Source organism: Crocodylus siamensis, chromosome 1 (assembly GCF_052110815.1).
Source record: "Crocodylus siamensis isolate JL-2025a chromosome 1, ASM5211081v1, whole genome shotgun sequence".
NCBI classification, from domain to species: domain Eukaryota; kingdom Metazoa; phylum Chordata; order Crocodylia; family Crocodylidae; genus Crocodylus; species Crocodylus siamensis.
In genome coordinates, this window is record NC_143395.1 from 15,220,980 (window position 1) to 15,365,158 (window position 144,179).

The 144,179-nt window shown below is 43.4% G+C and overlaps 1 protein-coding gene across 11 annotated transcripts; it reads left to right on the forward strand.

Moving 5' to 3' along the window:
• The first annotated feature begins 7,450 nt into the window (after positions 1–7,450).
• PUM2 (pumilio RNA binding family member 2) lies at positions 7,451–120,025 on the forward strand. 11 transcript variants are annotated; one of them, XM_090031653.1, is made up of 24 exons: positions 7,467–7,521; positions 11,177–11,235; positions 12,073–12,164; positions 15,167–15,551; positions 46,012–46,080; positions 58,527–58,632; positions 58,986–59,173; positions 59,859–60,031; positions 64,864–65,134; positions 65,425–65,518; positions 67,659–67,784; positions 70,465–70,604; positions 73,570–73,708; positions 82,164–82,307; positions 82,986–83,267; positions 88,608–88,844; positions 95,737–96,004; positions 97,269–97,398; positions 100,784–100,918; positions 101,191–101,328; positions 103,924–104,049; positions 106,139–106,260; positions 117,227–117,419; positions 118,056–120,025. In XM_090031653.1, exons 4-24 carry the CDS (start codon positions 15,180–15,182, stop codon positions 118,185–118,187), a joined length of 3,585 nt encoding a protein of 1,194 aa, XP_089887779.1. In that variant the 5' UTR covers positions 7,467–7,521; positions 11,177–11,235; positions 12,073–12,164; positions 15,167–15,179; the 3' UTR covers positions 118,188–120,025. The 11 variants fall into 11 exon arrangements, with proteins under 11 accessions (XP_089887827.1, XP_089887779.1, XP_089887822.1 ...); XM_090031658.1 differs by lacking the exon at positions 7,467–7,521 and adding an exon at positions 7,546–7,631 and having other exon boundaries at positions 67,662–67,784; XM_090031648.1 differs by lacking the exon at positions 7,467–7,521 and adding an exon at positions 7,547–7,631.
• The last annotated feature ends 24,154 nt before the right edge of the window (positions 120,026–144,179 follow it).

Consider the following 144,179-nt stretch of genomic DNA (forward strand, 5'->3'; position numbering starts at 1 on the left):
ACTTAGACCACTTATTTGATTGTTACTAAGCATCTAGTGGGAATTGTTTGGAAAATAATATTATTTACAGATTTAGCTATAGTATACCTTGTATCTTGCATGCTTTGTTTGTTTGGGGTTTTTTTTGGTGGGGGCGTTAATTGCATAAACTAGTCTACCTTCTTCATCTTGAGTACTGGAGTTAATAAGTCAGTAAATTAATCAAAGGAAATTATGGCCCTACTGAGATATCTGGGATTTAAAAAAAAATTATACCTATACAGTGGTAAGAATAAGGCAAATGAAGCATGTGAAAGAACAGCAGTTATCTTTTGACTTTGGTCACCCCTGAGCTAACTATATTGAGATGCATAAATGTTGTCATTAGCTACCTGTACTCTTACAATGAGCATCTCACTGACTGCTGTGCCTAGTTGCTAAGGGGAACTAAGTAATTTGGGAACAAAATTTTACTTACTGCTAAAACCACTGTTCAAATGATAGTGCCTTGCTTATATCATAGACCAATTCTGCTCAACACTTACATGTTGCAACATTGCTAGGTTTCCTTCTTCCTAAATGACTGCCCTAACTGCTAGGCTCACAGAGTCCGCCTGGCCCAGTGAATCTTGATCTCTGTTCTACGCAATAGCATAACCTCGATAGGAGACGTAGAAAATGCTATCGCCCCAGATACAGGCAGACAAGGTTCTTTGGGTAGATGTGATATCTTCTATTGAACCAACTAAATAGTTGGAAAAATTGTTCTTTGCAAGCTTGCAGGCACAAACGACACACAAACGCCAACAGACTCTCCCTATGCCTAAAGAAGGTATTTGTGCCTGGAAGCTTGCAAAGAACAATTTTTCCAACTATTTAGTTTGTCTAATAAAATATTTCACATCTACCCAAAGAACCCTATCTGCCTATGTCCTTAGACCAACACGGCTACAACCAACAACTCTAAATCACCCAGAATATAGTATAACCGGGTGGCAAGGGCATTTTCCTGCAAGATGCAGGTTTGAATTCCTTCAAGAACAAGAGAGGTTTTAACTTGGGTCTCCCAAATCCTGATCAAATGGTTTAACCACTATCATACCACATAAAATGTGGTTCATACATCCTTGCTTTCTGTCAGAAAGTACCTTCTCCAAGAGTGGCTGTGAAGCTGCTGGAGGCAAAAAAAATTCCTTTACCATGCTCTTTGGGGCAGTCAGTCCCTCCTCTCCCACCACACCTTGGTGTTAATTGTTATGAAGAATATAGGAGGCTGCCTTGGTCTTACTGTAATTAGCACCAGATTTGTGGTCAAGGCCTTATGGGCCAATTGTGTGGTCCTGTTCCACCCCTACACACCACCACAAGACAGATGTCATCAATCCTTGACAGGCAAGGTTCTTTGGGTAGATGTGATATCACCTCTTTTATTAGACCCACTGAGTAGTTGAAAAAAAGTTCTCAGCAAGCTTTTGGGTGCAATCACCCTTCTTCAGACATAGGGAGTCTCTACTGGTCTGAGACTCCAGGAAACGAGAGAAACTAAAAGTGTGGTAGGATGTCAGTGAAAATGTAAATAGGTAGCAATAAGCAAGGCTAATAGTAAAGTAAGGGAGGGGAAAGAGAGCAGGAAGAAAGAGGGGGAAAAAAGACCACAGGGAGACAACAGTGATAAAATACAAGGTGGAAAAGAGGCTGTCTGAAAAAGATGTCAGACAGGTTGTAATAAGAGAAGATAAAAATGTGACAGGATGTCAGTGAAAATATAAAAGGGTAGAAATTAGAACTTTTTCCCAACTACTCAGTTGGTGTAATAAAAGATATCACATCTAACCAAAGAACCTTGCCTACCTATGTCCTTAGACCAACACAGCTACAACCAAAAACTCATCAATCCTCGATGTACTCACTTCACACTCTCAGACCCCTTAGTCTCCCATACACCCCTTGCTGGGTACCTCAGACCCCTGGGTCTCTCACCCAGCCCCTCCTTGGACTGCCAGACCACTTTTGACTCCTTGGTCCTACTCTGGGCTGCCCGACTCCTTGGTTTCTTCCAGACCCTCCTGGTGCCTCTCTTTCTCTAGACCCTCCCTGGGTCTCTAGACCATCCTGGTCAGTCTCTCCTCTGGGCCCCCTGGACCCAGCTCTCTGTTGCAGACCCCTTTCCCTCAAACCCTTCACCTCAGACGACGCTGCTCTAGCCATTTTCATCCCTTGGCTGTGGACACACATGGACCTTCAGGCTATCCTAGGCCCTGGCCCTGCCTCGGGCCACTTGAGATCTCCAGGCTCCCCTGGCTCTGCAGTGGCTTCTTTCAGCCTTTTGACTCCTCTTGGGCCCTGGCCCCACATGGGCCAGTTGGGATTGCAAGGCTGTCAGCCCTCTCTCCTCTGTGGGTCCACCCTCTCAGTTCCCTCCAGAGATCTCTCATCCTCAGCCTCGCTCTGGGCTCACCCTGACATCTCAATAGGTCCCAAGACACACAGCCCCTCTCTCAGGGCTCTGGACCACACAGTGGGTGCCCAGGAACCTTCTCCACCCTCATAGTTCCTTCCCAAACCTCCAGATAGCTTCAGACATCACTCCTGTGAAGGGACTCCTGGGGTGCAATCATCTTACTCCATAGATGTTCACCCAGCAGCCTCCAAGATGTTACTGCCAGCTCTGCTCTCAGGGTCTGGACTTATATCCTACATAAGCCCAGCATTCCTTACTCAGCCCTAGCACCATCCACTACCAAACCCTCTGGGTCCGCTGACCCACACCTACAGGCTGCTCCGCAGGCTGCTTCAGCTCTTAAAATGGCAGGTGTGTCCTGCCACACTTCCTTCCTCCTTCTCTTATATTTTTAGAAAAGGAGTTGGCTTGTGTGTCAGGTGTGCCCTGAGACTGACTTCTGGATCAAGTCCTTCAAGGGATTTGACTACAGGATCCCACTTCAGGGTAGGTGTGAGCCTGGTGCCAAGCAACACAGCCCTGTCAGAACTGAGTAGCTTCTACACATGTGTAGAAAGACAACTTTCAAATGCCCAGAGAACTTTAAGGTGACAAATGGCAGGGCTTGTGGGGGCTTTAAATTAGGTTGGCAGGGGGATGGAGACCAAAGCCTTGGGGAAGTGGGTGACCTGGAAGAAGCACAAGCAAGAGAGGGCAAGAGAGGAGGCATCCTCATTGTCCCTGAAAAAGTAAAGCAATAACTTGGTTACCTCAGGCACCTGTACATGAATGCACAGAGCCTGGGAAACAAGCAGGAAGAATTGGAAGTCCTTGCGCAATCACAGAACTATGACATGATTGGAATAACAGAGGTGGTGGGAGCTCACATGACTGGAGCACTGTCATGGATAGGTATAAACTGTTCAGGAAGGACAAGCAGGGGAGAAGAGGAGGAGTTGCGCTTTATGTAGAAGAGTTGTATGATTGTTCAGAGTTCCAGTATGAAACTGGAGAGGGGCCTGTTGCAAGTCTCTGGGTTAGGGTCAGAGGGGCAAGCAACAAGGGTGATGTCATCGTGGGGGGTCTGCTATGGACCAGCAGATCAGGAGGCTTTCTTCAAACAGCTAGTGGAAGTTTCCCAATCACAGGCCCTGGTTCTCATGGTGGACTTCAGTCACCCTGAAACCTGCTGTGAGTGCAATACAGCAGTACACAGGCAATCCAGGAAGTTTTTGGAGAGTGTTGGGGACAACATCCTGTGCAGTCAACTAGAGGCCATGCTCTTCTTGACCTGCTGCTCACAAACAGAGAAGAATTGGTGGGGAATGTAGTAGTAGATGGCAACTTGGACAACAGTGACCACAAGATGATTGAGTTCTAGTTTGCACTAGACGACCCCCTGAGGTCCCTTCCAACCCTCATTTTCTATGATTCTATTAATTTACAGGCTTCCCAACTTAGGCAACAAATGAACAAGGATTGTCAGGCTTGCAGCTTTGGATATACAGTACATGCCCAATTCCTGCCTACGTACCTTGCCCAGGGTCACGCAGGAAGTAGAGCTGGAAACTAAATCCAGTTTTCTTGGGTCTTATTCTCGTGTCCTAACCATTGTATCAGCCTTCCTCATTAATGTATCCTATTCATGATACTTGTTTACAGAGGGAAGAATAAATAGATAAAACTACGTTGACTGTTCTTGATAAGAAACCTCTGAAGAATGCCTGGCAGAGTGCTATCAATTATTAATACCGTCTTTAAAAATCCATTTGGGATTAATACTAAATTAAAACTATAAATAAGCACTTTTGAGTTCCCCTTCAGCACAAACCAAGAGCAGCATTTTCTGTAATATGAGCCAAAAGTTTAAATGCTGCTTCTATTTTGTGATCATTATTCCTATTTTATTTTCATCACATAGTATCCACATAATCCTGTTTCCCAATCCAAATTTGCACTTACGTGCTCCTTATATGCTTTTTAAAAGTCTTCTAGCTCTTCCAGTGCCAAGGATCCATCAAGTAAAGGTCACATAATTTTAAAATGCTTATACTGGTTAAAAAATGCTTAATTCTTCCTGGGATACAGCACTTCAGAATATTCTTCAAGTATTAACTAATCCTCACTAACCCTGGCACATTAGAAAAGTAGCATTTTCCCCCGGCATTTTACAATGGAAGAAACTGAATGAGTCATGTTTTTCAAAGGTGCAGTACATCTGTGATAAAATGGATCAGTGCCTCTCAAAACTGGAAAAATACAGTAACTTGTGCCAACCTATGTATAAGTCCACAGCAGGGAATAGCTAGCATGTGTTCTACACACCACTTTTCCCCCACCCATGCCATCCTTAACAGGGCAGTGGTCTAGATTCATCACTTTAATTCTGTCAGCTGGCTATTTCCCCTTAAGAGGGGAACTCTACAAGCAGCTGGCTAAACTGGCTTTACAGCCCTTTGGCACTTGCGGAGACTGTATACAGGTAGTCATGAGACCAGAAATGGGGCGTCATTTTCAACAGTTAGGATCAGATGCATTGGCATGTGATGCCAGTACATTACATCTAAAAATCTTTTTTTTTTTCCAAGAGGTCAGAACTTTTCTATGTTTTACTAGGCTTTATATTGTGAAAATGAGTTGTTTGTTTGTTTTTCTTACTTTTCCCTGCATACTGCATCCATTTCCAAGAACTCTGCTTGTATGCAGGGGCATTTTGTTCCCAGAATTGCTGCAGACAGGTGTATTGTGGAGGCTTTGCTTATTCATTTTTGTTTTATCTTATCTAAAATTTGTCATTTCAGACCGAAAATAAATGATTACTCTTTCTTTATGGAAGGACATAACATTATCGTAAATATCAATGTTTTGAATCTTTTCTAAGGGTTTTGGTTTAAAGGTTTGACTTCATCTATAGAACTAGCTTGTGTGTGTTGTACCTTTTGAGAGAGATCATTTGCTAACAAAACTTCTTAAAGACCTGTTAAAATAATTTGAGTCTTTTAGTTTCTTTTCAAACTATAATTTCAGCATGATCCTAGGAGTACACTGTGACTTCTACATCTCTCAAATACAGTGAATGTTTTCTTTAAAACGTGCATAATATATATTTACACACACACATTATATATAATTTTAAAACCTCAGTCAAAAACTGGCTCAGCCACTATGTCCATTCTACTAGAGAAGAAACTTGACTCCGGTGGTACAGTCTGTTTTTATGTGGGTTTCTTCTAACTTCTCTTGCTTATTATGTTAATGCATTATTTTATACACATTTTAAAAAATGTTTGCTTGTCTCTAATGTGCCCCAGCAGATAGATGTACTTTTGATGTACTTTTTTCTTTGTACACTGAAAATGAAAAAAAAAATCAATACAAAGAAGCTGGGGTGGGGGGAAAAAACCTAAGTTAAGTAAACAAAGAGAACAGAATCACCGTGGTCACGGTTATGAATCTAGCAGAGCTAGAAATTCAAGTTCTGTAGAGACCTCCTTATGATCTCAAGGTCACGGCCCCTATTCAATAAAAAGGTCTCCTTGAGAAGAAGGACACCCTTTCTCTCTCACAGACACCCACCAGATGGCCAGGCCTTCCACTTGTCCATGACGGTCATGGCGATTATTTCCCTGCATTAACATTTACTAGCAATTCTCACAAAACGGTCCCCAAGGTTCCATATTTTTCTCCTTGTGGAGTGGACCCCAACAGCAGTATTTCAGATGATCCCCCTGGAACAAACATGGGTGCATTGATACCAGAAGTCAGGGATTTTCAACCTTTTTAAGGAGTGTACCCCTTCTGGTGGGTACCCCTCCAGCACTGTACCCTCCGGAAGATCAAGGCGGGGGCTCTCCACCAGTGGCTAGTTGATGGGGCAGAAGGATAGTTGGGTGGCAGCAGGCAGTGGCAAGCAGCGATGGCAGGCAACAGCAGAAGCGAGGGTACTTGGGAAGTGGTGTGCTACAGCGCGCTTCCCAAGTACCCCTGCTTCTCCATGCTGCCGCCATGTACCCCCTGGGGCCTTCCCAAGCACCTCCAGGGGTACATGTACCCCCAGTTGACAACCCCTGCCATAAGTGACAACATATTTCCCTGTGTGGGCGCATTGATGCTCCAAGCGATGTCATATTTCCCTGTGTAGCCACTGATGCTATATGTGATGTCATCGTAAGTGAGGTCCTATTCCTCTGAGCTCCCAAAGCCTTTGCAATGCAAGTCATCAGCTTCTCTTCCACCAGGAGGGTTTTTAGAAAAAATCCCAGAAAATTATTTTATTTCTAACTCTCAAGTGCTGTGGGTCTTTGGCCTGTGTTGCCTTCCCCAAACCCTGAGGACCCTTCACTTGAATACGCCTGACCTGTGCCAGGCACTGCGCTGTGAGGAAACTCAGGGGGGATGTGCCTAGGGTGGCCATCATAGTGGGCAGTTCAGTTGTCCTCTGTCCTCTTTTGATATGAAACCTGATGCCTTTATGTCCTCGGTTTTTCTCTTGAAAAGGAAAATAGAAGGTTTTTCTCCTAAAGAGGAAAATCAAGGACATAAAGGCATCAGGTTTCGTATCAACAGAGGACAGAGTAGCAAAAACCCATGATGTCCTCTACGATGGCCACCCTACAGATGTCCCCTTGAAGCAGCTGCCTTGGCGGGGGGCCAAACCAGGCAACTGCCCCACACTTCGGGGTGAGGGAGGGTGAAAAATTTTGCAACAATTTTTTTTTTTTTGAAGTGAAGTGTTTGCCAGGACGTTGCATTGCAACACTCGACTACTGATTCAGTTCCCCAAAAGAATATTAAAAAGATCCAGCCATATAACTTCAAAAATCAAGCCTCCCCGAAACAACTGTACCCCTCCACCAAGCTGAGAGGTCGGCTCCTCCGCCCACACGTGCGATGGCGAAGGACTGGAGGAGCCGGCGCCCCGCCCCCACAGTGACGCACGGCCCGCGTCGCCCCGCCCCTCCGCACGCGGCGGCGGAAGAGCCCCCGGGCCCCTCCCCCTGCCCCGCGCGCCAGAGCCTGCCGCGGCGCCTGCGCAGTCGGGGCGGGGGCGGGGCGAAGGGCCGCCGCGGAGAGGGTGTCTCGCTCCCTCCCGCCATGTTGTTGTGAGTCTCTGGCGGCGGCGCGGGGGGGCGGGGAGGCCGGAGCGGGGGCGGTGGAGGGTTCCTGGGCCCGGTCCGGCTCCATCCCAGCCAGCGGCGCCGCCGGACAGCCCGTGAGTCCGTGGGCGGGGGCGGGTAGGCCGCAGCGCGAGGCCGGGGCGGGGGCGGGAGCGGAGCCCCCTTTGTCTTGGGCCGGGGCCTTTGTGGCCGCGGTGAGGGGAAGGGGTTAAAGGGGCGGGGCCGAGCGCAGCCCTGACAATGGTGGGGTTGCGCCCCCCCCCCCATTTGGGCTGCGCCCCCCCGGGGGTCCCCGCGGAATTGAGCATTTTTCCAGCGGGTTGGCTGGTGTAATCCAACATATGAGGTTTACCCCCAAATCATGTATGTCCTCCACTGTGAGGGGTTGGAGGGGTGGTTTGGATGGTGGGGGGGCCGTGTCCCGAATCGGGCTTCATTAGGCGGTGCTGGGTTCCGGGAAAGAAAGGCGACCGGCCGGGGGCGGCCCCGCGTGGTGTGGTCGTGTTGCGGATGTGCGGCACGTGGCAGGGAGCGGAAAGCAGAGCAGGCAGGGGGAGGGATCAGAGATGGGACTGTGTTTGGAAGGAGCAGGGTCCCCCCCTCCCCAAAAGATAGGCCCCCGCCAGTGTATTGTCAAATCTGTAGTAGTAAAATCCACCTGGGTTTGTTTTCTTTACGTTGCGTGTGAACGAGTGATTCTTCCATGTGGGTTAGTGGTGGCGGCCTCGGCTTACAGCCCACGGGTCAAATGTGGCCCGTGGAGCCATAGTGTGTCCCTGCCATGGGTGGACGTTCAGTGGCATGGGAGCAGTGGGCGATGTTTGTAGATTGTAAACCTCGGAAGATCGGCAGGTCAAGCCCCCTGCACCAAGCAGGAAAGATAACTTGGGGTCAGGTTAATTGCTTCTACAATTTTAAGTCCGCCACCCCTGCCCCGCCGCCAGGTTCTGCGCCCACGGGGAGCCCTGTGGAGCAGGCGGTGTGGCCCCCAGGTTGTGTGTGTGGGTGCTCTGAGCTGTGTTCCACGTGTGTCTTTGAGGCAATGCGTGGGGTCAGGCCGGCACACCGCCTTGGTGTGCGGGGTCAGGGGTTGAGCCCCACTGGTTTAGTGTGTCTCTTTTATTAACCGTCTGTTCTTTCTCAAAACAGCATTCTTTTAGGTACTAGGGGCCAGATTCTGTTCTGTCTGTTAGGCTGTGACATACAGTTCAGTCCCCGAGTGTGATCCTGTTCCACCCTATTTGAGTCCCTTAAGTGCAGTTAAGGAAGCGTTGGATCCTACGTACTCCTTTTGTGACTTAGTCTTAAACCTGAGATAATGGCATGTTATAAAATTAGCCATGTTAGCTACTTTTTCAGGGACTTGAGGAAGGTGGAATTGGATCACACTTAGGCACCTAAAGGTGAAGTAAGATCTGGCTGTACGAGTTGAACTGTATAGGCTTTGGAAGGTGAGGAAAATGAAAACAAGCCCATACATTTATGAAATCACTAAAGAGTACTACCTAAAGTAGTTTTTTCCATATATAATGCTGGTAATTTTAATATTTTGAATGTTTAAAAGTCTACCTGCCTCTGGCATTCAGGGGTTTAGGAGCAAGATTTGTTTGTATTCTTAGAAATGTAGGATTTTCATTATTACCCTGCTATGAAGAGGGGTTGTGTGTTTTTTTTGGTGGCAGTGTGGTTGAAGAAAGGTAATTTAGTTGTATAAGTTTTTATTAACACACACAACCACCACAGCATCTGACAGCTGATTGAAGTTGTAAATGGAGTTAAACTAGCGGGTGTATGCAGGTGAGGAGGTGCTTGATAAGTGCAGATTTATCCCAGACTTATGTAGTCTATTGGAGGGATTGTGTGTGTGTGTGTGTGTACATGCGCACGTGCGCATACATGCCCAAACATGCTATTTTGATCATTGGTAGGATTTTTTGTGCCGCTTCCAAGGGTAGTAGAAGGGTGGCTAGGCCATTGTAACTTTTGGGAATGGGAGATTGTTCTTCAACATGACATTTGCAATAGTGCAGAAATGTGGAGGGGCTTGACCAGAAGTATAACAGGCTTGCCTGAAGTGGTACCTGCAGTAAAGTCTGCTGGAGGTAATAACTATATTGCAGAAAGAAATGGCATTTTATCATGGAAAAATCAATATTTATTGTAGAATTGCAGTACAGATTAATGCACATCTATGTGTGTAAATTTTCTGACCATTACCCAGTAAGTAAACTTTATATGCGTTTATTGGTTGACATTTGGGGGAGCAGTGTTAGGCAGGCAGTTTTTCAGGGTTTGTGGGTAGTGAATGTGTGTACCTAGTTTTCCAAAATCCTTGCTCCTATGAACTCAAGCCCTTTCTTTATCCAGTGGTTTCTAGAGTGTTGAGATCAAGTTTTAGATGTACAAACGAAGTATTTATTGGTCATCTTCAGTTATTTCTGATGACATAGGTTGATGCCTTCCTTCTAGCATACAGGCTTTCGTACATCCTAGTAGGAGTTAAAAGGAAAAGGCCATAATTTTTCTTCTTCAGTGCTACAAATGAGGTTCAAAAGGGAGTGAGGAAATCCTTCAGTATCTGTTTTTGCATGAAACATACTACTTAATGTTTTCTTCAGGAAAGCAAGTATTCATTTTTAAGTTAAATTTTCCAAATGCATGTGATGATGGGTATGTTTTATGTATTGCATTCATGGGCACAAGAGTAGCTCATCTTTCCCCTTGTGTTCTCTTTTTTATTATCATTATTAAATTGAATTGAAAAATGCTTCCTTTTTCAACAAGAAGTTTCTCCACTCATAGTATAATCGTTGTCTTGCTTATTCTACACAATGCAAGTGTTCCAGCATTGTCACTTAGCCAGAAATGGGACAAGAAGTCCTTCATTGAAAGGCTTGTTTTCTCCTGTAACAACAAGTTCCATTTGTCATAGTGTTTTTAATAATAATGTTTCAAGGCACTTCACAATAATATACTAGAAATACTATATAACTAATGCTTTATGTGTACACATAACAATTTCAAATTACTTTAAATATGTTCAGGTTCTGTTTTTCAGGTCTTAAGTTCAAGCCCCTTACCAGAATTTGATCTCTTTGTTTCTTAGATGCTAGATATTCAGCATTCCACTTTGGGAAGTATTGCCAGCAAGTGAATCAAAACTGAGCCTTGTATGTGGCAGTATCTTTAAGGCATCTGCTTGCTTATCTAGTCACTGATTCTGCAGTTCCTTCTGAAGTCTCAGTTCTAGATGTGGCTTTTTGTGAGAAATGGACCTGTGAAAATTACTGTGACCATCATGTGGGCTAGGAAAGAAATAGAAACATTTCTGAAATGTGACAATAGGACAAGTGAATTCTTAATGGTGTAAATGAAACTCCCACATGGGGAGCAAGAATAAGTTCAGAACTAAATTTTGTGACCTAGATGTTGAGCTGTTCATTTTAATATTTTAAAATGTAGCGCACATCTGGGGTTTTTTTGTTTTGCTTTCTTTTTTTAAATAAGTGGTTACGATACTATGTTGTTTCTTTATAAGTTAGACCTGGTAATTATTGTAGTTTTGATAATTTCCTCAAACATTTCCAAGCATGTTTATTATTTGACCAATTCTAATGCAACCAAATTACCTCTCACGTAGCCAATCAACTGAAATATTGGAGAAATGGACAGATACAGATTACAGCACTGATGGGCTTTGTAAGTGTTTCAATTGTGAATCTTTTTTTTGTGTCTAAAGCTACCTTAAATCTTTGAGTTTTCTCTCTTGGGAGGGGCACTGGAGAAAGGTATTTTCTATGCCTATCTTTCTGTTTTGGAAGTATTTTTTTAAAATGCAACTTAAATTTCAGCCAAAAATTTAAAATCAGTATTCCAAAGTACTTATGACTTCTGGGGTTTTTTTGCCTTTGGATTTATAATTGCTCCAAGGATAATGCATACTATGTAAACTGGAGTAAAGCCTGCAAGTATTTTTAAAAGAAAAACTAATTTTGAAGTTCAAGAAAGTATAGCTGCTATGCATATGTACTTAGTTTTGTAGCTCGGTAGCATGCAACTACATGACATTTTGTACAGTTTACATTATAGCAGATGCTAGCGTCCCACTTGAATGAATCTTGGGACTGTTCATTAAAAAATGAAATGCTCTTATAGACGTGGTTTCATTATTTATAGTAACAATGCATTATTATCTTTCATGGCACATTTTATATTGCAAACATCTTAGTTCTCTTAATATTGCCTTTAGGGTTTTGTCAGACTGGGGAGCCTGAACTCTGAAGTTTCAGAATTCATGGCATGTTAATAGCATGCTACCGCAGGGAGGTAAACAGCTTTAGTAATCAAAGCTACATCAAAGTAGTTTTGAGTCTAATGTATTGCATTCAGAACCAAGAATGTTTAAAGTTACAGCAAAGTTCTCATTCCATAACTCTTTTTCTGATTGGAGATAGAGGAGGTATTAACACTGGAAATAAAATATGCATGTTAAGTGGGATAAAAGTAAGTCATAACCTTCTTCTGTCCATTTTTCAGATTTAGAAAATTCATTCTAATTGAAGATCTTTCCACATATGAGTTTTTGCCATTCAGATTTTGATACAGTTTCTTGGTACAGATTACGGAAGGTATGAAAGTTATTCTAAAATGAAAATAGCTGGGCATTTTTCAGGTGCCCTGAATTACAACAATATAAGATATTTTATGTTTATCTTTCTCTTGGTCTCAGTGGATTTTTTGTCACTTCCTGCTTAAGACTGATGAACAGAGATCCTGGTTTTCTATGTTTAAAAATCACAAATTCTCTGATTAAAACCCCCCAAATCCGTGTTTTTCTGTGATTGAAATGAAACACCACTATATACAGACGTATTGATTGAACACAATGTTTTATTGATATTTTTACAATTTTAAAGCAATTTGGAAGCATACCAGTGCAGTGCCTCAATGCCTACAAATTTGGCATTTGATTTTGGGATTTTTATCATAGAAAATCAGAGCTCCCCCTGCCCCTTTGCTCAGAAGGACACAGGTCCAGCAGTGGCTGCCTTCCCCTCCCCCCACAACTGCTTTGTGGTACTGAGCAGCCCTGATATTCTGGTGCCCCGCCTATGCCATTACCGCTCACTCCCCACCCATTGTCCCCTGGTCTTCCTGGTGTTCCTCATTCCCTACCTGCAGCCCCAGCTGCCAGGGTTACAGGGCCAAGGACCTGGGTCCACAGCCCTCCTCCCTCCCCCCAGCACCACCTGAGCTGTGGCTGCCACCTGTGGGAGGTAGCAGCTTCTGCGGCAGAGTGGAATGCAGAGCCTGGCTTTCCCTCCCCAATGGGCAGCACACTTGGAGCAGAGCCTGGGCGGGGGAGCGGGCGGTCTGCCTGCTATGGACTTGAGTGGGGGAGGGGCCAACTCCTCACCACTGTATGCACTGCTATGGACTTGAGTGGGGTTGGACATGGGGGGGCATGTGCCACCCAGATTTATCCACAGGGTGGGTGCCAGTCAGAGAACCTTGACGGCATCACTGCTAGCAGCCCCTCACTGCCATGAAGAGTGTCTGCCCCTTGCCCTCCTGGCAGCAGCAAGGGTGGCAGTGCAGGGCTTGTGGTGCTGGAGCCTGGGCCTGGTCTGCTGTGCTGTGCCAGGTCCCACCTGCTGGGCTGCAGAGGCCCACGCAGGAGGGCAGCAGGGAGGGAAGCCCCAACCCCACAGCTGAGCCACGTCAGCCATCATGGCAGTGAGGAGCTCCCAGCAGTGGTGGCATCAAGGTTCCTCGCCTGGCCCCACTCTGCCCTGCTGTGCCGGGTCTGGCCCACTGGGCTGTGGAGGCCCCCAAGGGAAGCGCAGCAGGGTGGAGAGCTCACAGTAGGCAGCCTGCCCCACTCTATGCACAAATCTGGGGTAGGGGTCCACCAGTAGAGAATTTTGTGGCCAATACAGATGGCCAATTTTTTAATGAGCCATATCAGCTGATACTGATCCAGTTCCAATATGCAGCCGGGCAGCATGGAGAGCAGTGTCTAGCTGGTAGGTCTGTAGTGGGGGAAGGGGGTGAGAGGAAGGGGCCTAGGGAGGGGCAGATAGAGCTGCTCGCGGCTCCGCTCTAGCTGTGCAGCTCCTGACCCAGCCCCACACCCTCCCTCACCTCTGGGGCCTCAATCTGCCCCCCTCACCCCTTCCCCAACAGCAGACTTAACAGCTGGACCTGGCTGCTATCCACCTTGCTGGCCTGTGCTCGTGGCGACCTGTGTGCATGTATGGGGCATTTGTTGGTAGTATTATCAACCACATCAGCCAAAAAAAGCCGATTGCCGATGCAGTCAGTTTTCCTTATATCGGTGCCAATCTGATATGGTACAAATGTATCAGTGCACCTATAATCTGCGGGGCACATGCCCCCCCAGGTTAGTACACAGAGGTGGAGAGCAAGCTGCCCTGTCCCCCCAGATGAGCTGCCCGTGACTCTGTGCCACTCCTCGCCCAGCCCTGTGGCTGTGCGTTCCAGCCCCACGCATGGCTCTGGCTGGTCAGCAGCCCTGCCCAATTCCCTCCTTCCCTCACTGTGGGGGCCTCAATTCCTCCTCTTCCCCCCTGCACCAGACATACCTGAGGGAGATACTTTCTATGCTCCCTCAGGCCATCTGCACTTGTGCAGATGCACATACACATGGTGCCCCCTGCTTGACTGTCCTCTTCCTGCTCCCCCCAGCCCCTTCCGGGCTATAATTCTGCTGTGCCAACCTACAAGGGGAAACGTACTGTTTCCCATGTTTCTCTACTTTAAATCCAGGTTTTTCTGTTAAATCTGTTTTTACTGCATTTTTCTGGGGCAAATAGAAAACCCAGATCCCTGCTGATGAGGAAATGGACAGAGGAGAAATGTAGCAATCAGAAGGTGGTAGAAAAGTTCATTTTTACCACTTAAAAGACCTAGTCAGTAAAATATAAGCAAGTCCATTATTAATCTGGTATGTGGTCATCAGTAATATTTGTTTCTAGCCAAAAGTGAAATATTTAGAGACGGTTGGCACAGTGTTTTAGTCATCATGAAATCTAGTGATCTTTAATAAAAATTTACAGCCACTTTGGTTGTGGAATTTCTTATTACTGAGAAACTGTATTAAAGTTTTACACACAGTTCAGCAAGGCTGTAAGAAGGCCCATGGACTTTTTCATGTATAAGTGACATCAAGATTTAGAAGTTAGCTTGTTAGCTTGCTTTATTACTTCGTGTAAGGACTTGTAGGCTGTGAAAAACGCAATTCATAACCTCTTTATGTAATTTTTAAGGAATTTGTACATTAGCTGATCCTGTAAAAAGTCACTAAATCTAAATTCTAAAATTAAAGTTGATCAAGTTCAGCTACAAATATGGAGCTGATAATTGTATACTGAATTACAGCATGTTAATGTATTGTCTCTTAGAATCTTGTGGTAATTTATACATTTATTTTAATGGCTTAGTTTGGCTTACTATTTTTGCTTAATTAGAAAGAAGCCTATGCCAACATCTTTAACAGAAAGCACTGTTCTTATACAGTTGGACTTTTTTTGAAATCCTAATTATAAGAACTATGTATTTTAAAGACCTATGGAAAGCTTTTTATGTTATCAAGACTTTTTCTTTTTAGGTTCCTGCGTGGAATGAGCATTCCTTGTGTCTTCCTAGGCATGAATGAAGTGGCCTGGCAGGAGACCAGAGGAATGATGCATGCGAACATTGGTCAGGAAGCCAGTGGGGTTGGAGTAGGGGTTGCCCCAGCTGGAACAGTAGTTGAAGCAACAGCAGGGCCAGGTCCTGGAGCATCAGGGCCCAATTCAGGTGGAAACAATCCTCACACCATCCCTGCAGCTGCAGAGTCAGGTGCTTCCAGTGTCCAGGTACCCCTCAGTGGACGGTCTCAGGATGATGCCACAGTTGGATATTTTTTCCAGAGGCAGGCTGGTCAGCAGTTGCGTGGCTATTTCATCAAACACCACTGGCCCACAGGGGATAGCATTCATGTAGATCATTCGGTAGGTAGTTTGTTTTTCATTCAGACACTTCTCATGTTTCCTCTTGAATTCGTATCTTTCAGAAAAATAAGTGAGTTAAGCCAATCTTTCTGTATCAAGGGTAGCTTCATAGAATATGCTATTCCAAAATCTAAACCACTATGTTACTTTTGTTTAAGCATTTGCATTAGACCATATGCCAGTTCGTTATTGCTTTGGTAATTTTAAAACGTTAATAACGAACCGTAAGTTTTTGAACATTATGTATTTCAGTAAGTATTTAGTGTTTCCTAAGAGCACTACAAATAATTAGATTACTAGATCAGAACTTAGTTGATAAATGATTGTTTTAGTTTAATAAAAGACCAAGTTAATGTCTTTAAAATGAGAAGTAAGATGCATCTTGCACACAATCTTACTTGTTACACTTGCAGGTAAAAAAAATACTTGTATTATTGAGGCTAGACAAGTAAATAGTAGAACTTAATAAAGACTGCAGAGGTTTCTCTTATTTAAACTTGACTGTGTACAGTAGGGTTTTAACTATTGCTTGTTGCAGATAGTTTACGATGGTATGTGAGCTTCTAACATGTCAACCTGTGCAGCTTTCTTATTTCTTTGGTTAAAAAAAGATACGTTTGCATTTTAGAGAGCAGAATCTTTTCCTCACTAACTGCATAATATCACTGACTTTGATTAATCAGCAATTTAGCATACTTTCCCAAACCAAATGGTTGTAGAAAATACTCCAAAGCAATGTAGTAAAATACAGGAAGCAAGTGTAAATTCTGTTTCCCACTAACTTGAAAGATCTGTTATCATTATTTTTCCAATCTGCCTTCTGTCATTCTTTGTTAATTACTCTTATTTTTCTGTAATTGTTCCATTTTTTTTATTTTTGCACCTTTTGCCTTCTCTAATATTAAGCTGCAAAGGAAAATTAAAAATCTTTTGCCCTTACCTGCTTTTTTACATTTGTAGATGCAGGGGCATCTTAGAGTTGATATCAAATAATGAACAGCTGGATGTTGTTCTTGGATCGATTTTTGTTACAGTTTTTCAGGGAGGATGTTTTATGTGTAGGTTTAAACTATTCAAAGACAAGTAACTGATAAGTAAAGTTCACATCTTTTCTCCCTGCAGTGGAGATCAGAAAGAGCTGCAAAAGAGATTACATCCCAGTATAGTAGTTACTTTAGGTTTATCAGAATATTCCTGTGTTGAGGAACAGAGGAAGGTAAATGTCAAGTACCTAATGTACTTAAAAACATATTCACAGGGAACAGAAGACATATTCAAACAGTTTTATGCATTATTAAAATCCAGGAAAGGAGAAACTTACTTTATTTTTTCTGTTCATCTTTACATGGAAACTGCATTCTTCAAATCTTAATTATTGTAAGCAATGTCTCCACTATATTCAGTTCTTTTTTTTTTTTAACTGCTTTCTGTTCCCTTTAGGAATTTAGAAACATGAAAAATTGCTTTGAAACTCCAGATCAGTAGATTTCCCTAGTTCTGTTGTGCGTGCTGTAAGAGTTTCAGGATGTTCTGTCAGCCCCAGCGTGCACAGAACAAGCAGTTTAGGGTTCTCTGGAGATAAAATACCTGAGTAATTTCGATCTCTTTGCAAAAAGTCAAGTACTCAAATATACAAGTATTAGATCTGTAGAAAATTTAAAATAAAAAAGATGCTGGAAGGACTTTAGGCTAGATTGCATTTTGTTTGACATGCATAGGGTAGAGAAGAAATAAGAATGTTGGCCCAGCATATGAAAAGTTTTTCATGTGTTTCATATGTTTTGACTTCTTTAGAAAGAGGGGTTGCAAGTGATGCTAGGAAGAATAAATTTTACTACACTCAGTAAACAAATGAGAGTGTACAGTGTAGTCAAAAAGGTTCTGGATTTAAGAACTTGCTGAAGTGGCCCAGAACTTCTGGAGAAAATGAATTGGTCTTGCAGTTATGCTGAGCCTAGATTAGAAATTGAAATCCTTGTATTCAGCATAGATTACTTAAATCAGCTCTCATTGAGTCATAGAATGTGTGTATATTTCAAAATAAAGAAACAAGGGGAAAAAAGGAAGGGAAGAGAATAGCATAGACACAAATGGTAGAATTGAAGTTCCAGCAAGGTTTGAATAAGTTTTATAGTTTCATATTTGTTAGAGTTGGAAGGGACCTCAGTGGATCATAGAGTCTGACCCCCTGCCCTGGTCAGGAAAGAGTGCTGGGGTCATATGACCCCATCCAGGTGTTTGTTCAGTCTCCTCTTAAAGACCCCCAAGGTAGGGGAGAGCACCACCTCCCTTGAAAGCCTGTGCCAGATTCTGGCAACTCTTACCATAAAAAAGTTCTTTCTGATGTCCAGCCTAAATCTGCTCTCTGTCAGTTTGTGGCTGTTGTTCCTGGTTATTCAAAGGGGTGCCCTGGTAAACAGAGCATCTCTTATTTCTTGCGCCCCGCCCCCACCAGTGAATTTGTAAATGGCCACGAGATCCCCTCTCATCCTTCTCTTGTGGAGGCTGAAGAGATCCAGGTCCCTCAGTCTCTCCTTGTAGGGCCTTATCTGCAGGCGCCTAACCATATGAGTGGCCTTCCTCTATATCCTCTCAAGGTTATTCACTTCCCTCTTAAAGTGAGGTGCCCAGAACTGGATGCAATACTTCAACTGCAGCCTGACCAGTGCCTCACAGGGGGGAAGTATTACCTCCCTGGACCTGGTAGTGATGCACCTGCTAATGCATGATAGAGTGTGGTTAGCTTTACTGATTACTTTGTCACGTTGATGGCTTGTATTCATCTTTGGGTAGATGTGATATCTTTTATTAGACCAACTAAATAACTGGAAAAAATTGTTCTTTGAAAGCTTTCAGGCACAAACACCCTTCTTCAGGCATAGGGAGAGTCTGCTGGTGAATTGTGTGTTCTCCTGGGTAGAATAGAAGCCAAAATGCAGGTCTGTGAAAACGCAGATGCGTGGCAGTGAGGATCAGAGTGGAAGACAATAGGTATGAAGTGTATTTGGGTTTGTGTGTCATAGTCAGAGAATTGTTGATGTTCAGTCCTCTGGGAATGATGTTGTGTTTCTTACATAGGCTTAGAAAATATGTCTCGCACAACCTTCACATCTATTGTTTTCCACCCCTCTGATCCTCAGTGCCACACATTTTCATTTGTACAGATCCGTATTTTGGCTCGCTCTCTTTCTGTGTCTGTCTGTCTCTGTCTGTCAATAGGTACATGATGAAATCTTGGATGTTACAAACTACTTAGCTTTTAGCATTGTGAAAGCTAGTTGAAATAATTTAAAAATTGAAATCAGAAACCCACATGTTGGCATGAGATAGTTGGGACAGAAATTCAGTAAAGGATTATTTTTCTCTTCAGTTTATTAGAATTCTTTAACTCATCAAAAAAAAGTTCTTTATGCTGGCTATTTTCCTTTTTCAGCATGAAAATTGCTAAGGAGACTCAGGAGTTATTGAGGGAAGTGGGAGAAGGTGAAGTGTTGGCAGAAGGGAAGCAACCTAAGACAGTTAAAATAAATACAGTGGAACCTGGACACTTTGACTTAGGTTCTTCCAGCAGTTCTCAATCTTTTGCAGCTTAGGTCCCACCAACCATTTTGTCAAAAAACCCTGGTCCCATCATGATAAAAATAAAACCCCACATACCGAACAAATCCTGTCAAAATTGCACTGTTCAAGATACCTGTTAGTTCAAATATTTAAAGTGCAAACAACTTCGATTTTTTTCAATCAGGCAATGAGTTGAAGTCCCACCTACAAGACCTTCGCATCCCATCAGTGGACTGTATCCCACGGAGTGAGAAACTTGCTTTATCCTGTTGCAAAAATCAGGGTTTGTGAAGTATGGGTGGGAGGAGTTATACACAGCTGAAATAAACTGTGGGCTGCTGATGTGCTCCAGCTGTTTGCTGTGGCTTTTATTTCAAAGGGTGGTACTTCTTATGAGCTTATGCAGGACCACTGATGAGCTCAGAGTGGAGAAACAGTACCCTTTGAAGTAAAAGCTGCAACAAAGAGCTGAACAACTCCTCCTTTATTCACCTTGGGCTGACAGATGAAGTAGTGTGTGACCACCCAGATCTGAATGATCTAGGTTGCCCTATAATAAAACTTGAGTAATTTGTGTTATAATCTAATATGATTAAGATTAAATAGGTGTCCTAGAGTTCTATAGTAGAGTTGATTTTAATGTCTTCAAAAGCAGTGTGAACAGCGGAGTGGAAAAGTTTCAAATCAGTTAGCTAAGACTAAAAATGGATGCAAAGGACTTTAGAGAATGGTCAGCATGTGTCAAATAGGAAAACCCTTATTGATAAATGGAAAGTAGTTGATAAATCTGTAAATCTGTGAAATTATTACGACCTGAATCACTTTGGCAACACATTTTGACCTATTTACTCTGTAAGTGCCTCAACATATAAAGAAATATGGGAGTAAAATTACCAAAAAACATGCCATTTATATAAATTGATAGCTTCTCTTATTTATAATTATGTTCAGCTATGGTTGTTTCATATGGTGATATATCTAGCTGCTATAGGATGAAAGCATACATGTCCAATTACTGGATACATGGAAAAGCTCCCATTTGAGGATCAATTGGACTACTTAGTCAAGATAGAAGAAGTTAAAGCTGTACAGAATAACAAATATGAAGCAGAAAGGGGGCAAGAGCACCTATTCATATAATACTAGGGCCAATGGGACTGACTAAATTAGAAAGGCAGTGCATTTAAATGTAAGGAAAAGGCATGTTTAACACACAATTGTTTGTTGCAAGGCATGGCTAGAAACAAGAGTGTAATATAATTCAGCAGAACATCCACCACTGAATACGATCAGAAATAATTTACAATGCAGACCCTCATTCTTCAGAGCATAAGCTTGCCCCTACTTGACAGAATTAGGTAGCAGCTTCCCTTCCTTAAATATACAACTGTCCATCATAGGGTTTTTTGCACGTTAGCTGAAACGTTCACTGTTGACTGTGGGACAAGACTAATGTCTGTTCTAACACTGGAGTAGTGGTCTGGACTGTTCTGTTCTGATAATGTGTGACTTTCAGTCCTGAAGAAGTCTGTAGAATTGCAGATGATGATTCAGTTGTTAGAGGAAGGCATTTGTCCTCTGTGGCATCATCCCTTCCTTAATTCTTTAGGGTAAGTAGGTTATGGCTGTTCATCATTGACTTAAGCTGGTTCTGTCTGTACCTTGTGGAGACTTGTAGGACTTGAGAATTCAGTGCACTGCACTTGGGCAGTAGCAGTGTCCACTGCTGGAAGTAAGGCTACTCTAGAGGCTGAGGTGGGCTTTTTGGGAGGGAACTGCTTCAGTGGAAGTTCAAGACATGTTTTCAGGAGTCTCTAGGTCCAGCAGAAAGCAGTGCTTATAGGTTAGGAATGCCAGGGAAATAGTGCAATTAAAGCAAGACATCAGTAATCTACAATGCTTATGAATAGTGGCGTTTTAAGCAAGGTCTTAACCAGGTTCCAGTTGGAGTATTTTGTCTCATTTTGAGCACTTTGCTTCTGTTGACATTTATAGCCTTTTGGCAAGGTACAGAGAACAGCAGCCAAATACTTAATGAGAAATTGGGGGATTTAGCTAAGTTGTCTGAAAAGCTTATTCCTATGTTGTGGAGAAGAAGCTGCTAGTAGATCTGTTGCACAGCCCCTGTACTTCAAGAGCATGTTACGTAGGGAGCTGTTTTAATCATGCTGTGACAGGAAAATGCCTAGGTATTGTCAGATTTTAAGAAAAAGAAAAGGAGAAAAAAGCAACAATGACTGTTCCTGGATATTGATGGACATGGTCATCAGTGGCAGCCCCAAAACTCCACACTGCCACCCAAATGTAGCTTCTCCACTTTTGCATGCCTCCAGACCCACACAGCTTCCCAGATGCAGCCTTGCGCTGCTATACACTCCCTGCTCTGTGTTGCTACAAGCTTCTCTCTAGCTATGCACTGAAGCCTGGCCAAAGCTCCATGTTGCCACCTGGCCTCAGACCCACACTGCTGCCCAAAAACATCTCTGCTGTTACCTGGCCCTGTACTGCTGTCCAAATCCAGTCCTGCTGCTGGCCCCACAGATCCAGCCTGGGAAGAGTCCTTGCAGTCTGGACTTGGCTCAGGGCCTGGCATGAGTTTTCCCCCCTTGTTATAAACAAACACACACCTTTCTACACCAAATCAAAACAGTTTTCTGGACAATAGTGATAATTTGAATTTTGAAATAATACCTAATGCTTAAAGGTTTTCTTGTTTGACTGTAATAATGTGTCGACACCCACACAGTCAATAGGGTCGCCATCTGGCTGGAGGACCGCACCCAGAGGGTGGTAGTGGATGGGTCATTTTTCACTTGGAGGGATGTGGGCAGTGGGGTTCTGCAGGGCTCGGTCCTCGGGCCCGCACTGTTCAACATCTTCATTAGTGACTTGGACAAGGGGGTAAAAAGCACCCTGGCCAAATTTGCTGATAACACTGAGATGTGGGGGGATGTGGGCATGCTAGAAGGGAGGAATAGGCTGCAATCGGACCTAGACAGGTTACGGGGTGGGGGTGGATGAGAACAGGATGGGATTCAACACTGACAAGTGCAAAGTGATGCACCTGGGGAGGAAGAACCAGCACCATACCTACAGGCTGGGGAACTCCCTTCTCATCAGTACAGGGGCAGAGAAGGATCTTGGAGTCATTGACTCCAAGATGAACCTGGGCCAGCAGTGTGGGGATGCAGTCGGGAAGGCTAACCCGTACCTTGTCATGCATCCATAGATGCATCTCAAGCAGGTCCAAGGAGGTGATCCTCCCCCTCTGTGCAACACTAGTCAGGCTGCAGCTGGAGTACTGTGTCCAGTTCTGGGCACCGCACTTCAAGAGGGATGTGGACAATATGGAGAGGGTCCAGAGGAGGGCCGCTCGCATGATCAGGGGCAGCAGGGCAGGCCTTATGAGCAGAGGCTACGGGACCTCAGCCTGTTCAGCATCCACAAGAGAAGGGTGAGCGGGGATCTAGTGGCCTGTTACAAACTAGTCAGGGGGGATCAGCAGACACCAGGGAAGTCCCTGTTCCCCCAAGCACTGCCAGGAGTGACTAGGAATAACATTCACAAGCTGGCAGAGGATAGATTCAGGCTAGATATCAGGAGGCGCTACTTTACGGTCATGGCAGCTAGGATCTGGAACCACCTTCCAAGAGAAGTTGACCTGGGAGTCTTTAAGAGGAAGTTAGATGTATACCTTGCTGGGGTCGTTTGACCCCAGTAATCTTTCCTGCCATGGCAGGGGGTCAGACTAGATGATCTGCTCAGGTCCCTTCCGACCCTAGAAACTATGAAACTATGAATCTGAGCAGACCGGCCAAATTTTAGGTTGGGGAAAGATGTACAAAATTTCACAGGCATTTAACCTTCTGAAACACTGAATACGATTGGCAGGCAAATCTTATAAGAAGTTCTTGTACTTTGGAGGGAGGACTTGGCCATTGGTTAGTTCCATTGCATATAATTAAATGAATTGAGATTTTTTTTTTTTTACCATGTTAGTGACTGACACCTGTTTTCTATAGTGTGATTGCCATGACTTATGCTATAAAATTCAGAATATTCTTACCTTCCTTCTGATTATAGTTATAAAACTATTTTCCTAAATAGAATGGTAATTCATTCTTTGTTCGTATCCATGAAAAGGCATTAGCATTCAGTTGTCAGGTGGAAATGGGGCGTGTGTGTGATGATACTTTGGCAGAATGCTTGAAGATTGTACCTAGGAATGTCTTGACAATATTTGGGGGAAAGATTTGAAGCTCTTTTTAGTGCTTTAAAACTTAATCCTCTAGAGTGTGCAATACTACCATATTTCCTCACATTCCACATGCACCTTGTTTTTGGAAGGCAGCTGTAGAGAGAGTTTTTTTTCCAGAATTGTGACCAACTGATAGAGTAAGTCCTCCTGGACACGTAGTGTGGCATTCCAGGAGACAGTCTGGTGTGGCAAGGGCATAACAGGCCAGGCCCCAGACTTCTGCAAGGACAGTAGCAAGCTGCTACTTCTTTACTGTGTAAATAGCTTTTATATATGTTCCTGTAAATATGAAGTGTTTACACTCTACAAGCCTCATCGAGATACTACATACTGCACGCAGCAGCTCACTTGCAGTCGGGCAGCTCAAAATGAAAGGACTCTGCTTTCAGGGCCACAGATGTGACAGCCACCTTGGCAGCTGCAAGTCGCTGCCTATTTTGAGGGCGGGCACTTATTTCAGGTGGAGGGCTGCTTAACGATGTTTGAGCTTTCAAGGGCTGCATGAGTTGCGCTGCCCCCTAGTCAGCATCTTAGGAGCAGCATTCCCACCCCATACCACCCTGACCTTTGCCACCAGAAGCCTCTTCCCTTGTCCTCTGGAAATACTCATTTTGCAAGGGGGATTTGCTATCTTAGAACCAGAAAAAAACAAATCATATGCTAAAACCAAACACCTACTATAACATTTTAATTTTATTAAAAAAAATGTTGTTGTTATTTGTTTGCTTACTGTATATGGAGGTAATTGCACAATAACTCAAAAATATATTCTTAGTCTTGTGTATTGTGGGGATCTGTGTGTGGGGGGGTGGCTGTGTGTTGGGCTGTAGGGTATGTTGGGGGGGTTGTGTATTTGTGGGGGCAGAGTTTTGGGGGGTGGCAAGGGTGTGGGGATCCCCCCATGTGCCCCCCCCCATGGTGCAGCAGCAGGCGGCGGGGGCACTCAGGGCTCCTATGCCTGGCTCCAGCCACTGCTACACATTGCGGCGAGGAGCGCAACCCCCACCAGTCTGTTTCTATCTTGGGTGCTCCTCGCTGTTCACCTCCAGCCCTTGCACTCACGTGGCAGGGGAGGGAAGCCCCACATGCTGGAGCCGTCTACCTTCTCTGTCCCAGCCAGCTCTAGTGTGTGGGGCTTCCCTTCTGTGCTGTGTGAGTGAGGGTGCAGTGTGCGCGTGGCTGAGAGTACCCACATCAGAGATGACCTGGTGGGGGCTGCACTCCATGTGATGTGCAGTGCTGACTGGAGCTAGGCACAGGCACCCTGGTCACCCCGCCTGCTGTTGCTGCTGTCACTGCCTACTGGGCTGAGCGCCATGGGGAGAGTGTGGTGACTGGGTTCCCACACTCTTCCCCCGCCCTCCCTCACACCCAGACACTGCCCACCCAAGCTTTGTGCTGGTGCTGCCCCCCTGGGTGCAGGCTGTGCCTGCCACTACCCCACACTCTATGTTCTTGCCCAGCTGCAGCTTTGCCCCACTCCCACCACTTCCCTACCTGCTTCCTGGAGCCAGTGGGACACTGGGAAAGTGAAGCAGGTCCCTGGTAGCAGCAGTAGCAGTCCTACCCAGAAGTTGTGTGCTGGCTGGGCTGTTCTGCCCACAAGGGTGGGAGTGAAGTGCAGTAAGGTGTGTTGGGGGGCTTATACTTGGGCACCTCACTCTCACCCTTGTGCGTGGAATGGCTAGGTGGGGCACAATTCGTTGGTGGGCGCTGTGGGCTGAATGACAGTGCCTAGTGGCCTCGGTTCTGGCCCGCAGGCCATATTTTGCCCTTCCCTGGTCTGTTTGCTTCTGTGCTCCCTTGTTTCTGTTCCAGTGAAGAAAAATACAATTTTTGAGGTCTGGTTTTAGTGTGAAAAAGTCTGTATAGTATGCAAATCTTTTTTTTTTTTTTTGTCTTAACACATGGATTAGGAAACTTTTTTTACTGCAAGTCTTCTAGAGTTTTCCAAGTTTAGGTAAGTTATGAGAACTGGAGGAAAATTTAAGAAAATTTTAAAATATATTTTCCTGTTGGGTATGCTAAAAGATTGAATTTAATATTCTGTCTATTTTTTGGTTCCCTTTCCCAGTGAAGTCTGGGAAGCCATTGCTGTCTCATGCTGAAATCATCTGTCCAACATCCACAGTCAAAAGGAGCTACAATAAACAGCTCAGTCAAGACTGGACTTTTGTTTTAATATATTTTTCATTTAACTTATAACTCTTCTTGAATGGAGAGAGAGGAATTAGGGGGGTAGCAACAGCAGCGTAACTTGCTTTTTAAAATTAGTATAAAAAGGAAATCAAAGTTTGGTCTGGCGTGTAGTGGGGGTAGTAGCATTATTTTTGGTTTGGTTTTTGAGTTTGGAAACTGTACCTGGTATGGCTTGTGATCGCTTGTTTGTTAAATAGAGCGCCTCACCAGAAGAAGCTCATTATGTTGGTGCTTAATTTGCAGTAACTGCCCATTGGTTTCCTAGCAGAGTTAAGGTGGTTAGAGATTGGTGCCTAAAACCTAGGGGCTTTTCTACATCACTTCCATTCTAATCTAAGATTACTGTCATGTAGCATACCCCACTTACTTGCCTCTGGTCTATGTGCCAAATCCCAGAAATGAGGCAATGTAGCCAATTAAGAGAGCCCTTGGGCACATGCCAGTGAGCACATCCAAGATTGTCTTAGTGATTCTGGCCACATACTTGGGTACGCTCCAAGGAAGTCACAAAGCCTCAGTAGGAGCAGAAGTGGTTGGGGGAGGGTTTCTTCATGAGCCATCACAGAGGCAGCATAACTGTGCCCTAAATAACTCTTAGGACCTACTTACGTCATACATTATCTTATTACTTATTTCTACTGCTTCTGCTCCCACAGCCCTGTCAGTTGTGGCACTTAAGTTGGATTTCCTTTCCTTCAAGAGCTAACTCCTGTTTCTCCCTTCTTCCTTGGTTTGAAACAAGATGAAACTGGGCGTAAGGTAAAGTGGGGATGGTCAGCTTGTGTTATATGCATACCACAAGTGGTCCAGTCAGCTGCTGTATGTCACTGGAGCCTCGGGGGGGGGGGGCTTGGGGCTAGGGCTAGGATGCTGCTGCTGAGAGGAGGGGTCAGCTGTCACTACTAAGAGCCAGATTAATGCTTCCCTGCCCTTTCAACTGCAGAATTTAGGCCTTTGGATCTTCACTCGCCTTATAAATCTCCAGTGGTTATAAGTCCAGGCAAGGGTTAGCCTGGCTTTTGGGGGTGACACCTTTCATAGCATCAACCTGCCCCCACTCCATGCAGCTGCAAGGGGGGGAGGCTTAAGCACCCCTACCTCCTTTCTGTCACCCCAGGGCCAAACAATTGTCACAATGGTGTTGTTTTAGAAATTATAATAGTTGGGCTGGGCCAGATGTCCAAGGCTAAGCCTGTTGGTAGTTGGGACTTATTTGATACAAAACAGTCTGCTTTCTTTCATAGTTTTCATAGATTTCATAGACATTAGGGCTGGAAGGGACCTCGGGAGAATCGAGTCCAGCCCCCTGCCCAAAGAGACTGGCCCAGGCTAACATTCTAAGGGATAGCCAGCATGGGTTTGTTGTGGGTAGGTCTTGTTTGACCAATCTCATTTCCTTCTATGACCAGGTGACCTATCACCTGGACAAGGGAGAAGAGGTTGATGTCATATATCTTGACTTCAAAAAAGTTTTTGATCTGGTATCCCATGATCACCTCTTGGCCAAACTGCCCAGTTGTGGCCTTGGCTCCACCACGATCTGCTGGCTGGGAAATTGGCTCCGTGGTCGGACCCAGAGGGTTGTGATTGATGGCAGTCACTCATTGTGGTGCCCTGTGACCAGTGGGGTCCCTCAAGGCTCTGTCCTGGGACCCATACTGTTCAACATCTTCATTAACAGTGTGGACATTGGAGTCAGGAGTGGACTGGCCAAGTTCGCCGATGACACCAAACTTTGGGGCAAAGCATCCATGCCAGAGGACAGGCGGGTGATCCAGGCTGACCTGGACAAGCTCAGCAAATGGGCAGACGAGAACCTCTTTTGCAGCTGTTTTCAGGGCAATGGAGGAACCTTACTAGATTAAACTAATCCACTAATCAGAAGTACTTCTGTTTGACTTGATGGATGAAAGTAGAAAATACACACACCATAACTTTTAAACTAAATTATAACAAGCTGACTAAAGAGCAGTCAGAATACCATGATACCCTAGGTTCGATGAAATCCTTTTAAGGGTGATATGAAGTGACATAATATTAGCACTGTTAGGTGTGCAGACGCCTATACATAAGGTCACCATATTATTGTTAAAGAATCTGGCACATGGTCATATGTATCATGCCACTCTGCCTCCTCTGTGAGGGGAGTGGGGACTGCTTGCAGGGAAATGGGGTGAGTGGGGCCAGGAAAGCAGGAAGCTGGGGCTCTGCTGGAGGAGGAGTAGGGCTCAGCTGGAGGCTGCTGCCGAGCAGAGAGAAAGTTGACCTGGTCTGGGAAAAGTATAAGTGCAGCGTGTGTGTCTGTGTCTGCGTGTGTGTGCAGCGTGTGTGTCTGTCTGCTCCGGACCATCCAGGCTGCTGTATTGGCATGTGCATGCACCGTGCCCTGTGCAGCTGCTTGACCATCATGTCCGCAAGAGGCTGAACCTGGGCAGCCTCCTCTAGCCTCCAACAGACCCCCTTTATAGTCCCCCGCTTCCCAACCAGCTTCCTTCCCCTTTGTTTCCTTCCCTATGCCTCTCGAGCCCCCCACTCACTCCTCCCTCCCTCCCTGCCTCCTTCCATTGCTGCCCCTGCCCCTTCCCTGCTTCCCCAAGCTCACTGCCTCTGTGACCCTCCATTCACTTCTTTTATTTTACCCCTTCCTTCCTTCTCTTCCCCTCTCTAGCTTGTTCTTCCTTCCCCCCTTCCCAACACACTTAGTTATAGTGGGGGCTGCAGTCCCAAACTAGATTCTGGAGCTCCCTCCCCCAACATAGGTCCCCAGCAGCTGGGAGGGGGGCAGGGGTCTGACCCTGCCTTCAGCTGCGGCTCAGGAGGGGGTGGCAGGGTGATGTCAATCCACGATTTTTGTTTGTATTTTCACTAACTGGCCAGGACATACTATGAAATCTGGGACTGTCCTAGCCAAACCAGGATGTATGGTCACCCTACCAATGCATGATTTGCAAACATATCTTAGAAATTTCAGATAGGAATCCATCGTGTCAGACTCTCGTTTGTTGTAGTCTGAGTTACTTTCAACAAGAGAATTGCTGTATTTTTTTTTGTAGTCAGGAAATAAGTGAAACCTTTTCCAAGGATGCCTTGACTCTTAACAAGGGGTTGCTTCATTCTAATGAGGAGTGCCTTCAGTCTTAAAAGACTCTGAAACACTGGCGCAGAATATAAAGTTTCGGAGAACTAAAAGTAATACTTTTATTTGGAAAGGAATTCAGCATATATTTGGATTTTATTTTCTTTTGCCTGCCTCCTGGTGTTTTGCCTACTGTCACAAAAAAGCAAAGCTGAGTATCCATTAATGCCTTTTTTTTAATGTGTTATTTTTACTCATTAGTATTTTATGTTTCCACACTGGAAAGAATTATCTGGAATTGTGATTTCTCACTTAGTGGTGCTGTTTTAAATTGAATTGAATGTGCTGCTTGAGGATGACCATAAGAGGAGCTTCGTTGACTAGCCACTTGTCGCATGCTAGCTATAGTAAAACTGTTGCGAGGATTTGAGAGACCTGGGGTAGAGGGAGGGAAGAGGAAACTATTGTGTAAGAGGTTGCCGAGAGAGGGAAATGATAACCTATGTTTCAATGTTTTGCATCCTCACAATTTTTTGATAGATAGATAGTTATATTCTTTAAGAGCACATACCCATTGGATATGCATGCACCATTCTGTAAATGGTAGTATAATAGAAGAGATAAGAGATATGGAAGAAATATGAGATAGAGAAGAGCTTTTATAACTGTAAGTGGCATGGAATAGTAAGCCCTCTTTACACGAGGTAGAGCAGCGTTGCTCAAACTTTTCCTCAGTATGACCCCATTTATGGCCCCATTTCCTCAGCATGGCTCCTCACTGAGCCCATAGCCCTTCTACCCCCAGGCCTCATCCACTGATGTTGCGACCCCACTTGGGGTTGCAACCCACAGTTTGGGAACTGCTGAGTTAGAGTTTACAAAAGATAAAGACAGTGCTCTTGTTTCCTAAGAATTCTGTTTGATCCTGTTAATCTGTCTAATTCAGCCCTGCTTTTAAAAACTCTGTCTCATAATTTTATCTCCTGGCTCGAGAGTTAGTAAGAGGTCAGTCAGTGCTAACATGGAACCCTGCTATGACTTTGTACAGCTCCTGTAGGAGGAGCTTATGTTTTGGGTACAATATTTGGTGGTATTCAGGTATTTTCACGTCCTTATTTTATATTTAAAGACAATACTTCTTTAAAGCAGCATTTGTTTTAAACCAACAGTTCCCAAAGAAAGTATGGGGTTTCAAGCCTCATGGAAATTCACTTACAGTACTCGGGCTGGTACCGGAACTGGAACTGTCCACACACAAAGCTTACGAAAGTAATGGTTTAAATAGCAACAGAAATTCCACTGCATAATTTTCAACTAATTTTCAGCCTGTTTTCCATCCTTGTATTTTTTACTCAGAGTTCAAGAGTTCCACAGTAAAATATATTGATATTGGCTACATCAGGGGTTCCCAAACTGTGATACACATACCCCCCTGGCGTTATGCAAGACATCTCTGGGAGGTAGGTGGGAGAAATTGTGTAGTAGTGGATTTAATTTTCATAATAATAATAATTGGCATTTAAGGGGTTAAAACAAAAACCATATGCTGGTAGGGGTATGTGGGCAGCTGGTAAATGTGCAAGGTGGTACACAATAAGGAAAAGTTTGGGAACCTGTGGATTACGTGTTGATGTAAAATGAAACAATAAGTAGAGTTCATAAAGGATCAGTTATGGGATAGATTGTCTGTAAGATGCTGTTTGCCCAAGACTTTTTTTACAAGAGCTTAGAATTAGTTTTTATGTTTGATGTAATTGTCGTGCTTAGTTTCTCTCAAAGGCAGGAACTCTTTTTTTTATACATGCATCCGGTGAGACCAGGCCACCAATAGAAGAAGTGAATGAAGGAGACCAGTTAATTACTACTATGGTACTGAATACCCCAGTAATATATGCGAGCATATAGCAGCCTTATTTGACAATCAGAAACTTGACTAAGAGGTGGGGATAGATATGAGCAGTTAATGAAACTGATGATGTCCTGTCAATTTCAAGATTGTCTTTACAGAAGAGACATTGAGTGATAACCTAAGGAGCCTTAATAAAGTGTGAACCACTATGCAGAGGCTGAGCACAGCGCAAGGGGTGTAGGCTATTCACCTATGAACAGCAGGCATGCTTAAGTTGGCATAAGCCACATCTTTCATATTGAAACCGGTGGAATTTGTTGAATGGCTAGTACCGCCTGTACAATTTAAATGCCAGTCTGTGGGTGTTCTAAGTGGCTTAAACTATTGGGAGACTAAGGTGGAATCAACCATACTAGTTATAAATGAATACCTGATAAATGATGACTTAACACTGATGTAAAATGAGAACTGGGCCTTAAAACAACTGTTTGTTATTTTCTCTCGTATTTTACTTAACACAATGAAATTTAGCCATTTGTAGTGAGAAAATGATCCCAAACCTCAATTATAAATTGCAAAGTAATTTAAAGAAACAGTTTTATAACTGTTACTTTTAAATAATTTTTTAAGTACCTTTTGTGTGCATACGTTGTGTGCAAAATTACGTTTAAAAGGTTTGGTAAATAACCGTGTATTAAAAAGATCATGATAAAACTTTGAATTGAGTAGTAAAAAAAATGGCACTTTAATTCTGTGTCAGTTCTAAGCCTGTTGTGTCATAGGGAATAAAGTAAAAGCTGTGTTATCTGGCATCCATGGGGAATGGTGGGGTGTCAGTTAATCAAATATGCTGGTTATCTGAGAGCTTATCTCCTGCAGGTTGGAGGCATCTTTGATTCAGAGTTTTCACTCCTTGACGTTAGTATGCTGGGGGACATAGGGACGCCCCATGCAGGCTGCTTGGCCCAGGCCATGGTCCTCAAGGAAGAAGTGGGACTTGACAAAACTGGAGACCCGTGATCGTAACAACAGATGTTGTCTATGACAGATGCTGGTTAATGGAGCATACTGGATGATACAGTGCTGGATAACACAGCTTTTACTGTATATTTTCTTGTTCTTTTATGGCTTATTTATGGAAAGATGCTAACAAATGAGTAACTTCATGAAAAGAACAGCGTGTAAGGAGCAAAGACTAAAAGCTGGAGAAAATGAGATTTGGATGTGTTCTAAATCAGGGGTAGGCAGTTATTTGGGTCGGTAGTTTACATAGGGAGTTTTGATTAGCTGTTGCGGACAGGGTCGGCAACCCACATCCGCTTGCCTGCCACGCACAGCAACTCAGCAAACTCCCTATATGGGATGGAGCTGTGGGTGAGCAGGTAGTGATTTTTCGGAGCAGAACAGATGGGCCAGGCTGGGATCACAAGACAGTGACACCATCTGCCCGCGTGCCTCTTTGATGGGTGCACGTTCTGCAGGCAGGGGCATTCAGGGATCACGGCTCTGCCCCAGACCCTGGTCCTGCACTGTTGCCAACCCGAGATCCCAGATGCAGCACCCCATCTTCATGGCTGTACAGCCTGCCCACATGGCTCCTGGCTGGTTTCCATGGAAACTCCAGGCTTGCATGGCTGGGGCAGAGCTGCAATCCTTCCCCTGCATACCTCTGCTATGTGATTGGAAAATTAGGAGGCTCAAGAGGGGAAGGAGGGATACTTGTGTGCTAGGTCTTGGGAGCTGGCCAGGGTGGGGGCAGGGCACAGGAAGCGCATGTAGCAGAGTTTGCCCAGGCAGTGCAGTCTGCGGCTGCCCCCTTGGTGCTCCTCTTGGATACAAGCTGTGCCCACTCCCACCTGAGGTAGCCCACATTGTACTCCTGCCTGAGTCCACTAGCTGGGCCTTGGCCAGCGTGCACAGTTTACCGGTGGGGCTTCTCCTGGTGTGACTGCAGCCATTCAGGTGCTGCTCAGCTCCCCTTGCCTCCAGGAGCAACTCCTCTTCCTGCTTCTGAACCTGTTATGTTGCTTTGGGCAGGGAGGAAGCAGATGACTTTTGCTGTCTGGATCCAATTAGTTGGAAGGCCAAATCTGGCCTGTGTGCCATGTTTTGCCCACCCCTGTCCTAAATAGATGCTTTCCATGTTGAGGGGAGGTGGGGAAATGTTTCCATTAGGTACTTGCACAGTATTCAGTAAGGTATGTTTTTTCTTAGTGTGTGGGTAAGGGGCTGAGAATAGAAACTAGTTATAAAATCACAAAAACAAAAATTGGCAGGGAGCATATCTGAAACCATTTCAAATTCACTTCTATCTTTAAACATACAAATCTATTAGACTAGAATTTCCAACTGACTGACTACAAACTGAAGGTAAAAAGTCTTGATTACTGTGGGGAAATTGCATTGGGAATGTTTAATAACTGCTACCCTACTTACTTGGAGTAGGAAGCAGGAGGAATCTTAATCATGATGATGCTGACCAAAAAAAATTACATAGCCTGTTTTAGTATCAAATTACATTTTGACTTTCTGGAATTAATCCTTCCCAGGTCTAGAATAAAAGTATCTGAGACTCACGGTATGTTTTCATGTACTGATCTTCAAAGCACACACTTTTTTCATACTTGTGGCAATGCACCGTGTTTACATATATGTACAAATAAATTTGGATCATTCATAACTGCATTAGGGCACTTCTTTCTAATGCCCATATATATATTTCAGTTTACTATAAGTGGAACAGCTATGAACTCTAAAAGAAAAAGCAGACAATTTATAAGTTTTTGTGTGTAAAATACCTGTCCATTCATCAGTAATGACGTTTTCTGGCCTTGTTTCTGAAACTCCAGTACACAAGATTCTGTAGTGTTATTTTGTCCTTCAAATATTTAGGTATTTGATAAATACTGTGGCCTCAAACTATTGAGCCTCATGTTTGTCACATGGCCTTGCTGTATCTTGTTCTGCACTTTCCTTTGTGGATGTTCTCTAACAAGATAAAGATCTGAAATTGAAAAGCCAGCTAGGTTTATGTCGTGTAGGATATATGCTTGCTTTGTGTACATGTTCCCTGTAATATGCTGACACAACTGATGGCTTTAAATCAAACAAAAATGAATTCTGGTGTTCTTAAAAACATGTTTTACAACAAATTTTTATAACAAATCATAATCTGTTTAGGCAAAGCTAGTAGTTTGCCAGACTTCATTTGTTTTGGCTGAAATTTAACACTGAATTGTTTTGGAAGATGTCTGCCAAAGTGGTTTGGTTATTTCTTTTATTTATTTGGTTTATTGTTTGTTTGCCTCTGCCAGCAGTGCTTCCACTCTCCCCTCTTCCTCCCCCTTCCATGTCTTTTGTATTCAGGTCCCTTACCATTTGGTACACTGCTCTGTGCATGTCCTTTCACAGCACCTGATGAAATGAGCTTGGGTTTGTGAAAGCTTATATTATGCAGCTCTGTTTTAGTTTGTCTGTAAGGTGCAAATCTACTTTGCTTCAGCTATTTCAGCCAGTGTTTTTGTCTATGTTGTAAAGTTCTTATGGCTCTCTTTTTGAAGAGTAGGGCTTTTTAGTTTGGTAGATGCTTTTGGGAAGATGTTTTCTGCCATTGCTGTGAGAAACTGCTCAATACATAGCTGATTGTAAGCTTTTGAAAAAGTAGTTTGGATATGTTTAATAGAAACTTGGAAGACTCTGTCACATAGCACGCTTATGTCTAACCAGACTATATCTGCATTATCCCTATGTGTTTTCCCTGTCCCATAGCTACAGAAGCTGTAAATAAGGGTCTCATTTGTCCCATCTCATTTTGTCCTGGGATCCTAGAGATGCACACGCCCACTATCCTGCTTCAAGTTCCTCTGAAGTATGTGGGATGCAGTGTGCCAGTGCATTTTCCCAGGATATGACTGTGTGTGTCATTTTGGGGGCAAGCCAGCCAAGTTGTGAGCTGTCACTGCCACCTGCTAGCAAAGGAACATCAGTGCAAATCAGAAGGGTGATGTGTAGATGATGCAGGTCAAAACAAGCATAGCATAGTCAAACCTAGGGACAATTGGGGCTCTTCGCTGGTCTCCCAAATGAGACCTCTGTTCACAGCCAGAGATGATATCTAACTGCTCTAAATTGGGGTGTGGCCAAGCATTTGAACTGAGAGCAAGGAGCCAGTTTTCTGTCCCCTCAGTGATCCCTGCCATGCCCAGGCCACAAGTAGGAAGAAACTATCTGATTTGAATGCAGACTGGTTAAAAGACTAATTTGCTTGGGAGGAGGCATAGTTGAAGGGACCAGGAAAAGGGCTTTGTAGTTTGGGGTAGGACATGGCAAGGGATGTGGGAATGGATGGAGTAACGGTGGTACTGGGATTAGGATGAAAAACCTGGAACAGGGACAAGATGGGACAGGAAGGGTCAGGTTTGTATGAGTTTATCTGTTGAAATACATCTCTATGCAGAGTCTCAAATATGAAATGTAGTGTTCTGAGTCTTGCTGTTTTGCTGTGAAACCAGTTGCCTTTCCCCTCTACCACTGGTCCACGCAGGAGTTTACTGTTGCTCTCTGTGAGCTCAAGTGGCAAAAGTCTTTGTGATGCATCTAAAGACTCCAGTCCCACTGATGAGCTCTATCTAGTAGATTTTTTTCATGGTTTTCATTTTAAGAAACCTAGGATCTTGTGTTCGCACACACACAGACCTTATTTATTAAGATTGCAAGGTCAGGCACTCAGTTGTTCAGAATTAGGAAATGCCAAAATTAAAGTTGCCTGTAAATCCTCAAGTTGCCCTCTTGTATGTGTGTACTATGATTCAATGGTAAATTATATAATCGCCTATGTTTTTTTTCCCCCCAATGATTTCTGCCTCATTTGGTACACAGATTGGACAATGCTCACCTAATGAGCAAGCTATCAAGTATTTTATTCTTCCCTTGTTCAGTGGGTGGTCTCATGCTTTGTTTTTTGTGCATTGTTAAAAGAGTTTTCAGAACCAGATGTGATTAATTTCCTTAATTTATTCAGCAGTGCACATTGCTATATTAGAAGTACTTCTCAAACCTTAATTTAAAGCCTCAACAACCCCCGGGAAGTAAGAAGGTAGTAATATAAGGAAATAAGGCACCAAGAGAATAAGGTTCAGCGTTTTCACTAATTTGGGGTGACTGATTTGAGATGCAAGGACCTGATTTTTTTTTCCAGAGTATTTTTCATTATACTGTGCTTAATATATTCAGACAGCTCTCCATTGACTTTAGACCTCAGGGTATCAAGTCTGTTATTCAGTAAATGAGGAATAATCAATTGTGACTATTCGTGAAAAGATGGAGTTTTGAGTTTCCAACTTCAGTTTTTTTCATGTGGTTTTTTATATGCTGAATGTTTACAGAAGCAGTAACGTGTGACAAAGTAGGCCTTTGACACTACAGCCATACACCTTGGTATGTTTGAGTTCATAAATTGATTGTCAATCTCTGCAGGGGATGTAGCTCATCTGCTCTGCCTCTGTTCCAAGCCACTATGTAACCATCCCCTTTGCAAATCTGACTGCGATTGATGTAAAGCCATAAATTATACATACTGCACAGAGAATGTTGCAGTGTTCACTGTCTTCTAGGAAAACCATAATTGTATGTGCCCAGTGTTTCACTAGAAACACATTTTATTAGGCAGTTTGGTAGGAAGCTTTCACTGTCCCATTTTTTGTAATGTGTATAAAAATATGCATCCAGCTAAAGGAAGTGGTAATAATTCCAGTGCCTCGTTTTGTTTAGGTGCTGCACTAAATTTGTATGTGGGTAATTTATACCTTTTGGATTGCTAAATATAATTCAGGTGCTCAAGGTAGTTATGATTTTAAATACTATCATTTTATTACCCTTTCAGCTGGTGAATTGTTCTTTTTGCCAAGAAGTACACCCAGCTGACCTTTACTCAGCAACATAAACTAGGTAAATCTTAAGCTATATTTGCACTCAGGAAGACTGGTAGTGCTATAAGAATAGCAGTGGTGTTTTAATTCCAGCAGAAAGAGTTTTTCCTGTCACCAGAGTTGCATCAAGTTACTGAGCAGCAGAGACTGCTGGCAGAAAGCCCCTTCTAGCAGAGCTGTGCACTCATGGGCAAAGCAGGGAGTTGGTGGTAGGACTGCAGTGGTGCTAGGTTCCACCTTGTCACACACATGACCAATACTGCTCTGTTGGCAAAGGGATTAGAGTACCTCCAGTTTGGAAAAGTACTTTGTGACCCTCATATGGCTCACAGAGCTGGATGAGTTTGATACCTTTGCTCTACTCTGTTAATAATGTAATACACCTACAGTCAGTCCTATCTTTACTAAATACAGAAATCCAACATAACAGCAGTGACTTTTTGGCTGTAGGGTGGATGCTAGGTTTGAGAGAAGGCTATGTCATTCATCTTAATGTATAGTCTGATTTTCCTGACTACAATGCTACTGACTTGTCTCCTGTTAAAATTTCAAATTTTCTGTTCCGTGGAAAAAAGATAAAATTCCTACCCCTCCAAGTGTTAAGGGCTAAAGCACAAGTGCTCCAAAGCATCTACGAAGCACTACAGGGTTGTCATTTGTACTATGTGGCCTGTTAGACACTGTCCTTGCAGTGTTGATCAAAGTCTCTTTTAGATGTTGATCAAAGTCTCTTTTAGATCTAGACCCTTTTAAATTCAGTGTAGTCCTATGGAACTTGTTTTGAATTTGGCAGCACCCCTGTAGTGCTGCCTCTGCTTACCCCAGTGATTCTTAACTGGGACTGCACTGTGTACCTCAGTGCACACCCAGATAAGCTTAAAGCAGGCAGGCATTCTTGCTCTTGCTGCAGCCCTTCCCATTCCAGCTCCCCTCTGTTTCTGGGCAGGAGTGTGGGGTGAGAGTTCTGGACCAGGAATTTTTTGTAGCCTGTCCTACTCCAGACTCCCCCTCACTGTTTCCAGAAGCAGCGGGGAAGCTGTCTTGCATTGATGTGAAAGGGCTGCAAGAAGAGTAGGCATGCCCTCCTGCTTTAGACTTATCTAGCTGTGCACAGGGCAGTTGCATCTGGTTGCCTTGGTACCCCTGAAAGGATCTCAGCTCTGTGGTTAAGAACCATTGATCTAGACCAGTGGTTTTCAACTTTTTTTCATTTGTGGACCCGTAAAAATTTTTGAATGGAGGGGAAAGACCCCTTTGAATGATAAGTGTGGGTATTCACATACCTTTGATTGATCATAGTCATCTTCCATGGACCCATTAGACATAGTCTGCAGACCCCCAGTGATTCACAGACCACAAGTTGAAAACCACTGGTGTAGACTTTGGATAGTAGTAATGTAGTGGAAGTCAGACTTTGAACCTGAGCTTTGCAGAGACGAGAGAGAAATTTGTCTTCATGTTTGTTAGCTTATTGAAAATACTGGTACTTGCTGAGAAATTTGCATGGGTATTTAGAATAATTTATGTCTTTCTCTTGAGATCCTGTGATGTACATTAGAGATGAGGAAGTAATTACAGATAAGTAGGGGTGGAAGGGACCTCCAGAGATCATTTAGTCTACCCCCTGATCAAGTAAGGATCAACCCTGACTAAGCCATCTCAGTCAACCTCTTTGGGTAGCCTGTTTCAACTATTTTAATGTTAAAACACCCTCATAGTGCGGACATTCTTCCTAATATCCAACCAAAACTTCTTTTGCTGCAATTTAAAATAGTTGTTCCTTGGCCACAAGAGACGGTAGTTTATCTCCATCCTCTTTGTAATCATTCTTCAGGTATTTAAAGATTATTTTCAAATCCCCTCTCAGTCATCACCTTCTCCAGACTAAATCTCAGGTCTTTCAACCTTTCCACATAAGTCATATTTTCCAGGCTTCTCATAATTTCTGGTGCTCTCCATTGAACGCTTTCTGATTTATCCATATCTTGAAGTGCTCAAAATTGGACACAGCTGGCATAGAGTGGAAGAATGATTTTCCCTGCTTTGTAAATGATGCTCTTGTTAATGCAGCCCAGTGTACTGTTGGCCTTTTTCAACAACAGCAAGCTGTTGCCTTATATTCAGTTTATAGTCTACTGTAATCTTCAGATCCTTTTCTGCAGTACTGCAGCGTAGTCAATCATTCCCAGTCTATTTGTGAAGGTCACTGTTCCATCCTTAGTGCAGGATGTTTTTCCTTTGTTTAATTTTATTTGATTGCGTTTTGGATTCTAAGTTATCAAGGTCATTCTGAATCTCAGGACTACCCTCTAGAGTGTCTGCAACTCCACCCATCTTGGGGTCACCTGCAAATTTGCTAAGTATGTGCTCAGTCCCATCATCCTGATCATTAATGAAGCTATTAAGCAATATGGATCCCAGGATGGCCCCCTGGAGAGTCCTGTTCAATACCTCATCACAGTGAGACATCAAGCCATGTGAGCTTTTGACAGCTGGAAAATATCAGTATTAAAAACTAGGGCTGGTGCTAGCATCTTTTGGCAAAAGTGTTCAGAGGGCTAAGAAAAGAGAATAGTTGGTGAAGACGTGTTGGGAGAGATGTTTAAAGGCAGATGTGATGGACCAGAGGGCATATTTTTCTAAAGAAAAGCAATACTGACCACTGAAATCTTACGTCATTTGTTAAAGAGGGTTACACAATGGTCCTTACTCTTGGAAAAATATTGGCCACCTTTTTGTGTGTGGGGGAGTTTGTCCCACTTTGACAAGCTTGTAAAGTAAACTCCTTGTTTTTTGTATTTTAAACTGAGCTAGATATTGTTTTTGAATTATTGATCATTAACAAGGTTTTTTTTGTCTTTTTAATGGACTCAGTTCCATATGCTGTTGTAAATGTGAAAAACTAAGTAATAACCACAACGTCCGTGTTAATTTCAAGTTTCAGTGAAAAATTTATGTGAAGAATGTTAGCCCAATGAGACCAAATGCAAAATAAATATGAAGTTTATTTAATTTAATTTGTAAATGATGACAGAAGGTAAGTACTTACTCAGTTAGAATGAAGTTAAATGCTGTCCCCCAGATCAGGAAAAAAAAATATTAAAGTTCAAACCTTGTCTATTTATGTGATTAGAACCAGCATTTTTCCTTTTGATTCTGTGGATTTCCATAAGGTGACTTGTAATACAGTGTTAGAAAAAGGAATATGATAGGCAGAATAGTAGCAAATTAGAAGTAACATTGAGGAAGGTGCATCTGTTATAGGTATCAGTGTTACCTGTAATGCTGCGGCAACTTCTTGTACACTGCTTTTTCTTATGGGAACATAAGTGAAGACTCTCCATTTTGGTAATGGTTCATAATTTTTTAATACCCATCACTGGTCATAAACCTAGTAATGATTTAAATTGCATGCTCATGAGCACAGTGTGGATGAGCAAAATGAACTATAGTATGACACAGAGGTGCACTGCTATGTTAGTCCATATCGAATTGGCACCAATAAAAAGAAAATTGACATTTATTAGCAATCGGCTTTTTTGGGCCAATGAAGCTGATAATGTCAGTGATAAATATCGGTAGTCAGCGATAAATAATATTGACATGTTCAAGTCAGCGGGTCCAGATGTTCTCCACCCCAGGGTGTTGAGGGAGCTAGCTGGGGTTATTGCAGGGCCCTTGGCACGGCTTTATGAGCACTCGTGGTGCTTGGGCCAGGTGCCAGATGACTGGAAGATAGCTAAAGTGGTCCCCATCTTCAAAAAAGGGAAGAGAGAGGACCCGGGCAACTATAGGCCCGTCAGTCTTACCTCAGTCCTAGGGAAACTCTTTGAGAAGATCCTCATGGAGCACATCTGCAATGAGCCGGCTTCAGGGATGATGCTCAAGGGCAACCAGCATGGTTTCATTAGGTGCAGGTCATGTCAGACCAACCTGATTGCCTTTTATGATCAGCTCACAAAGGCAATGGATGCAGGTGTCGCTGTGGACGTAGTCTTTCTAGGCTTCAGCAAGGCCTTTGACACCGTCTCCCACCCCATCCTCATTAAAAAACTAGGCGACTGTGGCATAGATGCCTACACAGTCAGATGGATTGCAGATTGACTCAAGGGTCGTACTCAGAGGGTGGTGGTGGATGGGTCATTCAGCCTGGGGGGAAGTGGGCAGCAGAGTCCGCCAGGGCTCGGTCCTTGGGCCTGCACTGTTCAATTTCTTCATCAGCGATTTGGACAACGGAGTGAAATGCAACCTGTTTAAATTTGCTGATTATACTAAAATTTGGGGTGAGGTGAGCACGCTAGTAGTGAGGGAAAGACTGCAGCAAGATCTGGATAGGTTACAGGGGTGGGCTAACATAAACAGGATGCGTTTCAATACTGACAAGTGCAGGGTGCTGCACTTAGGCAGTAGAAACCAGCAGCACACTTATGGAATGGGAAACTCCCTTCTTGAGAGCACGGAGGCAGAAAGGGATCTTGAAGTCATTACTGACTCCAAGATGAACGTGGGCCGACAATGCGAGGTCACGGTTGGCAGGGCTAACCGCACCTTGTCGTGCATCCACAGGTGCATCTCAGGTAAAGCCAGGGAGGTGATCCTCCCCCTCTGTGTGACGCGGGTCAGGCCACAGCTGGAGTACTGCGTCCAGTTCTGTGCACCCCATTTCAAGAGGCATGTGGACAACATTGAGAGGGTCCAGAGGAGGGCCACCCGCATGATCCGGGGACAACAGGGCAGACCCTACAGTGAAAGACTGCGGGACGTAAACCTGTTCAGGCTTCACGAGAGAAGGCTGAGGGGGGACCTGGTGACTGTCTATAAACTCACTAGGGGGGACCAGAAGAGTTTGGGAGAGACACTGTTTCCCCTAGAGCCCCCTGGCATGACAAGGAACAATGGACACACATTATTGGCGAGTAGATTAGACATCTGCAAGAACTACTTCACATTTCGGGTGGCTAGGAGCTGGAACCAACTTCCAAGGGAAGTGGTGCTGGCTTCTACTGTGGGGATCTTTAAGAAGAGGCTTGATGCCTACCTGGCTGGAGTCATTTGAGCCCAGTTTTTCTCCCGACCAGGTGGGGGGTCGGACTTGAAGATCCTCAAGGTCCCTTCTGACCCTACTTCTATGATTCTATGAAATGCTGCATGAATGTGCACAGCTGCAACATGTACGCAGCCAGGAATGCAGTCCAGCAGCTTGGAGAGCAGCATTCATCTGGTAAGGCTGGGGGGGGGTGCAAATCCAGGGGGTACATGCCCCTTATGCCTGCCCTGGAGGTGCCTACAATGGTGGGAAGCTGCTCCCCCCCAACAGACAAGTCACCCATGGCTCTGGTCTCATGCCCCGCCCCAGCTGGTTAGTGCCTGCCCTGTCCCACTCCCTCCCTCACTGTGAGGGCCTCATGCCCCCCCCCCCCGGCTTACTAAATGAACGCTGCTCTCCAAGCTGCTGGGCTGCATTCCTGGCTGTGTGCATGTTGCAGCTGTGCACATTCATGCAGCATTACATAGAATCATAGAAGTCGGGTCGGAAGGGACCTTGAGGATCTTCAAGTCTGACCCCCTGCCTGGGCAGGAGAAAAAACTGGACTCAAATGACTCCAGCCAGGTAGGCATCAAGCCTCCTCTTAAAGACCCCCAGGGTGGGAGCCAGCACCGCTTCCCTTGGAAGTTGGTTCCAGATCCTAGCCACCCTGACTGTGAAGTAGTGTGATGTCTAGTCTAAACCTACTCAAATTCCCCATAGCCGTCGTCTGTGTAGCTCCCCTTTTCAGCGCTGCTGTGGCTGGTGGCTGATATGGTTGGCTAATAATCAGCCATTAGTATCAGCCAAAAAAATGAATACCAGTGTACCCCTAGTATGACATGCAAGTTATGCTAACAGCTTTTATAGGAAATTAGACAATTGTCCATCAAGAATGAAAGAATGATGGGGGGGGTGGCGAAGGAAGGGTGAGTGGGGATGGAACCCCATGCCTTCCCCCAGTCTGGGGCCATTCCCCCTTCCCTCCTGCTGCTTGGGGTCTGGGCCCACTCCACCCCTTCCTGTGGCAGGAGGAGGGGAGGGGAGGAGTGGGCCGGGGCCCGAGGGTGGGGAGAAGCCAGGGTGCTGTTAGCAGTGGGCCCCGGGCCCACCCGGCAGCAGCAGGGGGATGGGAGGAGCAGGCTCAGGGCTGATGCAGGGGGAGGAGTGGGCCCAGGCCCGAGTGGGGGAGGAGGCTTGTTCCTTCCTTCCCCCTGCTGCTGCCATGTCCCATCACTGTGGCAGTCCAGCTTCTTCCCCCACTTGAGCTCAATCCCCTTAGCCCCTGCCTCTGTGTCGGGCTGGGACCCACTTCTTGCCTCTCCCCAGTGTGCCCACTCCTCCCCCCAACCTGCGTCAGGCTTCTTCCCCCACTGTTGCTGCGTTGACCCTGCAGGCAGCAATGACGGAAGTGGGGAGGGGCAGCCTGTGGCCAGCACCAGTGGGTTCACCCCCCTGTGGCATCCTGACCCCTCTCTCCCCCTGTGCCACTGCTACAGTCACCTCAAGGGAGCAAGTGGCGAAGGGTGAGGCCAACTCTGGTGCCTTTGCCCCTGTCCCCGCTCCATGGTCGCCACCTGCAGGGAGCAGGGCGACGGGGGGCCTTGCCCTCTCCCTCCACTCAGTCTGTCTGCTCCATTTTGCTCCATTTCTGTTGCCTCCACCTCCAGGGAGCAGAACAGAATGCTGTTCCTTCCCCTGTGTCCCCACCATCATAGCGGCGCACGGCAACCTGTCTGAATGCTTCTTTGCACTCTGGTTGGTTGGTTGTCAGTCAGTCAGTCAGAGCGCAAATAAAGTGTTACAGACAGACAGACTTAGGCTTTTATAATACCAGAATTCTAGCTCCTTACTCAGGGTTGAGATTGATTTGTTTAATACCCAGAAGAGTAATTTATGTAATTACTCTCATGTTGGAGACATCTCTTTTGTAGGGATGGAGGACTATGTGAATGTTTTAAGGTGCATTCATCTTTTAGAGTGGCCCATGCTTCTATCCTTGGTGCTAACACTTTAGTGTTTGTAGCACCCCAAACTACAAAAAAAGTTTTATTTTATCACTTACGATTTCCAGATGTAGCTAGTGTTGTAAGACAGTGACTTCTTTCATAATATGTTGTTGAATGTAGATTAACACACATTTCTTAGAAATCTTTTCCAAAAAATACTAATTGAACAAAACCATGGTTTTAAAGATTAAAGAAACTCTTCCTACAAATACCTGTTTGATTTGCTATATTAAATTACAATGTTGTGGATAATTAAATGGTGCTAGAATCCTATATACATCTGTATAAGTTAGCTCAGTCCTGAGATGTGTGTATTACCTGTTACCAGCAAAATTCACTTGTTCTTCAAAAACTTCTTTGCCCCTCCCCACTCTACCCCCACAGCTTCCGTGCAGGCAAAGATTTTGGATCTTTTCCCAGTTTCTTTGTGTAAGTCATGTATAAATATGCTATTTTAAGTTTACAGTGTAGCAGAATAAAGTGGCAATTTTGAAATGGCAAAATGTTCCCATTCTGCTGTTCACAAAATGAGTTAAACGATTAAGTTTCCAGTTCTGAGGAAAGTGGTGTTTTTTTTCCCCCAAAGTTAAACAATTTCTTCTGTAAAATTATACACATTCAGACTGTAAGACTGAATGGCTGATGGCTTATTGTGCATGGTAGTAACATCTTAATAGAGTACTGAAATTTAGTAATGAAAAAAGAATGATTGTCAAGAAATTTACCATGCTTCTTAAAGTCAAAATGCTCAATTCAGTGGTGTTTTCTGCAAAAAAAAAACCGTTATATTTGTGTAGTAATAAAACTGCAGATACGTCAAAAAGTTGGTAATAAGCATATTTGCTAAATGTCTTTAACTTGACTTCTGAACTGTAATTGGGGATCTAACTGGAAGTGCATAGCAACTCCTTTAATCTGGCTCTTTTCACCATTGGCTTCCTTTTCCCCACCCCGTCTTCCCCTGGCCCCCCCCCCCCCCACTGATTGGCTGAGGTATCCTGGCGGCTTCGCTGCTCACTCCTGATTGGTCAGTAGGCAGATAACAGTTTTAAATATGTCCTGTTTTTTGGCTCCTAGCCAATCAGCAGCAAACACTGGGGCCCCTTGGCCAATCAGTGGCAGGAAGCAAAAACAGGCATATTTCAAACTGTTTTTTGTCTTCTGGCCAATCAGGAGCAAGCAGCAGGGCTGCCAGGGCCTCATCACCAATCGGGGTAGTGGGAGAATTTGTGGCAAAAAGAGCACAATTAAAGCGGCCGTTGCACAAGTCACTTGTAGCATGATTTAGGTAGATCCCTAACTATAACATGGAATTTGGGGTATTTTGAGTACATTCTCCTGGGTACATTCTCCTGTTTCATAACTCTGATTATGGACTAACAAATTCTAGATGGATGAAAACTGAATTAATTTTGTTATATAAACATTAGGCTATACAAATTCCACCTGTGTGCAGTAGTACGTCTGACAGCATGTATGTCTACAACTTTCCAAATGAAGCAAAGTCTTCAGCATCCGTCAAAGGAAAGCAGTTTGCGTCTTCAGCTTTCTTTGAAATTTTGGGTACAATAGTATTTCTAAGTGATGTAATTGCTGTCCCTCATTATATTGTAACTTTGAAAACTACCCAACTGTCAGCTCCTAGTGTTGTCATTCTTCTAACATTTTGTAAGTTCCTTTTGAAGGTTATTTTATAAAGTGGGTTGGGGGGACACTCAAATATAGTTGGGGTGTGAGCATGTGTGGTAAAAAAAGGAAGACGGGAATCATAGCCTGTAGATTGGTAGTGTTGAAGTGATGCTGTAGTGATGATGGTCCAGGGAATATGCGAAAGGCAATATTTTTTGTGGGTTATTGGAGCAATTGCATGGTTTAGATGGACTTAAGCTTTGGGGTATCATAGAAGCCCTTTCTTGGGTCTCTGAAAAGGTGGGGGGAAAGGATACTGTGATGCCCTGAGACCTTGGAAATTTGTCATTTGAAGCAACACGTTTAGCATTCATTATAGAAATGTCTTATGTTTGTTTTAATGGCAAAAGGACTCTCCGTATGATTTAGAAAAGAGGAAATCTGAACGCTCATGGCTATTACTTATAGCTCAACAGTAGCACTTTACTGTTAGCTTATACTGACTCTGTCATGAGCTCTTCTTACTTTTGTCTGCTTAGTGTGTTCAGTAACATTGTGTGCAACAAATCATTTCCATTCCAAGTTATATGCATGCACAAAATCAGTTTCACTAGTTTGTATTTATTGCAGATTGTTTGATGTGTATCAAAAATATTAAACTTAGATCTAGATGTATTTGTCCCTAAAATTTCTTTTTGTGTTATTTTGTAAGAATGATTCATTAAAGAACTAATTGTAACTTTTTAAAAACTAGATTTGCTCACCAAATCAATGGTGTGGCATTTGATGTAGATTGAGCAGTAAATTATGTGCATTTCAGAAGTTATTTTGAACAAACAGTACAATTACCTGGGGTATATGTATTTTATTGTAGATGTAGTTTTCTATATAATGCACTGCTAATTTGCATTATTTTCTTTCTTCAGGTTCGATCTGTGGATGAGATGAATCATGAGTTTCAAGCTCTTGCACTAGAATCTCGGGGAATGGGAGAGGTAAATATTTTTAGGTGGCTAAAAAACCTATTGGAGGATTAGGAGTTCTAATAAAATTGAGGAAGATATCTATAACATGACTTATAATTTGTTTAACAAAGAGTTTATTTGATACAGCCCATTTTTTCATCATCTAGAAGTTTCCTTTATGTTATCTATGGTGGAGATAATCAACATCAACAGCAGTGTCTTATAATGGGGGTTCGTGAACAGGGTTACCATGTTGTCATACCTTGGGTTTGTCAATTGATAGACTTAAAAATTGAGCTAATATGCTAGGTTTTTTACTTGAAGTATGTGTGTGAAGAAAATCCCTGCTGCTTTTAACAATTGAAGCCCTTTTCTTAGATGGGTCCCCTGTATTCATGTCAGACTGAGTGGTTATTATACCTGTTACTAGCTGATTGCCCAGCAAGAATGACCGGGGTAGGGGTGGAGCATGGGGACAGAGCCCCGCCTACCACCCCGCATTACTTGCTGGCCTCACACCCCCCCTTCTGTCCACTCTGTTGCTGCTGCCTCCAGGGAGCAGGGGGAGAGGGGGAGGCTAACTGCGCTGGCCTTGCCCCCGACTCCATCCCCTGTGTCCCCACCATCATGACGGCAGGTTGCCTTCTGTCAGTACGGTTCTTTGCACTCTGGCTGTTTGTCCTCCAGTCAGTGTGGAAATAAAGTGTTACAGACCGTCAGACTTAGGGTTTTATAATATTAGAATCCCTGACCCTCTTTTTAAATCTTTTGAGTACTTTTTAACAGCCCTAGCAGCAACAGAAATCTGATAACCTTTGTACCCTTCCTTTACCTGTGACATGTTAAGGTGCTTGTAGTTAGGCTACAGGCTTAATCTTCTCATTTTAGGAATAGGGTAGATAAGGACTTGTATGGGATAGTTTGGATAGGGTTGAATCTGTCTTGAGCAGGGCTTGGACTAGATGATGTCCAGAGGTCCCTTCCAGTCCTACTTCTATATGGTTCTGTACAATAAGCCTATGAAACTAGGAGGCATGAAAGGTTGGGGTTTTTTGTTTGTTTTTGTTTTGGCTTTTTTGAGCTAGAGTATAAGAAAATAAGGATATTTATTATGCCTGTAGAGACACTGCTTCTGGAGGCAGCCATGGTTAAAAGTACTTACGGGTGCAGAGGAACAAATTGTCCTGAAGGAGGTGCACTGTCAGAGAATTTGAAATATCTTTGATCAAACAAAGTACATTAATGTTTGGAATGAAAGACTTTAAATAAGCTGTTACAATTCTTGTTGGGAAGCTCTCTTAGCAATAGGTATAAAAAGTCTGTTTTTCTATTCTGCTAGTCAAGTCACTAGTGGGTCTGCAATCTAGAATGAGTTAATGGTACTTTTATAATTGGGAGGTGCAGTTACAGTCTCTTCACTGATGTTAATGAGGTAGAATCTAAAAAAAAAAAGATGATGGAATAGTGTTAAGAGTTCCAGTACTACAATGTTAAAAGTTCCAGTGATCAGGTATTAAGTGTGGAAACCCAACTCGCTCCAGTTCAAATAATGCAAATAAGACTGGTCAAGTGACAGCTGAGCCAAGTTTAGGTGAGTTTTTGTGTTCTGTCTCAAACAGCCTTTGTCTTGCTATTCTTAATTTCATTAAAGATGTTTCCTATTTTTAAAAGATTAAATGTATTTTTAAATGTTTTCAAATTTCACTGCTTAAGATTTAGAAAGTTACTTCAGGCTCTTATATCTGGCAGTTTAGCTGCTGCGGTTTTGAAACTATCAGCTCTTCGTGTTGGGTCAGTTAAAGTGCCAGATCACTGAAGACAAACAAAACTGTGGCTGGACTATCATCCACTTGGGATGTATTCAACAAGCCAAGTCAAGGCAGGCAGATGCAAATTGTACTAAGATATATTCATGTGAAGACCGACAGATGTGAGGATACATTGTATAGTGAAATCTTGTTAATTAATCACTGGATTAAATTATCACTTTGCTCTTTCTTATTAGTCGAATCCCCACTGGCATCCTGTTGACTTCCACACAAGGTGTTTTGACTAATTCATTATCTCTTATTAAAGTACAACTAGTCACTTCCAAATGCTCTCACACACAAAATCACAATGGAATTTGCTTCTCACAATTAGTCAATTTAAGGTACAGACCTGTGCCCTCCATAGTGCCTGTTAGGGGTACACCAATAGAGATTTTTTTGGGCTGGGCTGTGCTTGGGGCAGGTGGCAGTGACACTGGGAGGGAACCTGGAGGCCTACAGCCACCCCAAAATTCACTGTAGCCCCCTTCCCAGCATGCCACCTCCTGCCCTGAGCACAGCTTAATCCAGCCCCCTGCTGGGATGAGTCCAGTCCACAGGGGCAGTTTGCCCTTGCAAAGACCCTGGAGCGCATGTTTCCCTCCCCCCTCAGTGCCCTCCCAGGGTGCTGTAGCAGCAGGAGCCCCCTCCCTCTGCCTCCTGGACGAGCTCCAATCCTGCACCCCTCCTGCCCTAGCTGTGCAATGCCTGCCCCAGCCCCACTCCCTCACTGCAGAGCCCTTGATCTGTCCCTCCCACGGCCCTTCCTTTCCCCCACAACAGATGCTGCTCTTCAAGCCACCAGGCTGTGCTCCTGGCCCCGTGCATGGATGGAGCAATTATCAACAACATTATCGGCTGCATCAGCCAAAAAAAGCCAATTACCAATACTGTCGATTTTTCCCTGTATCAGTGCCGATCCAATATGGGACTGATATTATCGGTGCACATCTAGTGCTTGTCAAGCAAACTGATGCACACAAAGCACTGCATACATTCATCTTTTCTTGGCTTAGAGTTGGGTGATCAATCATTCCATTTTGCAATAAGGCCATCTAAATCCAAAACAAAAATCTTAAATCAGGAGTGTCAAACTCATCCCTGCCCCAAGTGAAATCCAGGGTGGCAGAGCCAGCAGGGCTGTTGGAAAAGCCGCCGCCTCCTCCCTACCCCCGGCTGCTGCCAACAACCATGGCCCAATGGGCCTGTCAAAGAGCCTAGTAGGCTGAAGGAAGGGTTCTGCTGGCTGCGTTTGACACATCTTAAATTATTTTACGTATAATAATATAATTCCTAATTTGTAGGTAGCAAGCTCTGAATTTTTGTAGAAACAAATTTACATAAGTATCTGTATAATCATACAGTTCTTAGATAGTAAGCCAGAAGGCATAATGTTTGCACTCAGAATTTTTATATATTGCTTCATTATGAATGTTAAATTACTGTCTCTCAGTATCATGCAAAATGCATTTTGCAAACGGATGAAAATGTCTGACTTCTGTTAATAGCTCATGGATAATCAGTCCTCAGTATTAATCCCCTCAGAGTGACAGATTAACCAGATTTTATTTCACAAAAGATTTAATCTTTTAAACCCTGTGCCCAGCGCCAGGAACACTGCTGCCACCACTGGCCCCAGGCAGCAGGAGCAACCTCCTGTTATCCTGTGTGTAGATCTGGGGGCCCGCGCCCCCTGGGCAGCCCACACTTGGTGTCAGTGCTGGGGAGGGCAGGTGGGGGGGGAGCTAAAGCACATTTTGGGGTGGCAGCAGCCCCCCTTGCATTGCTGCGGCCTGTCCTGAGCACTGAGGAGAGCCTGCTGCAGCCCCAGGTTGCAGCGGATGCTGCCTGCCTGCAGCTGCTGGGCTGTGCTGTGCCAGGGGGTTTGGGGCATGATGCAGCCTAGTGGCTGCAGGCAGGTGGCGTCTGCCGCTCCTGGAGCTGCACCAGGGATGGCACCAGGTTCTTCCTGGGACTTGATGGCATACTGGGAGGGCAGGTTGAGCTCTGTGGGGGCAAGTTGTGTGTGTGTGATATAGATAGATATATTAGATGCAGATATATATTAGATATATAAAATGCAAACTGGCCATATTCTAGATTACTTTACTTAAGTGTTGACTGCGAATGTAAAGAAACCAGTGTTAGGGCTTATCTATAAAATCACATCGAAGTATTAAACACAGAGACTGCATGTAGAATTCAGGTTTTAACTGCTAAACAATATGCCTTATAAGATGTTTGGTTACTGGCTTTCACCATTAAAACAGCAGTACTATCTAAGCTTCATTTGCTTGAGTTATTTTTGGGTTGTGGTCTTTCTGTGAAAGCCACAATTTATGGATTTGGAAAAAAAAATTACCAAATTTGATATTCTGGTTAATGAGAATTTTTCTCCAGATTGATACTTACTGATCTAATAAACTGCTGCTAAAATTGTTTTATGTGTTTTCTGATTTTTAATGAAGGGTTCTTATCATTTAGTAGTTGTGCCTCTAATCGCTACAGCCAGTTTTTACTTTGATACAGGGTCCCAGGTATACCAGGACCTGGCATGGCCTCTCATGGCTCCCTCACCACTTAAAGTAGTAATGACAGGAGGAACCTCCTTCCCAAGATACCTGGCTAGCAGCAAGGGAACTGCTACCCTATCTAGGAGTAAAAGCAGGGCTGCTCTTTTTCCCTGAATAAACAAAAGCAGCAGCATTATGCCTACATCAGGGATCAGCAACCTACAGTCCATGGCCCAGTCTGGCCTGTGGAGCCACTGGATTGGACCCACAAAGTGGATGCTTTGGCAGTGGGGGGCTTTGCCCACACTGCTGCTGGACACTTTGGCCATGCTATGTTGTAGCAGTGGCCAGGTGCTGGTGCTGGTCTTTGACGTGAGCTGGGTCATTCTGGTCCGCTACCCAAAAATGCTGTCTACCCCCTTGTTGTGATGCCTGACTGGGAGCATAGGTAGAACCTGCTGCGGTTTATACACTTGCACAGGGCCCTTTGGAGTGGTGGCATGGGAGATAGTCCAGTTGTTGTGTCTTAGTGTTAATGTTCCTTTTTAATATACGGAGTAGGTCATTGCTGAGCTTATTGATTGATTTATGGTAGCCTCAGATTGAGGGAGACATCTTTATTGAGGGTATTTTATTTGTTTCTGTGATTTTCTGCTGAGCTATGAAAGTGAAAACTTTTGGGGGCATTTTGGATGAAAGTAGAGTTTCTAGTGTAATAAGTACTAGAATCATGTTATCTAATTCTCTAATAGGTTCTTAACTCTCCTGTCTTTCATTTGGATTGCATCTTCAGTATATTTTAAAGTATCTTACTCTGCATTTGCTGATTCAGCTCAATGGATTGATTCATGTTATCATTTCTTGAGAAGACTAAGGAATTGTGAAAGATGGATCAAATGGCAGGGTATTCTGGTTTTGATTCTGGTTTTGTTTTTTGTCTCCTTGTAGTAATCAAGTTCCACTCCCTGCAGAAATGAATTAATTACTCCTGTATCACCCATAAGACGTAGTGAAGTGTTTGTAGTTTATTCTCAAATGCTTTTATCTGGTTTAGTTTGATGTTATTAAGTCTTGCTGTTAGGAACTTAAAGCATTTTTCTTTCTAAATTTCATTTTTCCTTTCCTCGCTAATTGTTTTGCCCACTTAAACATCCTAGTACTGCTATATTTTTCTTTATTTTTGTTAACTCTCTCCAACTTGTTTTCTTGATGCTGAAGGCCACAGGGTTGAGATTTATAATAATCCAGATATGGTCTCATCAGTGCTACTTAATCGTGATTCTTATGAATGCAGAAAATACAATTTTTAATCTTGTGTCCTAATTTTAATTCTTCAATAATGTTTTGTACCTTTTAACCAAAAACCTGTGTGAAATCTTATGTTTATCATATTTTGCAAACTATGGCTTAGTAATTGTCCTTAAATATGTGAATAAATATGCTGATAAAATATACAGCTGCTTATCCTACTCAAAAGCTTGCAAAGAAGATTTTTCTCCAGCTATTTGAGTTGGTCTAATAAGATATCAGATTTACCCGAAGAACCTTGCCTTTCTATGTCCTTAGACCAACATAGTTACAACCTATATCCCTGTCCCTAATGAAGACACTGTTGTATTCTTCTTTATGTAGTATTTTCTAGATTTGATTTTTCATGAAATGTAGCTGATTCCTGCTTATGTTCTTAATTAAGTCGGTTTATTTTTTTCATATCCACTTGAGCCTAAACACTTCCCATTTTCATATTTGCACTTTTCACCGGTCAGGCTGTAAAAGTTCTAAAATACAGATTTAATGATTTTAAGACTGGGTTGGATATCCCAAGACTAATCTTGCCATTCAGTATGACCACTTATTGGCAGTTCTTCACATAGCAATATTTGGTTTAATAGCTTTATTTAGCTAATTCATAAGTTTAATACACACTGGCCCAGAACTGTACACCATCAAGTTAAAAGCTAAGAGCTCTTGATCCACTTACGTTTTGCAATACTGTGATGGTTTAATCTGTCAGAAGCCAGCCTCAAAAGAAAAGTTTTCATTGGAAAAAGATCCGCTGTCTTTCTGCTTTGGTCACCTGAAAGCTGACTATACCTTCAGTTGCCTGTACAATCTCATTCTTTTGTCTTATATCTTAGTCTTATCTTGGAGGCTTTTCCCCAATTTCTGTATCTTCTATGAGTCTTCCTCTTGTGACACATTTTGGGCATTCACTCATTGGTTGAGAAGGTGTGTTTATAAAATAATAGTCGAGCAATTAATAGGTTTAGAAGAGCATATCTCCAAGGGTTAAACCAAACCTTACAAAAAGAAAATCATGTAGTTCATGGTTAGGAGCAAGGAAGATAAAAGCAGTTGTGTAGTGATGAGACAACTTCTGGAATACTATCCAGCTCTAGTGTAACATGTCAAGGAGTAGGTTGGATTAAATGCATATGTTTCAGGGCAGTGATACAAGAATATTGAATCTTTAAATGAGAATGAAGAAGCTCAGTCTATTTAGGTGATTAAAGAGTAATTTAGAGATTTATGGATTACGATTAAATTGCCTTTCTGCTGGGAGAAGGTATTTGGTACTAAATGACTCAATCTATCACAGGCATAGCAAGATGCAGTCTCTGGAAACTGATGCTGAAATTGAAAATAAAACATGATTCTAAATGTTAAGGGTAATGAAACTGAACCAGTTTACCAAGGGATGTGGTAATTTTTTGTTTCCATTACACGGAGTCCGTAAGTCAGTACTGAATGTCTTTTTTTAAAAACCCCAACAAACAGCCTCTCTTCAAGTAGAGATGATTGGATTAGATACAGAAAATACAGTGAAAAGCTTGTCATGTGGGAGGTCAGTCAAGATGATCATAATGATCTTTTTTACCTTAATCTGTAAGAACTGTTTTAAACTCTTGATTCTATCTTGTACAGCTGGTTTAATAGGATGTTTGGCATGTTTGTGAAAGGGACAGGCTGTTCCTCTTTCATTCTTCTTCCTGATATGACAGAAGGAATAATTGATAAACATTTGAGTTGTTCATTCTCTTTGAAAGGCTCTAACTAAATCGTAATATTTTAATAGAGATTTGATGTATGCCATACTCATTGGCAAGCAAAATTAAACTACATCAGGAAAGTTAACTTCCGCCTGAAGCAGGGAAATCTCCTACCTAGGCCTCATCTACACATTACACTTAAGGCTTGATTAATTGGTTAATCAGGCATTGTTGTGACCCAGGTGCATGTTCAGTTACTTAATGGTGTGATAAAAGAAGGCATAAATTACATAGTTATTCCACAAAAAATGTGGGATAACTTTGTGGCTTTTTCTTATGCCATTAATTGAACGTGTAGCCAGGTCCTCCCCTGTGGCTGGGATCCCCATCAGCTGTTGAGGCGCTCAGTTTTAGGGGTACATCACCTGCTGCACTCCTTTTTAAGCTGACAAGGCTTGCAGCAGGGGCAGCACATGGTATGCTGTGAAACTTGTCAGCTGTGGAGTCACAGCACAGGAACTTGCCTTCGGTACTGGGGGAGCCTAGGATCATGATCCCGGACTCGTGCTGCACCAGCAATAAAGCGTGATTTGATCTGATGCTGGATCCCACAAGCACATCTCCTACCGTGCATGTATAGGCTGGCAGGAGGCATGATTATGTGGATCACGCATCAGATACTATATGGCCTGTACCTGAATGTCTAGAGAGCCCTCTATATACTTCCACTCCCACTGTTAAGTGAAATTTAAATGGAGAATTCTTTCATTTAGGAACTCTGTACAAATTCCAAACAGTTCATTTCAGCCTCTTAAGGTATAGAGTATGTATTGGAGCACAGGAAGCTGAACTGTTGAAATATGAGATTGAACTGTTGTATAAGAAGAAAAAGATCTTGGCTTGGCATGACAAATAGAACCAAGGATGTTATACTTCCCCTCCATGTGGCATTGGTCAGACCACAGTTGGAGTACTGCGTCCAGTTTTGGGTGCCGTACTTCAAGAAAGGTGTTTTGCAGAATTATGAAAATGTTTTATTTCTCTAAACTGAGGTATTCAAAGAAACCTGGCATAAAACTAGCCATAGATTCATATTTTAAGGTTAGATGGGAGCACTAAATCATCAAGTTTGATCATCTGAGTATCGCAGGCCATTCCTTTTAACTCCAGTTATTGCCTTCTTAGGGGATCAAGTAAGGGTTCCCTTGGTGAGCGAACAGGGGCAGTAAACAGGGCAATTAGTTTGAAAGCAGTTCACTGGGAAGGAGAGAAGCCAGGCACCAGGCGCCCAATCCTGCTCTGGGAAGGTCGGTTCGCAGGTCAGTTTGCCCTTTTTTCAAGGGGAGCCTTTACATTTTGTTGAGATGAAGCAGGAGAAAAGGAACCTTTTGGACCATGGAGCAGTAAACAGGCCAGCTTACAGGTGAGTTCACTAGGGAAGATCTGCTTGGAAGAGCAGCAAGAGAGTGGCGGCAGATTAAGAGACCCAGAGAAATAAGTGGAGGATGTCTTGGTGCCAGAGCTGCTGCCACTGCCTCTGCTTGCACCTGTGAGGTGCTTGTCCCGTCAGGACTGCTCACTGTCGAGGCTTCCCCCCAGGTCCTGTTCTGGCACTGTGGAGACTGGCTTGCAGGTTGCTTTGTGACAGCCAGGTGTGGGAGTGCCCAAATGTGAGTGGTGCCTCCTTGTGGTATCCCTCAGGGAGCAGGCAAGAAGGCTACAGGGGGAGGTGACAAGGCTCCAAAACATCCTCCACCATGAGAATTTCGTTGAATGGATGCTAAAGGACCTCTAAGGCTGTGGAGGAAGGACTCCAAAAGGCAGCACTAGAGAAGGGAGAGAGGACATGGACTCCCAGGAAGGTGGAAACTGGAAGCATCTGCAGCAGTTCACCTGAAAAACAGATATGGAGCCCTAGCAACAGGATGAGCATGTTCCGTTGGTGGAGGAGGACAGGCCAGGCCTCCCCAAGTTTGGAAGGATCAGGACCACTGCCACCAAGAAGAAATGACAAGTCATGGTGGTTGGAGACTTCCTTTCGAGGGGTGTGGAAGCATCCGTTTGCCAGCCTGACCTTTTGTCTTGGGGAGATCTGCTGCTTGCCCAGAGTGCAGATCCAAGATGTTATGGAAGGATTACTGAGACTCATCTGGCCCTGTGACTACTCCATGCTGTTCACCAATGTGGGCACCAGTGATACTGCCAGGGGAGACCCTGAGCAGATCAAAAGTGTTCAAGGGCTGTGGGTGCATTGGTGAAGGGGACAAGGGCTCAGATCGTATTCTCAATCCTTCCGGTCAGGAGGAAGGGCCTGGGCAAGAATGGACACGTCCTGAAGATAAATGCATGGTTGCACAGTTGGTGTAACCAGCTTGTCTTTGACCATGGGATGTTGCTCCAGGAGGAGAAGACAGGTTCGACCTCACGAAAAGAGGGAATCACAGACAGGCTTGTTAACCTAGTGAGGAAGGCTTTAAACTAGGTTTGCTAGGGAATGGAGACCAACTGAGGTAAATGGGGAAGTGAGTGACCTGTGATACTGTATCTGGAGGAAGTGCAAGCAGAAGGGGGCAGCAGAGGAGGCCTTCTCGTCCTTCCTGGGAGAGTAGGGCAATTGGCTGATTACCTCAGGTGTCTGTACATGAATGCACAGAGCCTGGGAAACAAGCGGGAAGAATTGGAAGTCCTCACACAGTCTTGAAACTATGATGAAATTGGCATAGCAGAGAGGTGGTGGGAGCTCACATGACTGGAGCACTGTCATGGATGGGTATGAACTGGCACATTGCTTCTGAGATGAGACGGGGGGAACTGAACTTTATTTAGCCTGGGAAGAGAAGACTGAGGTGGGATTTAATAGCAGCCTTCAGCTGCTTGAAGGGAGGTTCCAAAGAGGATGGAGCTGGACTGTTTTCAGTGGTGGCAGATAAGAGAACAAGAAGTAATGGTCTCAAGTTGCAGCAAATTTAGGTTAGATATTAGGAAAACCTTTCTCAGTAGGAGGGTAGTAAAACAGTGGAACAGGTTATCCAAAGAGGCTCTCCATCCTCAGAGGCTTTTAAGACCTGGCTAGACAAAACCTTAGCTGGGGTGATCTAGCTGAAGATGGTCCTGCTTTGAGCAGAGGGTTGGACTAGATGTGACCTCCTGAGGTCCCTTCCAGCCCTAATTTTCTCTGATTCTATGATATATCATTTCATTAACAATTTTGTAGAAGACTCTCTTGGGTCTGAATTAAAAACATAAAGTAACTACTTTTTAGTCTGAATCTGCTTTTTCTCTACTGGGCATTTCAGCAGAGTCCCACCAGAATGCATATGCTCTAAGCAAGAATTGATCTGTGTGTGTTGAAAACGTAGCATTTTGAACATGTCGGTGTAAGCTCCTGCTTACTGTTGTCTAGGAATCACCTATCCCAGGTGCTTCTGTACCCGAGTCTCCTTAGGGCCTGAATATTAGGTGTACTTGAAGGAATGGAGTGTGGGACATCCATTTTGCCCTGTGGCTTTGTGGCTAAGGCAGTTGTTGCCCAGAAGTGGGAGAGATCTGTCTTGTTTGCATTCCTCAGTCTATGGTGGTTGACGTGTACAACGCTCTCCTCCCAGGAAGGTATCCTGACTGTCTGCAGGACTGAGAGCATTCCCCATTCCTCTTGTTGAAGCTGGCTGCATAGGAAGGATGTTTTTTATTATTCTTTTACAAAACCAGAGTGTTATGTGTTTCCTTGTAATTTTTGCACATGTATAGATAAAGACAAACTTGTTCTTAATGTATCTTGAGGACTTTAATGTGCATTATTTTGACCACTATAATAAATATCAGTAGCAATGTAATAGGGTAGAAAGAATTATTAGGAATGAAAACATATATTTTAATGTTGGATGTAGTGTTTGCTTTCTATAATACTGCAGTATGAGTACTTTACTGAAAGACAGAACAGAACATGATGTTCTAATATTGAAATGGAGTAAGATTTTTCCAGCTTTAGAAGTAATACTCTTTCTTTCTTGCATACATTGCACACCCGAATAAGACGCGCACCTTATTTTTGGAAAGCAGAAAAGATTTTTCCAGAGTCATGGGCAGCTGTGTGACAAAGTAAATCCTCCTGGGAACATATAATGTCTAGAAAGTCTGTCATCAGGAACTTCCTGGTACACCAGACTGTCTTGTGATGCCAAACTTCCTGGACATACGTTCCCAGGGGAACTTTCTTTGTCGCGCAAGGTTAGGGCCCTCGCAAAGAGAAGTAGCAAGACTGTTACTTCTTTACTGTAAGTAGTTCTTTATATAACTTCTTGTAAATAGAGTGTTGCTTACACTTCACAAGTCTCATCGAGATACTGCCAGCAGCGTAATTGCTTCCGGCATCAGCTACAGTGCCGAGCCAGTAGCTGGGGCTATGAGAGGGTTAACGGAAGACTGTCCCTTCCGTTTGCTTAGCAGAGGTAAGTGGCAGCTGCATGGTATACACAGCGTCTCCAGGCATGCTGCTTTTCCAGCAAAGAAAGCTTTCCTCACTTAAGACACACCCCAGTTGGGTGGGGAAAAATACGTGTTCTATGTGAGAAAATTCAGTAACTTCGAGAAAAGCACACTGCTAAAAGAAAATAGTTGGTACGAAGTTTCTAATCTCTAGGTCCCTCATTCAAATATGGCAGGGTTGGAGTTGCCTAGAGACATTTAACTAACCATCACATAGTTAATACTTTTTGAAGTTTGAGAACTTGGTCCATTTCTGTGTAGATACAATCTCATGAAAACCACCTCTAGGTTTTGGCCTTTTATTAGATGGCTTGATTGACTTTGTGTTTTAGGGGTGGCATTTCTTTAGGTTGACCCTTGAGGAACATCAGTGGGGTTAGCGTTGTGATCCCACAGCATCCTGTATGTGCTCTGAATAACCATACGTCTTCAGTACAGTGGATTGTCATTTCTTGAGGAATCCATTCCTAAAACTAGATGCTATCTTTTGATACTCTCTAAATGTTATTTTAGTACAGTTTATTTCCTTACAAAACTTATTGTAATATTGCAAAATTACTGGACTACTTTGTTTTACTTATAAAATAGAACCCTTTTGTCATATGGTTTTAAAATTTTGGTTATCCATAAAGTAAAGTAACATTTTGAATGAAGTAAAGTAATTTCCCTTCTTCAAATAGCTTTTACCTGCCAAAAAGTTTTGGGAACCTGATGATTCAGCAAAAGATGGACAAAAAGGAATATTCCTTGGTGATGAGTGGAGAGAGACTGCATGGGGAACTCCTCGTAAGTCATTGATCTATATGCAATTAAAGATTATTTCTGCTAACTACATGTTATCTGAAAAGTTTTATGAACCTTAGGATACATTCAGTTTTAAGCTTGTTTTTCCTTACCCAGACTAAAAAAAAAATCCATACTGAATGAGCTATAGTGATATGCCAGTAACAATTAACTCCTTAAAATTAAGGTTTGGAATTTTTATTAAATGTATTCAGTTATAACTTTCAAGAATAAAACTGACATTATCATGTTATTACCGTTATTATCTCTTCTGGTGATGTGAAATTAAAAACTTTGTAAGTTTCTCTGTGAAAGTCCACTCAGTAATTTTTATTTTATGAATTTATTTTAAACAGACCACTCTATGTCCCAGCCTATTATGGTCCAGAGAAAGCCTGGACAGGGTTTTCATGGAAACAGTGAAGTAAATGCTGTATTGTCTCCTCGATCAGAAAGTGGTGGCCTTGGCGTGAGCATGGTAGAATATGTGTTAAGTTCCTCTCCAGCAGATAAATTGGATTCTCGATTTAGGAAGGGAGCTTTTGTAAGTAATATAATGCTTTACATTTGCATAGTTACCTACTGTAATCCATATATTATTTTAACACAGTTAAATTTTGTACTGCATTTGTCTACTCATCTCTTTGTGCTCCTTCTGCTGAGGAAATACAGTGTTCTTACCCACAGTTTCTTTGTTTGGAGGAGTCTAACATGAAGGGGTTAGTGAGAAACAGTTTAGAGATCTTGAATATACAGCTTGTGGGATACTATCGTGTTTATCTACCAAATACGTTTGAATAAAAAAAACCATTTGAAGTAGAAAAAATAGTACCGGGTAAATGATTTTGCTGCTAAAGGTATTAACAACTAGCTTTAAAATACAGAATTCTTTATTCTAGAGCGTCATATTGGTTATGTTCTAAAACTAAGGTTTTTTTAACTATGTTAAATAGTTTTAGCAATCTAACATGACATTACTACTTTACCAGCACCGCTATAGTTAAGGTTGAGTTAGCTCTTCCATTATAAATCCTGACATTCCCTTTCATATTTTGGCAATTCTAAATTGCATATGGTTGATACCCATCAAGTTACTCACCAGATGCAATTTCATTTAAAACAAAATGTTTGTATTGTTTACATGCACTATAGTGTAGAATTAGGCCACCTGATGGTGCTCCTTTGTGTTCTGTTGAATATTCAGAATCAAACAGATTCTTTTTCCTCAGGGCACTAGAGATGCTGAAACAGATGGACCAGAGAAAGGAGATCAGAAAGGCAAGGCTTCTCCATTTGAGGAGGACAAAAACAGAGATCTTAAACAAGGAGATGATGAGGATGTTTCTAAAATAAATGGCAGAGGTTTGCCAAATGGAATGGATGCCGATTGCAAAGATTTTAAGTAAGCGTTTAACTGTTTCTCAAGAAGACAAGCATGTCTCTAGGAATTATTACAGTTCTGGTTTGTGTGTCAAATTCCAGCATTTATCCAGCTGCAGGTTGATTCTTCTTACCTTACATACTCCCTTCCTGCTGTGCCACGTTTACAATGTCATTAGCCTGTGTGTCATTTCTGATGAGTAAGTTCATCTTACTTTTTAAGCTTAGTATTTCTTCAAAGTACCTGCAAAATGTAGTATGTAAAATGTGTTAAAGGGGACTGAAAGTTTTCACCCTGTTAACAAAACTATAAACTAAACTTCTTCCTCTGACTTTCTTTTTAACCTTAACTCTTTATACTTGATTCCCTGCTTTAGGGAGCTAGCCCTACACAATTTTGACTTAATGTCTACCTTTGCTATGGAGCAGTGCACCCTTACATTGCATACCCTGTGGGAAACCTGAATTAATTTTTCGACAAAGGCTATTGTATTTGAGCAAAGAGAAAAAAATGCATTTCTCTTCTGAACTAGTCAACACGATTTTGAATGCGGATTATTAGATAAGTAACTGTCATTAGCTATTTTGTTGTTTCTTTGCCTTGGAAAGAGAAGGACCAAACTTGGCATTTGAATTTTTGGTCCCAGGCATAGAGGCACAAGCATTTGCTATTTGAAGGAGGATGATCACCCTGGCATCTAATCACCTATGTAATGTCTTGAATACAAAGATAAACTAAATCAGAAAGCTAGGATATAGGCTGCTGCTCAAAAACATGTTGATACAAGAGGGAAAAGAAAGGGGGTGCACAAAACTCAAGGAATTATTTCCACTGATCTATAATTGCCCCTTAACGTTTAAATGTTTGGGGTCCTTAATTACAATTTTGGAAGATTAAGAAATGAGTACTTATATAAGTTCTGAGGATCCTTTTTTTTTTCTTTTTTCCAGGGTTATTTTCAATCTTTTAGATAGGTAAATTACCTGACTTTATGCCAGAATAAAAACCCGAAGATATATATTTTTTCTGATGCATGCTACTGTATCAAAAGCACCACTTTGGTTTAGAAATTTTCATATGTTGTATATTGTACATACAGAATAAATTTATTTTTAGTCCTGTTTTTTCCTTACCAGAAGCAATAACAATATTAAACTATATGTCTGCCAAACTATCCTTTAAAGAGATTATATATTTTGAGTTAAAGTAGTGCAAAAAAGCATCCAAAGCCAGTAAACCTCTTAAGAAATAAAGATGGCAGTCTGTCTAACGTGGTCAATTTGAAGTGGAGTTATGTCCCTCCAAAATAGAGGTTTATAATTGAAGTATTGACACAACTTTAACTATAGCAACCAAAGAGCACCACTCTAATGAGCAAACCTATTTTAAGTGTGTGTGTGTGTGTATGTGTGTGTGTGTATATATGTGTGTGTGTATATATATATATATATATATATATATATATATATATATATATAGCTATTTCATAAAAAAGTGTTTGTCCTTTTGTCCTTGTAATATCTCTCATTCTCTCTCTGGATTTTCTTGTTGGTTTGGTTTTTGTAAGTTTCAATGTGTAATTATTTAACGAATGCATAATTTTGGTTAGACTCCTACTTTTATTTATACCACATATTACAAGCAAATAATAAGGAATGTAGGTGGTTTTTTAACATGTACTTTTGAATCCTGATTCAGTTACTAGCTGATAAAAGTTCCAGGCATTCTTAAATACATATAGAAATTTGTCATAATGTGCAACTATTTTAGTGCTTCAGTGATGATATGTATTCTCTATTTTTAAGCAGTTTGTTAAAAGAAATAGATCTTAAGAGTATCCTTGCCTTCACTCAAAAATTTGATTTTCACCTTTTGATCACCAGGGATCCTTGTTTTCTCTGTTGAAAAATTGCAAATTCTCTGATAAAAATAGTGAATACTCTTATTTAAATCCCTAAAATCCATGAAATGCCACAATATACGTAGGTATCAGTTGAACACAATGTTTTGTTGATATATTTACAAGTTTAAAGCAATTTAGAAGCCTGCTAGTGCCTATAAAGAAATATATTACTATATTACCACTACAATGAAATAAATTCTAAATACCTATACATTTTTGGCATTTGAGTTGGTGTGTTTTATCATGAAAAATCAGCACTTTCCCTGCCCCCTTTGCTCACCAGGATATGGGTCCAGCTGTGTTTGTGCCCCTCACTGCTTTGTGTTGCTGAGCAGCCCTAATACACTGGTGCCCTGCCTATGCCATTGGCCCTCACTCCCACCCACAGGCCTCCTATCCCTGCTTGTGTCCTTCACTCCCCAGCCATAGTCTCTCACCCCCCAGCCTTGCTGGAGGGGGCCCCCAGCTGCCAGTTGTGGGGTCACAGACCCAAGTCCACAGCACCCTGCCACCCTGCAGCAGTACCTAAGCTCCAGCTGCTGCATGTGGGAGGCAATGTCAGCTGTAGTGGCATGGGGCATGGAGCTTGGCTTCTCCCCCCATGGGTGGCACGTCCCGAGTGGATCCCATGGAGAGGTTGGGGGGTGGAACGGATGTGGGCCTAGGCTCCATGCCCTGCTGCCCTACCCCCAGGGCTTCTGCAGCCCAGCAGGCGAGACCTAGCGCAGGGCAGGGAAGCCCTATGCCACTGCCACAAGCACCACACCACCGTGGCAAAGCACCCCATGCCCACCTGGCAGCATCAGGTGCGACTGTGCAGAGTTGTGCCCCTCGCTGCTGTCAGGTTGGCAGGGGTGCTTCGCCATGGTGGCACAGGGTTTCTGGTGGTGGTACCGAGCTTCCCCACCTGGCTTTGCCTTGCCCCTCTGGGTCTTGCCCACCAGGTCCCAGAGGCCCCCAGGGGGAGGGCAGCAGGGCAGGAAGCCTGAGCCTGCAGCAGGCAACCTGCACCCACCCCACATACAAATCTGGGGGCACATGCCTCCCATTCCCCCCCCCCCCCCCCGGAGTGTGTGCAGTGGCGGTGAGCCAGCCCCTCCACCGCCATCTGCGGCCCCTTCCCGCTCTGTGCCCTGATCCTGTGCTCATGCATTCGCACCAGGTCCCAAGCCCTACACACCACCTGAGCTGGGCATGAGCAACAGCCCTGCCCAACTCCCTCACTATGGGGGTCTCAATCCCCTGCCCCCCCCCCCCCCCGCCAGACTTACCTGTGGGGATCTTCTCTCCAGGCTGCCTGGTGCCCATGTGCATGTGTGTATATGCACATGGCCCCTCCTTCCGCTTCCCCCAGCCCCTTGCAGGCTGGAACTCTGCCAGCCTGCAAGTGGAAACCCACCATTTCCTTTGTTTTTCTCCTTAAAATGAGAAAATTGGGTTTTACCATGTTTTTCTATCGCAAACAGAAAACCTGGATCTCTGTTGATCACACTAGAAAATTTCAGTTGCATGCAGATTTGTTGAAGACACCCTTGTGTTTATATCAGTGAAAGTAACTTTTAATTGTAGAATAATGTATAGGTGAGAGAAGGTAGGAGTGAGCTTGCATCTACTCTAGGAGTACTTTGCCAATATAGAAATACCAAAATGCTGTTGTATCAAAGCATTCCTAAGGCAGACACAACTTACATTGTCAAGGCTGCACTCCATAATGGTAGAACTCCAAAAAGAAAAATAAGGTTAACTAGTAAAAGCGGGGTTTTTTTCTAGTAAGACTTAATTTAAAAATAGGTGTTTCTACGAGCACAGTTGTCAGGAATTGTCCATTCCTCCCTGACTGACAATAATATTAGCAAAAATATTGTAGACATGGCCTGATACAACACCTCTCTTGAGGAATTGAATGCTCTGCCTACCAATCCTGCTTTTACTGTCTAAGGAAAAGGGTATGTATTTTTATTCATAGTCTGTTTCGTGTATATTTTTTCTATAAAGGAAAAAGCATTATGGTATAGCAGGAAGGAGCAGTAGCAGTTGAATGTAAACAGTGTTAGAACTTGTAAGACCAGCTTAACAGGCACACTGTCTGATAGGTGCGCTCTCCAGCTCTCTTCTCTCCCCCCTTTTTCTGCCCCCTCCCCCAAAATATGCTTTAGCTTCCATGAAGATATTTGCTCCCTTACACTTGTCCTGACTATAGTTTGTAGGCTGTGATGCAGTTAAAACTTTCCGGTATAACCTAACCTTCCCTTGCAGAAAGAAATGCACCAAGATCATCCTCTGAAATAATGGGCCATATCTGTCCTCTGGGCTAGCTTAAGTGATATGAAAGGAGTTGCACCTAAAATGAGTTCAACATGATTTTGTTTCAGCTTTACCTGTTTGTTTAGTTATTGCTATGCTATAATCTGTTACATTTTTAAAGTTCAGAATAATTTCTTTTTCAGTCCCCAACTAAATGGGGCAGAACTGTTGCCCTCCATAGTTTGCAGTGGTGTAGTCTGTTCTACTTGCTTTTAAGAGGTCAAAACACTTTTTCTACTTGACCACTTTGTTACACAGCATGTCTCCCTGCCTCTGTGAAGTAGATGTGCTTAGCTGATTTCTATTCCCCAGTCTTACCTTGACCAAAATTATGATGATATAATTTCACTTCCCAGAGGAGACCCTTCCAGAATCATTAAGGAGGTAATATGTAGTTCAGTTCATTTGCTTAGAACAGCCTGAAAGTATTTTTCAGTGTACTGTATACTGCAAGTAAAGATAAAGGTGCCCTTTATTCTGAGCCATCTTCACAGGCTGGTTAAACTAGTTAAAATGTTATCTATTGCTAATATTTGTTAACTTTTTCACGTTTCAAGTTTATCTTTCAATAAGCTTTTAAAATGCTTTATTCATAAATTTAATTTATGAAGGCTGTAAGAGGCTATCTTTAATTTCCTCTATGCAGTCGAACCCCTGGAAGTCGACAAGCCTCTCCAACAGAAGTAGCTGAGCGTTTAGGTCCTAACCCTAACAGTACAGAAGGATTAGGTCCAATTCCCAATCCTACAGCCCACAAACCTCTGGTCGAAGAATTCTCAAACCCAGAAACTCAGAATCTGGATACCATGGAACAAGTTGGTCTTGATTCGCTACAATTTGACTATCCTGGAAATCAAGTTCAAATGGACTCTTCAGGAGCTACTGTAGGACTTTTTGACTACAATTCTCAGCAGCAGGTTAGTGTTGTGTTTATGGAATTGTTTGCAGTATTGTTACATTAATCTGGTATGGCTTGAAGATCTACATTTAAATATTTATCTAAATAAAATGCATAATTATTAGTATATTCCACTTCTTCACATTTCAGTGAGAAACATATCAAAACTTGTGTGGCACAATTTGGGTATGATTTTCTAATGCAGTAATATATCAGAAGAGAACCTTAATTTTTTATGTTTTATATAGAAGTTCCAGTTTTGAACACACTTTAAATCTTTAACTTGAGTTCTTAAATGTTTTTCTGTAGCTTTTCCAGAGGACTAATGCACTAACTGTCCAACAGTTAACAGCAGCCCAGCAGCAGCAGTATGCATTGGCTGCAGCTCAGCAGCCACACATAGGTAAGACTGTTTTAATACTTTAGAAACAAAGGCAGACATGTTAGTGTAAAAACCTGGCAGGTTGTTCTGCTTTATTGCTTTAGTTTGCTAACCACAGATCTGATTTAAGTATTTTTATTTGTGGTGGTCTAAATAGTTCATAAATGGCAGAAAGTATGTGCCCACATACATTGTAAAGAAAAATTTTAGCAGTCATTATGAATAGCTCTTGCATAAAGCTTGGCCACCTCTGTACAAACTGTCATATAGAACACTTTCTGATTTAGGTTTTTTGAGGTTTTTTCACTTAAATGGTTGCTTTCTACACTTTGTTCTTAAGTGACTGAAAATTAGTCTTGCTTAAGTAGTTCTGTAGAGAAAAAATGTGGATGGGAGCAAAGAGAATTTGCTTCCACTATGGCCTTAAAATAAAACAAGTAAAACACTTCTTTCATATGTGAAATGTGGTGATATTGAACATGCTTCACAGATGTAAGGCTGAGTTAATTGTAGTAATCCATTGAGATACTCTCACAAAAAGCTTCTATAGAAGTTGAAAATGTCTTTTAGTGGAGTATTGACTGATTGCATTCTTTCCAATAAGTTGATAGCTTTTTATCCTAGTTAGCAGATAGAGTAATGGAGAGATGAGTATGATCAACCCCAAGTCTTTTAGCTCCTACGTATACATAAACATCCAGAGTCCCTCCAGACTTCATTTCCTTAGTGTCGCAGGGAAATGTGTGACATGTTTTTGTTTAGGGGCATAGTATGCAAGGAACTCTATACTGAGCGCTCCCAAGCTTATCAATACAACAGTGCTGTAAGGAGCCCTTGATACAAGGAGACATCGCTTCCTTGATGCTACATTTGGGAGTCAAGGCAGCAGCAGCTATGAGAAATCTAAAGATATGTTTATGCTGGAGTGGCAGCCTGCCCCAGGCAAGACAAGCCAGAAATATGTCAGAGGGACAGTGTTAGGGCTGCCTACATCAGATGTTGATCAATGTAATTCAGTGGAAGTTTTCACCCTTCCCACCTGGCTGGATCTTCATTGGTTGATTAGAGAAATGACGTTTTGATCAGTGAAGTTGCTTCAAGAGCATACCTAATAGTTCAGGACCTTTGCTATCTTGGGTTTCAAAGTCCATCCCTAATCTTTTCCCTGTTACAGTATACCATATTTACCTGATTTAAGATGACACCCCAATAACTAGATGGATGGAAAATGTATAAATTTATTATAATTTTTTGTGTATAGAATCTAATTATTAGTGTTGTCTTAAATTCTTCCCCCTGCTCCCCCCCCCCACTAGTGGGGGAGGCACTGGGAGGGTGAGGTGGTATGGAGAGGTCAAGCAACTTTCCCCTGCTTGTGCCTGTCCCCCTCTGCCTGTCCTACCCTGCAGCCTCACTGCCCCCTTTCTCTCCACCTCTGCTCCCGCTCCTATCCCTCCCCCCCACCTCTGCTCTCCATTCCCCCACCCCACACACACACACACGCACCTTACCTTTGCTCCATGCTGACTCTGTCCCCATTCTAGCCTGAGCACTGTAGTAGTGGTGAAGGCTGTGCGCTGCTGCTACAGGGCCCCTAGGCCTGGGGTGGGGGATGGAGGAGGGGTATTTGGAAGGCAGCTGCAGCGTGGACATGACAGGGTGCAAAGGCACTAGAAGGGCTGGCAGGCAGCAGCTGTGGCTGAAGACCTCAGGTAGGGGCTGGAGTCTGAGCTACAGCAGCTGCCTACTCTCGTACCATCCTCATACTTGCTTCTAAGACAAGGGGCTTCTCCCACCCCATGGGGGGATCGTTATCCTAGAATCGAGTAAATGTGGTAGTCCCTATATAAAGTTCCACTTGAGTAATTAGTGCTGCATAGATGTCTATGGGGCATAGATAAGACTCCACTGACAGTTGTGAAAGGCACAGTAGCAACATGAGATCATTGAAAATGGTGCTAAAGGTGGTCTTGTCAGTGAGAAGGTGGCTACTTGAAGAAGAGAAGAGTGATTTGTGTTCCTGTGCCTACTCTTAGAAACCTCAAGCATATATGCAGTACTGGTTTTAATATATGCTTATGCTTTGTGATCACATTGATTAGAAGTATAATATTTGTTAGGTCTGTTACCTAAAACTCAGTTTTTTCATTTATTAATATAGCAGGTGTCTTCTCAGCAGGCTTGGCTCCTGCTGCTTTTGTGCCAAACCCATACATTATTAGTGCTGCTCCTCCAGGTACTGACCCCTACGCTGCAGCAGGATTAGCTGCAGCAGCAACGCTAGCAGGTAACTAATCTTTGTATAGTTTTTATTATGGTAACTGCTTAGACTTAGGAAAATGTACAAAGCCATCTAGTAATTTTTTTTACTAACTGGAAAATGACTTGTAGGTGCCGTGGTGTTTGAACTGTGAAGCTAAGAATAATTTTAGGGGTTCAGTCCATCCACTTATTTCTAAATATTTGTATCCAAAAATGTTACAAATAATACCAAGGTAGCTTTGTCTAGCAGATTTCTCATCATAATTGCATCTGAGAATAGTTTACAAAGAAGGACAAACACTGTCTTTTTATAAACAGAGACCTTGACAGTTTATTAAGGTCACCCAGCAGGCAGCGGTGGCACTGGAAGACATAGGGCTAGGTCTTTTTAACCCCCTGTTGATCTGAGTCTTTAGCACAGCATGAGGGGGAAAGCTTTTTTTTTTACATGAAGAAGCCCATAAATACTGACAAAGTATTCTGAGTGGAACCAGTGTTTTAAGCTGCTTCTGATACTTGTATAAAGTTCTTGAAGTTCTGCGTGGGTTGGACAAAGTGAACCTTGAAGTCCCTTCAAGTTCATGTCCTGTGATTTTTTTAAAAAGACTAGATTTCACACTGGATGTCTCAGCATATGATTAAGGACCTACTGAATTCATGGCAGGAGTGGGCTGCACAGCAGCTCCTTTAATCTTGCAGGCTCCCTCATGTGCCTTCCCCCCCATATTGCCAGTTGGCAGAGGGGACCCACTGCTCACTCCTGATCAGCAGGGAGGTGAAAACTGCAGTTTTAAATATGGTGCTTTTTTTGCCTCCTGTCCTGTCAGCAGCAACCAACAGGGTGCCTCACCAGTCAGCAGTGGTGGGGGGAGAATGTACAGGGGACTCTGCAAAATTAAAGGAGAAGCCGTGCAGCCTACTTCCGCCATGAATTTGGTAGGTCCCTAATTATGATGGTAAGGAGAGGCAAGGGAAGTGACACTTGAAGGCTGGTTACAGATGTGGGAAAAAAAAAAAAAAAAAAAGACAGCACTCAGCACGCCTCCTGCACTAAGCCCAGCGTGTGACCAAAAGAAGCATTGCATTAATGTGACCTGGCTCACCCAGTGTCTGTATAGATCAGGGGCTTCAGTGGGGCTTTTTCGGCACTTTTATCCAATAGCTAATTGAATCAGCTATTAGAAGAAAGCGCCAAAAAACCCCTCTGAAGTGCCTGATATATACAGATGTTGTGGAGCCAGGTTGAGCTAATGTGCTGCTTTTTCCGGTAAAGCACATTTTTTTTGTATTTTTTTCATGTCTGTCAGCAGTAGAAGAGGTTGTGTTTTTTATTTGGGCAGAACTTTTTTCTGAAAAAACCTGATATGATTTAACCATTATCTTAAGTTGCATTTGGGAATACCTTTAAAAGGAAACTGAGTGTAAAGTATTTCTGTTTTTGTTAGGGAAGGGTTTATATAGTATAGTATCTGCTAGTACTTGAAATTTGTGTGACTACAGTGCATGTAATTTGCATGTAATTTGTAGTGATCTTCATTTACATGTTTTTACTTAATTGTGGGGATTTTACAAGTTTACAAAAGAGAGATGGCTTTTATTAGTATAGTTCGATGATTCTCAACCTTGTCAGCCTCAAGGCATCCTCAGAAAATGCCAGCTCTTTTGTTTCAATAATTTCTGGGCTACAGAAAAATAATAGAGCAATTCTTCTGTAACAAAAAACTCAGTCTACAAATCTGAATAGTGTTGTTATTTTGGATTCCTGATTGAAACCTGTGGGTTTATCTTGTGAATCATGTTTAGATGTTTCCCCACCTAAGAGTACTTACGTGCAGTACTCTTATAAATACCCCTGTGCACCACAGCACCTTGGTTTACAATCACAGGTTTAATTCACTTTCCACATATAAATTGACTCATTAACTCCTGTTGGTCCTTACAAACTTGATGTCTCCTTTTTGCCGTTGAATTTAAGTATACCCAAAGCATTGGTAACGTATTGATACCTTATTTTTAGTGATGGTACAGCTTTAGTTGTTAGAAGTATGTCATAAGATCAGAAGCCCAGGCCTTAGATGACTGAGAGCATCTAAGATCAGAAGATGGTATAGGTGTCCATTACCTGTTCTAGAATTCAGTTGGTAACAATTAACATTTATTAAACAACTAACAATTATTAATCCTTTATAACGCTTCGTAAATGGAACTTTGATGTGACGTTAAACTCAAAAGTGTTTACTGTGATAACAGTATATATATTTAGGCCATATCAGTTGCATACTAAAAACTCATCTCAAGGGCAGGGGAAAGGAATTGCTGTCCAAAAATAACTACAGGTAAGTGTACTTCCATATACACAGTAGTACACTTAGACTTAGCCTTATAATAAACTGAAAAAATGTTATCAGCGTTCTAGATGCATTTCTATTTCAAACCAGAAAATGGAGATTTAAAATGAAGCCTAAAAATGGATGGATCCCTTAGAAACAACTAAATGAAACCAGATTTACATGAGCATCTCTTTTTAAAATTCCAATTCAAAAGCAAATTCTTTTATAAAGTTTGAAATAGATTGATCTGGGGAAGGGACAGTATTTTCCTGTTCAGCTTCTGGCATGATGAGGTCAGCACGCTGATCATGATTTATAGACTGTGTTGCAATATGAAAAATAAGTAAAAAGAGTGGTAATGATTTCTCTTGTAAGGTCCAGCAGTGGTTCCTCCTCAGTATTATGGAGTTCCATGGGGGGTATATCCAGCCAATTTATTTCAGCAGCAAGCTGCAGCCGCAAACACCACAGCAAATCAACAAGCAGCTTCACAAGCACAGCAAGGACAGCAACAGGTAGAGTACATCCTTCTCAGATGAAATCATTTTTAGTCTACTTTATTTGTATGAGGCTTGCCACTTCAGTTTATCAGCATTTAAACAACTTCAGCATTTAAACAACTCAGTTATTTAAAACAATCTGCATATTTCTCTTCAGATTTTCTTGTACCTTGCAACAGTTACATCACCTACTGTTGCAGCGTCTTTTTAATTTCCATTGCTGCATAATCTTTTCTTATTGCCTTGTTTTACAATCCTAAATGAAAGGAATAAAGTAAAAATTATTTCTTAATCTAGGTTGCTGTAGTTTTTGGCAGAAGGTTTTAATATTCAGTAATTAATACTTCCTGAATAATCACATGTATTAATGTAAAGCTGAAAGGGATTTAAATAGTCAATAAGGAGGGGGGAAATAGCACATAGTCAGCCATTTCTTCCCGAATAACATTTTTTTTTCCTGATAATGATGGGGAAAGGGACAGTTGTGCTGAAGTTACTCTTAAGTTACTTACACTATTTTACAATGGATGAGGAGTATCTGGGATATATGTCTTTTTAAGAGCATCAAAATACAAAATAATATCCGTTTGAGATGGGTACAATTGTAAAAGTGTCATAGCAAGGTGGATAATATGCTGTAATTTCATTTTTCCTGCCATACAGTGATTTTGCTCTGTTTGATAGGAAGAAATAATAGTAGCTAAAAAGTCGCTGAAATAAAAATAACAACCACTCCTCCTCCATGAAATAATGAAATATTTCATTATTCTTTAATTCTAGATTGGCTTATTTTTGTAAGATTCACTTAACATACTGTATTTTCTGTCATACAGTGTCACTCAAAACACATCCTTGTCTTTTTGGAAGACAGAATGTAGGAGAAAAAGATTTTTCCATAAACAAGGCCGATTGTGTGACCCTAGCAGAAGTGCTCCTGAGAAGTGTCCAGGAAATGTGACAGTCCAGGATATGGTCTGGATGGGCAGCAGGAGCTTCCTGGTGCCTGCTAACTCATCCAGACTCTCTCTTGGGATGCCACACTTTATGGACACTCTTGCTTCGAGGAGGACTTACTCTCTCGCACAAGGTCCAGGCCTCAGACCTTTGCAAAGGGTAGTAGCAAGACTGTTTGTTAGTTCTTTAAGTAGTTTTTTCAGATAGATTCTTGTGAATTAAGTTCTGTTTCCACATCACAAGCCTCATCAAGATACTACCAGCAGTTTACTTTTTGCTTCAAATATAAGCTACAATACTCAGTAAGTATGACTGGGAGGGTTAGCGCAGGGCTCCACTCTTTCAGCTTTCTGAGCCAGAGGCAAGCAGCAGCATCTCTAGGCATGCTGCTTTTCCAGGAAACCCCGCCCCCCCCCCCCAGCTTCCCTAGAAGGTGCACCTTGTATGTGAGAAAATACAGGATTTTTAAATATAAATCTGTTTAATTACTGTTGCTTGAGAGGGCAACACTGTTCCCATTCATTCTGTGAGGCCACTTGTAATGCAGTACTTGAAGCCATTATGATAATGGTTCTTGTTCAAGCTGAAGATCTTTTTTACTTGAGGAAAAAGCTCCAGTGCCTTCATAACATAGTCCACTTGTAGCATTTTTTATCGTAAGGTGTAGCCTACAAAAGCTTATCCGTCTCTGAACAAGTTAGTCTGTAAGGTGCCACCCTGACATGTCTTCTGCCAGACTTCAGACTAACATGGTTAGCTACCTCTCTCTTACTTTAAAAACTGTTACTGTAAGTTATTTTCCCTCAAAAAAGCTAAAAACAAACAAAAAAACTCCTACAACCTACCTCTTAATACTATTCTTAACATTCTGTAGTTTATATTAGGAATGGCACTTCCTTTCATTTTGAGCTTGAGTGGAAATTCACTCAGTCACCCTACAGTCCTATTCACTTTGACCTTTCCCTTAATGAGGTGGTTAATCTTTGTTACTGATAAATTGTATTAGTATCTGAAATTTTGGTTTTGTGGAATTTTTTGTTTGTATTTGTTAAATGAAAACTGAATATAGAAAGAATTCCTATGCAAGTTTTTTTGCGGGAATATTCAGGTGTAAGATGCTCTAAATAGCATTTTTCTTCTTCAGAAAGAAAAATGGGTACCAATGACTTATGCCAATGGTTATTAATCTTTTTTCACTGTGGGCCAAATGGCACATCTTGGGTCAGGGATTGGGGAAGCAGGTGCTAGGACCTACCTACAGCCAACACTTCTCCCTGTGCTGAAGCCCCATGTCCACACACTAGGTCCAGTAGCTCCATGGGCTGTAAGTTTTTGCCCCATGGTGTATGCCAATAGACGATTTGCAAAGTTTATTTTTCATAACTAGATCAAGAAGTTTAAAAAACAAACAAACCCTAAAACCCCTCTAATGAAGAAGCCTATAGAAGACTTGATGTACATTGCACACACAGTTTTGTTTGGCCTTGTAGACGGGGCTGTGTTTGAAAAGTATTTCACAACTACAGCTGGTAATTTTTTCTACCATAATAATCACGTCTTAATTTATTACAAGTTCAGGAATGAAAATTTTCTACTGACTGAACTTGAGACTAAGTGATCGTTACTTAAATATATTATCTACTTGGCAGGTAAGGACTGACTTTCAGTTAATAAATTACTTGGATTCACTGATATGTTGGCAAATTTAACTTTTTGGAAGAATTTATACAATTTTAGACACTTCTGGAATCATTGCCCTTCATAAAACATACTGGAGCTCCATTGTTCTGAATTGCAGAAGATGCAAGGCAGTCCTTGAACTAATGCGGTCTCATGTCACAACACTGCCATCGAAGTAGTATATACATGCTTATGCACTTGATATCATTAAGATGGAGGGTTGAAAAATAAATGCAGAGCTAAAAAGTATGAAATAGAAAACAACTCTCCTAGTCCTTTTGTAGTATATAGATTGATTTTTGTACTTCAGCTTTTAAGAAAATAGTATCCTATTGGTCTTTTGTAGGTTCTACGTGCTGGAGCAAGTCAGCGCCCTCTTACTCCCAATCAGGGTCAGCAAGGGCAACAGGCAGAGTCACTTGCAGCAGCTGCGGCAGCAAATCCAGCTTTGGCTTTTGGTCAGGGTCTTGCTACAGGCATGCCAGGTATATAATTGATGGATTAAGGAAACTAAAAATCAGTTCAAGTTAAAGTATTGTTTTTTATCAAGAATAAAGTTTACTCTCTCTTAAAATCATGGTACATTTGTAACAGGGTGTTTAGAGCTTGTCTCCATACAACTTTATGCTGTTTTAGTTTGGTTAAGACAGTGGCACACCGTTCTTTCAAATACAACTATTTCTTTAAGGTTTTTTTTTTAGCTGTAGTATGTTTTTAAAGACTATTTCCTTATAGTTTTAATATATTTAGTTTTAGCACATTTACACAACCTTTTATATACCATATTTTCTCCCATACAGTGTGCCCTGGAATTTAATACTCACCTTGTGAAGGCAGAATGAAGAGAGAAGATTTTTCCAGAGTTATAGCTGCATAGAGCAGGGACAGAGCCTAATCTTCAGCTGATTCAGCTTCCCTTTCCTGCTTAACTAAAGTTGAAACTTCAGCTGTTGTTGAAGGCTGGTCTCCATGGGTGGATCTATGATTTTGAAAAGAACTAAAGAGTCTCCAGGGCTGTGAAATTACAAGAGAGAGAGCAGTAGCAACTAGCAGACAGCAAAATTACTCTAAGCAAAGTTAGCTCAAATAGTGAAACATCAAGACCATTTAAAAGGAGAGGATTATTAACACTTCTGGAGTGAAGAACAATGAGCCACTAAGTCAATTGACTCCCTCAGGTTCTTGAATAGTAATGCAACAGTTGCTGCACTGTGGAGGAGAAATCAATGCAGGGGGCTCTATCCTGGGCAGATAATTAGCTTCCAAGCTTAATATATTCACCCCAGTTTTGGTGGAGGGTGATTTTTGGAAAGACAGTGCATTTTGTATGTGAGAAAATATGGCAAATGGCTTGATAGGGCCACATGCATAATGCTGTTTTTGTAGAATTGCCTATTACAGTCGTATTAAAAGATAATTGTAAGTATTGTTACTGCAATTAATGCCACAGAAATTATTATTTATTGGGGTAGATTTTCTACCTGTAGAATATAAATCTCAACGGTATTGCATCTGAAATGGAAAATTTTAAATTATTAAATGTAGGGAGAAACCAGCTGCTTAATTCACTTGAAGATGATGTTTGGCTTGAAATACAATTGCTTCATTTTTGGTGACCCCTGAGTCTTGCAAGAGAATTAAAATAGAGCTATACGTTCCAAATCCATTTTCTTAGGTGTTCTGAAATAGAGAATATTTTAGATGAATGTTATTTCTAGTTCTCATTATTTGTATGTTATAGAACACAATGTACTGTAGTAGAATATTAGCATTTTTGATCTGTGTTTAGTATAACTGCATGAGCCAGAGCAACCTATGAATGCATAGGGTCTTGGTCTGGGGAAGGCAAGGGGAGCAGTTGGGAAAGATTTGCTGCACCTTCCAGACCAGACTTTGGGGAATAGGGAAATGGCTTCTTCTGCTCCACTCATCTCTGGAAGCAAAGCAGAGGAAGCACTGGAACAAAATCCCCAGCCCATTTCCCCAATCCTGGGAATGCTCAGCTTGGGGAAGGGGCTGGAGGCTGTACCTCTCCTTCAGAAGGGAAGAGGAGCATCAGGTCAAAGCCCCTGCACAAAGCAGCTGCATCCCCTTCCCATGGCAGCAGCTGCATCTCCTTCCCTAAGCAAGAGCCAGGCACTGGCAGATTGAGCACCAGGGCACAGGCAAACCCTGCTCTGGCTGCATTGGGAGGGATTCTTGCAGAGGCAGGCAGCTTCAGCAGTACTTGGGGTCAGAAGCTTGGGTGCTGCAGCCAGAGCCTACCTTTTTCCTGGCTCTGGCTGGTTTCTGCTGGAAAAGCTGTTCTGTGCTCCCCAGTCCAAATTGCAGGCTGCTGCTATGGGAAGCCCTGCCATCAGGGCCAGAGCTGGGGCAAAAGTCCATGGGCTGGATGACCGAGGTCAGTGGGCCAGATCTGGTCTGTATGTTTGACATCCCTGCTCTACACCCTTAAGATACTCACTCTGGAGTCAACCCTTGGAAGATGAGGAAGATACTTGGGACACAATTATTCAAAATCTGAGCACACATCACAGTTCACTTCGACAACTTAATCGGTAGCATGTCTAAACAGAAGCCTATGACCATATGGAGCCTGACCTGTGGTTTTGTAGAGTCTTGGAGCCTGTCTTAGTGTCCAGTGTCAGCCTCTTTTGAAGAAGGTGCAGGAAATCATTTAGTGCACAGTTTATGCTACTCACAAAAAGTGGTTTACGTGTGAATAAGATGATGATAACCACAAAGTTCCAGTGATTGCAGGTATAGTATAGTTATTCCATGGTGTTTTATGGGAGTGCTGTAATCCAGGAGCATGGGAAGAGGGGTGATCAAACTAGACCGGGAGTGGCCAGAGTTACTTGCCCTGGAAGCCACATCCAGTCCTCCACTGAAGTTCAAAAGCAGGAGGAGGGGTTGTGCTATGCCACCCAGAGTGGAGGTGACACTCCCTTCCCCTTCTTCCCTCCCCCCCCAGCATACCCTCCTGCTGCTGCAGCGCCAAGCTGCTCTAGCTTCCCCCATGGGGAGTGTGCCCCAGGGTAAGCAGTGCAGCTGCAGTCCCTGCCCTGGCAGCCCAGCACCTGAGCCAGCTGTCCTGGACGGAGAGAAGGAGGAAGGGCGGGCTTGGGGAGCCATGGTTTGGCCATCATTGAGCGAGACATCTAGAACCTAGACTCCCACTCCCTCCCAGACTTCTGAACAAACCCTAACCTCAGAAAATAACTGATCTGGCAAAGCTGTGGCTGGCTTTTTAAGAACTTATAACCTCTGGAAGAGAGGTCTTGGAATTAGTTCCTTTATCTAAAGGAAAATGTGCTCTTTTGAAAAAATGGTTCTTGCATCTCCAGAAACTTTCCTGTTCAAGATGTTTTCTTTACCCACAATTTCTAAGAATTCCTTATTCCCCATTAGTGTTGAATGAGGAGAGACGTTATTAGAAGTAAATTAGGTGGAAAATATCACAATTTAAAGATAGAATTTAGTTGGAAATGTTTAACTTTCAGAGCCAGGCTTACAAGGTTGGTCATGTAGTTTTATTGTAAAAGCCAGATCACTGGTATCCATGTGGTTCACAACCGGTGTAGTTTGCAGCAGGTTACCAAACTAATGATGAAATGCTTATTTGTTGTCCCTCTTACTTTGAAGAATGCTACTTCTCTGATCAGCAGTCTTCTCAGCTCCTTGCTGTGGCTGCATATTACCTCCAGATGTTTCACAAACCTTCATCTTCACAGAAGGGCTATAACCCTACCAAGTGTCAGGGTTCTTCTGGACCTAGATACCTACAGTAAATGCAAATCTTAAATCTGTAGCTATGTGGCTGCATGCAGACATAATTACATTGTACCAGTATTTGCCCAAAATACATACATATACATTTAAATGTGCTTAATTTGTTAAAATTCTTAAGATCTTAAAATAATGCAGTAGCATTTGGCTTCCAGCTCAATTCTCTTCAATTTTACTAAAGATTTAATTAATTCAAGCTAAAACGGGTCATCAACAGAGGGAAGGAATGTTTTTATAAAAACTTTTTGTATTAGTTTAATTGATTTTCACACTTTTCAATACTTGGTTTCAAAAATATATCTGTTGCTTTAAAAATAGCTCTTCTGAATATTCGGCTTCAGTCCAAACAACCAAACACATAAGCACACAGTACTGTTTCATAGGGCTATATAATGATGGTGAGTGGGGAAAAGATAACAGTTAAGAATAGAAGTAGTGTCAGATTTCAGTGTTTAAATTAAAAAAATTTAAAGGCTGATCCTGGCAGGGGTTGAATTAGATGATTTACGGAGGTCCCTTCCAGCCCTACTTTATGATGCTATGATTGAGAATATGCCAAATTATAATGGGGATTGTTTGGAACACTGTAGGTCAACAGGGCAGAAGTGGATTTGCAAGTTATAAAAATGGCAATCATACTAAAGAGGGCACAGTATAGAGAAAGCAGGGACTAGGGTTAGGGAGAGCATTGTCTGGCTCCTTATGAAAGTGGGAGAAGAGAGGATGATCAACCCAGTAAAAAAACATAGAATTCTAAAATGGGGTAAGAAGAAACCCAGAAAAGGAGTGGCAAAGAGCTCAGAAAAAAAACATTTCAAGAACAAGCAGTGATAAAGGTTAAGAATTAAATAAAAGCCATGAGAAGAAGTTATTGGATCTTCTCAGCCAGGTTTCATTGAATAAGAAGTCATTGGATATTTTGTAGACGTACAAATTTAATATTTGTAGAATAGTGTTGCTATAAACCTGACTGGAAGGAAATAAAAGATGCAGAGGAGGTCCTTGAGAGAACAGACAGAGGGGGAATCCCTGGATTCAGAGGAAAAGAAGCAATTAGGCTTTTTAGGCCACAGAGATCACAGTATTCTTATATTGTGAAGGCTGACAGTTGATTCATTGGGTGGGGGAGAAAAGTGAGAGGATGAAGTCTGATACAGGCAGAGGAAGAGTTTAGGGAGCAGGCTACGAGCTACACTTGTGGAAGGAAAGGGGAGAAAAGAGAACTGTAGAAGAAGTTATCTTTATGCTATAGTCAGCTGAGTGAGTAATACCAGGCCTGTTATTCCTGGAGTTCATTACAGTGTCTCAAAAGGGGAGGAAGAGGGAGGCAGGATGTGCAAATTGCCAGCGGATCTTAGATTGGGTGTGTCGAAGGTAGGGTTCACAGGCGGGGTCTGGCCTGTGGAGCTGTGTGATCTGGTCCATGGGTTGGTGGACTAGCCCTGGCCTGGTGCGTCACCTGTGGCACGTGGGCTACAGGCAGCACAGGTTGCTGCAAGGTGCTGCATACAGCCTGTGCCCTGGACCCCCATGCTGCATGTAGCACTGAGTCCAGTCTACATGCCACAGACAGTGCACACACTGTGCTGGCTCCAGCATTGCCTATGCCCCTGAGTCCAGTCCACATACAGCCATGGGGCTGGCACTGTATGTATGCTGCCCATGGTACATGGGCTGGACCTGGTGTCATCACCACTCTGTAAGGGGTTGGTTTCTGGTCCAGCCCACAGGCTGGCTCGGGAACATTCATCCAGCCTGCGAGGCTGGATTAGCTTGACACCCCTGTTTGAGTTCATCCCTGGCTTGGGCTTTGTTTAGTAAGTAGGTCTTTATTGATGCTTCAAGCCTGTTATCATTCACTTTAAAACCACCAGTTTCTGGATAGGAGTATGGGATCTACACCCATGCATTCTGGCATTCTGCAGTTCCTTGGGCAGACAGCAGTTTCTTTTCATGTCTGTCTGATGCAGAAATATCATGCTAGTCAACAATTTTAGCAAATCTTTTAAGCTTTGATTCCAACAAAGTAAACTTGTTTGTTCTCCCCCTCACCCTACTCATCCTCTCTTTTTGAAGACATGCATTTAGTTAGTAGTACTCTGAAATCATCTAGAGAACTGTCTAGTTTTGAGGCATGTCTGGGGTATTCCCACACAGCCTCTAATCGCTGCTTTAGAGGATACTGGTTTATGACCTTATCCCAGGTGTATAAAGGCAAAAGTGGGGGGGAGGGGGGAAATAGCCTACCAATTACTGGTAAGTAGTAACCTTCCCCTTCTAGTTGTAGGAAAGGTGAGTTGATTATAGTATGTTACTAACTGGTGTTAGACATGTAAATAGAGTTGTAGGTGCTAGAATTAGTTTTATTTAGTTGGAACATTTAATGATATATTGCTAATGTTTATAGTAAATATTGGATTGTAGAACTTGTTCTTTTTAATCAATTTTCTCCTAATATTCTATTCTGCATTCTTTACAGAACCTCAGTAAAGCAGAGTGCAGTCAGAAAGCCTCACCTTTTCCTAGCATATGAAAGTAGCAGATTTAGTGGTGAAGGCATTGGACCATCACAGCACAGTTTTATGGGTGGAGCTGGCAGCGCTGCCTATAGTTAAGGTTGCCTAACAATTTCCTTTATAAGACCCTGTTTTCACTTTCTTACCGCGTTCGCTAACTTAATTGCCTGAGCTAAAATTTGCTGTGATAACTCGAGCTGTTTTCGGGTGTTTTTTCCCCCTTTTAAGTTTCCGTTAAGTACCAACAATTCAGTCATTTCTGAGAATTATGCAAGCAATACCTTGTTTTCCTAGTGGTAAAGTTCATACAACTGTTCAGTTGAGAAGCCCTTGTGAGTTCCAAGCAGGGTTTGACCTTCTGTCAAGTACCAAGCAGGGATTTGCAACTTGACAGAAGGTACTTTTTTACCTTTGTGTTGTCCCTGAAAAAATCCACCCAAATTTGCCTGAATTAGAAGCCTCTAAAAATTGCCATCTGCATGTTATTAGTAGAGGCATTTATGCTTGGTATCAAAATTCTTTGAAGATCCAGTTGTCACCGAACATACAGCAGTCCACAACTGCAATGGCTGAATAGGAGTTTCACTAGAATTGACTCTCTTCGATTTTGGAAAGTGACAGTAGACACAGAAACAGAGTAGGAAGACTTTCTCTCTTCACTCAGCATTTACATTCTTGGTGTGGAAAAAAAACAAAAGGCAGCATAAAGGGGACTGTGGATGGGGACAGTGGCAGATCTGGGGTGATGGAAATAGAGGGTATAGATCAGGAGTGGGCAGTTATTTCGGGCAGAGGGCCACTTATTGAGTTTTGGCAAGCCATCAAGGGCTGCGTGACAGGCAGCCAGGGACAGATAAATATTTTCTTAATTTTGGTAGGGGGAAGGGGGCATGGGCTGAATAGAATGGCCTGGCAGGCCGCATCTGGCCCCGGGCCACATTTTGCCCACCCCTGGTATATATTCATTTTTCTAGAGGACCTGGAATTCAATCTGGGGTTTCAGAATTTGTGTTCCTCTCCTCTTTAGCATCAAACCCATATTACCCACCTCACTGAAGAGTGCCCTAAGCACCATGTATTCTACATGGTTGCTCTGCTTCCCTTTGTTGAAGCTGTACCATTGCGTACTAGAGTTCATGGTTCATTGGGTCAAAGGAAGAGCAAGAGGGAGCATGATCTTGTGACCTAGTGGTTAGGCACTCCACTGGTTGTGAGGAGATAGAGACCCGGTTCCTGGACCCGGCCTCTAGAACTGTTTATTAAGTAGGGGTGCAGTAGTAGTGCAATGATAATTGTTCAGATAATATGCAAAAAGCAAGGTTTGGGGGTTTTTTTAATTGGACCAGCTACATAGCTGGAAATATGTTGAACAAGCACAAAGTGTCCTTCTTTGGGTCCAGTAAAAGATGCAGTGAAAAAAACACACCTTGCTTCTCAATTTTTAGTAGCAGTAGTGCCTCATTCTTAGGTGTGGATGTCTCTTTATTGAATCTAACCCTATATCAGTTCATACACGTGAGGAATTTTTTAAGATTTCCTGTGCAGTCTTAATTCTCAAATTTCCTAACTTCTTTGTATAGTTTAGTAACTTTAATTCCATTTTTTAAACATAACTCTTAACTTGAACAGATTTGAATATGGGGAGGGTATCTGGAATGGTCTGTTTCATTCATTTAAACATACACCAATCTAAAATTAGTCAATTCTGTGAGTCCTGTTTTGACTCCACATCTACTATGAGTCACCTAATATCTGTATCTATATCCAGGTGTCAGTACCTTTTTAACGTGCAGATTTTTCTTCTTTTGTTCCCCACCCCCCATGTCCCCTCAGGTCTCTCCCTTACTCTTCCTTTTTTTTAAAACAAAAATCTGCTTTCATTCTGAGTGCTCTTGTTTCTCTCTCTCCTTTTTTCCCCTCAAACACAATCTCTCAATGAAACAGATGTTTTTATTTGGCGAATGGCTTACTGATTTGGATTATATTATTTTCACTGTAGTTCTAGTATTCCTGTACTTTACAGGAGCAGTTCTCACCTAAATGTTTTAGAAGGATTTTTAACATGCTCTTTCCAGAAAATTCAGGAGTTTCCCAATCCCACACTTATAAGTGCATGAATATCAGAAGCCTTTTTCTCATTAAAGAGGATTGCAAGGAACAATACAACTATGTCTAAAATTGCTGGTGTAAGAGGGATCAGAAGCTACAACCCAAAAAATATTTAAAAAAATATAGAGTTCCTATACCGTTTTTAAATGAGCATTGAAAATATAGGTTGAACTTCTGCTCTGATTTTTTTCCTGTATGCTACTTAAGCTTCAGTTTTTTCTAGAAGCCTTTAATTTACTGTATTTTAATGAAAAATGAAATTTGGGGAAGCCCCAGCTCTTGCATTACTTTAGGATATATGATATTGAAGCCTTCTGATTATTTCAGTGTAGTAAATATGTTAATGAAAAACTTCTCAAACTAAGTTGTGTAGAATTTAATTGATATTCTAGGTAATCTTGCAAAAACGCTCTTTTGAGGTTTTTGTATTTGTATAGTTCTTGAAGGAGAGAAGAGATGATTACCAAACTCTTCATCTCCAAAACAGATACTGTTACTAGTAACCATTTTATTTTGTATTATTTAGGCTATCAAGTACTAGCCCCCACTGCCTATTATGATCAGACTGGTGCCTTAGTAGTAGGCCCTGGAGCAAGAACTGGCCTTGGAGCACCAGTTAGATTGGTGGCATCAACTCCTGTTATAATCAGTTCTGCAGCAGCACAAGCTGGTAAGTACTAGGTCTGCCATATTTGCGGTGGTTTGTTTCCCAATTCTGTCTTGAAGCATTTCTTCCTGGAATTTTAATTCATGAATATTTGATATTTAGTTAGGGTTCTTATTCTACATCAGGGTTGTCCAACTTCTGAGTTTCTGTGGGGTCTGATACCTCACGGGCTACACTAGGTTGAGCTACAGCCCTCCCTTACAGATGCTCCTCAACCCCCACCCCCCCATGCACACTGCGCCACGTGCCTATTCCTGCTTCCCCTTCCCCCCATGCACACACATACTACATCACATGTCTGTATGGGCACCCCACTGCTGCACTGTGCATCTGCGAGACAAAGCCCCACTTCAGGAATTCTGGTGAGCTTTTGGTGGGTGGGAGCAGTGACAATTGATACTATCCTATCTGATCCAGGTCCATCTGCCCTGCACACACTGCTGAGGGTGCTGGACAGAGGGGGCAGGGGACCTGCCATGGGCCAGATAGAATCCTTTGGCTGGTTGAATCTGTTCCATGGGCCTTATTTTGCCCACCTCTGATATACAGTCATCATTTAAGCTATACATCTGCTTCTTTGGGAGGGATCCATGAAAATAATATTATATATGAATAATTCATTTTCAAGGTTATAAATGTTTTAAGGAGTTGTTTTGATGATTAAAAACATGTGTCTTGCAGCTGCAGCAGCTTCAGCTGGCGGAACAGCAAACAATTTGGCAGGAGCCACAAACAGTCTATTTCGGCCACTTGGTGCTCAGCCACAACAGCAACAGCAGCAAACAAATAGTAGTCTACAATCTAATTCATTTTATGGCAGTAACTCTTTGGCCAGTAACTCCCAGAGCAGTTCCCTGTTTTCTCATGGTCCTGGCCAACCAGGAACTACATCTCTTGGCTTTGGAAGTAGCAGCTCCTTAGGAGCAGCTATCGGCTCTGCACTTGGTGGATTTGGCACGTCAGGTAGGTTCTTAATACAGTGAGGAGTTTCTATGAGGTTTGTGGGTTAAGAAGAAATATCTTTTGTGTACAAGTGTACTTTATGCAGTACATTTCTAAATAGAACTTGTTATTTGAAGTTAAAACAGGAATGATCACATAATCTAGAGAAGAAAACAAAAAGTTGTTTAATCCACTAAGCCCTCTGTATGTGAAGTAATTTAAAAAAATGATACCCTTCAGTCACAAACACCTCCAAAATACTTTCCAAAAACAGAAATAAGCACATTTCACTGCTATAGAAGTTGTGTGTATTCACAGGCAAGTCTGTATTTTGTGGGGTTTTTTTGTTATGTTGGGGAGTTTTTTAAACATTGATTAGTCTGTTACTTTTTCAGAGATGTTTTCTGAACTAACTTTTCATGCCTGGAAAACTCTTAAATTGTTTAAAAAAAATACAGATTGAAATATTTTTTGGCACATACTGATCAAATGTTATAGTCACCCTTGCATGTTACTTTAAAGGATTTGGGCTGTGATCCTACAAAGACTTATACACATGAGTAGTTCTGTTAACTTCTGGAGGATTACTCTTATGTGCAGTTAAGCACGTGCATAGCTTTTTGCGGAAGTGGGGCCTTGATAACTAACTAGTGCCCCAAAATTTGAATTCAGTCCGTTTTTAAAACCACCCTATTGCATGTTGCCATAATGTTCTTGATTTTGTTTAATTTGTATCAGAAACTTGATACATTCTTTTATTTACCAATTTTTTTAGTCATATAGGTTCATATCAAGGTAGTATTCATAATTTTAAAGTAACTTATTTTTAAATTCTAGAAGCTGGAAACAGAAATATCTTTGTAGATGATCTTTTCTTCAGCTATATATTTATAGCACATAGCACTGTGTTGCATTTCAGTTTTCTTTAAAAAAAAAAATCAGTGAAGCGCACTAACAATTTCATGTACTTTGGATAAAAATTGAGGCAAAATACCAAGCTTATGTAGCTTAACAGTATGCTTTTAAGTATTGGGAAATGTCCAATATGAAGCAGTTTTTAAAAATGTATAGGAAAACTTTTAATAACCCCTAGTTAAACATTTCTTTAGTCAGTTTAAATAAGCAAAAAAAAATTGAAGCATACCAACTTCAGCGCTGAAACACTTTTCACATGGTAACACGTAGCATGTCCATTGAAACAAATAGACTTAAAAAGCTATTGACATGCAGGTTTTTCAACATCAGTTTTGCACTATGGGATAGAAGTAATTCTTACGTATTAAGACAGCTACTTAAGCCACGAAACCCAAAATCACATATTATACTCCAGCCTTTGTTCATACCATTTGGAATGGGCTAAGAGTACCTCTGTAATGCATACATTTAAAGAAAAAATCACCAAAAGGGTATTCAGTTAAATAATTTTTCAAATGTTTTTCTGCAATGTTGCCAGGAGTTTACAGAGTAACTGTGCATTCCCTGTCCTATTTTTTTCATTGTAGATACGTTCTGAAATACTGTGTAGCTTCTGTACGTTTTTAATATAGCAGTCAGTGTTCCAATCTAGATACTGTTGCATTTCATGAGTAGAGGAAATGCATCCCATATATGTGTACATATTTTAATGTGAGGCATCTATTTAAGACTAAGCATACATATAATACTTAAAATTATAGGGCATTTATACACATACGTTTGTCTGCTCCGCATGCAAGCTGATGCACGCACGCAGTGCTGCATTGTATATGTTTATATAAATGGTGAAATGTGCATCACGGCTAAGAAAATGGCAGCAGTGCACTTTTCAACTAGAACACCTTCGATGTGTTTTAGTTCAAAAGCACGCCACCATTTTCTCAGTGTTGACACCCATTTTGCCATTTATCCAAATGCACGTGTTGCAGCACCAGGCACTTGTAAAAGCTCCTGGCACTGCAGCACACGCATGTGTACAAACGCCCAGATAGATTTACACATGAGATCTTGTCTAGCGTGATCAGAGGCAACCTCTTATGAAGCTAATGCCAGTCCTTCAGATGAAGTCTTTCCAGCAAATGTTGAAAGGCAGCAGATTCAGTCTGTGTCACATAGCAATATTAATTTTCAGTCTAGTGCCCTGACCATAGTCTGTAGATCCTAAAATCTTGTAATAGTATCCCCAGTTGTCTTCATTGACATGGCAATTCTTAGTGGAGACAGGCAGTCTGTGCTATGCAGATTGAAAAGTGCTGTGAATCCTTTAGGATGAAAGGTGCTATCTAAAAACTAAGGTATTCTTAATAGTAGTATTGAAGTGCAATTTTATTGAAAGTGCCCTTCTGCCAAGTAAGTATAATTGATACTTACCAAAGTAGCCTTTAAAAAAATATATGATGTAGTTACTGATAACTGTATAGCTCTTTTCATTTTATTAATGCATTCTTCAGGTGAATTTATGTAATTGATGACATACCCAGAGTTTTGAGCTTCTCTGTCTTTCCCCTCAGTGTCTTGCATGGACAGAGTTATAATTTAAAAGGGCCAGTGAAAACAGATAGGCAAAAAATACAGCTCTTTCCCTTTAAAAAAAAAAAATCCATTGCTACAGAAAAAATAATTTAGCCTCCCAAAGCAAATACTGTAGTAAGCATAAAACCCTAGCTGAATGGGCAAACAACTGGCAAATACAGGCAGGCATATATATATATATATATATATATATATATATATATATGATGAATCTATACATTATATTATGAGAATAGGAGAGTACAAATTGCACACATGCAGAAAACTGTTTTTAAAAGAAAATTTTTCATATAGAAGAATCAAATCAAGCTCTGATTTTGGGAAATGCAAGAATTAAAGTTATCTCTGCAACCTTAATTTGATCCCTCTGTGTGTACATCATGATAGTCTTTAATTACATGGTTATATGCCTTGCCCCAGGACCCCTGCCTCATTCAATGCATAAAGTGGACCTCATCTACACATCACTATAGACTAGGGATGGAAGTTATTTATCTGCCTACTTCTCTTGTTGCACAAGTTCTTATCTGCAGAGAATGAAGTAAGGGATTGCAGAAAGAGAAGGGTGGTCTTGTAATTAGTTGAAAATTGCTTTGGAGAACTGGATTCTGTTCATGCACCACCCATATGACACTATTCAACTTAAACCCAACTTTTCCCACATTATTATTAATTTTGTTTCTGATTTTCTTTCTCTCTGACTTGCAGAACTGCTGTGCACTCACAGTTGCAGCTCTGTCAATGGGATAATACCAATTAGTCACACAGGGGTTTTGTTAAGATAAATCCTCTAACGTTTTGGGAAGCATACAGATATACTGTAGTGATGATGAGTGTTATGCAGAAGCAGATAAGAAAATAAATCTATTTTCAGAGCAAGGTTTGAATAGGATACAGTGAGTAAGGCACTGTGTCACTCATTGAATAAGGAAAAACACCAAAGCATTAAACAATTACTCATTAAATGACTACTTCATATGTGGTGCATTGAATGTCCTGGGGCTACATAGAATAAAGCTGGGGTGACTACAAGTGACATATAGGAGAGGAGGCAGGAAGCAGAAAGGAGAGCAGGTAGGCAGAATACAGCAGAAAGGAGAGGAGGACATTGGGCAAGGGAGTACAGTATGGGAAAGAAAGCAGAGCAACAAATTGAGCAGAAAGAGGCACTCGGGCAGGCTACAGGACTAATTTGTGGCATGCCTTGCAAAAAGTTGGCCCCCATTGGAATGGAGGATATGGCCGTGTAATTAGACATTATCATACTGCATGTGTACAAGGAAGCCAAATTAAGATTTTGCAAGCAGTCCCAATGCTGGCACTTCTTAACTATTGAGTGCTTGATTTTGCAGCCTTAAAGGTTTTAACATGTTTGTGTGTAACTTCATCCTTTTTTTAAAAAATAAAAGAAAGAAATCAAATTTTAATTTGGAGTATTTAATGCCCACATGGTTCGTCAACAGGTTTATAACGTTTAGAGTCTCCATTTATTAGGGTTTTCATACCAGTTGCCTTAGTCCTCCTCCCTATCCTCAGTGTCCATCCAGAATGTCTCAGTTCCACTCCATACCCTCTCCCCTCCATCCTTCCTCTTAATCTAATTTGCCTGGAGGCTGGGAGGTAAGCATAGACAGCACCTTGTATTCATTGTTGTCACTGGCTTCTAATTTCCTTCCTTCTGCTCCTAATCCAGTCTGCCTCATTTCCATTACAAGAAGTTCTTTTTCCCAGTCTCCTACCTTAGCTGGTCAGTGCAATTTCTGTGCTCTGGCTTCTCATCAAACTTGTCTCTTCTCTCTCTTCCTTGCCTCCCCAACCCAGTCTCTCAGTTTCCCAGTCTCCTTGTGCAACCAGTTACAATCTTCCTGTCAGTTCATTGTCTGATCTCAATCCTCTACTAGTCGTCTTTTCCCCAGTCTGCTCCCCACTTTCCCGTTTCTGCTTCTGTCCCATTTGCGTTCAAAACAGGCTGTTTTATCTACTGCAGTTGTTCATATCAGGGCGGGCATTCTGAGCATGAGGTGCAAGATCCCTGCTTCCCACACTAGTGCCCAGAGCCTGGAGCTGCATTTGCAAAGAAATTGCTCATCAGCCCAAAGCTCAAGCACAGCTAGTGTAGATAGAAATCTTCATTCTGAAGCCCTTTCAGGTCTCTGTTGAACATGTGTTAACTGTGATTTTTAGCCAAATTAGAATAGATGTTCTTAAAAATAGCATGGAAATTCCTAAATCCTACTTGGGTCACCTCTGTTATTTCAAGTACCTGACCTAAAATCTGGACATGCCAACTTAAAAAATGTTAAAATCTTAACATGGGCGCAACACATTCTTCACTGGCCCCCTTTTCTAAATTGGCTGAACTGTTTGGGCTGATGCTTTGTTAAAGTCAGTCTAGATAGACACCTGGCATGGAAACACCAGTGACAATCAAGTAACATCAACGTGTATTCCCTATTGAATTTATTTATTTATGGGGGGGGTTGTTTGTTTTTTTTAAGAGATTAATAGCAGTGTTTTCAAAACCATTTGTTCATAAAAATCATAGTATAAAAAATTAAATTACTTGTCCCAAAGCCTGAAGCCAGGGCATTAAAACACAGTACTAAAATGTCCCAATAAGTTTAGAATGAAATGTCAGAAAATGTGAGCATTGACTAATGCTTCCTTCTCAGTGGTGTAATTATGCCCGCCTATGATTTATTAAAAAGCATGCATGGTTATCACAGTAATTGTCTTTGTCATAACGATTGTTATAATTATTGTGATCACATCTGTTATTGCCCAGCGATAGTTGGGGATAGGTTTTATTCAGTTGACACTGTATGTAATAGGGTCTTTTTATTTCTTCTTCAGTTGGCAGTTCTGCAAGTAGTAGTGCCACAAGGAGAGATTCTCTGTCTACTAGCTCTGACTTGTACAAAAGATCTAGTAGCAGCCTAGCACCCATAGGGCAGCCATTTTACAATAGTCTGGGATTTTCCTCCTCTCCAAGTCCAATAGGCATGCCTCTGCCAAGCCAAACTCCAGGACATTCACTTACGCCACCGCCATCACTTTCATCACATGGATCCTCATCCAGTTTGCATTTAGGTAAAAAAACAAAACAAAACAAAGCACTTTTTTGTTTGTATGCGTATGTGTGTGTGTATGTATTTTTATGTGTAAAATATATGTTGCATAAGAGATGTCACATTACCTTTACTGTTAAACAGTTTTATAAGTAGAGGGCCCAGTCCTGAAAGCTGCAGAGCGCGCTCAAATTCTCATTGATGTGACAGTGGAGGGCACTGAGCATTTTGCAGTATGGGGCCAACAATTGATTTTTCTACCCTGGAGGAGGCCCGATCAAGAGCCCAGTAAGACTAAGACTTTTTTTTTGTATTATGTTATTTTCTATTATTTTATGACAGGCAACGATGCCTTATTTTTATTTGTGCTTGATATAAGTGTATTATTTATTTTACTGAGGATATTTTAAGATAAATATATGTTTTGTTTGATAGTGAAATCACTTTCACTGTCATTCATTCTATAATATTAGGAGAAGAGCTTGAGCAAAACTTACAGTATTGAACATGAACATAAAGGAATATTTTGAACCAATGAGTCCGCTGCCTTGTGGTCAAATACATTGCCGGAATGTCAGGAGTTCAGCACTGAGCAAGTGCAGTTCTGAGAATATGAGAAGTGGCAGTGGTTGTGACCATAATGCATTCTTTCCATGGTGCCTTTTACGTCAGGTGTATTTCAGGTACTTAATTAGCAATAGTTATATAAATTTTTAAGCCAATGAGATGTTGGCTTGATTTTAAAAAGCCAAAAAAAACCCAAAGCCAAAATAACAATGTGCATACACCAGATTGGATATTTTTAAAGTTGCTGTCTTGATCCAAAATTACTTTAAAACTTTTTCCTCTTCCGTTGTAGTTTTTGTGGTGATTGAACTTGGGTGCTAAAATTGTACCATAAAACTGCATTTAGTAATCAGAATTGCTTCTCTAGCCTCAGTGACTATTTTGTAGTAGAGAGTTTAGTCCCTGTATTTGTTTTGGCATAATACAAATAAAATGCAAAAGAAAGGAAGCTGAGGCCCTAGGGGAATTAACTTTTTAAATTCAAGATGTGTGACTGGTGTATGTATTAACATTTAAATGTACTTGTAAATAGACAATACACTTACAATTTAGTGTCCCCTTTTATTTTGGTTATGTGCTGAGTACCCTAAATAAAGACTGGGTTAGGGGATGTTTCAGCACGTTTGATCTTTTTACTTACCTTTTTTCCTTTTTCAGGTCTACACAGTACACCTTTGGGCTGAGACCAAGCATGAAAAGTTTCAGCCCAAATGGAAGCTTTTCAGAAAATTATGAACATCTGACAATGGGGTTATCATGGAAACCACTTTGTAACTCTATAGTTTTCACTGCTAGTGAAAGCTATAATTACTCTCAACCAAAATTTGGAGGGCTTTATTCATACAGTTATAAAGTTGATTTAATTCTGAATGAACTAAATAAGGTGCTTTCAATTTTGAGAACTGATAGTGGCCACCAATATAAAGGATTATATGTATCAGCAGAAATTGTTAAACATAAATTTGAAAACTGTTCAGATCGTTTGCCTGCCAATGTGAACTAAGTACAATTGTCTAACATTTTAGCAACTAGTTTACCAGCTAAATGATGTGTAGAGACCCATAAGATACAGTTGTATTCTGAAAAGTGACTTACCATGAGGTCCCATGCGCTGTTTCAGCAGTTTCAGAGCAGAGATGTCTAGCTTGCCTATACGTTGTCTTTTCCTAGCCTCCAAAATCAACCTGAAATTTAAAAGAAAACGTGTGGTGTGCTTCTAGGGGAGGGGGCTGTTTTGCTGTTTGGTTTGTTTTTTTGACTTGGGATTGTTTGTTTCAGGTCTTTTGATTCCCATAATTAGTAGTGAAGATTTGGCTGCTGAAACAGTTTCCTCAGTTCCACCTCTGCAGCCCATTTGTTTCTAATGGTGCTGCATTAGTAGGAAGGGGTGGTAAAAATGTCTGCAACTCATTACTTTTATTACTTTTATTCTGGCTTGCTCATGAACCTCTCTTAATTGGCTGTATTCATCTGTAGTTCTTTCAGATGAAAGAAATCACAAAGTTGTTATGCAGTAAGCCAGTATAACTGAATACAAACAGGAAACAGAATCAGAGATGCATGTTGTTTTCATTGGGTCACTTTTCAGAATAGAACAACGCTAAAGTATCGCCATTTCAATAATATCTTTCGACCCCAGCTCTCCCTCCTGGTTCAAATCTGATGTTGAACTTCATTGTGCTGCCTGCTGGCATGGACAGGATGATCTAACTTTAGCCCGTTTTAAAATAGGTGTCAAACTCAGTTGATCCCAGCCACATTGCAGGGACAACGGAGTGCAATACTTGGTGAAGGGTGCATGGGTTATACCCCTTCTTTATCAGATGCTGTTTTAAATGGTAAAGGAACAGCTACTACTTAGCAAGAAATTAATGCTATTTAATATTTTTAAGCTCCTGTCACTCTCCCTTTTCTTCCCAGCAGCATGAAGCAGAAATTCACTTCAGTTTGGCTGTTTCCCCCCACTCGCTCGCTCACTCACACACCTACAACTATAAAGCCACCCCTACGTGATTGGGGTATACCAGTTGCTTAACTGGCTTTATAGTACTAAATCGGAGTAGAGATTGAGCCATGAATTGAACTGAACTACCCTTTCACTCCTAAGTATAAAATGATAATGAACCCAATTAAGGTGAACCAAATTTCAAACCAGGCTAGTGGGACTTTGTGTTGGCGGTGCATAACGTTTTGAGTGTTCTGGTCTAGAGCAGAGTTTTAATTTTTTTTTGTTTGATTGGTTGTTTCTAAATCATGCTGTGTTCATGTTGGCCAGGCAAAGTTTGGTAACATTTTAGGTTAACGATCTCTTATTTTTTACCCTACATGAGACCTCTAGGATGAGTTAATCTGAGTGAGATTCAAAACCCATTGGCAGGCAATGGGGGGGGAACCTTGTGTTGCCTCTGCTGTGCACCTGCTCTGGAGGACTTCTGTAAACCAGGCATCATAAGCACTGAATTCGTTAATAAAAATTAGAAAAAAAAACTTGTCCTTTACATTTTCCTTTGAGAAGGTGAAGAAGAAAAGCTGACATCCTCTTAGCTGAGGAGAAGTTGAAGCTATTCCCTTATACCTTTACAGGCTTTTTAATTGCTATTTTCACAATTAAGCAGTGTATTTTATATTTGTTTAAAAGATTTAAATACAGCATCCATTGTACCATAGCTCTGTTTTAGTACTTGAGGAGAAAGTTAGATCTGTGTTGTTCTTTGAAATAAGTATAAACTACTTAATATCTGAAGGGATTTGTCCTAAATCAAGTTGATTTGCTTTTTTTTAATATAGATTACCTTCTCCTTTTTCATGAAATACACGAATGATCCCATTTCAGGAATTTAGTAGTTTATACTTAATGTACATTGTTTCCTTAATACTTAAAATTATTCATGAGTTTATTATTTGTATTGAAGATCTCACTTGTGTGAGTTCATAAATGCTAGCAGCGAATACCTCTGCTACTGCACCAGGCACACCACACAATTTTTATTTCCAACTAAATTGGAAATCTTTAGCTTCATGTACTACTAATGGTTCGATCTCTAAATATGAACTAAACTTGTGATAAGGAAACTAAAGGGTTTTAGTAACTAACCTCAGATGTGAGGTATTTTTTCTCAGCTAATCATTTTATGATAAAACTAATTGCAAGGCATCTTAAGCTATAATACATATGGTGAGCAACAAAATACACATCTTGGCATCATCTCTGAGCATTGTTTGGATGCGTTTTGTTGGGTGTTTTTGGTATGGATTGAGAATGTCGTGTGTACAAAAGCTGGGAGAAGAGCAAAGCTAGGCAGTTCTTGTATCTGTACCCTAAAGTGATTGAAAGTATGTTCTTATGTGAGAAATGTCTGTTATGACTTGCCCTTAGTCTGAGATTTTTCACTTTTAGTCCATTCAGCTTTGTCCTTAAGGTTTAGTACTATTTCTATAATAAAAGTTTCAAAAAGAAGACTTAACTACCTCTGCAAGTAGTCAGTATTTCCCAGTACTTTAAAAGCATGAGTTTATCAAAGCTTTTAGGGATAAAAAAGATGCTAAGAAATTTGACACATTCTTCAGGCTAACATATCAGGGATGGAGATATCTTAGCCTTGTATGTCCGATCTTAAATGAGGTAAGAATACCCCTATTGCAGGAAAATGTTTGTGTTTGTGTCTGGCATAGTAAGTGTTACTGTGTTAGTTAGCACTTGGTCTTCGTTGCCAGTAGCTAAAAGATGTTAGATGTAAAGTGTAGCTTTAGGTAATTAAAGATGAAATATGCTATATGCATATATTTTTGTTCTAGAAATTTGACACAGTTAAAAGAGAGATTTATCCAGCAATTTAAACAATCTATTTTATGCTCACGAGACCCAGTTTTCAAAAAATTGTTTAAATTGTTCCAAATACATGCGCAGTTTCTCCGATGGATTGATTGATTGTATGATAATGAATCCCACAAAGATGTGGCATTACTCAAAATTATCTGACTACTTTATGACTAAATACTGAAAATACATGTTGAGTTAAGTTACATAAAATGAATATCCTTCATATTCTAGTATGGAGGTAAGATCTCATTGCTGGACACATTTCCATTAAACAAACTTTTGCTGCCATCTTGTGGCTTTAGACAATGTCACAACACTGCTTATACAAAAGGCAAGATTTTGTTCTTACAGTTAAATTACTGTACTGAAGAAGCTGAAAAATTAAATTTTTAAAAGCTAAACTTAACTGTTTAGAATGCTGCTGTTAAAAAAAAATAATAATTTCAGAACAAACTTCTCTGCATCCAGCTTCACTTATAGAACAATGATATGTTTTTATTTTGTGTGATAGTATCATCATCATCTGTCAGCCCATTTCTAGACATAGCAATTATTAAGGTAATTATAGAAATGATAGCTATAAGGTATGAATTTCATGGCCAACCTTATAACAATAAGATAACAACAAATCTTGGAGCTGTATTTAACATCACTTAATCCTACACTAGATTAAGCTAACGGCTTAAAGTACATATTTCTTTACTGTTTTTACCATTAAATTATTAAAATGTATTTATTTTATAATCAGTTGTTTGTTTTTTAGCAAATTATTATGCCGTGCAACAAACCAAACTACCTTGTACAGTACAAATTAGCCAACTGAGAGAACATTTTTTTTTAAAAAAGGGTGCTTAGAAGATCTCACAAGGAAGTAGTCATCCCATTATAACAATGTGGTTGCCTGGTCTAGTAGATGGGTGATATTTTGCTGAATAATTGAAGGCTTGGCTGGGGCACTGTCAATTTAAATTTTTTATCCATTTCATTTTAGAGCACCGTTCAAACAGCACATTCTGCAATTTATCTTTTTAAAATTCCTTTAAAAGTTGAGGTGGTTTTTGCTCTTCTTGATGCTGGTAAAAATGTTTTTAGTTTAGTGTGTGTGTGTGTGTATGTACATGTGTGTGGTTAAATGCTGGAAAAATAGTGAAACCTCTTAGCATAGTGACTTTATTAGCTGTCATCATAGTAGATAATTGTTGACTTTTGTTATTTTTTCTTTAAAGAGGTTGTGTCTCTTAAGTATTGTGTTTGATACTTGATTATGATGGTGTGTGCTGTGTGTTTAAATGTGGAGGGGAGAAGGACCTTGTGAATCAATTTATGACAGTTATAATTTACATGGGAGAAGACAATGATGGGATTGTGAGACAGTTGGATAACTACGTAAAATAGGGAACAGGACATGCAAAGCAAGACCAGATCAATTCATATAAGTAATGGCGGAGCAGAGAGAGAGCTTTTAAGGCAGTGTCAAAACGCTCAGAGATTGATGTGATACAGTGCAAGTGTAGTGATGATCAATTTACTGCTCACAGGTGAGATCGAGCTCATGGAGCTGTGTTATCCATCTCAGGGGGGAGTCCCAGTAGCATAACTGAGGTGGGGAGGTGGTGACTGGGACAGCAACCCAGCCTTTTTTGCAGGGGAAGCACACACATAGCCAACTGCCACAGCAGCAGCTAATCACACCACCATCATGGCAGCAGCCCATGGTGCCCTATGCATCAGCTGTCCCAGGCATGGATCTGCCCTGCTATGCTTCTGGGGGTGCCCTGTGGGCCAGATGAGGCCAGTGTGTGCCAGCTAGGTATGATTTGCAGGACTGGTAACTCTTGATCAGGTGGATTGGCAGCCCATGGAGGGATTACCATTGCAAAAATTAACTTCAGTTTAACTAACGCTAAAACAATCAAAGCTACAATTCAATCCTGACAACCATTCTTGGCGTTTTTTATTTTTAAATTTGTTCACCATAAACCTAGTGCTTGCAAGAGGTGCCTAATTTAAAGCCTGGGGTGCTGAAGTCTGTTTTCCCACAGAGCAGGTACAGCATGGGCAAACAGCAGCATGCATTCTTCCACAGAGTGCAGTGCCAGTGTGCTATAAATGACAGTAAGGTACCTCCAGGGATCAAAAGGTAGTTCAGATTTCATGGCCTCTTTAAACCTTTGGCCAACTTTGAGGCTACCAGCCAGAGTATGAGTTAGTGGTGCTTGTGAAATGGAAACCTGCCCACTATGCTGAGTTTAAAGTTTCCAGATGTACACAAATGTACAGAATACCTCATACTTCATCAGTTTTCCCAATGGAAGTTCTTTTCACTCCTGCCTTTTTACTTTAAAAAAAAATAAATTGAGAATCTCTTGTGGATATAGCCATGCATTCATTTCACCTAAAGAAAGGTGAATATAAGTAACAAGAAGACGTTTTGTTTTCTTTGCTTCAAGACATCCATGATCTATTACATTCATTTTTATTGTTTCTCACTTCAAAGCTTTTCACTGACAGAACTGCTTCCTTGTAGGAGGACTGACAAATGGTAGTGGTCGCTATATTTCTGCAGCACCTGGAGCAGAAGCAAAGTATCGCAGTGCTGCGAGTACCTCCAGTCTTTTTAGCTCCAGCAGCCAGCTTTTCCCTCCTTCACGTCTTCGTTACAGTAGGTCTGATATTATGCCATCTGGACGAAGTAGATTGCTGGAAGATTTTAGAAATAATCGCTTCCCCAACCTTCAGCTAAGAGACCTTGTTGGACATATTGTTGAATTTTCTCAAGATCAGCATGGTTCTCGGTAAGTGGCATAGTGAAGTTTGTAATAGTAATGCTTAGTTTGATAGACTTAGGTATCTTAATAAATGTTTTTAAGAATGTGTAGTCATTCTAGTAGCCACACTGGGATGTATTTGTAGTCACCTTTTAAGAGAACTGCCATATGAGTGAGACACAAAGTTTCACACTGGTCTGCCTCAAAACCAAGGAGAATGTTACCAGGGTGTTGAATGAGGAGCTACGTTTTCAATTGTAAAATAAAAAGTTTCTCATTAACTTTAAACTATTAGCTTAAATATCACACATCTTCTCTCCCCAAAAGAATGGCGTTTGGAATCTAGAAATTTTTCAATGGAACGACAGCATCTAATTAGGGGTCACTTGCATTTGTCTCTTGAATATGCTAATTAACTGGTCAACATTTTGCCCTTCGAACATTTTTAGACCAAACCTGTAGGCATTGTTAGTCTGAGGCCTCAGGCTGATGTTATAACTGAAGACACGGTTAACCTACTAATGCCATCTTAAATAGCAACACAGCCACAAGTTTAGGCAATTAATGACGCTACAAAATGTGAAACAGTCTACAAATTACTCCACAAAATGCATGTAGTAATTTTGTAGCTGGTTTCCATCTCTCCTTAAATTGATTGTGTGGCAGAGTCCCCTACCATGAAGCCTGATGCTGGCTATGTGGCAGGGCTTGGCTGGCAGATCCTCCAGGCCTGGGACTGCACTGAATCTCCAGGCAGCTCCAGAGCTGCAACCCACAATCACCTGATTGTCAGTGTCATTCCCAGGACCTCACTGGAACTGGCTGGAGACTCCAGCGTAGTGCCACAGCTGAGACTGCCAATCAGTTGACTGTGGGTCCCAGTCCAGGGACCACACTGATTCATTGGGCATCGAGTTTTCAACTTCCTGGTACAGGAGGAGTCTGGGATCATGGTCCTGGCCCCCCCCTGCACTGTTAAGTATGAGTGGTGCAGCTGGAATCAGATCTCTGATCCAAAAGAAATGCATCATGCCATGAATGTGCGGCATGGCAGGAGATGCAATAATGGTGGCATTAAATACACACGTGCCAGGGTTAAAAACACCTCTATGTATTAAAAAAAACCAAAAAAAACCCCACTATTGAAATTAGTGCTTTTTAAGATAATTTAGTTAAATAATCCCCATTTTAGCAATCTGATATCTCATCAGAACAAAAAAGGTGGAAGAATTTACAGCATTTGAGGTTTTTCTCTCTCTGCATATAATATGCAAATTTATTTTGGGCTTAGATTCATACAGCAAAAGCTAGAACGAGCTACTCCAGCTGAGCGCCAGATGGTATTTAATGAGATTCTGCAAGCGGCATATCAATTGATGACTGACGTATTTGGAAACTATGTGATACAGAAGTTTTTTGAGGTAAGGATATACTTTTGAGATCACTTGTAGAAATACTGACTAAATGTCATACCTTTGCTTGTGTTGTTTTCCTAGTATTGTAGCAAAATAGTATTGTATGGATATGATGGTACCCAAGTTTCTGCATATTGCTGATCGTGTTTCTTTTCCAGTGGTTCCCAAATAGGATCCTCAAAAGAGACATTTCATTTATCAGTGTCTTGAAGTAGCCCTGTCCTGTTTGATTGTTACTCTCCTCTCCATACCTAGGCCCAGACTGTATCAAGAAGCTGGGTGAAACAGTTTCTGTCTTAGAATTGTAAAAAAAATGATGATTGGCAGTGACCTCAAGAGATCTAGTCCAACCCCCTCCTCAAACCAGGACCATCCCCAGCTAGATCATCCCAGCCAAGGCTTTGTCTAGCAATGTCCATTGTAAGGAGAAATATTGTGGTTAAGGAGATGACATGACATTTTATAAAATTTCTTTGAAAAGTTACCTGTTAGTCATACCTGGCAAACAGTTTCTAAATAATATAAATCTAAACAAGTCCTTTAACAATGTTGAAACGTGGTCCAGGAAATATATATATTATTTACATCAGTTCTGTTATTTGGGGGAGTCATATGTTGCCTGATATGACTATGTATGGGGACCCTTAGCTGAAATTTTGAATAAATGTGTGTGTGAATAGACATGCAGTAGGACACTTTATAGATACAAACATTAGTGACTGATTATTTGAATAAGTAATTAAAGGTGCTCTGACAGTGTATAGAATAAAAAGACCCAGCATCTTGTAACTTTTCTTTGTTTTTCCACTAAATGGACATATGCTGCCAGCAAAGGAAAAAAAAATGCCACAAAAGTAGGGAAAATTGATGCAACTTTTGATTAATTTTTATACCTAGTTTGCCTCCCTTGGCACCAAGCTATCTGCCATCCCAGATTAAATTTTAAAAATCCTTTATTAGTTTGCTTGAAATGCTTCTACTACTATGTCTGTAACTTGCAGTTCATTTCTCCTGTAATAAGACAAATTAAGAGAGAATTTCACAGAAGTTCAAGACTGGAAGGGACCTCGTGAGATCATTAGGTCCACCCCCATGCTCTGGGCACGAAAGACTGCTGGGGTCAAATAACCCCAGCAAGGTGTGCATCTAGGCTCCTTTTGAAGATTAACAGGGTAGGTGTCTGCACCACCCCTACCGGGAGTCTATTCCAGAGTCTGGTCACATAAACTGTGAACAAGTTTTTACTTGTATCCAGTCTGACACCTTCTTCAAGGAGTTTATGACCATTGCTCCTGGTTTTCCCTGGTGCACTTTGGTGAATAGTTGTTCGCCTAGCCCCCCAATATATTTGTATTTGCCACCAACCCCTCCCAAAGTCTTCTCTTTTCTAGGCTGAACAGTCCCGTATCTGTCAGCCTTTCCTCATATGGCTTACTCTTCAAGCCTCTAGTTATACGAGTGGCTCTTCTCTGCACTCTCTCAAGCTTCTCTACATCTGGAAGTGTGGTGCCTAGAACTGGACACCACACAACTTGTTCTAATTTGAGAAGAAGCTTGCTAGGGACACAAAAGGTAACAATAAAAATTTCTTTAAGAACCTTCGAAGCTGAAGCCCTGCCAGGGAGTCAGTTGGGCTTTTGGATGATCAGGGTGTAAAAGGGGATGCTAAAGGTTTTAAGTGCTCTTGACTAAGTTTAGGTAGCCATGGATTTATAGGGAATGTTCACTTTCTCTGTAACATTTTCTATGAAAAATATACTATGCTCACTTCTGAACTTGGGAGAGGATGTTGTCATATCTTGGTGGGTTCAAAAGTAGACCACAAACTTAGTTTAATTTTATGTAGTTTTGGTTCACTACAAGCTTAGATTATCCTCTCCTTTGAAACTTATCTCTGTAGAATACTAGGGTCCAGGTTTTGCACTTTTCCAGACTTTTACCCACCAAGCTAAACCTCATCTACAATAGGCTGCTTGTGTCACCAGAATTTCTTCCTATAGACAACAGCTGTCAGTGGGAAATCCTCTGAGTGTGTTCATGTCCGTGTGACTTCAGCTGACCTCATGTGGCTCCACATACAGCAGATGACCATTAGCTACCAACTGGACAGTAGCAGCCAGCAGAAGACACGGGCATGTCTACACACTCACTTTTTGTTGGGTGGCAGTAGAAGTCTTCTTTGAATGATGGTACTCTGTCAACAGAAGGAAAGGGATCTGCTGCTACAGGGAAGTGCTAGATATAGACCCACTCGCTCTTCTGGAGGAATTGGGAATTGGAGTTCTGCTAGCAAAACTATGTCATGTAAATTGGGTCTGAGATGCCTTATTGGCTTTCTGACATTACAAGCTACCCCTTACTAGCTGCACCAAGGTTCTGAAAGGCTTTTCTTGCTCCATGTTGAAGTGGAAAGTGCTCCACAGGAGTGTAGGAGAGGCCAAATGAGGATGGGGTGTTATGGAGTGCAGTGCTCCTTTACCAGTTTAAGGTTGCACATTTCCATTTTCTGTATGCTATCTGGACTTTCCACCTAGTCAGCTCGGTCATGTAAGGTATGATTGACAACAGATCTTGAGCAGGGGCCTATATGAGGAGAATTTACAAGGTTTTCCTAGAGGAATGTTAAGTAAATATAGCGAGATGATACTAACTCTGTATTCAGAACTGGTGAGATGGTATTAAAATACTGTCTGGTTCTAGTGTTTGCTGCTTTAAAATAGGATTTAGAAAAACTGGGGACACTTCAGTGAAGAGCCGTGAAAAACACTTGAGTTGTTGTCTCAGTTTATTGAAGAGAAGGAAAAAAGGTAACTTAATTGTGGTCTGTAAGTACCTATGTAAGGAAAAGATGCCCAGCACTATCACTCTAATATAGTACAAAAGGTGTGACAGTATCCACAATTGGAAGGTAAAACTTGAAATCTTCAGAGTGGAAAGTGAGCCTGAGTTTGATAGTATGTTCCTCCCAACTCAGCTCCCTGGAAGACCAGTGATGCACCTACTCTTGTAACACACCATCATCTTAGCTTCAGGGCGGAGTCACAAAAAGCGGTGACCAGAAATTAAATTCATCTTCTCCTTTTTGTTAATCATTATTCAGGAGCTCAAGCGTGGTGGATTGAGATCACACTTAGGCACCTAATAATTGGAATAGGATCTATCCCAGTGTGTGAAATCTTAAAAAGATAGCTGTTTAGAGAAGAAACACTTCATATAAGTATTTAAAGGATTTATGTGCATCAGAAATAAAGGGAATGCTTTTTTGTGATAAGCAAAGCATAGCAAACTGCAATTTTGTAGTAAATTATGACTCTTCTTAACCTTCATCCAGTTATATTCCCAGGATGGCAGTACAGCTTCTTTTGTTAACAGCATCTTTATTTTCTTATAGTTTGGAAGCCTGGATCAAAAGTTAGCCCTAGCAACACGCATACGTGGTCATGTTCTGCCATTAGCCCTACAGATGTATGGTTGTCGTGTTATTCAAAAAGCATTAGAGTCTATCTCACCTGATCAGCAGGTAATTGTAAGTTAGAAAAATGTTTTGTATTGTGTTTATTTTAATCAAATTAAATGATAATCTAAACAAATTTAAATATTTGCATTATTGCAAAGGTACAGTTGAATTAAAAATAATATTAATTAGTCTAAGCTGTCAATTAATGCAATATCTGTCTGAATACACAGTGGGTATAAAAATTTGAGTATCACTTTAAAATAGTTTTGTTTAAGAAAATATTGATCTATAAATTAAAATAATTCTGTTTTTGGTTTGTGTTTTGTGTTGTTTTTTTACAGAATGAAATGGTTAAAGAGTTGGATGGTCATGTTCTGAAATGCGTGAAGGATCAAAATGGAAACCATGTTGTTCAGAAATGCATCGAATGTGTGCAGCCACAGTCACTCCAGTTCATCATTGATGCTTTCAAAGGACAGGTAATGATATCAGTTTGTTTACTTTAATCTAAGAGTTGCACTGATCTATTCATTATTTCTCCATGGTTTGTAAATCTGAAACATCATTTGTTGCCATGGTGGTATTGAACTTCAGTTTGATGTATAATACCACTTCAGTAAAACAGGGGTGGCCAGTGCCACAGGTGACTCAGGCAACTCTGTGTTTGGCACCTGGCAGAATAGGGAAGGGACAGGCAGTACAGTGGTAGATAAATTAGGAAGCAGAAAGCAGAGGAGCAATATGGTTAGGGAGCACAGGGGGAAAGTAGAAAACTGAGCAGCAGATCAAGTAAGGGAAAGGAACCAGAGTGGCATTCCAAGGAGGTTTTGGGGCTAGCCTGTGCCACACCTGCCAAAAAGGTGGATCCACACTACTGTAAAATAAGAGTATGTTGGGAATAGCATGTGGTAGGCCATGCCCACTCAGGTAAATACCCTCTGCCTACTTATGTAAAATGCTGGGTGGGCTATATCTCATCCTGCCTCTGTGAATAGAAGTCAGCCACTTGGTAATGTTCATCATCTCCAAACAACACCTGGGGACAGCTTTTGTGGTGTACCTAGAGCTGGCCCCCACTGCTGTAGAACATGACTGTGTTGGGAATCTAATCTAATTTATCTAATGCTGTTAGTCTGATGGAAAAAATGCTCAGCATATTGTCAAATCTTTTGGCTTCAATTTAGAGAATAAGCTTTCTGAATTCTCTTTGTAATACTGTATGTACTTGAATCTAAGAAGAACCGGAATTTAAGACGATCCACCATGGAAGAGCAGTTTCTGCTGTCCATGCAGCAGTGTCAGCACTGCAGGGGACAGAGTTTCCATGTTCTCCATGCCCAGGAATCCAGCTCTAACCAGGTTGCATTTGACAGTAGGGGTGGTAAAGGGGGCGGGGAGGAGTGGCGGAGCAGAAGATGCAGAGAATGGGGCAGGAGGCTGCTGTAAGTCTGGCTCTGACCCAGGCTCAGGGCCAGAGTCAGAACTGCAGCAGTCGTCTGCTCCTCCCCACCCCACCCCTGCCACACGCTTTTTACACAAATCTAAGATAAGGGGCTTCTAACCCCATGGTGATGGGAGGAAGAGACCTCATCTTAAATTCAATACAGTGTTTTGTATTGATTTCTTGATGTCTTCTGAATCTAGGTTACTTTGTGACTCATTTTTAAGATGACCAATTATTTCTTCTTCCCAAAAGCCTATAGTACAAAGCTTGTATTATAGTACACAAACAGTTTAATTTGGCTGAAGTATATTCCAAAGCTATCTAGTCAATCACTATTTTTTATTGTCTAGAGGTAAAGTATTTTTACAAGACAACTCAGCCCTATTACTCAGCTTTATTACTTCATTAGAAAATCTCACACTTACCCCTATCTCATATGTTTTATTGTGCTGTGCTGAATTTTTGCCTTGAATAATAGCTGTGCCAAAATTATCGTAAATAGCAGATAATTCCTTAATGATTGTGAACTTAAGCCCCTGTTTCGTTTGCATCCCAAAAGGTACAAGGGAAGGGAGGGAGTTTGAAATGTTTATAGAGTCCTTTGACTAAATGAGAAGAACACCACTAGAAAGCCATGCTTTATCATATCTTCAATACATACAAAAATACGCTGTTGTAATACTACATGGGTAGACAACTAATTTATCTTATATTTAAACTACTTGGCATTGTGTGACTTATCTAGACTTCTCTGTATAAGTCTCCGTTCAGTTCTGATCAATACAGAAAGGTAACATTTGAATCAAATCTGCAAGGACAAATCTGATTTCTGGAAAAATATTTAAATAGCCAAAAGAAGCCAGAATTTTGACTATATTTAATAGATACCTTTAAAATGTGTATGCACAATTGGAGGTCCATTTCATATAATTGAATTTGAAATTTCTGGCATACTTGATTGCAGAATTTGAAACCCGGGGTGCAGAGCTCTAGGCACATTATGGAAGCTGTCCCCAGTTGTTGGCAGGTGGTGTTAAAGTGGCTGACCTCTTAGTCCCAGAGAGGCAGGAGCAGAAATAGAGCCCTGGAGTTTTACATCAGTTGGCAGAGAGGTAGGGTGACCTGGGTGTGCTCCGCCACATGCAATAACACCTTGTCCTGTGCGTGGGTAGTCTGTATGCACCTCCCTCCTCTTTGCCCCCAAATATGTGGATTTGGTGTTGACATCCCACTGAAATGAATGGGCAGATTCACACAACAGATGTTACTTCTGGCCCTCCATGAAACTGGGGAGATCTCAAAGCAGCAAATAAGTTTAGATTGTTCCAAGTTTCTTTACAGTCATGAGGGCTAGAAATCTCCCTCAAGCAAATGCTGAGAAACTCTGATGTAATCACGTGACTGCAAGAGCGGAAGCCTTAGGCACACTGCTTATGGTTAGTCTGGCCCTAAATGTGGTTGGAAATGGAAATTTCGAGTACTAGAGGGTGCTTTTGTATAGAAATGAGTATATTAAGTGGTAGTTTGGATAAGATAACTTACTTTTGAAATGTGATTTTTTTTTTTTTTTTTTTTTTTAGCATACATAAAAAATTCTGTAATTTAAAAAAATGGGTAATTTTGTTTTAAGGTGTTTGTGCTTTCGACTCATCCTTATGGCTGCAGAGTAATTCAGCGTATTCTGGAGCACTGCACTGCTGAGCAGACCTTGCCCATCTTGGAAGAATTGCACCAACACACAGAACAGCTAGTGCAGGTCAGCATACACTTACGATTGTGTGTGGTAAATCTCAGGTTGTGTTACTGATTTCTATTGCTTACAGCAGTGATTCCCAACCAAGGTGAGTGACACCCTTAGGTGCCTTCAGATCCTTACAATAGTAGTGCAGGGTAGCATGCAATGTTAGCATTGTTAGGTATGTAAACATGATTCACAAGATCAGAGATTTCAAATAGGAATCCATAGTATTGAAAACATTCTGACCTGCTGTAGCGTTTCTGAGCTCTTTGCAACAGAAGAAGAATTTCTGTATTATTTTTCCATAGTCATAAAGCAAATGAAAACTAAGAACTGGATTTGCTGAAGGTGCCTCGAGTCTAATAAGGAGTGCCTTGAGTCTAAGCAGATTGAGAACCACTAGCTTGGAGACTTAACTGGATTTACTTCCTTGTCTTTTTTCAAGCTAGCAGACACCTGATAACCTTTCTGACATACTTCTTTATTTTTCTAATAATGTAGAAATGAATAGGAAAATAAATGCCCCTGTGGGTATACTTTTGGCATAAGGCCTACAGTCATATTAGCTCTTGTCTCAGTGGAGAAATAGCCCAAAATAGTTGTTCTGAATAGCTCCACATGTGGACATTTACTAAGAATGCTTTTTGTGGTTTAGCTTAAGTTACTTGGGATTCCTTTGGAAAACCTCCAACCAGCTTTAATTTAGAGTGTCTCAACCACACATTAGTAACATGCTTTCACACAAAGGGCAGTCTTTCAAAAAAACAGGTGCTCAATTTCCTGAAGACCATGCGCTGTGAATAATTTGGGTAATTTCAGAGGAACCGCATACGCTGCTTAGGGTAATGCACATACCCTTGTAAGATTAAGGGACGCTACAGAGGCACTGTGGAAGAAATGTCCATATCGAGTAGAAAATTAGTATGGAGTAGCTGTTGTGCTTTGAATTTAGACCGTCATTTGTTTTGCAGTAACTCTCTTCTATAGATATGCTCTTGGTAGCAGTATCTGTAGAACTTTCTCAGAGGTTGCATGGCCACTTCAAAATGACAGCTTTCTGTATGCATTTTTGGTGCAGTTTGCTGGCAAACTGTCCTCATTACTGGAAGACTCATCCTTGTAACTACATGTAATTGGTGAGTCCATAGATGACTGAGGCGACTGATCTGGGAACCATATGTTCAACTACTATATGTGGCAGATAGTTCTGGGTGGAAGGAATAGATCCTGGTAATGTTAGGTCACAGCTCTTTCCCTTGGTGTTTCTCATCATCTGCCTCCACAGTGAGGCGTGTTTGCTCAAAATGATCAATGCTTTGTTGTACATCATGGTGCCATTGGAGACAATTCAGTGTTTGAGTCTCTCGGGTGCTGATATTAATTTTTTCAGATTGGCCTTCAGAGTATCCTGGAATCCTGTTTTGCCCACTTCTAGAGTGGTAACCAATAGTGAGCTGGAGAGTATAGGACCTTTTTGGGAGCTGGTTGTCAGGCATCCTTATGACACATTCTGTCCAGCAGAGCTGGTGCCATATAAACATGGCTTCAATGCCGGTAGTGTTTGATTGAGTCGCTTGTATTTGTTCTTCTGTCCTTCCAGTTGATAATAGAGGATTCTCCAAAGACATTCTTGGTGGTATTAATCCAAAGCTGTCAGGTGTTTCTGATGTGTTTCCAGGTTTCACGGCTGTACAACAGGGTAGGGATGACAACAGCCTGGTAAATGAGAAGTTTTGTTTGGGTCCTGATGTCATGATCATCAAAGGCACTAGTTCAGAGACATCCAAAGACAGCACTGGCACATTTTATCCAGTGTTGAATACCATCTTTTATGTTTACTTTTTGGGAAATGTAGCTACCCAGGTAGGGGAAATGCTCAACATTTTCCAAGGACTGTCCTCTAATTGTATTACATGAACAAGCAGCTGGATAGTTTGTGGGCAGGCCTGGGGTCAGGTCAGAAGCCCCCATATCCACTCCTATGCTTCTGTGCTGTGGCTTGGTGCCCCACCCCCAACAACATGCTGCCAGCCCGCACAGCAAAAATGGGTAAGTTGCTTATACGCTACTTGATACATAAATAAGAACTTTCTCTCTCTATTTTCAGGATCAGTATGGAAATTATGTTATCCAACATGTGCTGGAGCATGGTCGTCCTGAAGATAAGAGTAAAATTGTTTCAGAGATAAGAGGAAAAGTTCTTGCCTTGAGTCAGCACAAATTTGCCAGGTATTATTCAGTCTTTGACTGTTGGAAGAAGGCTTATCCAGGAGGGTTGCTTGCAGAGGTAGCCAGGAAGGTAGCTTTGGGACCTCCATTGCCTCAGGGGAAAAACATTAATGTCCTCCAAGTATCTGCTGGGCATACTGCCATAGTACCAGGTGCACTTGGAGCCTAACCTACCAAGAAGTCACAACTATGAAACGTGTAGGTTCCAGACTATGTAGGTACAAGGTGAGCAAGCTGACAGGCAACCAGACAGGGTGTAGACAGGATACTGCCCTCTTTTCCATCCGCTCTCCCAAAAGCTATAGACATACTTGCTTTTCATAAGGGTTGTTAATGATATTGCTGTGTTTCCATGCCATGTTTTGATTTTTGCTCATTCAAATTTTTCAGCAGAAAACCATTTGACTCTTAAATACATAGGTTGCACCTCTGATTTAGGTACAAATTAGGTCTATTAGTTACAAATCTACTTTGCATTCTGACTTCAGACTAACAGCTAACTTCCTCCTAGAACTTTTTAACATATAAAGCTGCTCTTTTAAAACTAAGACCTTGAGAAAATTTTTATGTATCCCTGGTAGTTCTCTTATAGTTTCATAGTTTCATAGTTTCATAGTAGCTAGAGTCGGAAGGGACCTAGGTAGATCATCTAGTCCGACCCCCTGCCTTAGCAGGAAAGAGCACCGGGGTCAGATGACCCCGGCAAGGTGCTCATCTAACTTCCTTTTAAAAATCCCCAGGCTAGGAGCCTGCACCACTTCCCCTGGAAGCTGGTTCCAGGCCCTAGCCACCCTGACTGTGAAGTAGCGCCTCCTAATATCTAATCTAAACTTACCCTCCGCCAGTTTGTGACCGTTATTCCTGGTCACTCCTGGCAGCGCACGGGGGAACAGGGACTCCCCCAATACCTGCTGATCCCCCCTGACCAGTTTGTAGCAGGCCACAAGGTCCCCCCTTAGCCTTCTCTTGTGGAGGCTAAACAGGTTCAGGTCCCGTAGCCTATCCTCATAAGGCTGCCCTGCTGACCCCTGATCATACGAGTGGCCCTCCTCTGAACTCTTTCCATATTGTCCACGTCCCTCTTGAAGTGTGGCGCCCAGAACTGGACACAGTACTCCAGCTGCGGCCTGACCAGTGCCGCATAGAGGGGGAGGATCACCTCCCTGGACCTGCTCGAGATGCATCTGTGGATGCATGATAGGGTACGATTGGCCTTCTTGACTGCCTCCCCACACTGCCGGCCCATGTTCATCGTGGAGTCAATGACGACTCCAAGATCCTTTTCCGTCTCCGTGCTGGCAAGAGGAGAGTTCCCCAACCTGTAAGTGTGGTGCCGGTTCTTCCTCCCCATGTGCAACACCTTGCACTTATCAGTGTTAAACCCCATCCTATTCTCATCTGCCCACCGTTGCAACCTGTCAAGGTCAGCTTGTAGCCTATTGCACCCTTCTAGTGCACCCACATCCCCCCACATCTTAGTGTCATCAGCAAACTTGAACAGGGTGCTTTCTACCCCCTCATCCAAGTCACTGATGAAGATGTTGAACAGTGCGGGCCCGAGGACCGAGCCCTGCGGAACCCCACTGCCCACGTCCTTCCAGGTCGAGAAGAACCCATCCACTACCACCCTCTGGGTGCGGCCCTCCAACCAGTTGGCGACCCATTTGACCGTGTGGGCATCGACACCACAGTCTCTCAGCTTTTTGATGAGGACAGGGTGAGAGACAGTGTCGAAAGCCTTCCGGAAGTCCAAAAAGACTACATCCACAGCAACCCCTGCGTCTAATGATTTGGTGACCTGATCGTAAAAGGCCACCAGGTTGGTCTGACAAGACCTGCCACTGATAAACCCATGTTGGTTGCCCCTGAGCATGCATTCCCCCGCAAGGCCCTCCTGGATGTGTGCCAGGATAATTTTTTCAAAGAGCTTACCCGGGATTGAGGTCAGACTAACTGGCCTGTAATTTCCCGGGTCCTCTTTTTTTCCCTTTTTGAAGATAGGGACCACATTGGCCCTCTTCCAGTCCTCCGGCACCTCGCCAGAGCACCACGAGTGCTCATAGAGCCGTGCCAGGGGTCCCGCAATGACCTCAGCCAGTTCCTGTAGAACCCTAGGGTGAAGATCGTCCGGACCAGCGGACTTGAACACGTCCAGCTTCTCCAGAAGTACCCTAACTAACTCCTCGCTAACCCTTGGCCCAGGCGTGTCTCTCTCGGGGCCCGAGGGGGGCCCAGCAGGGAGGTGGCTGAACTGGTCCCTACTTAGGAAGACAGAGGCAAAGAAATCGTTAAATATGTTAGCTTTGTCATCTGGCGTGATGACTAAGTTGCCCATCGTGTCCTGCAGGGGCCCCACATTACCCGGGACCCTCTTTTTACCCCCTATGTATTTGAAGAAGGACTTCTTATTGTCCTTAATCCGGGAAGCTAGTCCTATCTCCAACTCTGCCTTGGCCCTCCTGACTGCCCCCCTACATCCTCGGGCGACTATAACATAGTCCTTCTTGGCGATGACCCCATCTCTCCATTGGGTATATGCCTCCCTTTTAGCAAGGAGACATTCCCGGATGCTCTTAGTGAGCCATGGGGGTTTATGTGCCCTCCTGCTCCCTTTGACCCTTGTTGGGATTACCTCCCTTTGGGCATGGAGGATCGTCTCCTTAAGGAGCAACCACTCACCTTCGACATCTGATTCCCTTCCCCTCTGGGTCCTCAGCGCTTCCCCAACTATCCTCCTTAGCTTGTTGAAGTCAGCCCTCCTAAAGTCTAGGGCTGTTGCCTTGCTGCAGCCCTTTGCCACCTTACGCTGGATGGTGAATTCCAGCAAGCGATGATCACTGTCTCCCAGGTGGCCCATCACCCGCAGCCCCCTCACCAGGTCATCACCCGTGGCCAGCACTAGGTCCAACAAGGCGTCTCCCCTGGTGGGACTGTGCACCTCCTGGGTTAGATGGAGGTCCTGCAGTCTGGCTAAGAACCGACGTGAGCGATCAGACTTGGCTGACTGCTCCTCCCAGCAGATGTCTGGGAAGTTTAGGTCCCCCATGATGACCACATCCTTAGCCCTCACTGCCTCTGTAAGCTGACCTAAGAATTCCAGGTCGAGCTCTTCTCCCTGGTTGGGAGGTCTATAGTAGACTCCCACCGTTAAGTCTCTCTCCCCTGGACTGCCTTTTACTCTAACCCAGAGCACCTCAGAGTGCCCCCCCTCTACCCCCATGCTAATTAACGAGGAAGTATATTCCTCCTTGATGTAGAGTGCTACTCCTCCACCTTTCCTTCCTATCCTGTCCTTCCTGTATAGCCTATAGCCCTTGACACTCACCGCCCAGTCATGCGATGAGTCCCACCACGTTTCTGTGATCCCTACTATGTCAGGGCTGGTGACAGCTAGGAGGAGGGCGAGTTCCTCCTGCTTCTTCCCCATACTTCGAGCATTCGTGTAGAGGCATTTGAGGCCTTCAGCGGTTGTGCCCACTGACCCCCTAATCTCAGCAATGCCCCGTCCCCTATCGCTTACCTGTTTCTCCGTTTTGACCATTGGTCTGGGCTCGCTGGCTGTTGCTGGGCCTGGTATCTCATCGTCTCCTCCGCCCTCATCTTCCCCCTCCCCCGACGAGCCTAGTTTAAAGCCCGCCGAAGGAGGTTCACCAACCTGGAAGAGAACACACGCTTACCTTGACTTGACTTGATCTTACTTGGAGTAGAGGGATAGATACTTGGTAGAGTGAGGTCCCTTCTATCTCTGTACTCTTCCTATGCTTCAGACTCAATATGTGCCTAAGCCAGGGCTTTGACAACCTTATGGAGTGGCAGGATGTTTTAAATGCGGAGCCACTGCTTCCAGCAAATGCCACCACTGTTCCCCATGCAGTGCTGACCTGCCAGAGTTGCCACAGGTGTCCAGGTTTGCTGCTGGAGGCCCATAGGTTGCCAACATCTGGCTAAGCCTTTCTAGGATTGGGGTCTGATACTCCCTTTTTGACTGTTCTTTACTAAACTACAAATCAAGACATTTTTTCTTTGAAATAATTGTATAGACTCTAGGCTTGAACCTAGGGTGCATTCAGTTTAAACATGGGATTGTATGCAGACTGCCAGCCTGAAAAAGAAAAATAGTGTCTCAACTCTAGGTTTGTTCTTGTTCCTTTTTTTGCACGTTCATTTCCAAAGCCACATACTCAAAGCTGAAATAAAACAGATCAAGTTAATGGGTATAGCCACCAAACCTTTAACTTCTCCCATCTGGGAGTGGAAATGACTCATTGCTCTTGGCTGCTAATAAAAGAACTATCGTACAGCTTTCCTGGTTCTGCAAGAATCATGTTTAGCATGTCTGCTTAAGATGCAGGAAGATGTTGTACCAGGATTTTTGCTGGCTCTTAGTTGTGTGTCTAACTACAGATGGTCCTGCTTTGAGCAGGGGGTTGAACTAGATGTCCTTCTGAGGTCCCTTCCAACCCTCAATTTCTGTGATTTCAGTTTTATGGCTTCAGTGCAGCCATAACAAAAGTGCTGTTCTGTACATATGCACTCCCGATGGTCCAGGTTGAGTTATCTGTTCCACCAGAATAGATTTCATAGATTTCATAGACATCAGGGCTGGAAGGGGCCTCGGGAGATCATCGAGTCCAGCCCCCTGCCCAAAGGGCAGGAAGTCAGCTGGGGTCATAGGATCCCAGCAAGATAAGCATCCAATTTACTCTTGAAGGTGCTCAATGTAGGTGCTTGAACCACCTCCGCTGGCAGACTGTTCCAGACCTTGGGGGCTCGGACAGTAAAGAAATTCTTCCTTACGTCCAGCCTGAAACGGTCTTGCAGGAGTTTGTGACCGTTTGACCTAGTCATCCCTTGGGGCGCTCTGGTGAACAAACGTTCCCCCAGATCCTGGTGGGCACCCCTGATAAACTTATAGGTGGCCATCAGATCACCCCTGAGCCTACGCTTTTCCAGGCTAAAGAGTCCCATGGCTCTCAGCCTGTCATCGTAAGATCTGTTTTCCTGAGCTCTGATCATGCGCGTGGCTCTCCTCTGGACTCTCTCAAGCTTCTCCACATCCTTTTTGAATTGTGGAGCCCAAAACTGGACGCAGGACTCCAGCTGCAGCCTCACCAAGGCCAAGTACAAGGGGAGAATGACGTCCCGGGATTTGCTCGAGAAGCATCTATGGATGCAAGCCAGCATTTTGGTCGCTTTATTAGCCGCAGCATCGCATTGCAGGCTCATGTTCATCTTGTGGTCAATGATGACCCCCAAGTCTCTTTCTTCTGTAGTGCTATCCAACGTAGCACTGCCGAGCCTATAAGGATGCTGCAGGTTTTTCCTCCCAAGGTGGAGAACCTTGCATTTTTCGGTGTTAAACACCATGAGGTTCTCGTCTGCCCATTTGCTGAGCTTGTCCAGGTCAGCCTGGATCACCCACCTATGCTTTGCCCCAAAGTTTGGTTTCATCGGCGAACTTGGCCAGTCCACTCCTGTATCTAATGTTCACATCATTAATGAAGATGTTGAACAGTATGGGTCCCAGGACAGAGCCTTGAGGGACCCCACTAGTCACAGGGCACCACGATGAGTGACTGCCATCAATCACACCCCTCTGGGTCTGACCACGGAGCCAGTTTCCCAGCCAGCGGATCGTGGTGGAGCCAAGGCCACAACTGGCCAGTATGGCCAAGAGGTGATCGTGGGATACCAGATCAAAAGCTTTTTTGAAGTCAAGATATATGACATCAATCTCTTCTCCCTTGTCTAGGTGATAGGTCACCTGGTCATAGAAGGAAATGAGATTGGTCAAACAAGACCTACCCGCAACAAACCCATGCTGGCTATCCCTTAGGATGTTAGCCTGGGCCAGTCCCTCAAGGATGGCCTCCTTAATAAACTTTTCTAGGATCTTCCCCAGGATAGAAGTCAGGCTAATGGGCCTGTAGTTAGCCGGATCCACTCTCCTCCCTTTCTTAAAGATCGGCACCACATTGGCCTTCTTCCAGTCTTCGGGCACTACACCAGAGCACCAGGAGTTTTCAAAGATCCGTGCCGGGGGCTGGGCTATGACGCTCGCCAGCTCCTTGAGTACCCTGGGGTGCAGATTGTCAGGTCCGGCTGACTTGAAGGTGTCCAGCTTCTCAAGGTGTTCCTTCATGAGGTCATTTATGGAGGGTAGGGGATCCCCAACACCCTGATCTCCCTGTCCCATAGCAGGCATGGGCGTCCCATGGGACTGATGAAAGACTGACGCAAAGTACCTATTTAATAGGTTGGCTTTTTCCTGGGCGTCAGTTGTCAGTTGCCCCATCTGGTTTAGCAGGGGTCCAACGTTGCCCTTGCTTTTCCTCCGGCTCCCCACATGTCTGAAAAAGGACTTTTTATTGTCCTTGATGCTTGAAGGTAGTTGGAGTTCAGTTGCAGCCTTGGCTTTCCTGGTTTGCTCCCTGCAGGACCGGACCAGCGCGGAGTAATCCTCCTTGGAGGTGAATCCCGTCCTCCATCCTTTGTAGGCTTTCCTTTTTAGCCACAGTAGGTCCGCTAGGTCTCTGGAGAGCCAGGGGGGCTGCTGTGCCTTCTTGCTGCCTTTCCTCCGTGTTGGAATAGATTGAGCTTGTGCACTGAGGATCGCTTCCTTGAGAAGCAACCACTCTTCTTGAACTCCCATCTCCCTGGGGTCATGGTCCCTCAGGGCCTGACTGACTAGCCTCTTGAGCGTGTCAAAGTCGGCTTTTCTGAAGTCAAGGACTTCTGTGTTGCTGACTGACTTGCCAGCTTTACGGCGGATGGTGAAGGTGATCAGCTCGTGGTCGCTGTCATCCAGCTTCCCATCGATCACTAGGTCGCCGATTAGGGCGTCCCCCGTAGCCAGTACCAGGTCGAGCAGTGCTTTGCCTCTCGTTGGCCCATAGACTTCTTGAGTGAGGTAGAGGTCATCCACGCACGAGAGAAAGCTTTGCGATCGCTCGGATTTTGCTGAGTGATCTTCCCATGAGATGTCCGGGTAATTGAAGTCACCCATGACAACCAAGGTCCTGGAGCAAGCGGCCTCAGTCAGTTCCCGGGTGAACTCCTGGTCAAGCTCAGGACTTTGAGTGGGAGGTCTGTAGTAGACTCCCACCGTTGTGTCCCCTGTGCCGTATTCCCCACGAATTTTTACCCAGAGGGTCTCTATCTGTCCGTGCCGGTCGCCAGCATCCTCTTGCAGGGACATGTAGCTTTCCTTGACATAGAGAGCTACACCCCCGCCCCTTTTGTCAACACGATCCCTCCTGTACAGGGTATAGCCCTCTATCCCCGTGGTCCAGTCATGGGTGGAGTCCCACCAGGTCTCCGTTACCTCAGTGACATCATAATTCTTTGCACTGAGCAGGAGGACGAGCTTGTCCTGCTTGTTGCCCAGGCTCCTGGCATTAGGCTGAGAAGAGCCTCCTCCCCAGGGGGGAGAGGTGGAGGCCATCTCTTCCCAGCAGCTCGCTGCCTGTCTCGCCAAAGAGCGGGCTGTGGTCATGGAAGCCAAAGCCTTCCCGATGACACCAGCTCCGCAGTCTTTGGTTCACTGCGGGGATCCTCCTCTCCCTCCTCAGCCCATAGCCTGAGACTGGGAGGATGGACGAAAACACCACCTGAGCTCCCAGACCCCTAAGCCCCGCTCCCAATTCCCAATAAGAAAGAAAGACCCTTAGACATTACTGAGAAGTCTAATTCTTTAAGTTAATGTAAATCAAGTGACTTGAGTTTTAAACTTAGAAATTACTCTTCGCAAAGATACAGTTGTACTTTCACCATTTATCATATTTACTTCTTATGACCCTGAATATAAGATGACCCTGAATAATTAGATTCTATACCTGGAAACTTACGCATTTACAGATTTCCTTGAATTTGTCCTTTTCTGACTGATGCAAGAAGGAAAATAAATCTGGAGAGACAAATATCCCCCTTGTTCTTGACACTCCCTCAACTCTCTCCCTTCCCTCCCCCCCTTTTTTTAACTGTCAGATCCTGCTTTTCCTGAGCAGGCAAACAGCCTGCTCTTAGCCAACCAGCTCAGCACTGCTCAGTATGTGCGTGTACTCCAAATATCACCCACAAAGGATCCATGTGCTAATTAGCCCCGCACATGGCTGGAACTGGGTGTTCTTGTTGTATCCTTGGATTCTTCAAAAATTCATATGCAGATGAGGCACAGGACAGCTTGGTCCAGTTCCACCTCATAGAGGGTGGGGCCACACTAATCATACACACCAGGCTGAGAGAGGGGGTGACAGAGGGATTGTGGGTGAACAATTTGGGGCCCCATTTGGTGATATTTACAAGACATTTAAGGCTGGTAAAGAAACGAATCCTTGGCAATGGGAAGGAAAGGTGCAGCTTAGTTGTGGGAGTGAAGAGGAAGGTGGAATGTGTTCTGGGTATTGGCTCACTATGACTTGAAAAGAATCGGCACCGAGGGAAATGGCATGCAGTGAGCACTACTGTATATTTTATTCAGGTGGGGTACACTAAGAAGGGAAGCACCATGTATCTGGGTCCATGAGGGCAATTTTCCTTAATCCCTCCCCGGGATAACTGTTCTTCTGACATGGTTTAGTACCTGCTGAGGTTTGGGGGCTTAAAGCCCATTTCATGGAAATGGGAGGCTCCTCCCTAGCTTGCTCCTGCAGCCATATGGCTGAGGGCAGGTGAAACCTGGGGGCATCTGAACCCCAAGCCTCCAGGCTCCCCCCTGCACATAGGATGCCTGCCAAAAAACTTTGGAAATATCTGAAGCCCTAGGGGGTGGAGGGTGTTTGCCAGTTGTAGGGCCACTTATGGTTCTGGACCGACTCATGGATTTGGACTTGATTTGGCTTGGAACATGAAACATTTCTTTAAAAAAAGGGAAAAAAAAAAAAAAAAAAAGAGGCGTGAACTGTGTAATGGGTCTTTAGTTTAGTGTGCTTTTATCTGCCAACTGAACCACAAAGGCCACTTGGCAGAAATAAATATTTTTGCAAAACAAAACAAAAAAAGTGTTAGGTTCCCGTCAGTATGTTTACCCCATATGGTCCCGTGTGGGTCATGTGTTATAGTCATGCTCAGTGTTGTTGATTGTATTTAGTCAGCTTCCTAGTTGGTTTTTGTTACTGAGCTCATGCTCTTTTTGGGCAGCAGTTTAATGATGAGCAATGCATTTAATAAGGTTTCCTTGTATGCAATCATAAGACGAGGAGCTTTTTTCCCCATGCTCATTGGGATAAAAAAAACCTCATCTTGTATTCAAGTAAATGCAGTAATCCTGTAGTCATAAGAGTTTTATAATGATCTTCTGTATTACAGTCTGTGTTCAAATGAACTTGAGTACCATCCTAAGAACATAAGAACTGCCATGTACTGGGTCAAACCATAGGTCCATCTTGCCCGGTATCCTGTCTCATACTGCCAGAGTGGATGCTGAAAGGGAGAGTGAACGGGGTATGACCAGGTTTTTCCTTGCTGTTTCTCTCCTTGAAGCCCCCAGTATTTAGGAGGTTCTGATTCAGACTCTGTACTCTTAGCTCCCGTGCTCAGTATCTATTCAATGCCCCTTTCCTCCAAGAACTTGTTCAATCCCTTTTTGAATCCACTATCTGCCACTTGTGGTGCGTGCTGCTGAGCAAGGTGGACCTATGGTCTGACCCAGTAAATTGTAATTCTTATGCTTTTATCAATCAGGCTAAACCATCATCTTCCACGTCTTATAATAGTGAGTTCCACACTGTAATGATGCACTGTGTGGGGAAAAAAAACCTTCCTTTTGTTAGTTTTAAACTTATTCCCTACTAGTTTCATTTTGTGACCCCTAGTTCTTGTATTGTGAAACATAGTAAATAACAAACCTCTGTTTACTTTCTCTTTACCATTTAGTATTTGTTAACCCTTACCATGGCCCCCCTCTAAGCATCTCTTTTCTAAACTCAATAGACCTAGCTTCTTTAGCCTCTCCTCATGTGGAAGCCCCTTCATGCCACTGATCATCCTTGCTGATCTTCTCTGTACCTTCCATAGTCTATTCTGTATCCTTTTTGAGGTGTGAGGACTAGAACCAGTCATAGTATTCAAGGTGTGGACGCACCACAGGTTTATAATGTGGCATGATAATACTTCATTTGGTTTACAGTTCCTTTTTTAATAAGCCCTAACATTTTGTTTGTCTTTTGGACGGCTGCTAAGCACTGAGCTGATGGTTTTAGTGAACTGTCCACAATGACTCCCAGATCTTTCTTGTATAAGCATTAGCTCTATGTTAGCTGTTACCAACATAATGTAGGTAGAGTTTGGGTTATTTTTGCCCTGGTGCATTACTTTACACTTACCTACATTGAATTTCATCTGCCATTTAGTTGCCCATTCGATCAGTAGTGCCAGAACCTTCTGTAGCTCCTCACAGTCTAGCTTGGTCTTTATCATTTTGATTTGTGTTGTGTCATCTGCAGAGTTGGCCATCTCACTACTCCCCCAGTTTCCCAGATCATTTATGAACATGTTGGACAGCAGTGGTCCCAATATGGATCTGTGGAGACCCTACTGTTTACTACTTTCCATCCGGAAAGCTGATCATTTATACTCACTCTTTGTTTTCTGTCTTCAGACCAGTTTCTAATCCACAAGTGAACATTCCCTGTAATCCCATGACTACTTAATTTAGTTAAGAGCCTCTGATGGGGGACCTTTTCAAAGGCTTTTTGGAAGTCCAAATGTACTATGTCAACTGGATCACGCTTATCCTCCTGCTTATTGACACCCTCAAAGAACGTTTGTAGGTTGGTGAGGCATGATTTCCCTTTGACAAAACCATGTTGATTTCTCCCCAGCAAGTCATGTTCATCCATACACTGAACAATACTTTTTTTATTCTTGTTTCTATCAGTTTTCCAGGAACAGAAGTTAAAGTCACCAGCTTGTAGTTTCCTGGGTCCCCTAAAAGAAAATGTTCACAATTATCTTCTTTTGTTTTCAGCAATGTTGTGGAAAAGTGTGTTACTCACGCTTCTCGTGCTGAAAGAGCTTTACTTATTGATGAGGTTTGTTGCCAGAATGATGGTCCTCACAGTGCCTTATACACCATGATGAAGGACCAGTATGCCAACTATGTTGTTCAGAAGATGATTGATATGGCTGAACCTGCTCAACGGAAAATTATAATGCACAAGGTATGTTTCGTGTTTAGTCTCTCGGCCAAATGCACTTTTTTCCCTCTATTCACATTTCCTATAGCTCTCTCTCTCTACATGCTTACGAACTTGAAAAACACTTTTCTTTTGAGTTCATAACCATGGAAGGGAGCAGTTGTGGGATAGTAAAAGTAAGTCCAACATCCTGTTTTTAACCTTTAATGCAATTTCATAAAGCAGAATATAGTTGGAGCTTTCACTTTCTTTTCTACACATTTAGCTTTTCTATTTAAAAGAGGTTTCCATTAAAATTTCACTTTTTGGTCCTCGGTTCTAGTTTTTATAAAATAAGACATACATTTTGTTATATTTAAAATAATACCGTTATTTTGCATTTTCTTTAGTGGTTTTTTTTTAACTTGCTACTTGATATGAATGCTGTCACTGACTCCTGACCAGGTCACATTATTGAAAATGCTTGCAATCTAAAGAAGTGTGTTTCTTCCACAGTTTGACATGCCATCACCATCCCCACCCCCAGGGAGGGGAGCGGTTAAAGATTTAACCTTTGAAATAAAAGACTCTACTGGGGAAAAAAAATAAGAATAATATATTTTGGAAAACGTTAAGAGGCCTTTTAATCTGAAAAATTAGCTCATCTCTTTCTTACTGCAGATTCGACCCCACATTACAACTTTGAGGAAATATACCTATGGTAAACACATACTAGCCAAGCTGGAAAAGTATTACCTGAAAAACAGTGCTGATCTGGGGCCAATTGGAGGACCACCTAATGGGATGCTGTAAACAAACGCTGCTATACAAACAGCAACTTGAATGAAAGAAGAAGTTCTTGTGAATTATCAAACCACACAACTTAACTCAAAATGTTCTGATTTTTTTAAATCTATTTATTGACTCTGTTCATCCATTTGTAAAATTTTTATTCTTGTGTATATTTTTGGGGAGTAAATTATAGAATATCTCCAGCCCTGATTCGGAGACCTATCAGATTGGACTGCTGGCAAAGCACAGAATGCCTGTATATGATGTAATTGTATCAAAATAGCTGTCACATATTTTGTAAATTTTTACCTTGTAAAGTCACTGAAATAGTTTTTAAAGGGAAAAAAGTACAGTATTCTTTTAATACACTGGCTTGCAATCTGGTAGGTCTACCTAACATCATAGCACAACAGGTTTATAGAGTTGTATATAGAATTAGTCTTTATTTTTCCCTTTTGTGTGAAGTCTTTTATACCAGATTAAAATTTGATCAACTGCATAAATATTATTTAACATGTTGCAAAAAGTTAAGTTGTATTTTGGTGGTTCACAACCTGTTATCCAAATAGCAAACAGGGCACAGCAAATTAAAGGAGGGAATGATAAAAAAAAATGGGAACTTTAAAGACTAGCTTCCAGCATCTGCTGTAGACATAATTTTTTTAAACATGGTGCCCCACGATTTTCTCTAGCAATGTATAAAACTAACAGTGTATATACTTATATATTTAATTGTTGTACAAGGTAGAGGAATAAAATCATGGTGGTACTTCCATACAATTTAGTACATGGTCAGAAAAGAGGAGAGTCCTGCATTAACCAGTTTTGTAATGCAGGAAGAGTGGAGATTTGTATTTTTTTATTTTGCATATAGAATTGTAAGACAGGAGTTGAAAGTGTTGAGCATTTATTTTGCTTTCTCACAGTAGGTGCAAAAAATAGGTATTGATGGAGGAGAAAAGGGGCCACTGAAGAGTAAACTTGATAGCTCAACATTTAAGCATGATTAAAATATTAAGATAGCTTTTTTGCTTCCTATAAATATATGCATTGTATACGTGTAGTTAATAGGTGTAAGTTTACAGTTTGAAAAAAAATCTTGTTTCAATGTTTATTACAAGCCTTGCTAATTTAGTAGTGATGCTTATCTTGGTTGTACAGATGTACATTTGTAAACCTTCATGCTGTAAATGTAATTTGTTTTACCCCCTTTTATGGGACAAAAACTTGCATTTTAGTGTATATTCATACCCCCATCCCTTTTTTTGCCCTGGCATATGGTGTTGTACAATGTAAATTTATTTCAGCAAATCAAGAGTGATTTTTTTAAAATTCTATCTTTATATGGTTTCAGAAATATGAACCAGCTTTCTTTTTATCTATTGTGAGAAACATTGTTTTGTTTATAACATAGCTGTTGATTCTGTTAATATGGACATTTTGGGAAATTAATCAGTTAAAATTCAAGTCAGGATAATAAGCATAGTAAGAAAGAAATGGACTGAAATATTTGGTTATCACAGCAACCAACGCTTCTTCCATCTTAATAAACGTGGCATGATTTTTTTTTGTACAGAAGAGTACTGTATTTTTGAATAGTTTACTCCCAACAGAAAGCAAATATGTATGATACTGTCAATTTTTTCTCTGGACATATGACATTGTAACAGTAACAAAATGATGTACATTTACAAGCGGCCTTATGTACATTTCCCAATGATCTTTTTAAGGCAGAATTGTGACCATATGTGTATAATTAAAATCCTTTTTAATCCTTTGCCTATGGAAATATTTTGGAAAAAGCTTACTTTGTATATTCAGTTTCTGAAAGATAAAGAAAGTGCTTTGTATTTTGTTGACGTAAGTATTTTGTGTAAAACATTTGTTTTGATGGTATAACCGAAGGTTTTGATCTATATGTTAGAAGCAGTGTCTTGGGCATTCATCACATATAGGCTGTTTATGGTCGGGCTTGGATGATGATAAAAGAACAAGCAATGGGTAGTCTAGTGTATGGAATTCTGATGCTGTTCATATCAACATCGACAGATCTTCTCTTACCGCATATTTTAGGTGCTAAATCTTTCTTTTGTTTTGTTTGCTCTAATTTCTTGAATGGCATGCTGGGAGTTTTAGCCTAATGTATCTTTTAGTTTATAACTCTAGCATTAATAATCCCACGTACTCATAGGTTGCTGCTTATTGTTTGTACGTGCCGGTCTAATTTCCACATCAATTATTAGTTTGTAACTTCCTCTCCAAGAAAGGAAGGACCCTAATTATGTAAGGGAGATTTTCAGGATTATGACTTCGCTAACGTGAATTTTCTTTAATAAAACCTCTCTCTGTCCTGTTTACAAAATGTATGTTACAGTTCCTCAAATTAGACCTACATTGAACTAGGTCCCTGGGGGGCAAGAGAGAGTATGCTTACATAGGTGTCGACATTATTCAAGCATTCCTAGTCCCCTTCCTACCTGTTGGGATTTATATACGAATTTCAGGCTGTAACATACTGTGCTCTCTCCAACCATTGAGTCAAGATCTCCCAACTACTTATTAATAAAATAAATTGGTACAGAAGGGATGCAGGAACCTGAAGATAACTCTTTCTTTTTTCCTATAATACATAAGAAATATATGGGGTTTGGGTAGAACCACTAGCTTTTTTCTTTCCTTGAGTGTCTCCTTTTGATATGAATTGTTAATGGACCAGTTTGTCTAGTCTGATTAGGTCGGCCTCCTGGCTCCTTGTGGTTCATATTGAATAATGTAATGTTCACTTGTATATGCTGTAAAAAAATGAAAATGTGTGAATAACACTGTGTGAAATACACCTCGTCTTGTGTTTTTCTGTAGGAAGCAATGTTCTTTATAGCCACAATTACATGATTTGTCTCACTTGCCAGTGACCTCATCTTTGACTACGAAAATATATTCATACCTCAAGTTCAGTGCTCAGGTGAAAGTCAGGTGTCTTTATTTCCTGTTTCTATTTACTAGGAAATCTAAAAAAAATATTTTCCATTTGTCCCGCTCAGACACTCCTATCAGAAAAGATACCAACTGGTCTAATGAGTCCTGTGTGTATGTTTTGGATGCTGCTTGCACGGTAAGAATAGGTAAGTCATGAAACAAATACAAACCCCACAACTGAAGTCTATCTTTTAGAGGACAGACTTAAGGCTTTTTGTGGACCATCAATTCTATGCACACATTTCCGAAAATCTCAGCTCTGAATTTCCCCCAAAAGGCAGAAAAGCTTGTGTGGACCAACTCTTTAAGTAGCATAAATACAATTTATGTTGTACAATTTAAGTTGCACTAATTATTGAATGAAGGGTTCCTCTGTGCATTCCAGCTGTTTGCTTCTTGGCTGAGAGAATTTGAACATTTAAAAAAAAAAGCAAACCAAAAAACCGTTGACAGGGCTGTTTAAGTATCAGCAAGGATCTTGAAAATTAACACCTAGGATACTATTTTAGTAATTACATATCGCTACAATTATTTTGATGTACTGTTGAAACAAAAGGACTTCCTTTTCCAACCCCAATTTTATATGTTCTCCGTGTAGCTTACAGTTCCCATTGTCTCTTGTATAAATATTTGGTGGATGTTTAGTTCTAGCTATTGTAAGTTGCAAAATCTTGGGAAATTAGCACTTTTTTAGATTATTCTGTAAAATGTTAACCTATTCAGCCTAATAATCTGAGTCCCTTTCTTTTTTCCAGACTAGTCCTTACTGTATAATAATATCCTCCAAAGAAGTGAAAACTATGGTGGAGTGGGACTAAAATGAGTATTCTTGTGCTCATGTGGAAGCATTATTTTGGGCTGAAGTTGTGTCTACTTCAGATCGTGTAATAGAGTTAGAGACCGTAATAATGTGCTTAGTTCCCAACTTCTTATTTGCTTCCTTAAGGTGGAAGCGTTACTTTACCTGTCATACTGGGGCTCTTTCAGTGACTGCTGCTATGAATTCTACTTCTGATGAACAGACTTCAGAAGACTGGTTTTGTTTTAGCTGGCAGCTACTGGCCGGGCGATGCCTATGTCCTCATGGTTGTCTACCTGAGCATGTAACTGAGGTAATACCCTCTGTTACTGGAACTGCAGTTATGACTTACCAGAGTTTCTTAATTTTTAAAACTTTGACCCTCTTTTGAAGCACTTACATCAGTGAGGGACATGTCCATAACAGCTGGTCAATCTGTCATACTTGGTTCAAGAGTGTGGGATGGCCTGATCACTGTTTCCATGGGAGTAGCCAAAAAGTTTGATGTGCAAGAGTCTACTAAGCTTCAACAATCACTTACCTGATGCTGCCATAAGCTCAGACTATTACTTCAGTGAAGATCTCACCTCTGCTCTACTCAGGAGAATGGTACGGCAATCCAGACCATCCCATCTCGTCTGAATGGGATAGAAAGGCATATTGCTGCTGCGGTCAGCAATATGTCACCATCTCCTTCATACTAAGGAGGAGAAGCAAGATCTTTGACATGAATAACACTTCCTAACATTTCCTGTTCAGGTAGTAGGTTGACTTAAAAACCTTCTCGAGTAGAAGTACTGTATTTGTTTTTCCTAGCCTTCCAGATGTATTCTCAGGCTGATTGAGCTGTATTAATCCTGAACACTTGGGGGTTATTTTGCTAAACACAGACCTCAACAGGCTCACAAAACACTATCCTGATTTCTACTCCCTGCTGTCTCAGCCTCTAAATCTTAACATATGATTTTATCCATAACAGCCTTCTTGGGATGCGTAGTGGAGAAGACCTTCCACTGTCCCTGTCCCGAGTTAAAATTCCCTTCCTTTGAATGCGATGTAGGTCTAAAGGTGGTGTATTGCTGCTGTCTGCACCGGCACAAAGCTGGTTCCCTTAGCAGTAGATTTGTTTTCACTATAGCAGTCCCCCTTTCCTAGAGAGGTGATTTTTAGAGTCTTCTGAACCACCTTATACAGCAGGGCACCTTGCAGATGGGGATTTTAGCATCTATACACTCAGCCTCTGGATCAACAGCAGCAGTGCATACAAGATCCAAACAGCAAAGGTCTCCAAAGATGGAAGGATTAGGGAAAAGAACTGGTTTTGTTCAGCAAAATAATCTACTTGGCTGGCCTCTGGATGTGCATTTCAGATTATCAGCTGTACCTGTCCAAACGCAACTCTTGGGACAAGGACATAGAAACTCTCCCTCAGAGCTGGAAAGCTATTAGTTACCTAAACATTGCCATGTGGCATGCAGGCTGCAGATCACAGCTCTACCCCAGCTCCGGACCATGGTGTCCCTGCCACACGGTCCCAGTCTGGCTGCGGAGCAGCTCTGCACCCTGCTAGCAGGGGAGAGCTTGGGGGGCACTATAGCCCCCTGTAGCCACATCTCCCAGCACCACCACCATTGAGCCCATCCACAGCGTCCCATCCCCCCCAGCAGGAAGAAGCTGCCGGCACTGCTGGGGCCGGTCTCCACAGAAACCCTAGCCTGGTGCTGTCAGTGTGGCAGCTGCTGGGCTCCCCATGGCAGCGCCCCAGCCCTGCGGGCGGAGGCTGCTGGGACGTGTCTATGAAGACTGCCTTTTAGCAGCCACATCCTCCATGTTGGAATATACAAGCAATTCAGGATATTTTAGGTGGTCTTCCACAGGAATAAGGCAAGACTTAGGCCAATAGGATTATGGGTCAAATCTTGCACTGAGAATCCTGTGCACTGCTACAGGTTTGGCAGAAACTGACTAAGCAGCAGCTCTGCGGAAAAGGACCTGGGGGTTGCAGTGGACAGTTAGCTAGATAGGAGTCAACAGTATGTCCTGGGTACCAAGAAAGCTAACAACATACTGGGCTGCACTAGTCGAAGCATTGCCAGCAGATCAAGGGAAGTGATTATTCCCCTCTCTTCAGCTCTGGTGAGGCCACATCTGGAGTACTGTATTCACTTTTTGGCTCCCCACTACAGAAAAGTTGTGGACAAGTTGGAGAGAGTCCAGTGGAAGGCACCAAAAATGATTAGGGGACTGGGGCACATGATATATGAGCAGAGGCTGAGAGAACCAGGATTATTTAGAGAAGAGGACTGGATTTGGAAGCAGCCTTCAGCCACCTGCAGGGGGGTTCAAAAGAGGATGGAGCTGAACTGTTCTCAATGCTGACAGAGCAAGGAGCGATGGTATCAAATTACAGCATGGGAGGTTTCAGTTGGATATTAGAAAACACTTCCTCACTAGGAGTGTGGTGAAGCACTGGAATGGGTTACCCAGAGCGGTGGTAGACTCTCCATCCTTGGACATTTTTAAGGCCTGGCTCAACAAAGCTTTGGCTGGGACGATCTAGTTGGGGATGGACCTGCTTTGAGCAGGAGGTTGGACTAGATGACCTCCTGAGCTCCCTTCCCACCCTAATTTTCTATGACTCCAACAGAAAAGCCATCTTGGTAGGTGTCTACATTATGAGCATGTGCATACCTGGAAATTAAGCAATGTTACTCCTGTAGAGCAGTGCTGGCCATGTGCTACACACTGTTCTTTGCTGCTGTCTTGGGGGTGCTTACTGGCAAATGCTCCATGCTCTAAGGTTGACCCACTTCCAGGATATGATGCATAGAGCTGGCCATGCCTCAGCGTAGCACCCCTGGGCTTGGCATGGAGCCTATATGGACAAGCAGCTAAATTATATTCATAGGAGGTGGAAGGGTGGGGCTAATACGGCTCAGCCCCACCAAACGCGAGGCAGCAGGTAAGGCCGCAAGGCAGCCTGGCCGCAGGATCTGGACCTCTGCAGCAGGAGTGGGGAAGGGCATGCACACAGCCAGGGTCGCAGCCGGGTGTGTAGATCACTAGCAGCACAACAGGCAAGTACCAGTCTACTCTGAAGGGGGTGGGCTGTGCGGGGTGCAGGTCAAGACCCTCGTAGAAGGGGAAGGAGTGGGGCAGGGACAGGTGAATGGGGCCCCAGCCCTGCTGGGTGGTGGGACAATTGGAGCCCAGGTAGCTCATCCAGGGGCGCAGGGGGCTCCTACTGCTATGCACACCCTGGCAGGTCCAGGGGGCACGTGCCCCCTTGATCTGTATGTGAGGCGGAGGCGGCTGCTGCTGCACTTTGCACATTGCTTGCAGCTGCCTCAGAGCAGCACAATGCCATGTGTCTGCCGCTGCTGGATGGCCGTGCCCCCTGCCAGCCCCTCTGTAGGACACATATGGCATCATGTAGCTCTCAAGGTGGCAGGGTGCAAAGCCCAGCACTCCGTGGCAGCTGCCTCCACCCCATGCACAGACTGGGGGCACATGCCCCCCCGGCCTCTGCAGGGGTGCACACAGTGGCAGGACCCCCCACCCTGCACCCCTGGACAAGGCACCCTGGCTCTGATTGTCCCCCCACCTGGCCTGCCCGGCGCCCCATTTGCCCCATTCACCCCAGCCCCTGCCCCGCTTCCTGCCTCACCACTGGGGCCCCAATCTGCCCCCCAATGGCCCTTTCCCCCACAAATTTGCCTGCTGGGGGCATGCACTCAGCCCCAATTTTTTCTCCCTCTGCCTATGACTGTTGGTTCCTGTTGCATGGGAGAAAACACAGGTCTCCACATGCGAGTTAAAGCCCATTCCACCAGGATTAGTGCTGTCCGTGGCTTCTCTAAGAACCCATATATCAAAAATTGGCAGGGCATCTATGGGGTCAGTGCACACTTTCACCCCCCACCCCAGCCTCAAGGTCAGAGCTCTCCTGTAATCCTCCTTACCTAGGACTCTGTCAGTGACCTCCTTTGCTGTCACCGCGGCCAGGGACCAGAGAATGGAACTGGAGCAGACACATGCTGGCAGTTCGAGCTGTCGTGTTGCAGACTCATCTTATCCGCATGTGTGGGCAGGTCTCTCTTGGAGAAGTGCTTCTGGCCAGCTGGGATGCTGCTGTTTTTACACAGTGATATGACTACTTCACCCTGTACCACCTGTGTGTATTTTATTCAGGGCATGGACAAGCATAACGCCTAGACTGGTTTCAGTGCGGTTTATCCTGAAGTGGACAAATGTTAGCTCTGTTTAAAGCTTCCTGGAGCAATTCAAAAATATTCCTGGAAAATCCACTACTCTTGAACTAGTTCGCTGTGACCTGGGTTGATGTTATATGTGCACACCATGCACTGTGTAACACAGGTATGATCTATCCTCCAGGCATCCCACACTGCTTCACTCCTCCACCCTCCACTTAACAGCTGTAACTGGTTCGCAGCCAGAACTCTACTGCCTTTTTTCTCCCCCACCTTTTGTTGACACTTTTTATCAGTGACCCCACTTGTGCTACCTGGTCAACAACCAGGTGTGTCCTCACTCCCTACTCAATCGTAGCCCCTTCGCATGCCCCCTTAGGCTCTGGGAACCCAAAAACCTGGGTCTAAGCACTCTCCGCTCCTGGGCACCCCAGGTCAGGCAAGTACACTTCAGAGTTGAACTGCAGGCTCCCGAAATGTACTGAGTTTGTGTCTAAGCGAGAAGGGAAAGCAGAAAACTCCTTCAGACTCAAATTACCCACCCCCTGGGACCTCTGCAGCAAGCACTGCCCCCCACCTTGCCCATTGCAAGACATGCTGGGCTAGGTGCTCACTCCCACCGCCTGGTGTTGGAGCCACAGCACTTGAGTACTGAAAAGGTGACTGTGTGTGTGCACACCGCTGACCTGTGACAGTTGTGAACCGGTTCCCAGCCAGCGAGATTTGGGAGCAGCTCAGTTGGTACCGGTGTCCCCACCCTCGGTTAGTCACTCCTAGGTATAGCTGCTGCCATCAGATTATATCAAGAAAAGCAAATGAAACGGGACATGCTGCCAACACATTACATCACTCATGCAGTGGAAAATAACTGTTAAACTAGTGCTGTGAGTTAGTCAATCTTTGGAGATGTGAATAGCTGGAAAGTGACCAGTCTGGTTACGGGCAGCGATGACTTCTGGTTAAAGATCAGCCCTTGTAAGGGCACGGTTGCTGGGGTGCCCTGCAATTCAGTGCACCTCTGAGTGGGCAAGATAGGATCAGTGTGTCAACTCTGCAGTCATGTGAGCTAGGGGTTCCCAAAACACAGGCCTTCTGCCCTCAAAAGAGCCCGCTCTTAGAGCAGACAGATTTAACGGACTTGTCTGTACACATATGCGGAACAAGCAACAGTTCTCATCCTGCCCCAAGCGGTCTCAGTCACTCAACACTTACCCATCTAAAGCAAGGCCAGTGCTGCCGCTTGGGGGGGAAAACTGAAGGCAGCACGGAGGGAAGGGCTGAACTCTCTAGATGGGTGGGAGCCTCATGCACATGCAACTGATTCAACATCACAATCTCAGTTTGACTCCAATCCTGAGAAAGAAAAGAGGTACGCTGTCATAGCCTGCTCCTTTTTTTGTGGAGAGGTGAGAATCATTACAGCAGACTGGATGTGACCCATCCTGCTGCATGCAGTCTGAGCACAGGAACTTCACGAGACCTGGCATCTAGTTGCAAAGAGAAAACGGATTACAGGTGAAAATGCTGGTGGGGATGGACAAGAGGATTGGGAGGGACAGAGTTCGGGGAAGAGCATGGAAAGGGGCTTGGTGGGGAGGGAAAGTGGGGGCTGGGAGGACACTTCTTGGTACAGTGCAAGGCATGATCAGGAGGTGGGAAGCACAGGGAGGGAGGAAAGGAAGAGGAGGACACCTGTCATCCTTCTGCTGATGTGTGCCAGGATCTGGGAAGCCCAGGAGGACCTGAACCCCTTTCCCTGTCCCATCATGAGAGCCAGGAGCAGGGAACTCCTTGCACCTTTGAGTGTCTGAGCCATTCCTCCTGCTCTCTCAGATGAGCTGGCCCTCGTCCTGTCCCAGGGGCTGAAGTACAGGGGAATCCCTGCCCTTCTTGGAGTACCATAGCCTCCCTCTCTGCTTCCCCATATAAGATGGATTTGCAAGACCCTGCCTTTCTAGGGGGCTGAACCATCCTTCAGCTGAACCAGAATCCAGGTAGGTTCTCCCTGTCCCAGCACGCGTGCTGGGAGCTGAGGGCTCCCTTTGTTTGAGGGAATCGGCACTCCTCTTCCAACTCTCCATGCAAGCTGGCAGCTGCGGGAGCCCTGCCCCTCTGAGGACGGAGCTGAGAACAGGCAGGCTGGAAGCATGCACAGAGCACAGGCCCCGAGTCCGGACTGGGGGCTACGAGTGGGTATGCTTGGGTCACGTCACCGTTTTCTGTGGGGGGAGGATGGAAACGCCCACTGGGACAAAAGGAGCAAGTCACGTCAGGTCCTCTTTCAGGCCACATTCATCAGCCCCAGGTGTTCGTGTTCAGATGAGAACATCACATAACACATGGACCCCAGACCTCTCCCGAACCCGTCTCTGGGTGAGGGGCCACGAGTCTGCACGACAGTTTGGCTGTGTTGGCAGTGAGGGTGAGCACATAAAGTGGAGGTGGGGGTGGAGGTCCCCTTCTAGCCGATGTCAGCAGCACCCCCTACCCCAGCCTTGCTTGGACTTACCAGGAAGATCAAAGGCAGCTTATATCACCTTGGCTTCTGTCTCAGAGGTGTAAGCTGGAAAACCCCTCCAGCTGATGCACAAATCTCTGCTTTTGGGCTCTGCTGGGACTATTAGGATGGTGGAGACCTCCCCCGCCCTGTATGGAAGCAGGCAGATGCATTCCCCCCTTCACAATTGCTGCAATTTTCCCTTTTCATCCTACTAAGCCGTCATATCTCACAAGACACAAGCACATAAATAGTGGCTGCTTTGGGTCTGGCACCCTCTGCTGCTGCATGCCTGTATGAAAAGGCCGCAGCTTCAGCATGATCCCTTCCTCCACGAACAGACAGCCTGAGCCGGACGCTACAATAGTCCCTGCGCCTCTGCTACCTTCTGCACCTGCCCCTCTGCCTGCCCCGCTCCCACTGCTCTTCTCCAGCTCTGCTCATCCTCCACGAGCACACAGGGCAGCACATACCTGCATTTTGAAAAGAATATTATTGTTGCATTGGCGTCAGGCACCCCCAGATCCTGACATCTGTGGGGTACAGGAAGAGGGTTTGTCTTGGGGACAGAGACTCCTGAGACACTGGCACGTGTACCAAAGAGCAGGAAAAAGGTCTCAAGCCCTAGATAATGGCAAGACCTCCAGGATCCTGGCTCCTATAATGCCTGGCAGAGTGTGATTCAGACAATTCCTGAGCACAAAGCTGGAGCCTGTTTGTTGAGCTCAGCTGCTTGTTGAAGACCAGGCTCAATACCGCTGTCCTAAGAGGTCACGGTGTAGGTGGGGTATGTGGGCACTACCTGGGGTAAGTGTGGAGTGGCCTTCAATGCCCAGAGATGTGGTTTTAGTCCCCAAGTCTGAACAAAAAACGGCAGTAAAATTAGATGTCCTTAAAAGGGCTTTGCCAGGGCTGGGGGGTCAGGAGCCCCTGGTTTCTGATGAGGCAATCTGGCCTTTGGAGCACTTCAGGCTTCCCTACATTTCAGAAGAGCATGGAGGGTGGTGATGGGGAGGGGGTGGGTGATCACTGAGTCCAGCAAAAAATGGTGTTTTGGTTAAATACATTTAAGGATTTCCATGAAAAACGAACTGCTATACTCCTACCACTTGCCTGATGGGATTTCACAGCCTTCTAGGCAGACCACAAAACCCAAGCATCTGCACACCCAGGAAGTACAGGGGGAAGGCATCTGCCCACGCACCCTTTAACTCTGTCCTCGGTGAGCAAAGCCCCTGTGACTCACTCGCTCAGCCTCGCCGGAGCTGCTTGTACCTGCCTGAACAGCAAAACTCAGCCTTGCCCCAGGGAAAATCGAGCCTCTAAATATTGTGGCATATAAACACATGATGCCACTGAACCTACCTTCCACTTACTCAGCATTAAACCACAGGCCACATTCACTCCCGACAGTCGCCAAGGAAGGAAGACTGTCTGTTCCTCGCTACCAACCCACCTACCTGACGCCGTGCTGAAAGGAGTCCGGCTGGATCTCTCCAGGGACACACGTAGCTCTTCCCTTTGATGGAAGCAGGCAAAGGTGATCCCTTCAGAAGTGTGTGGCCCTCCCAGATTGTCCCCTTTCACAATCACGGCACTGCCAGGCTGGTCCACCTAATCCCCACACACCATCCCATACAGCTGCACCCAACCCAGCGACTGCTGACAACAGCCATTGCCTATTGCCAGCCCCAGGATGGGGTAGAGACAGGACTGCCTGAGTGTATGCCCGCTCTCTTATTCCTTGATTTTCAGAGGTTTTGCTGAGATCTTCTTCTTGCAAGGGAACAGGACACCACTGAGCAACCTGAACTCTGTGTGAAAGCTTTTGGATCAGCAAGTTTGGGGAAATGCATTAACCAGGTGCCTATACTGCGCCCTCTACGGTTGTTTTTGAAAAGTCACATACTTCCTGCTGGGAGAAAAATCGAATGTTGTGCTAGACGGGGTGTCGGTTGCAGCCGGGTTGGTCTAAGGACACAGGCAGACAAGGTTCTGTGGGTAGATGTGATATCTTGAATATCAGATTCACCCAAAGAACCTTGTCATACGAGGTGGAAAAGCCCTAGATTAGCATCCATCCCTGCTAAAGCATACTACAAGGTAAGCCACGGGCAGACTCCTACACCCACTGAAATGAATGGGAGCTTTGCCACTGGTTTCAAGAGAGGCAGAGCAAGCTAAGCATGGCTTTACAAAGCATTGTTCCCTTGTTTAGCAGACAGTGATGATTGCTGCCTTGGTTTAAATGATAGTGTTAGCAGCTGAAAAGGTGCATTCGATCCAGTATCTACTATATTCATTTAAGGGATGTCACCAACCCCAAATCCATTCAATTTTAAACTCAGTTTCAGGGATGGCACCTGCCAGGTCACCTGGGACAATTTTATAATTGCATTGCCTTATTTTCTAAAATGCTTTTCTTTTCCCTTTCTGTGTGAACAGCCCACATGAACAGCAGGGAAAATTGCCTGTACAGAAGAAACAGCAAACTGGTGATACTGAAAGCAGTATTGTAATAATAATGGAGAAAGCCACAGTTAGATGGAAACAGAGGAACAAAGTACTCCACATTCAGCTTGCATTGGTCTGAATTTAACCCTTACCCCTTTGTTCCCTTCCCTTTCTCAACCAAGTCAGCAGACAATGTTGTGTCTACCACACTCCACTAATGATAACGACTTACATGGCACCTTTCAACCCTCAAAAGCATTATATGTGGTCGGCCTGATCAAAGTCCCCACAAAGCCAGCGTGGATCACGTGCCTGACTTCAATAGAGGCCAGATCTAAACAGACATATGGGAATCATTTTATCCACCACTGCAGAACAGCCACTATTCAGCAGTGCACAGCCACGCCGTCTTCAGCTAGATCTACCGCACACCGAACTTTCGGTGAAGCCAATTTGATTCCTGAAGCTGGAATTTGGCCACAGCCAGGCTCAGCGCCCCTCACACTTGCAAGAACTGCCCTGGTTTTAGCAGAAGCAGGTACTACGGTGGAGCAGTCACAACAGCACCGTTTAGGGTTCACAGGTAATTGTGTAAGTTGCAAGGAGCCAGGACGCCAAAGCTCAGTTCTCCAACAGCTGGGAGAAATGCAACTGTGTTTTCAGCTTCCCTCCACTGCAGGCCTCCCCGAGGGGCTCCCAGTGACTCCAATCTTGTCCTGTCTTTGGTGCCTGTTTATCATTCATTCCTGGTAACGATGATTGCTCCAATCATTTGGCAAGGCTGAAGCCATGCACATTCTTTCATCCCAGTTCTCCTCAATGAGGGAGCTTACCACAATTTTCATGCATTCATTTGGCATTTAGAAGCTACTTCCACATTTCCATAGATATCACTGCATGTCTCAATGCGGTGCACAATGAATTTTCTTCTACTTTCCCTCCAGGCAATGCAGTTATATTCCAGCTCTGACTGTCATTGCTGATTCACCTCCCGGGTCCCCACCCATCCTGTCTCAGGAAAGGTTTTCTACCTGTAAGTTTATTGGCCCCTCCTTTCTCCCCTGTGTATTAATACCTGCATCCTGTCACAAGGGCTAGCCCTGCAGTAAGGCCGTCTGAGTGACACAAGTCAGTCCCGCAGACCCTGACCTGTGCAGCAGTGATAATATGGTTCCAGCCTAGGAAGAGAAAAGCAGTTTCTCTTACAGTCAATAAAGAAAGAAAACAGCACAACACTAAGTTTTGTGCTCTTGGTTCAGTGCCCCACTGATTCTCTCTAGGGGTCCAAGAAGCGGCTGCTTTCACAAGGGGGAAGCACCTGTCAGTCATCAGGCAGGGAGAGACGGCTTACTTTGGCCTGAATCTTGCAAGCTGCCAACTACCTTCGACTCCCATTGAAGTCGGTGGCACTCAGTAACTTACAGGGTCCACTGACAATCACACGGGTGCTGTCCTGAACATGACTACGTCTTCGAACCATGCCCTGTTTGCCATAGACAAATCCTGGAAATGAGATGGGTGATTCGGGAATGGGGGGTAGGCCTCGGGGGTCTCCACAGCATGAAAAAGGTTGAGGAGCGCTAATATGATGTCCACAAGGAGAGGAAAACAACACTGCAGGATCAGGGCGAGTGGAGAAAAACAAAGCCTTATGTTTGAATTTAACTTTATGCATGTGGGCAGCCTCCTGAAATATAGAAGACTGTGTATGAGATGTAGTTGTGGCTGAGTGGTTAAGGCAATGGAGTAGAAACCCATTGGGGCCTCCCTGTGCAGGTTCAAATCCTGCTGACTGTGCTTCTGCTTTCCAAGGTTATCAAAGAGTCTGATCTTAACAGACTGAGTGATGGTAACATCCTGAGGAACAGCCAGCATGGGTTTGTTGTGGGTAGGTCTTGCTTGACCAATCCTGTGACCTATTGCCTGGATAAAGGAGAACAGATCAATGTTGTATATCTTGACTATAAAAAATCCCATGATCACATCTTAGTAAAACTAGCTAACTGTGGCCTTGGGTGCACCATGATCTCCTGGCTGGGGAATTGGCTCCGTGGTGAGACCCAGAGGGTGGTGGTTGATGGAAGTCAATCATCATGGTGTCCTGTGACCAGTGGGGTCCCTCAAGGCTCTGTCCTTGGACCTGTATTGTTCAACCTCTTTGTTAATGATGTGGACATTGGAGTCAGAAGCGGACTGGCCAAGTTCACTGCTGATCCACACCTGAGGACAGGAGGCTGATCCAGGCTGAACTTGACAGGCTCATGAAATGCGTGGATGAGAACCTGATGGTGATTAACACCAAAAAATGCAAGATTTTCCACCTCAGGAAGAAACACCTGCAGCATCCTTATAGGCTTGGCAGTGCTATGCTGGCTAGCGCTACAGACAAAAGGGACTTGGAGGTCATGATTAACCACAAGATGAACATGAGCCTTCAATGTGATGCTGCTGCTAGTAAAGCAAGCAAAACGCTGGCGTGCATCCATAGATGCTTCTCAAGCAAATCCCGGGACGTCATTCTCGCCTTGTACTCGGCCTTGGCGAGGCTGCAGCTGGAGTACTGCGTCCAGTTTTGGGCTCCACAATTCAAAAAGGATGTGGAGAAGCTTGAGAGAGTCCAGAAGAGAGCCACGCGCATGATCAGAGATCAGGAAAACAGATCTTACGCTGACAGGCTGAGAGCCATGGGGCTCTTCAGACTGGAAAAGCGCAGGCTCAGCGGGGACCTGATGGCCACCTGTAAGTTTATCAAGGGTGTTCACCAGGATCTGGGGGAACATCTGTTCACCAAAGCACCCCAAGAAATGACAAGGTTGAACAGTCACAATCTCCTCCAGGACTGTTCAGGCTGGACATAAGGAAGAACTTCTTTACTGTCCAAGCCCCCGAGGTTTGGAATGGACTAGAACAGACGGCTGCCGGAGGTGGTTCAAGCACCCACTCTGAACGCCTTCAGGAGACATTTGGATGCTTACCTTGCTGGGATCCTATGACCCCAGCTGACTTCCTGCCCCAAGGGGAAGGGGGCTGGACTCGAAGATCTTCCGAGGTCCCTTCCAGCCCGAATGTTTATGAAATCTATGACTCATATGAACATGTACATTCACAGGACTAAGATCCATGTTATTGCTATTTCACCACTGAAGTCCTGGTTAGTGTTTTATTTAGGAATCATATTTCCCAAGGATACAATTAAGTCATAAATTTCAGGCTGAAATTTACCTTATGATTTTTCTACAAAGGGACAATTATTTTTGTCTCTTCATACACTTCATGCTGTATATATAACACATACACAAAGCCAACCCAAGGCATTTGTGGATGCTTGAAAATAACTGTCCAAATCCATAAAAGTGATGCGTTTCTGAGTCCTTGGATTTGTTTTTCTCCTTTTCCTTTTAAAAAAATATGGAACTGTGTCTCTGCTTATTGAATTATAAACTGATGTCACCATAGCAATGAGAACCATAGACAGCGAATAATAGGAAAGTCGGGCTGGAAAGGAGTTCACAAGGTCAAGGTCACTGCGCAAGGCAAGACTGTCCCTGACTGCCAAGTGTCTGTCTAATCTGCCCTTGAAAATTTCCAGGGGTGGAGATTTTACAACTTGTCTAGATAGATTGCTCCAGCACTTGACCACCCTCGTAGTCAGAAAGTTCCTCCTCATCTCTAACCTAAATTTCCTCTGCTGCAGCTTGAGGCCATTGCTCCTAGTCCTGTCCCGTACGGCCACATCTTCCCTATAATTGCCCTTCAAATATTTCAAGACTGTTATCAAATCCCTGCTCAGTTTTCTCTTCCCCAGACTGTTTCCAAGACTTGGTGAGAAGTAAGTTAAAGACTTTCAATTGTATATGCATGGATGGCATGTGGAAAGGCTACATGGAGAGAGTGTGTGCTATGTTTGGAGGGATTAACATGGAGGAGTCCTGGTCACAAACCAGGATTCCTGTGGGCAAGGTGCTGTACAAGAACAGAGCAAGGCAAGAGCTCCTGCCCAAAAGACCTTGCGGCTCAGCAGTCCTAATAACATATAATAGTTATGTTATTAAGGGAACAGGGGAGAAGTTTTCAGGCAGTTCGCAGGCCAGTCATGGGCAGGAGTACACGGGAGCTTCTGACAGAGACTTCAGGTAAGTGAATGAGGAGGGGGGCTACTATGGGGGGTGACACTGACTGCTGCCAGGGACCCTGTCCTGCTGCTGCCTGCGGCCCAGAACTGCTGTGGGGCCTCCACCCAGACAGACACCTTGGGTGGGTCTGCAGTGCCCTGGCCCCCTGTCTGTGGGGGTTGCCTGGTGGGACATATGAGGCCTGGGGGTAGCATGGGGGCCAGGGGCTCCCTTGCCTGTTCCACATGTGCCTGGATTGAGGCCCTGGAGGGGCAGGTGAGGGAACTTCAGGTAGAGGTGAGCAGGCTGCAGGGCAATTGGAGAAGATGTTGATGGAAACTTTCATTCTTTGCAGGACAAGACGCCTGGCGGAGAAGCTGCGAGGGAATACCCTGAAGCAGATGCTGGCGAGTGGAGGACGGTCATCTCAGGGGCCAGACCTCTCAGCGCAGAGACGGCTCCCCTGGTGCAGTCAGTGGTCGCAGTAGGCATCATGTCACCTGTGTCAGAGAAGTCAACCCGTGGCTCCAGAGTCGGTGCCATCGCGTGGGTTTTGGCTTCCTGGACCGTGATCCGCACTTCCATGCAAGGGACCTCCTGGGACGCAATGAGCTTCATCTGTCCGCAAAAGGTAAGAGTCTCTTTTCTTACAGGTTGGCTGACCTCCTACGTTGGGCTTTAAACTAAGTACAAGGGGGACGGGGAGGCAGGAGATGGAGAGAGTCTAGAATCTACAGACTGAGACATGCAACCGTACACCCCAGGTAAGTACCAAGGCGCCCTCTGGACATCAGAACGGGGGAGCACCAAAGACACCGTTTGGAGGGCTCAAGTGCCTCTATACTAATGCTAGGAGCATGGGGAACAAGCAGGAAGAGCTCTCAGTTCTGCTTGCAGGTAGTAACTTTAATTTAGTGGGGCTAATGGAAATCTGGTGGGACCCTACCCATGACTGGGCGGTGCACATTGAGGGCTACAGGCTGTACAGAAGGGACAGAGTAGGGAGGAAAGGGTGTGGGGTTGCTTTCTATGTAAAGGAGCATTATACATCTACCCTAATCAAAATGGGATCAGAGGAGGAGAAAGTTGAGGCATTGTGGGTTAGGATGCATGGAGGTCATGGGGAAGGGGACTTGGACCACCACACCAAGAGGAAAAGCTAGACTTGGAGTTCTTGAGGCAGGTCTCGGAGGCCGTACGGTCTAGGGACATGGTTGTCATGGGGGACCTAAACTACCCTGACATCTGCTGGGAGGAGCAGTCAGCCAAATCCAACCATTCATGCATATAGGACCTTCACCAAATGCAGGAGGTATAGGGTCCCACTAAGGGGAATGCCTTACTGGACTTGGTGTTAGCTACAGGAGAGGACCTGGTAGGGGAGCTGCAGATTTGTGGTCACCTTGGGGACAGTGACTACCAATCAACTGAATTCACCATACAGCGTAGGGTGGCTAAGATAACTAGTAGGGTGGAAGTGCTTGACTTTAGAAGACTAACATCAGAGTGGTTAGGAGTTTAAGGCAATGATGCACTGGAGTATAGGACTATTTGCGAGATGGGAGTCCAGGAAGGGTGGACGTTTCTAAAGGAAGTGATTCTTCAGGCACAAAGGGAGATGATCGCAGTACAAAGGAAAAGGGGAAAAGGAGCCAAAAAATGTCCTTGGCTAAACAGGGAAATCCAGGGGAGGCTCAGGACAAAAAAGAAGGCATATAGGCGGTGGAAGCAGAGGGAAGCTACCAAGGAGGAGCATACCTGCTTGGCCCACACTTGCAGGGAGGCAGTTACAAAGGCCAAAGCAACTACAGAGCTGAGGCCGGCAACAGGAATTAAAGACAACAAAAAGTCATTTTTTAGGTATGTAAGGAGTAAAAGGAAGGTGCAGGGCAGCATAGGACCCCTACTGAACAAGAAGGAGCCATTAGTGACAGAGAGAGGGGACAAGGCTGAGCTCTTCAGTGAGTTTTTTGCCTCAGTGTACCTGAACAGGGCTCAAGATAAGTCTCCTAACAGGTTCTTAGATGGGCATCAGAGGGACATGAGCCCACCAACTCTCGATGCTGACTTGGTGCAGAGTCACTTGGATGGACTGGATGTGTTTAAGTCGGCAGGCCCGGATGCACTACATCCAAGGGTACTGAAAGAACTGGCAAGTGTCATAGCAGAGCCACTGGCGCAGCTGTTTGAGTGCTCGTGGCGCTCGGGTCAGGTCCTGGAGGACTGGAAAAGGGCCAGTGTGGTCCCTATTTTCAAGAAGGGGAGGAAGGAAGATCTGAATAATTATAGGCCAGTCAGTCTCACCTCCATCCTTGGAAAGGTCTTTGAAAAGATTATGAAGGATCATATTTGTGGGAGTCCAGCAGGAAAAATAATGCAGGAGGGCAATCAGCATGGGTTCGTAGCAGGTCGATCATGCCTGACTAATCTTGTTTCTTTTTATGACCCGGTCACAAAACGCTTAGATGCAGGACTAGAGGTGGATGTCATTTTCTTGGATTTTAGGAAGGCCTTTGATACGGTATCTCATCCCATTTTTATAAATAAATTAAGAGGCTGTGACATAGATATTTACACGGTCTGGTGGGTGGCAAATCGGCTTAGCGGTCGCACCCAGAAAGTGGTAGTAGACGGGTCGGTATCGACCTGGAAGAATGTGGGCAGTGGGGTCCCACAGGGCTTGGTCCTTGGATCTGTACTCTTCAGTGTCTTTATCTGGGACTTGGATGTGGGTGTGAAGTGGACAATACTAAATTGTGGGGTGAAGTGCTCGCTATGGGAACAATTGCAGGCAGACCCGGGCAGGTTGGATAAGTGAGCAGAACACAATAGGACGCAGTTCAACAAGGACAAATGCACAGTGCTGCCCCTAGGGAGTAAAACTATCCAGCACATCTACTGGCTGGGGAATGATCCTCTTGGCAGCACAGAAGCAGAAAGGAGTCACAGTGGACTCCAAGATGAACATAAGTCATCAGTGTGACAAAATCATCAGCAAAGCTAACTGCACTTTATCATACATCACCAGATGCATGGCAAATAGATCCAAGGAGGTGATATTTCCCCTCTATGTGGCATTGGTCAGACCACAGTTGGAGTACTGCATCCAGTTTTGGGCGCTGTACTTCAAGAATGATGTTGATAGACTCAAGAGGGTCCAGAGGAGGGCCACTGGTATGGTTAGGGACTTACAGGACAAGCCTTACCTATGAGGAGAGACTGAGGGACCTGGCCCTCTTCAGCTTCTGCAAGAGAAGGCTGAGAGGTGATCTTGTGACCGCCTACAAATTCATTAGGGGGACGCAGCAAGGGATCACAGATGCTCTGTTCACCAGGGTGCCTCTTGGGGTAAAAAGGAACAATGGTCACAAACTGACAGAGAGCAGATATCAGGAAAAACTTCATGGTGACGGTGGCCAGAATCTGGAATGGGCTTCCAAGGGAGGTGGTGCTCTCCCCTACCCTGGGGGTCTTTAAGAGAGGGCTGGACAGGCATCTGGCTGGGGTCATCTGACCCGAGTGCTCTTTCCTGCCTAGGCCTGGGGTTGGACTTGATGATCTTGATGTAAAAATCGCGGTTCGTTTCTCGGGAGGCGAAAAAAAACCTTCAGCCACAGACACACTCTATTAGCAACACAAAAGGTATATATTTGCAAATAGGGTCAGAGAAAGAGACAAAAGATCAAACACTCTGCTGCCCCCGAGGGAAGCTGCCCAGCTGGCTTTATCCCCTCTCTCCTGACCACGTGTGCAGAAGGAGGAACTTTTACAACTCATTTCCGATTCATACAAACATGCATGTGAATACGTCAAATCATACGTCGCATGTGTATTATAATTAACTACTTAAGTATGCGGGGCGGATAGGCTTATATGTATTAGCTTATTGCGCATGGTTAGAAAGTATCTGAGGTTACAAGAGTTCAAATTTTCCTTGCTTCAAGGCTAGAATTGCAATTTACTTTTATCTGCATGAGAAAAGCTGAGGAGTATATGCTTTACTGTTACAAAGAGATAGTAACTTTTGCAAAACAAAGAGAGAGTGATACCTTAATACAAAGAGCTCTCAGTAGCTCTCCCAGCTCTCTCACCAGGGAGGGCTGACAGCTGCGCTGTTTTAACAAGACTTATTGATAATACATTTTTAATAATATTTCTAACAATCTGTTGAGGTCCCTTTGGACCGTAGCATCTATGAATCTGTGAATTACTGTGTTGTATAAGTGGTGCACTGGCAGTTCATAAGGGGTTTTACTACAGCTCCAGAGAAGGTGTTCAAGCCTCAGTTTGGACTCAGGTCAGGGGCAACTCCCCAGCCAGCTGTAAAAGGGAACTTGCACATTCAGGCTGCAGTCAGGAGTGGCTGGAATAATGCTAGCACAGCACAGGAACTACTACGCCTTTACCAGGCCAGCTCCATGGACCTTCCAGCCCAGGCAGGCCTTTGACTTTGCACAGTAAGGCCCCAGCCAGCTATCAGTTTCTGTCAGGCTGCAGATCCCAAAAGCGATTCAGGAGTCTCTCTGTATGGGTCCAGTTATAGGACTGTGGCTATTGAGTGGTTTGCATTCAGGAATCTCCACGTGCTTAACAAGGAAGCAAAACCATTGCCTCCGCAGGAGAACTTGTACAGTTTTCTCAGCCAGGAACTACTCCCAGAAACCCCAGGCCCTGCAATCTACCCACTAATGACAGGGGCCTGCCCCGTGTACTACAAGTGATTACTGGACAGATGCAGGAATGGGCTTGGAGAAGCCAGGCACTGGAGAGCTGTTATTCCACCCTCTGGAGGCCACTGGGGACTACCATGCTCTGGGAGCACCCTTCAACCCTGGGGGATCTGCTCCATCAAGAAGACCCAGCATCCGTGGCCCAGCCCCAGAGGGTTCTGGGCATTATCTGTCCAGTAGTAAATCCTCCTCGCTGCAGAGAGGTCTGAATTTATTTGCCCCCAAGCAAATCCTAGTCTGTACCCTAAATGATGTGGAAGGGCTAGAACTGCAAAGGCTGGGTGGTGATGCAGAGTGAGCAAATCACTACTACTCCAGAGGAGTTGTTCTGAACTGCTTGGTCAAAGATCTGTGAGGCCGGACAGGAATGCAAATGGCATTGGAGAAAGTACTTTGACATGACCCCATGGTTAAAGGCCACCCAGCTTCAATACTACAGGGAGAGCAAAGTCCACTGCTAGGACAGGACACCTCTGCTGAGACTCAACCTTCCCTTGCAGACAATATGCACAGAGCCTCCTCCAAGGCCAGTTGAAGTTAATGGAAAGACACCTCCTGACTTCAGTGCACTCTGGATCAAGGAGTGAGACCTACGCAGAATCCGTGCACGCACAAAGCTCCAGTGAAGTGTCAGTCAGCTTACAAAAACTTATATGTCTTTCTGAATGAGTCTATAAGGTCCCATGCTGCCCTGCCTTCTACTAGGGACGGAGAGGGAGATAAAGCTCGGTAGCAGGACAGCTACAGGCTGGCCTTTTGGCAAAGAAATATTACAGGGCTAGGGAGTTTGCTTTAAGGCACAGGGCCTGCATTCACCTTGAAGCTGCCTGACGAAGCAAATGCTTGGCCACAGAATGAACTTTATCATCTTTCTCAGGCAGCTGAATTGATTCTGGGTTTGAACTCTGGGACTAAGGAGCTTAGCATTATAGATAATGCTTCAGATAGCTGTGTTTAAATGGAGAAGGGATTTCTAGTTTTTTTTTCAAGACATCTCTGACTTTATTGACTTTTCCTCCTTTCCATCAGAGCTTATATGGGGAAAGGAGATAGTCTTCCACCCTGGAGCAACAGACCCACTCAAGGCCAGAAAAAGCCTCACTGGTTTCTGCTCCCAGGAAGCGAAACAAGAGGAGGAGTCCAATGGAATTGCTTAGAGAAGTCATGAGTCATGCAAAGTCAGCTGGACAAAACAAGCCGAGTCAGAGATCTCCATGAATCCACACTGGGCAGGTTCAAGTGATCTTATTGTAAATCATGGCTTGCTTTTGTAGACATCAGGACTAGTTATTTCCACATCACTGCAAAGGACACCTGATAAACCGTGCAACAGCTACCAGGTCACTGCAAAATGCACACCGAGTGAGCAATTGGCGTGGTAGGCCTTAGGCTGAGGAAACGGCTAGGGCAGTGTTCAGAGACAGGATGCTGTGTGCCCATGATATCCAGCCAAGCCAGGTCTTGTGACCTGAGGGCTTAGACAGACTCCCTCATAGATTTTTTTTTTATCTCCTCTGTTGGCATTGGCTTTAATATTTTGTTCTGGCTTGGACCTCAGAGGGAGCACAGCATTAGCTGGACATGACTAAACAGAGAAATCCAGGGGAGCCAAAGTGCAAAAAGAGAGGCATATAGGCAGTGGAAGCAGAGGGAAGCGCCAAGGAGGAGTATACCTGCTTGGCCTGCACTTGCACGGAGGCAGTTACACAAGCCAGAGCAACAACAGAGCTGAGGCTGGCAACAGGAATTAAAGACAACAAAAAGTCATTTTTTAGGTATGTAGGGAGTAAAAGGAAGGTGCAGGAGCAGTTAGTGACAGATGGGGGACAAAGCTGAGCTCTTCAATGAGTCTTTTGCCTCAGTGTACCTGAACAGGGCTCAAGATAAGTCTCCTAACAGGTTCTTAGATGGGCATCAGAGGGACATGAGCCCACCAACTCTCGATGCTGACTTGGTGCAGAGTCACTTGGATGGACTGGATGTGTTTAAGTCCGCAGGCCCGGATGCACTACATCCGAGGGTACTGAAAGAACTGGCAAGTGTCATAGCAGAGCCACTGGCGCAGCTGTTTGAGTGCTCGTGGCACTCGGGTCAGGTCCCGGAGGACTGGAAAAGGGCCAGTGTGGTCCCTATTTTCAAGAAGGGGAGTAAGGAAGATCCGAATAATTATAGGCCAGTCAGTCTCACCTCCATCCTTGGAAAGGTCTTTGAAAAGATTATGAAGGATCATATTTGTGGAAGTCCAGCAGGAAAAATAATGCAGGAAGGCAACCAGCATGGATTCGTAGCAGGTCGATCATGCCTGACTAATCTTGTTTCTTTTTATGACCCGGTCACAAAACGCTTAGATGCAGGACTAGAGGTGGATGTCATTTTCTTGGATTTTAGGAAGGCCTTCGATACGGTATCTCATCCCATTCTTACAAATAAATTAAGAGGCTGTGACATAGATATTTACACGGTCTGGTGGGTGGCAAATCGGCTTAGCGGTCGCACCCAGAAAGTGGTAGTAGACGGGTCGGTATCGACCTGGAAGAATGTGGGCAGTGGGGTCCCACAGGGCTTGGTCCTTGGATCTGTACTCTTCAGTGTCTTTATCTGGGACTTGGATGTGGGTGTGAAGTGGACAATACTAAATTGTGGGGTGAAGTGCTCGCTATGGGAACAATTGCAGGCAGAACCGGACAGGTTGGATAAGTGAGCAGAACACAATAGGATGCAGTTCAACAAGGACAAGTGCAGTGCTGCACCTAGGGAGTAAAAATATCGAGCACACTTACTGGCTGGGGAATGATCCTCTTGGGAGCACAGAAGCAAAAAGGGATTTCAGAGTCACAGTGGACTCCAAGATGGACGTGAGTCATCAGTGTGATGAAAACATCAGGAAAGCTAACTGCGCTTTATCATGCATTAGCAGATGCATGACGAATAGATCCAAGGAGGAGATACTCCCCCTCTATGTGGCACTGGTCAGACTGCGGTTGGAGTACTGCGTCCAGTTTTGAGTGCCATACTGTAAGAAAGATGTGGATAACCTCGAGAGAGTCCAGAGGAGGGCCACTCATACAGTTAAGGGTTTGCAGACCAAGCCCTATGAGGAGAGACTGGGGGACCTGGATCTCTTCAGCCTCCGCAAGAGAAGGATGAGAAGTGATCTTGTGGCCACCTACAAATTCATTGGTGGTGGGGGGAGCAGCAAGGGATCGGAGATGCTCTGATCACCTGGGCTTCTCTTGGGGTAACAAGGAACAATGATCACAAAGTGACAGACAGCAGATTTAGGCTGGACATCAGGAAGAACTTCTTCATGGTAAGGGTGGCCAGAATTTGGAATGGGCTCCCAAGGGAGGTGGTGCTCTCCCCTATCCTGAGGGTCTTTAAGAGGAGGCTGGATAGGCATCTGGCTGGGGTCACCTGACCCGAGTGCTCTTTTCTGCCCAGGGCAGGGGGTTGGAATTGATGATCTGCTGAGGTCCCTTCTGACCCAAGCATCTATGAATCTATGACAAGAACCAGCTCATGTGGAGGAGTATGAAACCGCAAGGTAGTGAAGAATAGCAGTTTTGAAGCTTCAAACCCTCCACCGGAGTCCCTGTATCTCCCAATGATGCTGCACTTTGCACACTGGTCTCTTTCTGTCCACTCCAGGTCACCCGGCATCTCCTTCAGCTCTCCCCAGTGCTGCAAGACTCTCCACTGAGCCCCACATCACCCACACAGCCCCCAACCTCCACCTCCAGCCAAGCAACCTGTGACCAACACACCATACTGGAACACCTCCTCCTAGAGAAATGTGCATGTAGCAGCTTCTCCATCTTCCTCCTGCAGCCCAGGTTAGGATGACTCTGCCCTTCACCTTGATCACAGCCACACTCTCACCCTTTCTGGGGGCCACATCCAATTCCAGCTCTCCAGCTAGGTCTCTAAAAGGCTCTTCCCCCTTTGGATGCGCCCAGTCAGTGATCCTGTCCATGGGGAGTCTGTGGAGCCCAGGCACACACTTTGTGCAAAGCAGCTGAAGCCAGCTGCTCATCACTCCCTCCCTGTTTCCTTTGGAGGGGTCTCTTCTTGAAAGCCCTTTCTCTTCCCCCATATTGTGGTCATCTCCCCCCATTAGGTGGCACCTGCCCTAACACTTGTTGCCATGGGAAGCTCCCATCTTGCTCCTCAGCCTCTCTGACTCTACCGTGCATCCCACTTAGAGCGACTTGTCTCTTCTTGGAACAGCCTACCT

Excerpts from the sequence above, each read along its gene's own strand:
- PUM2 (XM_090031653.1), top strand. The coding sequence starts at position 15,180 with ATGAGCATTCCTTGTGTCTTCCTAGGCATGAATGAAGTGGCCTGGCAG. Across the intron at positions 100,919-101,190 it reads CACCTGATCAGCAGGTAATT|AATGAAATGGTTAAAGAGTT; the intron begins GTAAGTTAGAAA and ends GTTTTTTTACAG. Across the intron at positions 104,050-106,138 it reads ACACAGAACAGCTAGTGCAG|GATCAGTATGGAAATTATGT; the intron begins GTCAGCATACAC and ends CTCTATTTTCAG.